This window comes from Podarcis erhardii (genome assembly GCF_964252035.2).
Source record: "Podarcis erhardii genome assembly, chromosome: 6".
Lineage (NCBI taxonomy): Eukaryota > Metazoa > Chordata > Lepidosauria > Squamata > Lacertidae > Podarcis > Podarcis erhardii.
In genome coordinates this window covers 38,387,286-38,531,464 of record NC_138510.1, presented here as the reverse complement: position 1 = coordinate 38,531,464, position 144,179 = coordinate 38,387,286, and the positions used below count along the sequence as shown (strand labels likewise).

General features: G+C 43.6%; 3 protein-coding genes across 5 annotated transcripts; 2 read left to right on the top strand and 1 right to left on the bottom strand.

Annotated features, from left to right (window-relative positions):
• Window positions 1-15,815: 15,815 nt before the first annotated feature.
• Window positions 15,816-16,808, top strand: LOC309344246 (olfactory receptor class A-like protein 1; the record flags this gene model as incomplete). The annotated part of the gene is made up of 1 exon (XM_081866494.1): window positions 15,816-16,808. The coding sequence occupies one exon, from the start codon at window positions 15,816-15,818 to the stop codon at window positions 16,806-16,808; it is 993 nt and encodes a 330-aa protein (XP_081722620.1).
• A 17,906-nt stretch (window positions 16,809-34,714) lies between these two features.
• Window positions 34,715-70,689, top strand: CAMK1G (calcium/calmodulin dependent protein kinase IG). Of its 3 annotated transcripts, none has more exons than XM_081864990.1 (13): window positions 34,715-35,024; window positions 44,445-44,562; window positions 52,428-52,556; window positions 53,993-54,067; window positions 56,801-56,939; window positions 57,329-57,452; window positions 59,673-59,748; window positions 61,362-61,474; window positions 63,680-63,758; window positions 65,638-65,725; window positions 66,497-66,921; window positions 69,160-69,292; window positions 69,909-70,689. In XM_081864990.1, exons 2-12 carry the CDS (start codon window positions 44,471-44,473, stop codon window positions 69,248-69,250), a joined length of 1,431 nt encoding a protein of 476 aa, XP_081721116.1. In that variant the 5' UTR covers window positions 34,715-35,024; window positions 44,445-44,470; the 3' UTR covers window positions 69,251-69,292; window positions 69,909-70,689. The 3 variants fall into 3 exon arrangements, with proteins under 3 accessions (XP_081721116.1, XP_081721114.1, XP_081721115.1); XM_081864988.1 differs by lacking the exon at window positions 34,715-35,024 and adding an exon at window positions 38,233-38,537; XM_081864989.1 differs by lacking the exon at window positions 34,715-35,024 and adding an exon at window positions 48,221-48,372 and having other exon boundaries at window positions 44,456-44,562.
• Window positions 70,690-70,981: 292 nt separating this feature from the next.
• Window positions 70,982-127,916, bottom strand: LAMB3 (laminin subunit beta 3). Its single transcript, XM_081864888.1, has 23 exons — window positions 127,783-127,916; window positions 126,271-126,327; window positions 124,713-124,867; window positions 104,060-104,174; window positions 103,722-103,795; window positions 102,333-102,515; window positions 96,395-96,458; window positions 95,518-95,705; window positions 93,812-93,932; window positions 92,727-92,915; window positions 91,994-92,149; window positions 88,287-88,483; window positions 87,216-87,327; window positions 86,574-86,946; window positions 85,027-85,187; window positions 83,177-83,385; window positions 81,586-81,789; window positions 80,625-80,769; window positions 76,887-77,094; window positions 74,816-74,957; window positions 73,739-73,915; window positions 72,933-73,086; window positions 70,982-71,322 (listed from the first exon to the last, which is right to left on the bottom strand). Exons 1-23 carry the CDS (start codon window positions 127,829-127,831, stop codon window positions 71,183-71,185), a joined length of 3,573 nt encoding a protein of 1,190 aa, XP_081721014.1. The 5' UTR covers window positions 127,832-127,916; the 3' UTR covers window positions 70,982-71,182.
• Between the last annotated feature and the right edge of the window lie 16,263 nt (window positions 127,917-144,179).

Genomic DNA, 144,179 nt, shown 5'->3' with positions numbered 1-144,179 from the left:
TTTCTCGTCATATAACTGCCCTTAGAATAAATGTGAAGGAAAATAAGTATGAATTGTCCTCCTACGTCTGTTAAATTGCTGTTTCCCAGAGTAATAAAAAATGTAAATACCCAAGCAGAATGCATTAAATTAATAGGTGTCGTTGTTAATTGATTGCTTATGTTTATGGATTTGCAATGAACTGGATTTAAATCACAAGGTTGTTTACAAAATACCATCTTAAACAGGGGGGAGCCCCCTGGACAGATCTCTTAAGTGTGATAAGGCTTTTAGGTGACTTTTTAACATTAAACAATTTGCACCTCTACAGTTAGTCAAGAGATATTTGTGAATATTGAGCCCGGAAAAACTGCTCATTATTATTATGGCACATCTGTGGAGGGATGACCCATATACTGCAATTGCAGAAATGTCTGGGATGGTGTACAAGGTGTCTCAACTTCCTGAAGGGGTTATCCTAGTTTATGGGAGCCAAACTACCCAGGATCAGGTATAACATTGGAAAGTTCCCCTCCCCCACTCTATAGTTGTCTCCAAATTCAATGCTTTATTGTTCCTATAGAAATGAATGGGTAGCAACTCTCTTAGATGTAAGAAGGTTGTGGATTGGATTTAGGGACTCTACTTGGATTAATGCTAAGTCTGTCTCATGTCCTGGTGACCCAAGGGACAAACTGGTTTGGGAACATTATTACAACTTTGTTCCAGACTAGTTTGTCCCATATCATTTGATGGAAGCCATTAACAACTAACCCAGCTCCTATCTGCATAGTCCTACCCATTCAATTTATTCTCACATTGGTAACTTGATGGGTTGCCAAATGGATGGCAAAACCCCGGTAGAAGGATTGCCCAGCTGCTGTAAAGCTATGGCCATCCAGTTAACATAACTCCAGAAGAAGACAACATGGTGGGGCTGCACCACTCACCTGAAGGCTGTCACTGAAGCATATCAGAATGGGGAAGAGGCAGGGGTGCAGTGATGGTGAGGTTGGTGAGGTGAAAATGCACCAGCAGTAGCACCAGATTGGCTCTGCTGGTTTATTTACACCATGCTGACCTCACAGCCTCTCCATCCCGGGATGCAGAACGGACTCAGCTAGATGGAGTTCAGGTCAATGGCACAGGCCCACAAAACCATCTGCTGCTGTTTGACTCAAGCAGGGTGCACGACTTGTGGCTATGTCTGAGTTTCATGTCAAGTAGAGCACACAAAGGAGAGCTCTGCTGGTGGGAATTATGGAGACTTTGCACAAAACAGGTTGGCTTCGCAACACACATGGGGAATTTGTGCAAATTGTTAACATCCCTCGGCCTAGAATCCTAACAGGTACCACTGCCTCAAAACTGAAGGCACAAACATCCAGCAAGGAATTTAGCTCCTCTACACTAACTGCAGTTTCCAGGACAGAGCATCCCACACAGGCAAGCAAGGAAAGGCAGAAGACACGCTATAATATGTAACTGCTGCATCTGTCTCCCTCTTTGCCATATGTGAAAACTATATATTGTTGAACTGTCTTGTTCTAACACACATACTCTCACACATAAAGGCACAATAGCAAAGAGTAGCATCCTGCACACGAGGGAAGCCATATGGAGACATGCTCTCTGTTGCTAAAGGCCAGGCCCCCCACTCTAGCCATTTCCATGCCTGGCCAAACACTCAGAAGCACTTTTGCCTTGCAGGATGGCAGCACAGATGCATGAACAGACAGCCACTGTGTGCACACGCACACACAAAGTGTTTTATTAGAGCTGCCAAGGGAGAAGTATACTCACAGTCACAACTGTAGCAGCAATGTCTCTCTAGTCCCACCAAAATGAGAATATAGGATTACTCTGTAAAAATAATTAGCCTGGATTATAGCCAGAAAGCTGCGTTAAACTAACCTCTAGTCTCATCCAGAAAGGCACTTTTATGGTCATATGGTTTTTTGAGGTGCAAATGTTAATGTATTATTATATCTAGTGGTTGATTAATGGATTAGTTAAATTGATTGAAGCTCACAGTATGTCTGGAGATTAAAGCTCCAGAAATACAAGGTACACGATTTAAAGCAGTGGGTTCGAAAATGGTATCCGTGTTCAGTATGACAAAGGTTACAATAATTCTAAACGCACTTACTTGGGAGGAAGACTCCATGGCACCAATCTTCTCCCGGTCCTCAGTTGAAGTATGAGCATCTGTGGAGGCTGCAGAGTGCAGATGACCAGTGAGATGATTTGCAGAATGAAAGAAGAGGCACTCAAAAACAGCTGCCAGCCACCTCAAAAGTAAGGTAAGCCCCCCCTCAAATACTCCACCCATGAGAACTTTCCCAAAATGTTCATTCTCCTTTGATAATGACCTCAGCTATCTCTTATACTTAAGAGTAGAATGCTTGCTTAAGAAAGACCATAACATTACAACAGTGCTGGAGGTTTATTTTATCTTATTTTTTGTGTTGAAGTAGAATTTGAGACAAAATTTGGTGATGCCATTAAAATGAGTGGTGCGCCAAAATCAGCCCTATGGGCAATAACAATAATAAATTTCTTATAACCCGCCCATCTGGCTGGGTTACCCCAGTCACCCTGGTGGCTTCCAACAAAATACAGAGGGAGGGGAAACACATCAAACACTAAAAGTTGTGTATGTTGTTGCTTTTTTACCATTCTCAGCAGTTAATGATAAAAGACGTTGCATTTGAAAATTTCCAGAAACCCTTCCCTGTTACCTTTACTTCTTAAGGTTATGCAAGTAGTGACCAGAGAGAGACAGAGAAATACTTTTTTTTATCATGGTGCCCCACCTTAGGCAATGCTCACTCCATTGAAGCTTGCCTGGTGCCTCCTCAATGTTTTTTCAGACTTTTTCTATTTTGGGAGGCCTTTTAAAATACAGGCTGACAAGATCTTTTTAAAGATAGATAAATATCTATTGAACCCAAGCAGACATGCTAACTGCCAGCAAGCATCCTGAATCAAGCCACATGTAGTAAGAAAACGATTCTCTATACAATGAGAAATCACTAAAATTAAAACATCATTAACATAAATTATGAAATGGGGCACCTTTAGGTATTCCTCTACTTTATTACATTTAATATTTAACACATTAAATATTTATATTCTACCGTAATGGAAGAAACCATTTCTAGCTTCTTCTTTTTGGTTTCTACAAAATAAAACCCCTACATCAGTTTGAATTGTGCACTTGGGGTTCAGTTCACATCCTACTCAAGTCAATAGCAAATACTGCAGAATTGGGTGGTGGGGAGTGCTAGGAGCATTGACAGTTACAATAAGAGTATCTGCAATGCAGCAATGCAGCAATGCTTTAGTTATTAAGAGGAATGATTCATAAAGGACACGGTGAAAATATGTGGAGAGAATAATAATAATAATAATAATAATAATAAAATTTATTTATATCCTGCCCTCCCCAACCGAAGCCGGGCTCAGGGCGGCTAACAACACTAAAATAGTGCAACATTATAAAAACATTATTAAAATTAATTAAAATCAAAATTGATGGCAACCATAAACTAAAGTTTTGTAAAGATTGCCAAAGGAGGGAGTCAGGCTGCGCCCTGACCAAAGGCCTGGCGGAACAGCTCTGTCTTGCAGGCCCTGCGGAAAGATGTCAAGTCCTGCAGGGCCCTTGTCTATTGTGACAGAGCGTTCCACCAGGTTGGAGCCACAGCCGAAAAAGCCCTGGCTCTAGTTGAGGCCAGCCTAACCTCTCTGTGGCCTGGGACCTTCAAGATGTTTTTATTTGAAGACCGTAAATTCCTCTGTGGGGCTTACCAGGAGAGGCGGTCCTGTAGATACGAGGGTCCTAGGCCGTATAGGGCTTTGAAGGTTAAAACCAGCACCTTAAACCTGATCCTGTACTCCACCGGGAGCCAGTGCAGCTGGTATAGCACCGGATGAATGTGATCTCACAGTGAAGACCCCATAAGGAGTCTCGCTGCGGCATTCTGCACCCATTGGAGTTTCTGGGTCAGTCTCAAGGGCAGCCCCACGTAGAGCGAGTTACAATAATCCAGTCTGGAGGTGACCGTCGCGTGGATCACAGTGGCTAGGTCAGGGCAAGAGAGGTAAGGAGCCAACTGCTTAGCTTGGCGGAGATGAAAAAAATGCCGCCTTTGTTATAGCTGCAATCTGCGCCTCCAGAGAAGGAAACAATTCCCCCCAAAATTGCAAACCCCTCCCATGTTTGGTTGTGTGCACTGATTGGACAAGAGCCATGAACAACGGATACCATACTCAGCCAACCTCTGAGTATTGAACTCTGTGCAGTTCAATACAATGCCCCCAATGGGTTGATCCATCTCTTTCAATTGCCAGTGCTGAAGGTCAGTGATGCGATCCTTCATTTTTAAAGAGTTGCTGCATGGTTTTGCTACCCAAAAGCTATAACGATTATTGGCAACCGCAGTAATAGCCATAGGACAAGTGGGAGGCAAGAGAATAGATCCTAATTTCCACTGATTATACCCCAAACACCACACTGGAGGCAGTAATGCAGTCAGGTAATTTTAGACTATGGGCTTAATGGTCTTTTGGGCAGAGGACTCTCTAGATCAGGGGTTGTCAACCTGGTCTCTACCGCCCACTAGTGGGCATTTCAGGATTCTAGGTGGGTGGTAGGGGGTTCTACAGCACAAGCTGAATCTTCCTTCCATCGAGCACTGGTGGGCGGTAAGGAAATTTTACCACAAAGAAAGATGCATTAGTGAGCGGTAGGTATAAAAAGGTTGACCACCACTGCTCTAGATGGTAATGTCTGCTACATACTGTAGCGTACTTCAAAATGTGGTAATTGTTATGTACTGAAGTTCTCACCCTGGGCCAGCAGGGGGATACTGTAGAGAGTTTTCACTCAGGTCCACATATGCAAATAAGGAATTGAAAGTGACGTTCAGTGATTGGATAGTTACAGAAAGTTGTTACTGTTGCCTTGTAGTTGAGCTGTATATAAGCAGGTTGGCTGAACCCTTCAGCTCAGTTCTGTTCTGGCCTGTGAATAAACAAGAGCTGTCTGAAGAATCGCTGTGTCGTCTGATATGTTCACCCACAACTTAACTGTAATCCAGCCTTACTGCATTCAGAAAGGGGGGGGGGTTCTGCTCATTCTTTAGAGGCTGACCCTTTAACAAGGGTCTTTAGAAGTTAAATCTTCAAGTGGAGCATTGGTTGCATCTTGCCCCTAATGCACCCTAAGGCATTATGCAATGCACAGACTGCCATCTCACATGTTGGGAAGCCTCATTTTGAACAGAAATGATATAACATATTGCAGTACAATTATGTTTTTCCAAGTATATCCTCTTTAGCCCAAAGAGCACACACTCTCTTGGATCTGAAACCCCGGTGGGTCAATTCATTATAGCGTTAAAACAAACAAACAAAAAAGAGCAATAGATTAGTGGTACAGCACATGCATCACATGCAAAAGCTCCCATGTTTAATACCCAGCACCCGCAGGGTATTGAGTTGGGAAAAGATTCCTGTCTGAAACCCTGGAGAGTCATTGCCAGTCCATGTCAACCATACTGACCTAGGTGGATCAGTCAAATGACTCAAAACAAGGCTGCTTCCATTTGTAAATGCACCAGTTAAAGCAGAGTCTATAGGAATGGATAGTTGAGGAGGATGAGGAAGCTTAGGCCCTGAAGTTGGCATTGGTATTCGAGACTTACCAGCACGGCTCTGTCTTCATTTGTGAAATGATGATTTAGTAAACCAGGCAATTGCAGAAGCAATGCTATTGTTACTACCTTTAAATCAAAGTTTAGCACCAGTGTCATTGGCTGTAACAGCATTGTTTTAAAACAGTCTTTTAAACAGATTTCTTCTCATCATTATCCATCATTATTGTAGAGGCAGTGTTATTTTTTGGCAGTTGCCCACTGGGGAAAATTGGAGTAAATGCACTCCACCAGCACCACTCACAAAAATCCAGTAGTGAGGTCCTCTCTTTTTTTAACCTCCCAACTGTTATACACTGCCCTGAAACTGAATTTTTATTTCTGATGCTGGCAGTCACATGAAATCACAGGCTGTACTTGTGAATCTTTGGCGTGCTGCCAAGCCTACACTATCATCACTGTGGCATCGGTTCTCGCATTCTTTTGTGAACAGTGTAGCTGCACCACATTCTTCTCTGTAAATAACAGCAACGTCTCATCTGATGCATCTTCTGGAATTGTGCTGCTTGCAAGTGAGAAACAACATTAGGTTCCAATGGGGACTGCAATTTCCTTTGAGGCCAAGGGAGGGAGCAACTGACTAAGAAATCTCAGCTGCTCGAAGGTCACTGGAACCTGGTAATGCCAAGAAACTATCACGCCACTGAGTGGATGTGACAGATAAATAGGGCCCGAGATTCGGTTCATGCTTTTGGGACATCTGTTTTAAGGCTTAATTAATTATGTGTCAGGTTGTAAAGGAATTGATTAAATCCTAAATTGCATTTTAAATCCTTCATTAGTATTCTCTGTTGCTGTTTGGTCCTGTAATTATTTTTCTATTCCCTTTTTGTTTTAATAGTGCCTAAAACTTTGTTCAGCTAATAAAATGCCCAATTAATCAAGCACTGATTTGGGAGATATTTTCAAGTGTGTGCCTGACTTATGTTATAGTATTCCCTTCAGAGAGATCCTCATGGTTCACAGGTAATTTTTACAGGGGAGCACATTTGCTTTGCTTCCACCACTCCAACTTCTGAAGAAGGCTTGACCCTTTCTACTCAGGAACGCAGGGCAATCTGTTTCCCAATGATCACCATTACTGCCAGTACCTCTTTACTGTGAGATGTTCGGGAAAAGACAAAATGAGGATATGCAGGTTGTGTTTACACTATGGGTCAGGAGAAGGGCTGTATTTCATTAGCAGAGCATCAGGGTTCCATACAGAAGGTCCCAGGTTCAATCCTGGGCTTTCCAGGAAGGACCAAAAAAGACCCCCATCTGAAAATGCTAGGCAGCGTCTGCCAGTCAGTAATACTGAGCTAGATGCACCAGTGGGTCTAACTCTGTGTAAGCATATTCCTATGTTAAATGTCTTTAAATTGTTTATTTATACGTATATTGTGCCACAACTAAGCTGCTCTTAGGAGCAGCCCTATTCCCAGCACCATCGTTAAGGGGTGTGTACTGGCTCCCAATTAACTACTGGAACAAGTTTTGGGTTTTACTGCTGATATACGAAGCCCCAAACAGCAGAGGACCTGCTTATCTGAGAGATTATCTTTTCTCATTTTGAATTTTCATGATGTTAATTGATTTTTTTTATCTGACCTTGGGAGGGTATGCACCCCAAAAAGTGGGTTCCAGTACAACTGTGATTTGCCCTGGTGGTTCACAATCACTAATGCAAAACAAGCGCCCCCCACTTTGCCAATAAGGAAATAATAATAATAATAATAATAATAATAATAATAATAATAATAATAATAATATTGTTTATACCCCACCCATCTGGCTAGGTTTCCCCAGCCACTCTGGGTGGCTTGCAGAAAAATATGGGGGGGGGGATGTCAGACATTAAAAACTTCTCTGATTAAAAACTTTGCCTTCAGATGTTTTCTAAAAGTGTAATTCTTTAGCTTCTTGAGATCTGATGGGAGGGTGTTCTACAGGGAGGGCACCACTGCCGAGAAAGCCCTCTGCCTGGTTAAAAAGGAAAAAAGAAAAATAGATCCCCAAACTACAACTAGTCTTTGCTCTTCACACATCTTAGAGATTTGCCAAGAAAACATCATCATCTGCCCCCAGCTGCTCAATGCAGAGGCCTCCTCACCAGCGTAAGGAAGGCTCCCTATCCAAAGTCCTGCCCCCACAAGCTAGGATTTAATTTGATAGTTTTATTGATTTAAAGCTTGTCCATCGCCTCAGCTGTCTCTGGGCCCAGAGTACTATTTACAACCACTAGAAGCTAACAAACAGATAAATGACTCTCTTCTGTTAGTTTGGTTTTAGGGTTATGTGACAAAATTCACATCACATTTGCCATTTCAGATCCCATCTTGTTTTTCTACATTTGTTTCAGGTCTAGTATCTTTTCAAACCTGGCAAAGGCGAAGTCTGCAGCAAAGGGTTGTATCTTCTGTGGCTTGTTGAGCCCCTCTCATACCTGTGAGCCTTACATGCTGACAAAAGCCGCTACGGTATGTGTGTTCCGTCCATCATAATGACTTTGTTCAAATTGTTTTGCAAAATATCTTCCCTTGAGCCAATCTGCTGCCAAAGTATATCTGGAACAATTGCACAAGACTGTGCAAGGTCTCCAATGTAATCCTTTGTTCATTTTCTCATCAACCCCAGCAGTGAGTTGTGTGGCAACAGTTCAGCAAAACAACTCCACTGTTTTTTTCCTTGAATATCCTGTGATGTGAAAGGCATAAAAAAGAGGGATAGCCTCCAGTAGCTGCAGCAGTTAAGCTCCTCTGCTGTTGCCATATAACGGCAAAAGGATCTTATTGCATTATATGTCACTCTTAGCGTGAATTAATGAACTCATATGAATAAGACCGGACTTATGCACACTCATGTTTGCTTTATCATCCTCTGGAGTTGTTGATTCTTAACACGAACACAATGTCTTATGAGCAGGATTATCTATATCCATTGAAAAACCATGATGTTTGTTTTTCTTAGAGCAACTGTATGAGGTAGGGGCTCAGAGGCTAACTCCTCAACCTGGTCCCCAAATAAAATTGAAAACATGCATTTCTTTACCTCAGAATTTATTTCTGCATCATGTGTCTTATCCCTAAAATTATTGCAACAGAAGTTGCAAGAATAGGTGCTGGGTCACTGGGAACTAATAGCAATGACAGGCAAAAGGAAAGAATATACATATCATACCATTGCACTTGGTATATAATATTTATACACACAAAAAAAATATTCTGTGTGATTTTCTATAATACTATTATATATAAAATATGGGTGTGTGTTAGGGTACTGTAAGTTGAGTCATTGCTATATGCTCAACAACTGGCCTTTCACCAGGTTAGTGCACATACTCTGTCAATGAAGAGGGGATTATGAACATTCTCTGGTCAATGTACACAATCTCCAACAGACCTTGGGGAATGTGCATATCTCCACTGCATTTTGCACATGCCATTAATTTCTGTGGAACTTACTTCCTCTCTAGCCATTTTCATACCTTCTGGAAATGTGTGCGTCAACAGTTCTACATATAGAGCCTATAGGCACAGGATTGTATGTACATATGTTGCGCTAAGAGTTAACCCTTCTGATGAATGTGTAGCAGCAGTGGCGTAGAGGCAAATTTTGAAGTGCCGAGACTCTGATCTTGCCTTAAAGCTCCATGGCCTCACTTTTTAAAAATCTAACAAACACAACTGCAGGCCATATTCCCATTGTGTGACCCTTTTAACTCCCCAAGCCGGGCAAATCAAATGTTGTTTCTTTACAGGCGCATAATTAACCCCTTGAGTATGTAGGCAGCTAAAGCTAAATAATTATGGTATTTAATTTTCCAGTAGCTGATGGAAATCTCTTTTAGGCTCCTAATTGGCTGCCACCTCCTATTAGAGCTTACTTTGAGCATTTGAAATAATCGACTTGGGAAATACGTGACTTGAGCAAGAGGATAAAGCAACAGCTGATAGAATGGGATGCAATATTGTCTGGGCTTATGAATAAAATGAAATGCATCGTGGGAAATGTTTGTATTCCATATTTTATCTGAGTGATCCAAGATAAAAACATATGGTGAGCCTGCTGGATCAGGCCAAGGGCCCATTTATTCCAGCATCCTGTTTTCACAGTGGCCAACCAGATGCCAGTAGGAAACTCACAAGGAGGGCCTGAGCACAAGAGCACTTTCTCATGTGGTTTCCAGCACTGGCATTCAGAAGCATTACTGCAGTAATGTGGAGGAAGAGCATACTCATCATGTCTCCAGATATCTCATCAAGCCAGATAAAACCAAATCAGCTTTGAATTTTGACACAGATCATGCTCCGTTTCCAATGCAGGGATTGTGCAAAAAGTAAATAAGTGATTCAGTAGATTTGTAGTGGATTGGCAAAGCTTTATGACCCCCAACTGTAGTAACTCTGATGTAATTTGTACTTGTTTATCTAGATCCCTCCACTGTTCGGCTCCCAGGGTGATGGTGATTAATTCATTCCATCAGTATTGTAACTAAGCCTCACAAAAGTTACTAGCTTACATCTACATCATCATCATCATCATCATCATCATCATCACCACTGGACACAGGGGAGCAGTTGTGGGGGACAACAGCAAAGAATGTTCCTCTAGCAGTTCTCCAATTTCTATGTTTGGTGCATAGAGGATGGAGCCCTCCATATCTCCTACAACTGCTCGCTCACTCACCTGCATGTCACTTATAGTTACCAGGCTAGTGCTTAAATGTAAGGATGGGTTCCACCTCATCAGACACTATTTAGGACCTGGCTCTGGTTGGTGGCTCTTAGGCACTCTTGTAAACAAAAATGTAATCCTGAAAGCCTGACGTTGACCTGAGGATATAAAGAAAGCAGACATAAACTGAGAAGATGAGCAGTTGGTATAACAAGGTCTTGAATTTGATCATTAACATAGTTAAAGCAAGGGGTCCCCGTTTCTTGACAGGTACTCGATCCAGTATACTTGAAGGAGCATCTCCACCTCCATCATTCTGCCCAGACACTGAGGTCCAGCGCCAAGGGCCTTCTGGCGGTTCCCTTGCTGCGAGAAGCCAAGTTACAGGGAACCAGGCAGAGGGCCTTCTCGGTAGTGGCACCCACCCTATGGAATGCCCTCCCACCAGATGTCAAAGAGAAAAATAACTACCAAACTTTTAGAAGACATCTAAATGCAGCCCTGTTTAGGGAAGCTTTTAATGTTTAATAGGTTATTGTATTTTAGTGTTTCGTTGGAAACCGCCCAGAGTGGCTGGGGAAACCCAGCCAGATGGGTGGGGTATAAATTATTATTATTATTATTATTATTATTATTATTATTATTATTATTATTTTCATTATACCTTCAATTGCCCTTCTGCGTCTGGTGAGATGCACAGACATTGCTGTATGCCAGATATTATTTTCTCATATGCTCAGGGGTATTTCAGTCTGGTTCTTTCATTGCTGAGATATCGCTAATCATGCTGTGGTCAGTAAGAAGGCTACTGTTGTGCAGGGGTGAGCCCAAATCTATGTCCAAAGATAGGAGGACTAAGGCAAGATTTGGAGAAAGAGGTTGGCTTGTAATTGTAGATACAATGGAGAATGCTGTATTCCAAATGTTTTTAACATGGGGACATTCCCACCAAACATGAATAAAGTTGCAAACTTAGTATGTAAAAGTGGGGGGACTTCTTGTTTAGATTGGAAAAACAAGCAACTGAGAAAACTGGAATTGACAGATTCACCCATTCCTACTTATTTTAAAAACCTATACATGCCTGATCAAAAGTAAGTAACTTTGAGGTCAATCGATTTACTTCCATGTAAGGGGACAGAGGATTGGAGACTTTGATACCCAATTAAGCTGTAAATAAATGCATCAAGTAGCTGAATTAGCAGCATGTGTTTATTAGGAGCCAATTACATGATCCCTTGGCAGTTTTTAATTAATGATTGTCAGCCCATGGAAACTAATTGGCTAAGGTTAAAATGAACATGAAAATCTCTTGGTAAAGTTAACTGCCTAAAGTTACTTTTAGTCGTTCATTGTTCTAGCAAAAGAAACCACTGTATAGCGAAATTAGGTAAGGGAGCTGCAGATTCCAGCCCCAGAGCTTCACCTCTAATTGAAGAGACAGTTGTGCAGAGAGAGAGCTGAAGAGGGGGGCAGAATGGACATTTAGGAGCTTTTTAGAGGGTGCTCCGCACTTTACGCCATTTCGCTTAGGCACACAGGGGCCAGGAATGTAACTCTCATATAAGTAGGGGGACACCTGTTTTTCTTCCCTGTGGTAAAGGGAAAAGCTCTGTTAGATGCCAAGCAACTGCACTACTGTGCCTACGACTACTGCTTAAGTGTCCACAGTATCTTTTCAAGGAGAGCGGATGTGGAAGAAAATGGAGCCAACCAGTGACTTCCTTGCCCTGGACCTACTAGGTCCAGTGGTTAACAGCTGCCCATTTTTTCCAATTCCTTTTAGCTTCTTGCACCCAGAGTTCAGTGGCTGGCCTCTGGTCCTTTGAACAGCAAACCTGCTTCTCATTTCAGCAAGCAGCAGGAAAGGCAATGAAGAACTATGGGGTGGGAGGGATAGATAGGGAGCAGGCAGGACTTCCAGCCTTCAATCTTGCAACCCTGTAAGGAGCCTGGTGAAGTGGCTGTGCACCTGCTGTGCCTGCCCAGCTCCTCATTAATTAGTGTGGGCTGGTATCTGCTGTGGCTTCTGAGAGGCTGCCAACAGTAGCATGGGAAAGTGAGGGTTTGCATTGGAAAAACTCAGACTTAGTTTCCTCTCGAGACATCTTGCATAAGAAGCTGAATGTCAAAAGCTTGGCTATCTCTGGTTTACACCATTGTCTTCCATTATTTCAGAGGGGAAGAGATGTTTGTTGGCTTGTTTTTGCAGATCCCATTGTGGGTTGCTTCTTTCCAGTGTACTTGTGAGACACATGATTTTTCCTTCTGCCCTTCCAAACAATAGCGTTTTCCCTCCCAGCTGCATCACAATGGCAAATTTACCTGCTTCAGTTTCCAGTGCAGGAGCTTAGAAATAACAACAGGAAGACAACTTATCCCCAGCTGTTGCTACAGGTATTGTTTGGTGCTGATCCATTATTGAATTTCATGTTAGAGACTAGCAAATTGGTGGGGATTGATGTAAATGATCTTTGAACTTCAAGGCTGAAAGATGCTTTGTGGCTACAGTCCTATACACGTGCACCTCAGAGTATTGGACACATAAAGGATTGCATTGTAAAAGCAATCCGTTTCTGTTAAAACAGTTTCCCAAGCTGGATTTAAGCTATTTTGCTGCTGCTTACTTTAGTGAGCAAAAATCCAAGCAGTTTTCACTTACTGGTTTATGGGTCATACATCTTTCCATTAATTAGCTAGTTCCATAATGAGATTATCTGCAGCTTCAGTATCTTAAACTCCATAAATACTATTTTAAGTCTTTTCTGGACACCGATGTAGTCAGATATTAGTCTGAGTAATGTAGTTTGTCTTTCTATTTAGCAATACCAATTTACATCTTCCAGCTATTGCTATGTTCACTAGTATGTGAGTGGATGTATACACACACACATACACACAATATATTGCCTAGGAACAGGACTTTCTTAGTCAACATTTTAGGATTGTGCTGCTAGTCTGGGTCCAGCCCATAGAACTGGCATGGGATTCTCTTGCACTACAAAAATCTTGTTTATTTAAAAAATGTACGCATTCTATAGTTCCTGTTTCTATAGTTCTATAAAAGTTAGAGCATTTTCCCCAAGTGCATAAATAATGAATGTATGACTTGGTATTGCAAGGTGGATCCAACAGAAAGTCCTCAGTAACCTCTCTAGGTTGTTTCCAAAGTAGCACCAAGCAAATCCTTGCATGAGCAGAACAATTTTTACTTGAGCCATGATATTTCCCCCCTCTCATTCCCTTGCATGCCCCTTAAATGTTCTGGGGTTTCCCCTCATCGAAAGCAGATTCAGGGAGGGTGCAGGACATGCACAGGCAAGAGAAGTGGGGGAAAGTCCCATTGCACAAGTTGAAGTTCTTCTGCTTGTGCAACTATTTAGTTGGATACCATCCTAAATTTGGAAATTAACCAATGCATACAATTGCTCCCTTTTAGGCGCCCTGTTGCCTTTCGCAATGGATGCAGATAGCCATAGAAGCATAAGCAAACCTGCAACGACAACATTTGTTTTGTGAACAATTGATTTAGGGCAGTCTAGGGACTTGTATACAATTTTCGCGTCCCTTTGAAAATATGAAACAAAAGCATGGCTTTGTTTTCCCTGAAGTTATGGCAAGATTCCCCCCCCCCTTTCTATTTGTTCCAGCTCCTTTCCCCGCCACCCTCTTTCCTTTTTTCATTTCTATAGACATCTCCATCCACTTTGATCCAAACTGTATTCCAGACATAATCATTAAAGTTTTCAGTTCTTATAAGATCTAATTACCCACCTACTTTCACACATTTTTAGCATTGGCTGCAACCGTTATCACCAAACTGTCTTTGAAAGGCTGCCAAGTAGATGTCAAACAGAAATGGTTATCAGCCAGCATGAAATGAAAGCCGTCTCCTGTGCAGATACCCTTGTCAGAATTTGGCAGTGTAACTGAGAAGAACACATCTAGGGACATGAGTGGAAAGCTTATGTCATTTATGCAAGGAAAAAGACTACAAAGTGATTCCATCACACCGAGTCTATAACATCCTACAAAGGCAGAAACATTTTAATCTAGCATATTAAGGCCATAACAAACTCAAACGGGTGGAAAGGGGGCTGATACAGGCTAGAAAGAAATCACCAGTTTTTAACAGTACAGAAAGGTTGGAACAAATGCCTCCAAAGACATGATTGCAATATATATCACTTGAAATTAAGGCCTGAATGCTTGTTTGTTATTTTATTTATGGCATTGTTAATCACACTCTTACTCTCGGGAGTTTAGGGAGATATAAATGCTTCTCCTGTTTTATCCTGACAATGATTCAGGAAGTTAGAAAAGTTAATGACTGGCCCAAGCTCACTCAGTGAGATTCTATTATTATTATTATTATTAAATCATTATTGATAATAAAAATAATAAAAATCATTATTAATAACAATCTGTTTCTTGTATCCCATACATCTGACTGAGTTGCCCCAGCCACTCTGGAATGTTTCCAACAAAACATGAAACATTAAAAGCTTCCCAAAACAGGGCTGCCTTCAGATGTCTACGAAAAGTCATATGATTGTTTATCTCTTTGACATCTGACAGGAGGACATTCCACAGGGTGGGCACAACTTGGATACAGTGGTACCAAGGGTTACAGACGCTTCAAGTTACAGATGCTTCAGGTTACAGACACCGCTAACCCAGAAATAGTACCTCAGGTTAAGAACTTTGCTTCAGGATGAGAACAGAAATCGTGCGGCGGCAGCGGGAGGCCCCATTAGCTAAAGTGGTGCTTCGGGTTAAGAACAGTTTCAGGTTAAGAACGGACCTCCGGAACGAATTAAGTACTTAACCCAAGGTACCACTGTACTGCTAAATCAAGTGACCGGGAAGGGAGGAATCTTCTCAGAAAGGTGCACAAGAATTCAACGTAAAATTAAAAAATTAAAATGCAAAGATCAGAAGAAGATAAATCTGGTATCCAAAATGAAACACATGAGGATGTCTGCCTAATATACAAATCTAGGTGCTAAAGGCCCCATTCATTGTGGTTGCCAAACGGATGTCATAAGGGACACTTAGCAATGCCTGAGTGGAGGTTCTTGCTGGTTCTAGGCCAACATTCTGATTACTACACCATGCTGCCTCTGAAAGCCCTCTCACTTTTTCAAGCAGGAATGTCTGCTTGCAGAATAACTTTTCCCCTATCTTAGAATTCAGCATCTTAAGCAACTTTTCAGTTTTCCAGCATGCAATAATTTTGCATGCAGAAGGGCTTGCATGAATGCACTCCTAAATAATGCACTCACAAACCTGAGTGGTTTGTGTGGTTTTTTTTCAATCAACAAGAAAGGAACTTAATTCATATATGGCTTTGTTGACTGGAGGGGGCGCGGAACCAATTCTCTGCTACTTTTCAACACTTTTGTCTTGTAGAATATACAGAGCAAGCAACCTTCCTGCCAGCAGGGTTACGCAGCCGCGATGCAAGTCTGGTTCGTTGTCAACATGCTTGGTTTCATTTCTCTCGACATGATAGGGATTCCAGGAAATCTAGCCATCCTCTATGCCTTCCTCAAAGCCACCTGCCGGCAAAACTTCACTGGCAGTGAAATCATCCTGGGCAAACTTGCACTGGCCAACCTCCTGGTGATCCTGACCAGAGGTGTCCCACTCACCTTGCAAGCATTTGGCATCCACACCATGCATGATAATTTGACCTGTGGCATCACCCTCTACATCTATTGTGTGAGCAGAGCCATGAGCATCTTCTTAACTTCCATGCTGGGCTGCTTCCAGTGCCTCCTCATTGCTCCATGTCCTCTCAGATGCTTGCGGCTAAGGCACAGCATCCTTGCAAAACTCCCTTCCATCATGATTTCCCTTTGGTGCTTCAACCTCCTGGTCTGCTGTACCCGTTTGCTTTACTCCCTGCCTCGCACCGGTACCAACTGCACCGAGGAAGAGATCACGGTAGTGTATGACTTCTGCTGTGTGGTGTTCCCTAACCAACTCTTGTACTTTGGAAATGGAGTGGTATTTGTCACTCGAGACATTTTCTTCCTGGGGTTGATGAGCCTCTCGAGTGGATACCTCCTCTTTGTTTTTTGGCAGCATGGGAAACTGATGAGCCGCCTGCCCATGCTACAGTTGAAGCATTCAGAGATCCGAGCAGCAAAATCAGTCATGGGCCTGCTGGCCATGTACCTTCTCAGCTTTGGACTGGACAGTGTCTTCTGGATGGTCAACCTTTGTGTATCCCCAGTCTCACTGAGGTTTGCAGATGCCCGCATGTTTTTTGACTCCTGCTACTCAGCTATAAGTCCCATGTTGATTATCCTAACCAACAGAAAGATTCAGGCAGGCCTGAAGTGTGCTATTGGGAACATTCCTGGAAAGAGAGAGCTACCAAATGCAGACATGTCTAAGAACTGTCGGGGTCAAACAAATGGGCACATTAAAAAGTCTCGGTCTTAAATGCATATGTGTGGGGAGCTCATAATATCCTCCCCACACATAGAGGGAGCAGCAGGACCATGAGGGCTAGCCACTGTTATGGTGGCAACCATGCTCCCCCAACACCTGCTTCTGACACATGTTGAAAGGTGTTCTAGGCACATACCAATGTAAGTGTCTAGAGTTCTTCCTGAATGGGCCAGAGCCCCGTGGTGCTCTCTGTGTGTGCATCTGATATACATCAAATACACAGCTATTGTGGGAGTCTGGGGGCTAGCTAGCCCATTAGGTCTCACAACCCCCTCCAAGCAACTTTTCTAGGATAAGGCCTATGTGACCCTCCTTACAGATATAATCCAGTGTTATCGCCTCCATAAGGATCAAGCAATGGGAGAAAGTAGGAAGGAAGGAATTTTCCTGGGCCTTCCTGCAAAATCAGATCCATGCATCCTCTCAAGTTGCCTTTCTGCTTGGGGCAAGCATTTTGTGTTTGAGATAACATGATACTTCATCCACGCAGTCCTAATTGTAATAATAATATGGAATATGGTTGCCCAAATGTCATGAGCTAATCCATCATGTTATCAGTTGCAAATTATACAACTCCCCATCAACATACACAACTGGCTGCTTGAGAGTGTTTTGCTTGCACAAAACTTAGACTCTGCCTGCCCTTTACTGAGCATTTGTTCTGATTTGTTTATGGGGTGTTGAGAGAAAGTAACAACAACAACAACAACAACAAGTTAGTATTAAATGGGAACAGAATACAAATGAACAGTCTGCAACAATTCAGTTAGGCTTTGATATTATTATTATTTCTACTTTTTAAGCTGAGGACAAGTTACCCAAAAGAAATCAGAATTAATAACAAAATACACTGTCATTTAAATAATAAAATCACAAACTGGGCAGTTGGAATCACACTGTCTTGCAGGGTAGGGCACTGAAACTAACATTTCCCTGGAAGAGGGTGTGCAAGGGGAGATGATTAACAGAAGTTTGATACCAGTTGTCAGAGAGAGATGTTAGGGGTTTTAGGACTGTTCTGTACTACTGCCTGTTTCTCTACCAAGCCCTCTTCACAGGGAATTCTGGGAACCATATCTCCATGAGGGGAGTAGGGGTCTCCTAACAACTCTCAGCAGCCATGATAACCTCAAGCTCCCAGAATGCTTTGGAGAAAGCCAAGGTTGTTTAAAGTGATACCACAGTCCTTTAAATGCATGGTGCCATTGTGGCTGACATTTGACCCTGAAATTCCTACTGTTTAGGGATGAAGCCCCAAACGACAGCATAGGATCATGCCATGTTTGGGGGCAGAAATGGAGCTGGATAGCTCCTGGGTCAATTCTAGAATTCTATTACACAATAATCATTGTGTGGGGTTTTTTTCTTTTCCCAAAGTTTGTCAACATGATCTAACAAAACCAATCCAGGGGAGTGCTTTATAGCAAAAAAACAAAACAAAAACAAAACAAAAGGTAAAGATTTTTGTGATGCCTTAAATTTTAATTTTATTTATTGTGTTAACAGCTTTTATCTACTAGAACCTATTTTGCCATGCATCTGATGAAGCACTCTCTAACACACACACACAGCCTTTGTAGAGCCAATAAATTGCATTTTGGTTGAAAATAATATATATATATAAATCTCTCTTGTTTTTTGCTTGGGAGGCAGACATAGGAGGCTAAAGTGAAGCCTATCTGATCTGTGGCTGGGATCTAATGAGCTCTGTTGGCATGTCTAGGCCTGCCAGGTGTTGTTGGAGTCCCATTATCCCTAACCACTGATGGGCCTTGGAATCCAACACCTGGAGGCTCTCATGTTCCCCAATCCTGACCCATGCATTGTCCATCCTCACCCCCAACACTGAAGTCCATGTAACTGCAATTCTTCACATTCATCTTCTGCTACATTTACAAGTAACTTCCCTTGCCCCTTTCTGTTCAGTACAACAGATGTGTCTTATATAACAGCAGCAGTAGGACTTTCACATCAAGCTGCTTTTTTGCCTTCTCTGCCTACTTTAAGCACTTCACAGTAGCTTTGCAGCGCTGTGAGTCAGTAATCTACACATCGCTTCCAGGCAGTTGTTATCATCATCTCAGGTGGTGAACTTGGCCAAGAGATAAGGTAGAATAAGATGAATAGCATCATTCTAAATTTTGCCCTGGATTTCCAATACACTTTGTAGCAGTAAATAGTCTTAGCTAAGCACTGGAGCATCTGAGTTTGTTTGGCCATTCCTACCAGACAATAGTTACCCTTCTATTTCATCTTGTCTGCTGTGAAGGAACGCAGCCTTGCTGTCTATACAAGTATGCACTGAGTGCCTTCGAGTCAATGTTGTCTCTAGGTTGTCTGGGAAAGTATGCAAGACAAAAACCTGGGCATACAAGACAAGAAAGTTGTAATGTGTTCTTGGGTAAAGGAAAAGGGACCCCTGACCATTAGGTCCAGTCGCGAACGACTCTGGAATTGTGGCGCTCATCTCATTTTACTGGCCGAGGGAGCCGGCGTACAGCTTCCATGTCATGTGGCCAGCATAACTAAGCCACTTCTGGCAAACCAGAGCAGCGCACGGAAACACCATTTACCTTCCTGCTGGAAGGTACTTGCACTTCATGCTTTCAACTGCTAGGTTGGCAGGAGCAGGGACCGAGCAATGGGAGCTCACCCCGTCGAGGTGATTCAAACTGCCAACCTTCTGATCAACAAGCCCTAGGTTCTGTGGTTTAACTCACAGCACCACCAATCTATTTATCAATAGGATTGACTCTCACTAGTTGTGAGAAGTAGTGTGAGACCTCCAGAAATTCCAAATGCCTTCCTCTCTGCGAGGGGTTTAACCTAATTAAGACATCCAAGGCGCATCCTAATCCAATTTATTCAAGAGTCCTGCTGGAAGATGTTCCATACCTGAGGAAAGAGGCCCTGCCAAACACTGGTGGTAATAATAATAATAATAATAATAATAATAATAATAATAATAATAATAAATAATAATTAATAATTGTACCCCACCCATCTAACTGGGTTGCCCCAGTGTCAGGGACTGGACTGAAGAGGATGAGGGGGAGGGGGAGGAATGGTGGAGATCAAACCCCCCCTCCTCCTGACGCTGCAGAAGGAGAGGAATGCAGTATTGAATTACAGCAGGGCTTTGAGGAGTGTGAAGGAAGTCATAGCTCAGAGACAGGTGAACAGAAGTGTTGACAAGTGTTAGAAAAAGGGGCGGGGAGGAAAATGTGTAATTGGAACCAGTTGACATGTTGTCGCTGGAAAGTATTTCTGATCCCCCTTCCCCCAGAACTCGGTGTTCATTAAGGGTGCAGGAACAACGTAATCTATGGCAACTGATCATGGGTGGCTACCGTAAGGGAAAGTGCTGTTGCTAGGAAGGAAGAGGGGGTGGAGCCTCAGTTTGGAGCAACGCCATTGTTAAGGCTTGTTGCGTTCTTTTGTCTCTCGCTGTTAGGATTGAATAAAACTCATTAAAAAGGAATCTACCTTGTTTTCTCTGCTCCTGCTGCAACTGGGGGAGGAATAGCCTTCCTGAAGCCTGGACAGAGCCTTGACACCCAGCCACTCTGGGCGGCTTCCAGCATATACAAAAATATAACAAAACATTAAACATTAAAAACTTCCCTAAACAGGTCTGCCTTCAGATGCCTTCTAAAGGTTGTATAGGTACTTGTCTCCTTGACATCTGATGGGAGGGTGTTAGTAAACACATTATAGGGACTTGAACGTCCACTGCTCCCCTTCAAGATTAGGACCACCCACACCTTTGCACCAATTACCTAAGGTGAGTAAATTTATATCCTACTTGAACTACAGATATGTCTTCCTCTCTGGGAAGTGCCTCCCTCAGGTGATCTAACCTGTGTGGGCAGGCTCACCCAAGGGCAGGATTCCAAGTTCAATCCACAGTTCAGTCCATAGTTTTGCAAAACAAACAGCCAATTGGATGTTGCTCCTTTAAGTCCTAAGAAAACCACTGCTTCCTGTGGGCATTCTGAGGTCCAATGCACTGGCAAATATTAAGATGGCCTCACAAACTTCCTTCCTCTATCAAAAACAAAGCCATGCTTTTCCCCATCCCCTGCTAATATTATTATATGAGTCCCTTCGGCAGTCTTCAGTAAGTGGCTGAAAGTGGGCAAGGATAGAGAAGGTCCTCCTTTCCCTTCCACTCTGTGAAGAAACACAAACTCTGGATTACACTCCCACCACTTCCTTAAGATTGCCTAGTGCCACCTTAACTGAAGAAATTCAGACAACAGAGATTCGCAGCTGGGTAGAAGTGAATTGGGTTTGAATTTTGCTCTGCTCTTCAGATTCTCCCAGGGTTGGGGAAATCTGAATTTACAGGGAAAGAGATGGGTTCTGGATGAGGGAAAGATCACGTGAACAATGCCCAGAAATGTTGGACTCAAGCAGCCTCAAACTCATGGTAAACCCTCAAGAGTTATCCACTTCTAAACCTTAGTGTTTGATTCTAGTCTGTTCATTCCTGGTCTGCATCAGCCTGGATTGTTCCACTCCTAGATAGTTTGGTTCCCCTTCCCACCTCCTTCCCAATGTCCCCTAATTCTTCTCCGTCTTTGTTATTTTTATACTCAGTTAGTTATGGCTCCAGGACAGCTGCCAAGCGTACTTATCTCCCTTCATTGCAAAAGTCATTTCATACCATATGGGACTCAAGGAAACCTATGAGGACTCAGCCTTCCCTTGGTCTCCCATCATTGCCTTTTATCTGGCTGTTTGTTGAGAAGATATACCTTATCAAAGAGCTGGCATTCCTCCCAGGAATTCTTAAGGAACCACTGCAGGAGGAATCCAATCTTATGCCAGAAATTTAGGTTTGCATTATTAAAGTAGATTAAAACCCTCTGGTGCAACAAATCCACTTTAACAAAAACACAGACTTTTTTTTTTTTTACAATGAAGAAAGTGATGGTGAGTGAGAAAAGTGTGGGATAATGACTAATTGACAGGAAGACAAATGACCTCCACACAAACAAATGCTCAATGATGAGCAGACATTACCACTATGTAATCTTTGGGAAGCGATGAATGACAATAAACAGGTTATCTGGAGAAGCCTAAAGTAACCATTGGTGCCCAAGTGCTAGGGACAACTTCCTGATTTACTGCAGCTCCTCAGATAATATTTTCCCCCTTCATCCCACCTAGGGAAGGGTAATTTCTGCCATGTGCTGGATTTATACTGGACCATCCACAAATAATTTAGCTTTATTCGTTGTTCTGCAATGTTTCCCCGATGTTATCACATCTTTGCTGCCAGGAGGGCCACTTGTGCATTGTAATGCAACAAATGCATGACAGCCCACCATCCCTAGAACATTTCTGATATAAAAAGTTGCAGAACTTCTCTGAATTTCAAAATGCAGTTCTCCAGCCAACTAATCTGCACAAAAATGCATATACTAGAGTAAATTGCACATTAAAAAATGGAATAATAGGCAAACTCACATAAGGGGGGAAAATGTGCATATTAGGATCAATTCACAGCAACTCTTCAGGGTTGCAGGAAAGGGTCTCTACCAGTCCTATCTGGAGATACCAAGGACCTTTTACATGTGTTCTGCCATGTACCTATGGTTCTTCCTTTTCCTGTGCTCTTAAATTCACAGTGTATTTTCTGAGCTGGAATCTAACAAACTGTTCCACTATGCCTGCTGAGAATTGCACCTCCAGTGATTGCAAACCAAGTTTAGCATTCTCTTCTAAGTAAATTTTGCCAGTGGGAAAAAGCCTCTAATATCAGAAAACAAATTAAAAATTAAAAAAATACAAGATGATTAAATGCAGTTCACTCAAAAAAATATAATCCAGTCAAAAAATCAAAATCATACTGCCAGCATCCTAAAATTCTTATAAGCACTGCTTCTAAATATCTAGTTTGGTTCTGTAAAATACAGGCTTTTTTTTTTTTGTCCCCATCACTTTATTGCTTATAGTCCACTGCCCTCTGCTGGTAAATTGTGTTATTTTTTTAAAGTTAGGCACACACAGGTGTATATCGAAAATCCAAGGGAAGCCAACATAAGCTGATATAATTCATTCTGTTCCTATCTGTGCGCATAAGATGATAACAATGTGATTCACCTGTTTGAAACCTCACCGGGTGACATAATGAGGCAAGTCCACAGACACCCTAGAGAGGCCAAAGCACAAACCAAACTAATCCTTTGCTGCATGTCCCCCTTTTTCAACCTGAGGGCCACATTATTTCATGGGCAGGGCCAGAGGCAAAACTTGGCAGGGTGGCATGCCAGGGCAGAGCTTTCTGCATACATACACACCTCTGACCATTGCCCTTCCAGGCAAGTGAGAGACATTAACACACTTTAAAAAGACACAAGCACTTGTCAAGAGTGCAAAGCAAACCAGAAGAGGAATGTGGTCCAAGGAGAGTTTTGAGGACCAGATAAGCTTGGAGTGGCCCATTCAGAAAACCAGGCCTCAGTGTTGCCCACCCATGCTATAGCCTCAAAGAAATGGCTACATCAACACATCCTGTGGTTCTGTGGTAAGGTGCATGTACTATTGGTGGCCTTCTCTCTCTCTCTCTCTCTCTCTCTCTCTCTCTCTCTGTGTGTGTGTGTGCGCGCGCGCACACACACACACACAAGCTTGTTTTTTGTGGTTTTGATTTATACAATTCAATGGCTATATATTTTTTAAAATCCAGTAATATTTTATGGTTTGGATCATAAATATCCCTTCCTTAAATGGAAAGGCTCCTTCCATTCTCAGTTTCTTCCATTTTGATCCAGTCAGTAGAAAACAGGGAAGTGTGTTTTTTTTTTTGTTTTTCTTCCTCCTTCTGTAGCTCACCGTGCCAGTTCTCACACTGTTTTGATGGGTCTTCAACCCTTTGAAGGCTGTAAAGTTCTGCAGGAGAGAATTTCACAGGAACTCCGGACCCAAGCCTTAAGAAAAGGTTTGCAACTGTCTTCACAACATTTTGTGTTTGCTTCTCATATCCAAAATTGTGGTGCCCGGGCTATGCCTTCCTACCTGCAGTTTGAGATGCTGCAGTAAGGTTTGTTTTGTAGGCAAGATACAAGTTGCTTTTCAGACAGTAGTGGCACTAGCTTCCCTGTGGTGCTATCAATGGTAAACTAATTGATACATGTAGCACCACCAATGGGCATCATTTGCAGGAACTTAAAGTCCCTGCCCAGTTGGAAACAATTGGAAACAACATCACCAGTGTACTGGACCCAACGTTTCAGCTGTAGTGCAACATTTGGCCACATTGTATGTTAAGGGTGGGAATTATTGTTGAGGGAGCGTAGTCTTCTTGAAGGAGAAAGCACCCTAATCTACCCCCTCACCTAAGATGACAACAATATATAACACCTAAGGCCCTTCTTCGTGTGCCTCCTCCACAAGAGGTGGAGTAACACAAGAACGGGCCGTTCTTTGGTGGCTTCCACTTGTGGAATACTCTCCCCAAGGAGACTCCTCTGACACCAGGTGAAAACATTCCTCTTCTTCCATGCATTTGGCTAATTATACAATTATTACCATTCAAACTGTGTGCGTATGGCAGGAGGTGTAAATGATTTTGTTTGTTACTATGGTATGTATTTTTGGGTTTTTATATTGTAAACCCTGTGATCCTTGGAAAAATTAATGATGATGGTGTCATTCTAGTACACGGGGCTAGGGAGTGCATTTCCCTCAAGGCAGAGAGGAGCAATGAAAGTACAACATGTTTGTTATGTGGGAGAGATTAGACTACTTAAAGTCATCTGCTGTTTTCTTCGTTAAGAACCACTCTGGGCCAGGTTATCTGAAAGGGCGTTAAGATCAACAAGTGGAACCCCATTAGTCTTGCCACAGCCTGGTAGTTATTAGCTTGTGGCAATACATAGATGGATAGATCTTTTCACTAGTAGTGCTAGTGTTTTACAACACGCTCCCTGCTGAAATGCAAAACTATATTGTCCATGTTGGTATTCTGCTGGCTTTTGAAGATGCACCTGGTCATACAAACATTCCCTTGATCTCCCACCTGAGCCTCCTGTTTTTCTTGCTGTGTTGTTTCAACGGGACCATTTTATTGCATATTTTAATTATGCCTATATTTTAATAGGATTTATCATGTACATTAATTACAGAGGTTTATATTTTAATCTCTGTGTTTTTTATACTATGAAAACTGCTTAGAGGTCTATCTTGGCATTAAGCAGTATATTAATTAATTAGCTATAATAAATAACTATAAAAGGCCTGTGTGAGCACAGCTGTTGAATGTGCCCATTCTGTAAGTTATTTTCATGGAAAGTAATCCCTTCTAAAAGGCTGAAAATAGTGTGGCCATGTCTGGAGGGTGGGAGTTGTGTGTCCGGAATTGGATGTAAATATTCGCCAGGCTGGGGGTGTGCAGGACCACTGACATCCTGCTGCTGCCTTTGGTGCTACATAATCCATGACCATCACCAGGGACAACCCATTCCATTTCATCACCTAAGGTGAAATGGGAGGGTACCACCCCCAGTCACAGCCTTGCCTACCAGAGTCACGTGTTGACAGCTTCTGGTGAGATCTCACGAGAGTTACCCAAGATCTCATGAGATCTCACCGGAAGCCACAATTCCCATAGCTGCATGACCACAGAGGCAGCAGAGGCAGGCAGGATGCTCACGGGAGCACTGTTTCACAAGATGCTGCTGTCTGAGGTGGCTGCTTCAGTCTGCTTCATGGGCAGGCGGGCCCTGACCACAGCAGGAAGAGAGGGTACCCAGGAGCAAAGATACTGGTGTTAGTATTTCACTCCTCCATTGCTGGATGTGTGATTGTTACACCACATGTCAGTGTTTACTTTCCAGGCTTGGAAAGTGTGAGAACAGAAGCCAGTCTTATCTCTTCTGCTGTACTGTACTTTTGTACTGTTTTCTTTCTCTCTCTCTCTCAGAGGAGAAGTGAGAGGACGTCATGGTTGCTTTGTCCTGTATATATTGCTTAATAAATACTTAGAATGCACAAATCAAAGCTCCACTTCGTTTCTGCTATACTCTGCTGAGTGAGTGTGCAGATAGTATTTAGATATGTGTCGCTGGTGCGCACTGGGACTGATTTGTGAATGTCCTGGGCTGTGCTTCATCAGGAAGATGCCCGGAGAGGTCTGCCTCATTCTGGGGGCTGCATGTGCCTGCCCCCCCCCCCAGGCATGTTCCGACAGCTAGCAGATGAGGACAGCCAGGAGGAGAGAAGCCACTATGATCCACAATGCACAGACTCCACAGTGGCATGAGGATCACAACTCCACCAGAGATGAGGGAACAGATCCCTTAGGCTATCTCCAAGTAGCCAGGAGGCAATATTGACTTCACTTAGAGAAGGGGTGGGGAAGCTTATGATAAATGTGACTCTCCAAGACTCTCTTGTCTGGGCTTTGGGGCTCTTCCCACACCACACATTTCCTCCAGAGTCCCCAGATCACACCATAGCTGTCAACTTACAGATTTGAAAATAAGGGACCAGCAGCCTCGAAAATAAGGGATCAGCAGCCAAAATAAGGGATTTTGCGAGCACAGATATGTTCAACTTCTGAGCCCCTCCGAGCCAAAGGCAGAAAGCCCAGCCAGCAGCGAAACGAAGCCTCAAGCAGTGGTTCCCACAGCGCAGCGACCCGGCAAAGGGGATGCAGCAAGGAAAACCACCATGACCTCTCCACTGGGAAGCGCTGAGCAAAGGCGAGTCCCCAGGCAACGCGGCCGATTTGATCAGCACAAGGCATGCAAGCTCCACCCCCCCAGTCGTTCTTAGACTCCTTATTGGGTGAGCAACGCAGCCAAGCAACACAGTTGGAGCCTCCCTCCTCCCTGGCCAGCAGGCAGGGAGGGAGAGGAGCTGCTTCCTTTGAAACCCGGGAAATTTAAGGGACATCATCAATAAGGGACAGCAGCGGGACACAGCACTGGGATAAGGGACTTTCCCGCCAAATAAGGGACGGTTGACAGCTATGGATCACACCCCTAACTGACCCTCCATCTTACCCTCCTTGAGTGTTTTTGTCAAGAATTTTGATAATGCCTCCCACTTTTCTGAATGGAGGATAGAGAGGGGTGCGATGAGGAGCTAATAATCTTAAGATTCTAACCTTTATAAAAGACTGTTTGCACACACACACACACACACACACACACACACACACACACACACTTTCCTAGCTTTCTGAATCTTTACAGCAATGCTTGACTACAGATGGCCAACTCTTTATATGCCTACAGTTGCCACACAGGGAGTTTTCAAGTCATTACCATGCTGTAAGTGGTCATTTGATCCCACCCAGAGTGAAATCAATGTTCAGCTTCAAAAGAACTCACTTTCTTCTGATGTGATTTATCCGTCCTTTGTGTTACACCCCCACATCCCCATCCGTACAGCGACCTCACAGCACAACCAGAAACTCATGTCTCCCTGGTAGTCCAATCAACAACATCTATCAGAAAACTAATGTTTTCTGCAGGATACCGCCTACCACCCTACATTCAAGTGAGAAAGCAAAGCATAATATATACATTAAGTGTAGGAGAGGTTACAGAGAGGGGGCAGGGGTGAGAGAGATTGATGGGTTGTCTTCAGAAACCCAGCAAAATGACTAATCAGTATTTGCTCCCCATTTCAGAATGGCAATTGAAAGAAAATTATCAGGCTCTCTTTAGCATCCAAAGCCACCCACCTTCTTTTGTTATTGTTGTGAGGGCAGTCGTTCCTCTTCTTGCTAGCTTCATACAGTAGGTCTGCTTTTCAGATTGCTGCCCAGTTCACCTCTAAATGCTGCATGAGATTGCTTTGTGAGAAGGACAAAGCAGAATCTTGCCATCCAATAACTGGGAAGACAATGTCTCTTGCGATGCTTGGGGTATTGCCCTCACGTGTGCCTAATGTATGCTTAGGCCTGAAATGGGATCAAGAGAAATAATGCACAACTGAATATGCTTGACTGGATTTGAAATGCCGCTGTTGTTTTCCACATGCCAAACTCCTACAGAGTCAATAGTGGGAAGTAAAATAGAAAGATGGGGTTTTGATCTGCCACGCATGTGCTTGACTTCTGGAATGCCCAGATGTCTTGACATCAGATGTCAAGAAAATAAACAACTATCTCACTTTTAGAAGACAGCTGAAGTCAGCCCTGTTTAGGGAAGTTTTCAATGTTTGATGTTGAAGTTCATTTAAAGAACTTTGTTTCCATATTTGCCATGTTACGTTGATGGGGGGGAAAACCCTGACAAGGAAAAGCAGATGCAGATGTCGCATTAGCAGGAGGACCAGGAATTTAGGACATAAATTTACTACTTTGGATTTATTGTTCAATATTATTACTGTACTCATACTGCAGATGGGAGGGGGGCGGCAGCTGTAGCTGAAAGAATGGTGACTAAACTGAGCCTATCTACAAGTTCTTCCTCACACATACACACATGGCAATAACTATTTGTTGTTTTTACACTGTTCATTACACTTGCATTTAGTAAAGGTAAAGGGACCCCTGACCATTAGGTCCAGTCGTGGCCGACTCTGGGGTTGTGGCGCTCATCTCGCTTTATTGGCCAAGGGAGCTGGCATACAGCTTCCGGGTCATGTGGCCAGCATGACCAAGCCGCTTCTTGCGAATCAGAGCAGCACACGGAAATGCCATTTACCTTCCGCTGGAGCGGTACCTATTTATCTACTTGCACTGAGGTGCTTTTGAACTGCTAGGTTGGCAGGAGCAGGGACCGAGTAACGGGAGCTCACCCCGTCACGGGGATTCGAACCGCCGACCATCTGATCGGCAAGTCCTAGACTCTGTGGTTTAACCCACAGCGCCACCCGCGTCCCACACTTGCATTTAGAAGCCCCCTTTTTTAAAAAAATGCATCTACCAACCAGTCCTGTTACTTTATAGCTGTAAGATTTAAGTCCCCAAAAATAGGAGGGCTGCAAAACACGGTCAAAACAGTTGTTGTTGTTGTTGTTGTTGTGTTGAAGATAGCCTTGCAGATTCTCATGTGTCAGGAGAATGGGTCTTTGTATAACTAAAGAATTGGCCAAGTACAAGTGAATTGTTGCCATAGAAACCAATGGTCAAAGATGTCATTTGGAAGAAGCATAACATGCATTATGTTGTTATATTACGAATAAAATCTCCTGTTTTTGTGGAATCGGAATCCACTCATTTTTCAAGCCACAACTCATTGTAGCCAACAGTGCCCTGTAACTGTGGAGTTTTAAGCTACTTGAAACACTGTGATGCTCAAGGCTACAACATTATTGTGTCCATACTAAAGGAGGAAACCAAGGCATATACCACTGACATCACAAAACTTTGTCCAAAAGATCTCTGGCACCCCCATACACTACAGCTCTGGCAAAGAGTGGGTAGCCCTGCCCACCTGTCAAAGGGGGCCTGAAGGTCAGGAGAGATAAAGATCCCCACACCTGGTCTGAGATCTTTAAAGCCAGAGTCCAAAATTATCTAACTAAACAACTGCTCAATGGTGGTGAAGCAGTATTGAGCTATTACCAACAATACCCCTTTTTTGCTAACAGCTCGTGGCCCTTTTATATTTTCGTTATAACAAATTCATATTGGTTTTCAGGAAACTTCAAATCCCCGTGAGCTTTCTTATGAGCCAATTATCATAGTCTTCATAAATATGAAGTTATGAGGAGGTTTTCAGCTAATTATCAGCCTAATTAAAAACAATTCAGTATTCTCAGGATTGGAAAACTAGTCAACTGTGGGGCTTTTAAAAAATTACACCATCACACATTGCAAAAGTCTTTTTCAATATGGTTGATGAATGAGAGTAATAAAAAATAAAACCCAGAAAATCACATTTCTAGCGCTCCCTGTGTTGACAGGAAGCTAGTGTTTAAATGTGGGTGTAGTAATTGGATTAATAAACCCTTCAGTTCTATTAGCAATTATTATCATGTGAAATGGGTACAGTCAGGAGATTTCTATTAGGTGGGGGTGGAGAATAAAGAGACTGTGTAGATGTAGAGCTGAACCAGAAGTTTGCAAACTCTGGGAATGAGGGTAGCTCAGTGGCAGTGGACAGAATTTGCATGCAGGAATTTCTAGGTTCAACCCTCACCCCACCCCAGTATAGCTGGGTTGGTGGGTATGATCAGACAGCCAGTGATACAAAGGGTCACAAGATAGAAGTTCATAAAATTATGCATGGCATGAAGAAAGTAGAGAGCAAAGTTTTTCTCCCTAAACACTAAAACATCCAGTGAATCTCAATGTTGGAAGATTCAGGACAACTAGAAGAAGAGACTTCTTCACTCAGGGCATAAACTATGGAACTCACTGCCACAGGAAGCAGTGCTGGCCGCCAACCTTGTTTTTTTTTTTTTTTAAGGATTGGACAAATTCATGGAGGATAAGGCCAGGGCCTTATTTTGGCGCCCGGGCAAAACCACAAAATGGCACCCCCTGCTAGGGGAGAAAGAGTGAGTGAAGATCTAAATCGGAAACAAGGGGAGACTAAAGATCTGGGATCTGTGGCCCCTGTGGATCCTGCCACCCAAGGTCACCTCACCTTGCCTCATGGATTGGCTGGCCCTGGATAAAGTAATCCACAGCTAGAAGAAGAAGAGGAGTTTGGATTTGATATCCCGCTTTATCACTACCCGAAGGAGTCTCAAAGCGGCTAACATTCTCCTTTCCCTTCCTCCCCCACAACAAACACTCTGTGAGGTGAGTGAGGCTGAGAGACTTCAAAGAAGTGTGACTAGCCCAAGGTCACCCAGCAGCTGCATGTGGAGGAGCGGAGACGCGAACCCGGTTCCCCAGATTATGAGTCCATCACTCTTAACCACTACACCACACTGGCCATGCTCTGTCCCCACAGTTGGAAGCAGTAATGCTTCTGAATAGCAGTTGCTGGAAACCACAAAAGGGGAGCGTGCACAAAATTTGGCCCTCCAGCTGTTTCGGGACAACAATTTTGGGACTACAATTCCCATAATCCCTGACCACTGGTCCTGTTGGCTAGGGATGATGGGAGTTGTAGTCCTAAAACAGCTGGAGGGCTAAGTTTGGCCATCACTGCCTTAGACAATACTGGGCTAGATGGACCACAACAAAATAAATGTTCTGACCTGTTTCCTATAAGCCAGCTTCCAACATTCCTAAGTAATCACAACTACAAAATTCAACACATTTAGAAGACTAAAATTAAACCCATCCACAGGAGGCTGAGCTCTAGTCTAATTAATCTAGAAACAGGGTTTGGAGGATGAAATATCCTTCACCCAGCTTTGCATCTTGCGTTACACACATACAAAGCAGTAAATTGTCCATACCAACAGCAGTGCCAGATTTAGGGGGATGCAGGCCCTCTAGAAAGCTGAGGCAAGCAAGGGCCCACAGCTCAGCCCAGGTGTGACTCACTAGCTCTGGGAGGAGGGGTGTGATTCCTCAGGTGGAGTAGGCTTGGAGCAGGTGAGGGTCACCTGCCTCATCAAGCCCAGATGCTGCAATCAGCATGCAAAGTACACAAAGGAAGCAGAGTGAGGTGCTGGGTCTGCTCAACTACCCATGTTGAAGCACCTTGGCTAGGATGCTCCTGGACTTCTGCAGAACTTTGCTTTGGGTTTGACTGTAGACTGTATCCTGACTGCTGGACTTCACATGTGGCTTACTTGGACTGACCCTGGACTGTGTTTCCTGACCTTTGCACTTTGCTTGTGTGGATTGACCCCTAGACTTTGAACTTTGAACCTGACATACTGACTTGCTGCCAGGTAGGCCAGGGGTTTGGGACACAGTCTTACCACCCCAGATATTCAAACGCCCTATAAAACCTATATCGATAAATGGACATTTCCCTGATTGAGAGCACCCCCCAGAAGCTACAATCAGCAAAACCTGGGAAAGATTAATACATTATTGTTTCCCCTTAATGCTGTATACTTGGGAGGCAACCTAGACTGGAGCAGGAAAAGTTAAATACAAAAAGAACAGAAATCGGGAGCAACTGGCAGGATGAAATGGCGGTGCTTAACTTACCTCCTGGCAGCAGATAACAACTTTATTCCAACTTTATTACTGTTTTTGCTATCTATATTTTAATATGTTTTGACGGCTTTGCATTATTTTAATTCCATTATAGTTTTGTTATTTTAAAACTATTATCTTTTTTTCTTTTTCTATTTTGCTTTCTGAGTTTTATCCATGTTTTCTTTAATTTTTGTAAGGTAACTGGAGTCCCATTAAGGGGGGGGTGAGTTATAATTTAACAATGATGATAAAGAAGATGATGATGATGAAATTGAAACTGAAGTCTGACAGTTGCACTCAAAAATGCATGGATGGTGAAGCTGGGTAGACCATTTTGTCAAATACTTTCCGGTTAGAAATTCTCTAACAGTTCAGGATGTGCTTGAAGGAGCAATTATTATTTTTATTTTAAGATAAAATTCTTTTCTGAGAAACTTTGACTCAACCTAGCAGTGCAGCAATAAGACCACTAGCTCATTTGCAAAGCTAAGTAGGATCCAGTATAGATTGAAACTGGATGGGAGACTGTGTGTTGAGATTTCCTGCATTGCTGGGGCTTGGACTAGATGGCATTGGGGGTCCCTTCCAACTCTTATGACTCTATTATTCTAACCTTAGGTAGAATCCTTATCAGAGAAGTGGTGTGCAGGCATAGACTCCGTGAAGTCTACTCTGTATCTTCCTCTAGAGGGCAACATTTCTCCATACATTGAGAAAGCTAAGTGGGAGGCGGACACATCATATAATTTAAATTCCAAAAACTATCTATCTTGATTATAGCTCTGAGACATAGGTATAATGTATTAAGCGGCGAAGTGAAATTTATGTGGGCAATTCCACTTGTGTTTAAGTGGAATCCAGTCAGCTGTGTCTTTTTTAAAAAGTCACATTTATGGCAAAACCCCATAGGCATCATGAAGATGAAGTGAGATGCACAAGCAAGTTCTTTTCATGAAGCTCTTTAGCATACTGGCTTGTGCCGAGAAAGAAAGAAAACAGATGCTCCCTGTTCGTGTTATCACTGTCTTGCAGTAATGCAGGATTTTAAATACCGGTACTAGGATATACGTAGGTCTGACACATGTGGAGCAACCAAGTTCTAATCAGAGTAAAGGTAAAGGTAAAGGGACCCCTGACCATTAGGTCCAGTCGTGGCTGACTCTGGGGTTGCGGCGCTCATCTCGCTTTGTTGGCCAAGGGAGCCAGCATACAGCTTCCGGGTCATGTGGCCAGCATGACTAAGCTGCTTCTGGCGAACCAGAGCAGCGCACGGAAACGCCGTTTACCTTCCCGCTAGAGTGGTACCTATTTATCTACTTGCACTTTGACGTGCTTTCGAACTGCTAGGTTGGCAGGAGCAGGGACCGAGCAACGGGAGCTCACCCTGTCGTGGGGATTCAAACCCCCAACCTTCCGATCGGCAAGCCCTAGGCTCAGTGGTTTAACCCACAGAATTATGGAAATCTATGTACCTAACTTAACCCTGTTTATTAATTTCAGTGGGTTGACTCTGAGTACAACTTAGCTGAAAACTGACCACATGGTGCCTTTGAGCATGTTCCAAGTGCAATTCCTTCACCACTAGCTAACACCTCCTGGCACCCTTTTTCATCTGCAGTTAGCATGCCAGACTTCGAAGGACTAGCACAGGGGTTGGCATCCTAAGGCCCGTGGGCCACAAGCGGCCCATGGGGGTCGTTTAACTGGCCGATGGGGGAAAAAACCCCACCTGCTTGGTGACCCCTGCCGCAGAAGCTCCTGCAGCCAATGGGAAGCTGTGCACGCCTCCTCTGCGCCGGAAGGAGTGCCGGAAATAGCATTTGCGCATGTGCACACACACACTCCGGCCCACCGCGGCGTCTGCGGGACCGACCCCTGGGCTAGAAATTCAGTATTATGCTTGTGAGGTGGTTGTTATTATTTATTCAATTTCTATACCACCCTTCATCTGAAGATCACAGAGCAATTCACAATGCGTATATGCATAATGTAGTAACGAAAACAATACACCCACACCCACCCCTGTTTAAAAGGCCATAGATGGTTTGATTGGCCAAAGGCCTGTGGGTAGAGGAATGTTTTTGCCTGGTGTCTCTAGATATATGATGGTGGCACCAGGCAAGCTTCCCTGGTGAGAGCATTCCACAAACAGGGAGCCACTGCAGAAATGGCCCATTCTCGTGTTGCTATTCTGCAGAGCTCTCATGGAGGAGGCACGCAATGAAGGCCATCATGTCAGTTCATATGGGGAGTGGTGGTCCTTGAGGTGTGGTCCTGAGCTATTGAAGGTTTTATATGTCAAAACCAGAATTTTGAATTGGGCCAGGAAACTAAATGGCAGCTTGTGCAGCCAGGCCAAGATATTTGCTGCTACAATTATCTGGCCACTGTTTCCAAGCTTATATCTTGCAGCTGTTTGTAGCGCCTTTTAGTTTGAATTGCATAGGTTTGCTCTGTGTGTGTGTGTAAAACTGGGGTGGACTTCATGGAGGTGTCCACATCCCTTTTCTGTTATGAAAATCTTTCTTATGGCTCAGCTTTATAATCTTGGTGTATTTGTGCTGGGACCTGATTTTCCCTCTCTTAATCTGATCCATCTCACCTTGGAACACAAACAACCCTTCCGCATTGGCACTTCAAGCAGCCTCTGACTATGTGCAGAGCAGCTCTGCAAAAAGCAGACTCCAGAGGTGCTCTAGCAAATGTGGCAGAGCAGTATTTGCTCTTCCCCACCTGCTAAGTATCTGGTGCTACTTCAGCTGCCTGAGAGCAACCAGTTCCTCACAATCAGGTGGTAAAAAGAGGACTCTTAAAAGGTAATGAGTTTCCTTTGACAATGTGCCATTCTAGGGACCAGCTAAACCAATTGCTACTGGCATGCAGAAATATAAATTAATGACTGTTGCTATGTAGCTTGGAGTGTGCTGATGACAGGTATTCCGGAAATGTAAAACACCACTTTCATTGCTGTTTTAGAGGCACTCGCAGAGAAAGTGCATTCTGGTGCTCATTCACTCCCCTTTAAGAGCTGCCTAGCTACTATCTCATGAAAGGAGCCTCCTGCTTCCCTCCCCTTTAATCTCACTTTATTGTTAGCACAGTGCCTGCCTTTAATCCCTGCAGACCTGTAAGAGCAGAGCAGCCGAGTCAGAGAAGAGAAGTTGCTTCCTTTTTGGTCTTGAGGGGTAAGCTGATTCTATTTCCTTGACAACCATTTCTGTCTTGCACCTGTTTTGTCCAAAGTACAGGGGGGCATTTTGGCCAGGCTCTTTCCAAGCTAGATTTGCCTCTGTGTGTCTTCATCATGAACATACAGCTTTGCAGATTTTGTTGCTTGGTGTCATACTTTACCTGATACTTTTATTCTGGGAGAACGTAAGCATGGGGTGCATGTTTACTTTGCAAACATTTGTGTTTATATGAAAATTAATAGTGAGAGAGATTTTGAATGCCATTTCATTACTGTCAGTCTAATGTATTCCTTTGGCATCAGTGGTGTTACTGCATAGCTCGTCGTCGTCTTCTAACATGCAATTAGCAAGGCTATATTAAGTTTCCTCTTCTTGTTCTGTTCTCTTAACAATGATTATGACTGCTAGAAGAGCTTGATTTGAACGACGCAGGAAATGAGCTGAATTATATTGTCAAATAGTTCTGATTACATGCACCATCTCTCTCTCTTTGGTTATACGGGCTGAGGTTAAGAGGCATGGTTTTGCCTTCCTTTGCATCTTAACTTTGTCTCTCAAGCAATGTTCCTGCAGTTTTTCTAATATGTTATTAGGCAGCAGACCCAAACAGATCTGCCAGTACTGTAATATATAAAAACCAAGGACATTTTTTTCATATGAAGGTCGTAACACTTGTTCTTAGATTGTAATGGATGGCACATCATTTTGTGGATCAAAGAAAAGAAAACAGGTCTAGTTTATAATCTGGGGTTTGGGGGGGGGAGGTAATACTCCCCTTAGACTTAAATAACACAACTTCTTTCTGTCTGCAAAGCAAATAGATCTATTGGTTAAGCTACAGAAGAGAGCAATTCAGCAACTCTGTATGTTCTTATTGTTGGGTGGCAAAAACATATGAAAATGTGTGATGCATTTTACCTGCTTAAGGCTCTCCAGGGAGCAGTTGTCTTGTTTTATAGAGCAAACTTTATACATTGTAAATCAAGGGTAGACATTCCTGTGCTTTACAAGCATTTGATTTTACAAGATGTATGACAGACATAGTATGTGTCTATTCTTCCTCTGACTTACAGGTCTCATTAGCACTGTATTGAAAGTCTTTCCTCTTCCCTTCTCACATGTTTTTCTTTCCATTCATCTTTCTTTTTGTGACAGAAGAGGATAATTTGTTGTGGTTTTGAGCATCTGATTCCCCCTTTCCAGTAGTATATATCAGTAGTCTTTAAGATTTAGGCTGGTTTTAGAGCAATTTAGTGGAAGCATGGAGCAGGTAGAGGGAATATTCACAACTATAGGTACTTGTAGCTGTGCAAAGTTGCCTTGACATCACAAGTAAACAAAAGCTGTGAGCCCATCATTTATGGTACTATTTCCATAATCACAGAAGTTTGAAGAATAGGTTTCAATTTGAACTAGCCTCCAGCCCTTCTCTTTAAAAAAAAAGTATGGGACTGCCTGGTGTCTTGTAATTATCATCATCATCATCATCATCATCATCATCATCATTATTTATTATGGAGGGAGCTCCATTGAGTGCCATGGGATTTGGCTCCTAGAAGAATTACAGTTATATACACTTATACCATACACAAGAGTAAGCCCCAATGAACTCAGTGAGGTTTACTTCTAAAAGCAAACATGCATGGCATCTGGTTGCAAAGCAAATCTCAGGAAAGAACTCCTAAATTACCGTAACACAACTAGAAATTCCAAAACTATGTAAACGCTAGAGAAATCTGCAGCAGGGTAAGTTGAGAGTTACAGAGATTGCACCACTAGACTTTTAAGACATTGGTAAGCATGTATTTTCTCTTAAATTTCTGCATACTGGAAATGTTTCATTAGGTTATTTGAAGAGCCTACACACACTAACCTCAGGAGGTTGAGCAAAGAGAAATCAACACTTTAAAATCTGGTTCTTCTGTTTTTATGTTACCCAACAGATGGGTAGCCTAAGGAGGGCAAACATCAGGAAAAGAAGGGGAAGTGGTAGAATTTAGGTGCAAAGGGGGCATCTGTTCAGTTAACGACTTTATATTTTAGCTTTGAGATCCCCCCTACAACTGATGAAGATGTTCAAACTGTGTACAGTGAACACTTAAGAGGGATTGTGAGGATGGGCCCCCACTCTACATTTCTTCAGTTGAACGTTTGCATAGAGCATATGTATGTACAGTTTGTGTGTAGGACATTCTCTATTCAATTAGAGAACACCGCTTTACCAGAGTTCCTATTGTGCCGGTGAAGCTATATGCAGGTTCAACTCTATACATGCAATCTGTAGATTGAATTGAAAGTGTGAAGACTGTTCTCCCACCTCACTGTATATTCAGTGGACCATTTGAACATCTGCATGAAGTCCCCATCCCCAGAGTTGAATATAGTGTGACAGAGGTATCATTCCACATCATGTCCTTCAATCTTTGGCTTTGTGCATGGTTTAACTAACCCGGTGTGGAAGCTAAAGCCCGGCAAAAACTCCTGCTAGTGCAACAGGGCTCCCACATCTTTTCTCTTTATATGCACGCTCCAAATCTGCTCTGGAGGCTTCACAGAAACCCCAGAACAGCATGCAGAAGGGATATTGTTCCATCTGGCAAGCGAAAATGCTTACACTAACCGAATACTCATAATAGTGCCATGTTGAATTCCACCCAAAAGCTCTATCATACTACCTTAAGCTCCTTTAAAAAAGGGGGGTGGCCTCCAACTGCCAGAGAGACTTGATGGTGCCCAAGCACCATTAATGAATGCAGCACATATTTGCAAAAAGGTTGACAACAGAAATTGTTGATGGAATGAAAAATGAGATTCTCCCATGTGATCTGCTATCACATTCTAGGGTTGCCCTATTTCAAAAAATAAAATCTGGACACAAAAGTAATTTTTGCCCAAAGTTATTCAGCGTCTTTTGCAAAATCTCAGAGGGGGGAAAAATGTTTCTGAGCTATAGGGGCTGGGATGCCAAAATCATACATCCAGATTTCCCCTGACATTTCAGTGATTTTTCCGCCCAGGTTCTGTTTGCAATGGCCGAATACTGGCTATGTCCAGGAAATTCCAGACATATGGCAACCCTATCACATTCCATCACATGTTCATTACGCGTTTGTAATATCCATAAGGAGAATGAGGCATCATGTGGACCTTCCTAACTGTTCAAGGCACTGTTCAGCTTGGTTCACAGCTTCCCTGTTTGCTTGCTGATGACAGTGGCTTCTTGATTCCTCATGTCACTGCAGTTCATTTCAGTGGCTTATTCAAGCTATCTTTTGGAAGCTTAGCTTTCACATGGTGTCCATGTGAATTCACTGATCACAAGGTGAAGCATGCTGACTGGAACAGCTCAGCTGTATGTTTGAGTTATGCTGTCTGCTGACCAGTCAGGCTCCTCGACTGAATGGCCTGAGAGTAGCAAACTTCATAGTTCCCTGTCCCATTTCTGGAGCAAGGACAAAATCGTCACATTATCTGGAAAAGGCCTTATATACAAGAATGAAACTTCAGGTGTGGCAGATTCTATTTTCATGCATCTATTCTTGTGCTTCAGAAGTCTTGTCTAAAGTAGAGAGAGGGAAAATTTAGACTTTGTCATTTTATGACCCATTATCTGCCCCCCCAAAAAAGGTTGGGTACTGATAAAAAACTTGTCATGACTTTGTTTGTTTTGAATATACTGCTTTGAGCACTGACAGGATTGCTGAAAGTTTTCTGCTGTTGTTTTCCTCAGAGTTGTTTAAACAATTTTCAGAAAGTCAGTTTTAAAAATTAGTTTCACCCAGTCTTCATTGTGGATTACCGTATTTTTTGCACCATAACACTCACTTTTTTCCTCCTAGAAAGTAAGGGGAAATGTCTGTGCGTGTTATGGAGGGAATGCCTACGGGTGGCATGCCTACGGATTTTCCTCCTCTAAAAACTACGTGCATGTTATGGTCGGGTGCGTGTTATAGAGCGAAAAATACGGATACATGTCTACTGATAAATATTAGCCAGTCTTTCCTGATGTTTCATGAGGATAGCAATAATAAAAAAGACATGCATATCTGCTTGAGAAGAGTTTGCAGTCTTACATTGCAGTTCTATGCACGTTGACTTGGAGGTATAGTCTGAGTTTAATGGGAGTTAAGTGAATATGAGGTGGTTCTGTACCTCAGTAGAAGAACATACTTTGCTTCAGTAAAGTTATAAGTTATAAGAAACTTGTATGCAAGGAACAGATGGGACTAAAGCTTTTTAGCCTTGTGTGCTAAGGGGTGTTTTTTTTGTTACTAGCAAGAAGTATTATTTTTGTGGCTTGGGTTTGATATGAGAGAGGCTTCAGACATGATACCCCCTCACCTGGAGTCTCAGGTGGTACAACCCAGTTCATCACTTCATGTGGTTCATTCTGCTATCTCATTCTTATGCACCTGTCAATCAGGTCTATCTTGGCCAGCCCAGAAAGAATTGCCAGAACTTTCTGGAAAATAACACTATTCATTGTGCAGGCACTGCATTTTAATTTGTTAATGTACAATGTTGACAGTGCCAGATTCAAGTTTTATATTTTTGCATTGAACCAACAAGTTATATTATTCTAAAGAAGTGCTGAACCAATTAAATCTTGCCCAAGAGCCAAAAAATAAGAACAAAATACAGTACTGCATTCAGAGTGACTCTTTGGCTCAGTACTGATTAAACTATTTGAGGAATGAACCATCAGATGACATTTACCCTCCACATTCATTTGATCCTGTCAAAGTTCTTTTGATTAGGTGAACACTGACTTTTGCAATACAGTTCTGTGATGTGGCCCTGTTTTCAGGGTGAGTAGGATTTTCTCTGAGTAGGATTGTGTCTTTAAAATCCAGGTTCCAAATATCTGAATTGCCTCAAATTTCAGTGACGGCAAACTTTCCAGTGACTGTGTGACTCAGCCATGCAGTATTACAATTTGTGGTGTTTCTTGTGCAGATTGTTAGGTAGGTCAAGGACAATGCCAAATAAAACTAGACAGCTGCAAGTATTGACAATAAAGATTTCCCTTTTGAATCTGTCCATCAGCATGCAGATAACAGCCACAGAAAGCCATCTTTTACCGAGACTTGCAAGTTAACAGCTCACAGGGGAACATGCACACTTGCAAGTGGATAAAGGCCAACTCACATTTTGGCCTTTAAGGAGTTTGTAGACTGAAGCTGTCATTCTTTAGCAGCTGAGTCAATTTCTCTTTCAGTACACCTGAATTAACCTTTGAAACCCAATGCTGGGGCACTGGAAAATCGTGTCACCCCATTAATTAAAGGTGGCAAATACAGTTTCAGTAGGAATTGAAAATCTTAACTACCTGTCACAAGAAGTGAACTTTTGGCTTCTTTAGCTATAGCTATTTCTCCATGTTCAGAACGTTCCTTTTAACAAAAGATTCAATTAGGACACCGGCAATTTCAGCCATGGACCTGGAGGCTCTCCTTCCTTGGTTCGGAAAGTGAGAAATGGAGTGTGCTTTAGTCCTTGAGGCAATATTGTTCTTAGCATCAATTCCTAGTCTTTGGTTCACGAAAAAGAGAGAAAGAGAATTCTCAAGTGCCTGCGCTTAATAGTGCTCCCAGAAATCTGTTTTGAAGGACACTAACTTCTTAAGCAAAGGTATAACATTTTTGGGGTACATTTACATTTTCTGTTTATCATATAAGGTGCCACTTGTACTTATGGGCTCATTGACTCAGTGTGGTGGATAGATTGATGAGAAGGCCTGGATTCAATTATCTACTGAGCTATGAAATTCCATGGATGACCATAGGCTTGTCATTCTCTTGTAGCCTCACAGGGTCGTTGTGAAGATTAAAAGAAAAAAGAATGGGACTGCATATGCTGCTCTGAGCTCTTTTTGAGAAAGAGGGGAATTCTAATTAATCAATGCTTTATAGATCTAGGTTGTAAGGCGGAGCATCTGTTTGCATTTCAAAATGTGCAGAATTCCCACATAAGTAGGTATAATGTAAACCCAGATGATACAGAAACCACCAGTTTTTATTGACTAGCAAACGATTATGTTTTGGGGTTTTTCAGATATTGGTGCAGTAATGTCAGTTTTTAGATATCAGTGCAGGATACTCTAAAGCAGCCTTTGCCAACACAGTCACCTCCAGATGTCTTGGACTACTGGTTGGGGCTGATGGGGATTGCAGTCCCAAGACATCTGGAGGGCACTAGGTTGGCAAAGACTGCCCAAAGACATAGTTCTCAAAATAGGTGCTGTCTAAGGAGGTTTCTAGTGGAGGCACATCCACCTTCCTTGCTACTCACTCAGGTGGGTAAGGGCAAAAGAAGACACAACTATTAAACATGCAGGAGCCCTGCCTTATTTTTCACCTGGCTACCCTACTGATATTTCAAAATATTATTGTTCGCCATTAAAAAAATAGATGTACCCGCACTCATTATCCAAGGAATTGGTTAAGGAAAACACTGTTATCCAAATCCTGGCAAGAGTTCTCATGAAGAGTAAATTTCTTTCTAGGGTTTTATGTCCTGCCCCAGCTTCATGCCAAGGTAATATTGTCTTGTGAATTCTCCTACTGCAGGGATGGGGGAGCCTGTGGTCTTCAAGACGTCATTGGACACCAACTCTCATAGGCCCAGCTGGTGCAGCCAATGTTCAGGGATGATGATGGGAGTTGATGTCCAACAACATCTAGATGTGTGTTTCCCATTCATATTCTAATGATTTGATACATTTTGGACCTTTTTGATCAATTGGGCCATATAGTAATTATTTGCTAACTTCATAAACTAAGCATTTGGGAGCATTCATGGCCAGTATCTTTCTTTAATTCCTGCTTTGAATGGAAAGTGTTAACTCTGTCAAGTTAAGGTTTGTTTCCACTAATTCGTATCTTGGAATAATTGACAGGGGTATTCATTTTGGTGGCTGTAAAACTTGTCTGGTTTTCTGTGTGCTTGCTCTGAATTCCATTGGTAGGCTATTAAACTAAATGAGCGTAGTCAGAATGAGATCCTACATCTCTAAGAGCAACTATAAACTACCATCATTAGCATCTAAACTACTGTGTTAGCATCTAATATCCCAATATCCCAAAGCTTTCCATTTAAAATGAAGATGTGCAGGCAGCCACCCTAATAGAAATAGCAAGCATAATCATTACGGTGCATTGTGATGGGATTGAAAGGGAACAGTTTCCATGTGATTATTTCCAAAATTGATTCAGTATGGTAATTGTAACATGTCCTGCTCTCTGCGTATAAACAATGAACAGGTTTAATATCTTTGCAATGAGAATCCAACCTTGTCTATCACAGTGAATAATAGGACTCAGCCATTAATAGAAATTATGCTTGTGTTTCACATGTACGTTTTTAGTGGCTCATTTCTTGAAGGATGTGTGTCTTCAGTAAGAATTGTAGGCTCTCAACTCAGCTAAGAATCAGCTCTCTCTTTAAAACTTTAGCTTTCAAAGTTGTGCTGAAACCCCTGCTTGGGTTTATTTTAGTCAAAACTTACCAGAGCACAGCCTGAGTGTGTGATGCCTTCTTTCAGCCCTGAAGACAACAGCAGAAGAAGGTACCTCAAGAGCAAAACACCATTGTTGAATTCAGTAACAGATGGACCTACTGCACTACTAAACTTCAGAGACAATCATTTTGTTTATCTTGATTGTGATGGCCACAGTGGTAGATTGGCAAGCCTTAACTTTCAACTGCTTTAACACTCAGTAGCAACAGCAAAATGCTTTCTCTAAAAATTAGCCTTTTTTTCTTTTTCTTTTTGCTAATGTAGCTGAGTCCATAGACTTGCAAAACACCCCAGCAAATAATGTATGTGTTAGAGGAAAACTGTCTCTTCCTAAATTTACATTTTGTACCTTGCTGTGGCCGGTAGGTCTTAAATGCCACAGCTACCTACCAATTCCTGGTTTAAAATATTGGTGTGTGATAGCTACAAGTAGTTATTCACCATAACTAGGTGTTACCATGATAATTCACCTCATGCATTAGCAAAATGTCTTTTTCTTCCTTCATTTCAAGCACAATGAACACTTTGTGCCTGGTTAAAATTAACAAAAGTAAGTCCCATTTTGCAGGAATCCCGGGTTGAGAAATGCTGAAGACTGCTGGTTTACAAAACTTGTGAAGGTGAATTTGACCATAACCAGTCTAATGTTATAGTGGATATGGAGACCAGCCATTAAAAAAAGTGGAGTCTCCTGCTCAAGAAGAATGACTTAGTATTCCTACACATTAAGTTCAATGGCTGTGAAGCACGATATCTTAAAACAGAGGTGGGCATGCTTGAGGCTTGTGGAATCTACTGGATGTCTTTTGTTTACTAGATCCCCAAGATCCATCAGCTAGGTTTGAGCCATAGTGATGCAGGTGGGACACAGACAGGCTATTTAAACAGGCTCTGTGAATTGAAACTCAAGAGAGGTTGTTTCCCGCCCTACCCCATCCCCAATGCATTTCATTACTATTATATGTTGCTGTTTGCACCAGAGAGGAGCCAGAAATGTCTTCAACTTATATGTATTACCTGTTTTGTTTCCCCATACTAAACTCTAATTCACTGAAGCAGTCATCTGCACATGTACAACAGCTGCCTGAAATGTATACATCTCAGCTTAACCACAGCTTCCTTTTTTCTACCTTTTTAATAAATTGGATAGAAGCTGGTTTGAAGGGAAACTAATCAAATAGGAGTTTTTCTCCAGCTATGGGATACCTACGGGTTGTGGCTAATGTCACATAAACTCGGTTGGCTTCAAACACCAGGAGTAGGATTGAGCTAGATCTGGAGTAAGTGGTAATGTGTACACAGCCTAGGTGTTAGGCCCAGGAACTTGTGTTCATTACCAGAACTGAACACTCAGCATTTTCACACAAAAATCTCTCCTATTTGGCTCCCACCCACATTTTCTTAATTTCAACAGAGAGAAAGAAAGCGTTATTGCTGTTGTTAAACAGAAGTCAGAAACCCTTGCTAATATGCCCAGACTTGCCAGGGGATCTACCAGTAGATTCTGATCTACTTTTTGCCCATCCCTGCTTTGGAGTACCACTGATGTGAGAAGCAGCCCAATCACCATTGCCCAAATTAGCCTAGACTTCAGCACATGATAGTACAGAGTCCTTTGTGGGTTCACATAATTTCTAATAGTTTAGTCTTCCTCAGGCATGTGGTTTGAAGAAAGGCTACAGAGCAGAGAAGGGAACTGAATTACAGAAATGGGCCACAGGCTATACCAGAGCCTATTGGAAAATGAAATAGACCTGCCACACAAAGATGAGAAGGTATTGGAGGGTTAGCATTAGTAACTGTGCTCCAGCTGCAAAAGCAGCAACCAGGTTTTGTTTTGTTTTAATCCCTGTAACAGTTTTTACTTCTCTGACACCATTTTGATTTCCTGTCAGAACTCTCAGCTTCAACTCTGGAGAAGATGGGCTGCCAACAAGAGGAGGAGGGCAGTTCTTGGAAAAAACAAACCAGCAACATCAGAAAAACATTCATTTTCATGGAAGCACTTGGATCGTAAGTGTTCATTATTCCTTTTATTTATCTTTGAAAGCACTTATGCACAGTCATCTCAAGGTGCAAGTCAGTTAGGCCATGGCCTGATCCAAGCCGGGTTGCAACAGGAGCAGTACTGCTATGCAAATACAGGGTAAAATATTAAGAAATGGGTCCCTAAATGCATGTTTGGGTTAAAAGTGAGTACTGGGTCTGAGAAGGTTGAAGGTACCTGAGGTAAACAACAACAGTAACAATGAAACCAGTTAAAAACAAATCAATTCGCACGATATAATTAACAATAATGCTCACACCACAGTGAAAGAATTTTCAGAAAAGATCACTTCACACAGTACAGCAGGGGTGGGAAATGCTATTCAGCCCCCATTCTCTTATGGGTAATCTTCTGAGGACCACATCCAGAGCCAGAGGCAAAACTTAGTAGAGCAATTATTGTAAATAATAAAATAGTACATTGTGGCGCTATGGGTTAAACCACAGAGCCTAGGACTTGCCGATCAGAAAGTCGCTGGTTATGCAATCTTAGAGCGCAGGATGTTATATCTCCTTTTGGAGAGATCAGTTCACCTGCAGGGAGCCATGGCTGCATGGCTTCTTGCTTGTTCCAGGAACCATGAAAGGGGAAAAGAAACTGAGGGGGGGGGCAGAGGCTGCTGATAACCTGCTAAGCCACACCCACTCTAAGTTCAGGGTTCAGATTAACCCTTTCATGCACACAAGTGCGAGTCCGTAACTGTATATTACAAAAGAAGGAAGGTTGGCGTGGGGTGTGACCTTGGAGGAGAGAGTATGGATGGGGAAAGGGGGTGCCCTAAGGAGAGTTCCATGGAGGAAGATAAGAGTGCATAATGGGTGTCCTTATGGCCACCAGACTTCCCTCAATTTGAGCACGACCCACCATTAGTGTGGAAAGGAAAACCCCACTCTCACAAACATGACCAAAGAGGCAGACAGTCAGCTACAAATTCCCTCTGAAAACCATGTGGATCAGACAGCAATTATACCAGTATAAATACAGAACAGCCCTAACTCCCAGCAGCCTCAGCCAGCATGGCCAATGGTCAGATGAAAAGAGGAGGAGTCTGGAGGGCCACAGCTTCCCCCCTCCCTCTGTGATGTCTAGTTAAGTTATAAGATGCAGTAGAAATATTTTGTACAGCTTGCAGTCGTCATTTCTTGCTGCCTGCTTCATTCCAGCTGAGTGTTTACAGAGTCATTTTACTTGTTTTCCCCCTTTCTTTCCCCCCCTTTTCCATTCTGTTTGACAAACACAATCAGTGAGTTTCATAAGGACCTGTGCCCCAATTGCAGCTGCCACAGCCTCTTGATTATGATTACATGGCTGAGTGGTCAAAAGATTTCTCCTTCACACATTACATCCTCTTTAATTCTGCCATGGCATTTAAGTGACTCCAATATTGTGCCACAAGTGTCATTTTTCTCCTCCCTCAAGCCCGTGAGGGGTCTGCTTGTCTTTGCAATTATCCCTGCCTACCAAGATTCATTTTGCTCATAATGGATTTTTAAAAACACTTTACTCACTGCCACTGTGTCAATTTACATTTTCCCAACAGGCTTCCTTTTTTTTAGGTGTCTCAACAATGTCCCAAATTGCCTTTAGAAAGCCCCAGCCCTTATAAAAACCTTTGTATTTCATCTCTTACTTGCCTCTCGACCAGGACAAATTACTGAACTGCTGATGATTTTCCTCGTGAGCAAAATTTGCATTTGGATGTATCCTAAAATGAACAAGAGGCACTTTAATCTTAAAAGCTATCAACTGGTTGAAAAGTATTTGTTGTTTTGAAATACTTATGTAGGAACAGGGTCTAGGCAGGGTTGGGTATCTTGTACGTAGACTGGGCCCTCTGTGGCACTTACGAAAGAAGATGCAAGTTTGCATAAAAGTTGCATATGCTTTATGTCACATGCGATGTTGTAGCTTCTCTTGCTGGTTGCGGGGAGCAACCCCAAATACATCAGGGTCACATACAAAGTAGTAAGATGTAGGAATAACGGAGACGACAGGAGGTTGGATGGAGGTGAGCTGTGCAGAAGCACGCTGGCAAGCATGCTCCAAGCAAGCTGCCGGCTAGCTCTGTAGAGGCTCCTTTTATTAGCAGAAGTCAACAATTGGAAACAGTAGTGAAACCACCCTGAACGTATTTCCATCTAAGCACATTTCCAGCATTAGCAAATACACGTGTCAGCAGGTGTTTCCCTAAAATGTTCCCCAATACTTGATTACATCTGCGTCCCCGGTCATGCTCCAGCCAAGTGTTATGTTAAACAAATCTGTGAGAGGACAAACGGTTAAGGGGAAAACCCTGTTTTCTAGCCAAGAAGGCAAAAAGTCAGGGAAAGCAGGTGCAACGCTCCTTGACATACTGTTGCATGTCTGGTGCGAGGTTTGCCTTCGCAAAGTGGAGCGTTACCTCCACATCAAGATGTCCAACAGAGAGAATATCAACAGCATACCTTCCAACACAATGTGGCCCAAATCTGGAACACCATCTTCCAGGTCACACTCCTGGGTTAGTCACGTGACCTGTGCAAGATCACAGTCCCCAAAAGGCACTTTTGGGAGCAGCTCCACACCCCAAAAAAGTGCAGCTTGAAAATGCAAAAGACTGTGGTGGCCATTTTGGCCACCGTCCTTTCGCAAGAAAAAAAAATGATGTCCCTTTTTTTGGGGTGCTTGATGGGTATGCAACAGGTGAAGCTTGCCCCATATTTGTAGTTCCAAAAGGCTTATTCCGCTTAATATATTTCTGTCCCCTAGCTGTTAAAGGCATAAGAGCCCTGCTTGCTTCTAATACCAACCCTTAACCATGCAAAGAAGTCAAGTTTCATGTGTTGTCAATGAGTTATGTTACTGCAGGTCAGGTATGGGGAACTTGTGGCCCTCCACACGCTGCTGAAACTACAACTCCCATCATCCCAAGCCATTTGCCATGCCAGCTGAGGGCTGTAGTTCAGCAACATCTGGAGGGCCAAATAGGTTGTTTTATATCTAAAAGCAGATTGTTATTTCTGGCTAATCAGAAATGGGCTTGTAGCTCTCCTGTTACTGAAGTCAATTGCGGCTTGTACATTGCTGCACAGGCAACTGAAGTGCAAGAGGCGAAGGAAATGCCAAAATAAACAGCCGCTGCGCAAAGTACCAAGCCTCCCTTCGACTTTATAACAAAGTTATAAACAGCCAGTGGCAGTGTGGGCCTATAATGGAAAATGATACAAGAATTGTGAGCAAAACTGAAATATAATTGTTACGGTTAAATGAAAGCTTCATTTGCTAGAGAGAGAAAAAGCAAAACCCTATTTCAAGGATTTGAAACTTATAAATTTACCTGACTTTGAATAGTGATGGAACTGGAGCTTTGGTTTTAAAAGAATATACAGAGGTCTGTTCCTTTAAATGCTTTTAAAATATATTGGATGTATAGCCTGCCTTTTTCACTTATGCTTTCATGAACACATGTTCTAAGCTGGTGATGCATCGATGGTTAGTCACCCCAGGGATGAGATCAGTTATCCAGAGCCAGTACCCTGCAGTGCAATGCAGAAGGAAGCCGAGAGAAAGCTTTTGTTTCCTCTGCGCCAGCTTGTTGATTCAAGTAGTCTAAATGTGGGGCTGTAATTATCTTAAACTGTTTAGAAATGAAAGATAGAACAGATGCTGGAGCATCTGAGCTGTGGGCTGCTGATTTCCTACTGTCTTCAGTTACGAGGAAAGATGCTGCTAGAAATTCTGACTCCTTCCCCGATGCAGTGGGCGTTTCGGTGGGGAAGCGTTACTGGAAAGGGCAGGTAAGAGAATAAAATAAAGTGCAAGATGGAGACAAGAGCACCCAGAATCTCATCAAAACGCCACCATTCCGAGCTGTTCACACGCCACATGTGTGTAGGTGCGCTGTGAAACCGTGGAACCTGCTGGTTCTTCATTTGTGATCCTAAGTTAATAGGCTTCTGTTCTCTTTTTTTTAAAAAAGCAGCACATTAGTTTTCCAGACCTCATAAAAAAAGAAAAAGAAACCAGGCATAGTGAGCTGAGCGGAGGCCATGCTGAGGATCAACATGGATTAGACAACGTTCTCAGAATTAGCCATTAAATACATAGCATTTAAAAAAGTTGGTAGTGGGTGTGGTGGATCAGTCATCTGGCCTATGGGGCTGTTAGGGGGCCTTTGCCACAGATGCAGTCCTGATCCAGATCAGAGCCCCCATATCTACTATTTGCATTGGGAGAAAACTTCCCTTGGTATGACTATGAACTTTTCTTCCAATGCAAATATGAGGCACAAGGTGGCCAATTGGGATCACAGGGTTGTAGCCAACAAAGTTTTACTCAGAGTAAACCCACTATGACCAATGGGTCCCAAGTTCATTGTGTTCTTTAATTTCAATGGTTCTACTCTGTAGGAGTAGCATTGGGTGCAACCCCTAGAAGGTGGCAAAAGATTAGAGGCCTCTACCCGCTGCACCACAGTCTTGATTTAGATTGTGTGGGGTAGCATGCTTATGACTTAGTGCAATTGCTAATTGTGGGGATACCATCTTGTCTAGCCTTGCCTTCAAATACCCAAAGGAAACAGGAATGAATATGGCTTATTCTGCACAGTTCTTAACAGCAGTATTGGTAGCAGACATTACGCCACCCCCCCCCCCAAAGTACTGTTTACGTTAGAGGAAGGTTCAGCTGTGCTGTGCAAATTATGGGTTGTTGAGGGCAAGTATCATCTAGGAACTGGCATGTGTTGCATCCTGATATCCATGAAGAACAGTTTAGCCAAAGAAGTGAATCAATAATGAGTATACATCCTATTTTCTTTCCATATACCTTTTGTTGTTGTTGTTGTTATGCACAACATCCATATGCCAGTGCTTGTCACAGTTTCAGCCATCTACTGTCAACTGGGACAGCCAAGTTGGCAACAGAAATACCTGCAAGGAATACCAAATGCAAGTTGCCCCATGCAGATATTTTCCAGATAGACCCTCTGTCTCTACCAGCCCATCTGACTACAACCCACAAGCCCAGCAGATTAAGTGCTGCTGAAAGAAACTACAGGGTTTCTCTGAAGATCATATCCATGGAGATGGCTTAAAGAGAGCTTTTGTTGAGTCATGCAACAAGGGAGGAGCAAAAGAGAGTGGATAAGAATCTGCTGTGCTTTGCTGTGTCCCTGCACACCACCATCACTAACCAGTGTGATCACTAAAAAGGAAGTAAGAATAGGCTTCACATTCTAAGACCTCCCAAGCCATTGGCTGAACTGCTGTGATGTCATGTAAGCCTAGAAATCAAAGAAATTAGCCTCTCTCCACCAGTGGTTGAGTTACTGTGGTGTCATGGGATGCTTACAAGATGAAGAAGACAACAAGGCATACATAGTCTTTAACTGCTGCTCCTTCACTGGCTAAGACTCACAGGTTCCACTGTTAGTGGAAGAACACTAAGAAGGAGACTGTCCCTATCACCACCTTTTTACATAACCTGGTTAATGATATTATTCTTATTGCTCTTATGTATCTCCTCCAGGGCCCTTTTGGCCAAAGAGCAGAATAAAAAAGTTTAGTACCTGAGGAGTTCAAGATGTCTCATAAAAGGGCCTATAGACAGGATCTGTTTGGTCGAAAAAGCAATGTTGTGTGTGTGTGTGTGTGTGTGTGTGTGTGTATGAGAAAGTGTGTGTATTTGCTTGCAGGAAGAGACAGAGGGACTACAAAGAAGGTACTGCAAACATTCAAAAAAAAAAACATGTTCAGGTGTTGTTTTTTAAGGTCTCTAGCTTATTTAAACTTCAATTTACTTTTGCATCGTTGCAGCATCAAGATGAGGTACATAGGCAGGTGGGCGTACTGAATGGAAAATGAAGCTGAAGGATAAAGAATATGACATTTTTTATCCAGATGGCTTTGAATTATGTTTCTCTTTGAAAATGACACTAAGGTCTGTGGATGGGGGAAGAGAAACCACAAACATTGCAAAAAGTTAACCATCAATGTAACGTTAAAAATGCTTTGGAGAAACCGCTGACTTTGTCTCCCAGAGAACATTAGGGACCCCTTCCCAATAAATGCACCATGCGGGTTGTAGAATGCATTTCCTCATGGCTGAAGGACAGCTCTGGGAGAATCTTGCTTCAGAAGTGTGAAGCTCCTGTGGAGATGTCGGTAGAGTAGCCATTACCAGCTGCAAGGGCTACTCAGGTGGTGAGAATAAATCACGACTGACCTGTAAAATAGACAGCACTATCTCGGCTGCCCATGTGTTTAGCTGCCTGCAAAAAAGCCTTTAATAAGATTGCAAGCTTTAAAAAAGTTAAAAATACACTTCCTGCCATAGACCTGAGAGCTGGGGTGGGTGTTCATTTATCAGGTCTTAATTAAGCCTAGCTAGTAGGCTGATCAAGAACTGGACAACTAAGGTCGGAGGCCAAAAAAGAAAGTTTCTGCTGTGGCTGAAATAACTGGTCATTTCTCACCCATTGTTTGACTGCAGGATTTTGATGAACCTGCTGGTGCATGATCCATATAGGTGAGCAGCCTGGCATACACAATATAAAATAACACAAGCAGAAATGCAAACTGCATCATCCTAGAGCTACTCCAGCCACGACAAGGAGTTTTCAACCTGGGCTCTGTCCCGGGGCGCCAACTCTTGCATCTGACATGAGCTAATTTTATGCAAATCTGTGGCCTCTCCTGTCATATTTATTACTGTTGAATTTCCTGCGTTTATTCATTTATATATTAAGTGTAGATGTTGCCCTTCATCCAAAGATCATAGGGTATTTTCTTCTGAGCTTCTTTGCAGAGCAGGCCATGTCAGAAGATGTGCAAGAGAGACTAGATGGGTGTGATGCTTCTAGCGTTGCAGGGGGCAGGAAGCGAGAGAGAGGGCATCTCTTGAATTATGCCATCCCAGCCTCTGTGTGGTAAAGATGCCCTTGAATTTGGGGAACCCTTGAATTTGGGGAACCCTTCTGCCAATGAGCATGCAGATTCTATCATTATTCCCTCAGCACAGCCTGACCACTAACGCAAGGATGTCCAGAGAAAAACAGTTCCTACCATTTCCCAAGCCTTTACCTACAACAATGGATGTGTGCTCTACTGAAATGCCTGACCAAAAGTGTGATGTGCTGGAATCAACCTGAAGCCCATCCCATTCTAGTCCTATAGTCACTTTCTGCATCAATGGAGTAGAAAATTGCAAGGGAAAGCAAAGGGCCAAGACACCAGTGCTTGGATGTGTGTTAGATTTGCCTTGGTAGTTCAGTCAGTAGAGCATAAGACTCTTAATCTCAGGGTGGTGGGTTTGAGCAAAAGATTCCTTCATTGCAGGGAGTTGGACTAGATGACTCTCACCATCCCTTCCAATTCTACAATTCTGTGATTCTAGATATGCATCCAACCCCTCCTTCCTCCTCATTGAAAGATGCCATGTTGATGCCATCTTCAAACATATCAATCCAAGTCTTCATTCTAGGTTTATACATTGCAATGATACATTATCAAGTTTTTTTGTGTTTTTTTTAATCTTTGCAGCTGTTGTATTTCAGCCCTCATAAATACCATCACTCTACACTGCTGTTTTCTCTCTACATTTCCTATGCAATCACTCGATAGAGAACTTCAAATCCCACTGTGTATTTATGCAATTAATATACTTGAGTTTGCAGCCAACCCCCCAGGTCTAATTACGAATGCCATCTGCATATGAAAAGAGTGTTGATTTATTACCATTTTCCTTGCTGGCTATTGATGTGACAGTGTTTTCTGCATGTGTTCTGTGATAGAAGTTAAACCATGCCTCTGATATCGATTTGCCTACCTTTCAATCTTTGCTTTCCTCACAGAGGTGCTTTTTCAGAAGTTTTCCTGGTGAAGCACCGAACGACTGGCAAGCTTTATGCCTTGAAATGCATTAAAAAGTCACCTGTCATCCGGGACAGCAGCCTAGATAATGAAATAGCTGTGCTGAAGAAGTAAGTATAGTTGGGACACCAAAACAAAGCCAGGTGCTGTTTCCAGAGCCTCGCAAAAAGGCTACTAGATATGTATATATGAAGCACTAAAGGGCATCAACAAAAAACATGTCCCATGAGGGACAGAAGAAGTCATAGCTGAAACAGTGAAGTTTCATATTTGATTTAATGCACTAAAGAAAGAAATGCTTTAAATATGTTTTCTGATCTGTTCTTGCCATGTTGCAATCCAGGAACCAACAGATATAACAGCTAAAATTTAAATCAGCCTTTAGATGGCACATGTTAGCTTAGTGGCATGGTTTTCAAAGTGGGTGACAAGCTTTTGTGAGGGCTTAACAACACCATAGACTTGTTGTGGTTCATAAATGGAATAATTTAAATCTCAGAGTGATTTTGCAATACAATTCAAACCACACGCAAAACAATATCATGTATGAAAACCCAGCCCTACAGGCAGGGTATAAGAAAGGAATTTTGCATGCATGCAGATACCAGCTGGGGTAGAGGGTAGGATCCACTTTGAAGGCTTTTTGAAAGAGAAAAATCTTCAGCATCCAGCTATAAGGCAATAAAGACAGCACCAGATATGTTCTAAAGAGCATGTACCACCACACTAAAGACCTGGTTTTAGCATTATGCAGAATGGACTTCTTGATGATCTTTTGCAAATGAGGGTGGGTGGACCATGATAGCTAAATAAAAACTCTATGTTCAGAGGCAGTGTTCCTTGAATTATTATATAGCATAGTCAATCAGTAGGAGATAGTTATTTTTTTCATGCCACTCATTCCAATTGTTCATCCAATGATTGCAACAAAAAGGTGGATTATCTCAACCTTCATTCTGATCCCTCAAATAAATATTTACACTATTAAGAAGGCATGGTAAAACTTAGAAAGGAAGGGAGGGAAATATAAGAGCTGTTTCTAGGGAATTCAACCTTTAGTTGCATCATTAATGAGATAAGTGCAAGGAGGTTTTTATTTGAATGATTATTGTATTGTATACTTGAAAGGGCAATTCTGCCCTAAGAAGCAGTATATAAATTAGGTAATAAATAAGAATGGGGGTATGCTTCCCAAAGACTGAGTGTACATAGCAAAACAGGCTTCAGAAACTGTGTGGTTTCTAAAAAGATAAACTCTTTTCCTTACGAATGTACTGCGGGGGGTTTTGGTTATTGCTGGGAAGAAAATTTCTCTTGCTCTTAGAATTTCAAACAATTTTTTGTTGTTGTTCCTTGAACAGAAGAGACTCACAGTGCTTAGAAAAAAAGGATGCTTCCCACTTTCCTGTGTAGATTGAAATAAGTACATTGAAGTAATGGTGCTTCATTCTGAATGGAATAAGTGTTGCACAAGAGAGGAATTGCTTTTAGTTTGACATTTTCTGACACTTGCTATGTTGTGAAACATTTCTATCTTTGGTTGCAGAATAAAGCATGACAACATAGTGACTCTGGAGGACATTTATGAGAGTACGACCCACTATTATCTGGTCATGCAGCTGTAAGTAGAGAAATGTCAGTGAGTTGTTGTGCTATAAGAGCTGCATCTTACCACATTTTGTTTAAGGCTTTCTCTGAAGTCTGACAGTCAATTTATGGAATATTAGTTGGGCAACTGTAGAAATGGTTTTACGGTTTTTCTATTTTGAGTCTTGTATTTTCTCTTATTGCACACTGCTTCAGTAGCTTCTGGCTATGAAGTGACAACATGAATGAGGTCCATCATACACATATTTGCGATGAAATCCACACAATATCCCAGAATTGCAGATGGTACAATTGTGAGCCTCATTTTCATAAACCCACCCATAAGTCCACTTCTTCCCCCTCCATTAATAACAGCTTGATAAGGAGATATTTAGAGCAGGAAAAAGAAAATTGTAGGTGGGATTGAGGGAGGGATCTGGAACAGAAGGGAGAAGAGCACTTTTTAAAAACTATTCAGCTTTAAAGAGATTGATACCAGTGACATTAAAATCCATGTGCAGGCCACTTTTCACCTTTATTCCACTTGAAGTGTTTTGGTCAATGGGTTGTGGGGAGTGTCTTCTTCAATACAAGTGACCCATCCATAGTGGGCAGTTGAATTCTAAAGAAAATCTTCAGACTCTACCTCACCCCCATTTTTTTAAAAAGGCAACTAAGGATTGTAGCCAACGAAGTCATCCCATTAACAAAAGTACTTCCATTTGCACAATGACCGCTCCCCACTTAAAACGGGGGGCGCCTTTTGCGTGGACGCGTACAGCCCTGGATCTGGAGTGGCCCCATCAGCATAGGCTTTGCCTTCCCTCAGGTGGGATACCTGGAGGTCCCCGCCTACCCCAGCGAGTTGTCCAATCCCACCTGGGGGAAGTGTTGCCAGGGAAACCAGGCCAGGTAAGGGGAGGGATTACCTGCCCACACAATAGAGGGTGGATCTTAATTGTTAATCCTCACTTGGCTCCAGAGCTTCTCCCACCCTACCCACCCTCAGTTAATGTCTTCTTTTGCAGGTTAACTTTTCTTCATAGGTTTTGCAGGTTAACCTGTCTCCACAGGTATGCGGGCGCTGCTACGATAAGGTCGCTGTTAAAGGGCCGGAAAGGAATTTCCCTGCATTGGCAGGTTTCGCCTTTCCCGTAGCAAAACGTCACAATTTTGGCGGTATCAGGCCTTGGGCGGAATCCTTTAGTCCATCTTCCTCTTTGCGGCGGCGATACCAGGGTTTTTGAAGGGAGGCTTTGGCCGTACGCCGAAAGGTCGTCATTGCTCTCCCCTGCAGCGGCGTAACGGGGGCGGCTATCTCTGCTTGAACATATGTTCTCCAGAGCCGGCCCATCCCCCCCACACACACTGGATAACCCTGATGCTCCCTAGGTCCCCGGCTGGGGACTAGGGAGGGAGAACGCCCAATGCCTGAGCCAAGGTCTACCCACATTTGAAATTTAATAAAGTTGTGGCCAATTTAATCCCATAGCACGTTGTCTAGAGTCGTTATTCCACATGACGGGGGGACCACTCGGGATCTGGGGACTCCGCCTGTCCACGCAATGGAATTTTCCCTCCCACTCCTTCCCCTGCAGTTCCCCCAAATTTGTTCTGGAGTAGATTTTGTGGGGCATGGGGAGAATAGAGGGAGAACAACTTTTGTTGTGCAAGCAGAAGTCCTTGTGCGAATGGAATGATTTGCTTGGATGCAACCCTGAGGGATTAAGAGAGAGATTTCTGATTTGATTTCATACTGTGACCATTAAAAAAAGAAATTAGGTTAGTGTGTCAGCAATCAGGTTCCGAAAGCCTTTCTGGATTAAAGGTTGATTCTTCTAATGAAGGTACTTTGTGACAATTAAGTACTAGTAAATCAGATTGCTTCACAGAAGACTCGAAAGAGATTTGTGAGCAAAGTTAGTTGTTGTTGTTGTTGTTGTTGTTGTTGTTGTTGTTGTTGTTGTTACTATTTTCTTATAATCTGCCTGTATGACTGGACTGCACCAGCCAGTCTGTGCAGCTTCCAGCAAAACTACAGAGGAAAGGGTTGGGGACGGGGGATTTCAAGCGCTGAAAGGATTAAATGAAAACTGATCCTTGTTCTTCAAAGAAAACATGGCAGAAAAATGCATGGTCTAGGTTCAGTATGTTAGTACATCCGGTTTTGATTACTACTGACAGGGTTTTTATTTACAAACCCAGGAAATGGGTGGCAGAACTTCCATTATCTAGCTGCATTTTCAAGTTTATTCATCATAGGCTTATCAGTGAAAAATGCAACAAAAATGGGAACTCTGAGAAGGAAGCGGAAGCAAAAGCAATTGCATAGTAGAAATAGATATGTAGTGACTCAATACATTTTAGGCATGTCCCCCCCCCCCAAAGAATCATGGGGACTGTAGTTTACCCTCACAGAGCTACAATTCCCAGCACCATTACAGTCTGTTCTTTGTGGAGATGTGCTTTAAAAATACAGTGTGGATGTGACCAAATGTTCACCATTTAGATATGTTGCTTCTCTTTTTCTTATGCAGCACATCTGAACGTTGAATCTTGCTTCTCTGAATTTTCCTGAAGAAGCACCAGTCAGGTCCAAAACTCTTTTGCTACCCCACTGATTTGGCTTCCAAGCTATTCAGTGGCATGGTGTGCTGAACTTGAAAGTAGAATTTAAACGGAACATCCTGAATACGTGATCAGAACGAATGTGCATGCAGTTCAGTAAAAGCAGTTTTATTATTCTTCTAATTATCTTCCTCCACAGTGTGTCTGGAGGAGAATTATTTGACCGTATTTTAGAACGAGGTGTTTACACTGAAAAGGATGCAAGCATTGTAATTCAGCAAGTCCTGGGAGCTGTGCATTATCTTCATGAGAATGGGATAGTCCACCGAGATCTGAAGGTAAACTCCTTGAGATACTCTTTATCTACATTGACTGGCAATGTCATTCATATATAATCCTTACTACAGTATTTTTGCTTCAACATCACCAAATGATGCTCAAGGCAGCTAACAAATTAAAACACAAAACACAAAAGCGGGTAGGGGTGTTTTTTTTAAAATAAAAAAACAGTCCCAAGCCCCAAATTGCATATTTACAGTCATTTGGCATACTGTCATCTAACAAGGCTAAATGTCTTTGTGAATAATAATGTCTTTGCCAGCAGAAGATAAGCAGAGATTAGACAGGTTTCCATAAACAGGGAGTTCCAGAACTTGGGAGCAACCACTGAAGAAACCCTTTCTTTAGACATCTTACTTTACTTTATACTCTCAACCTTTATCCCTAGCCTGAAAATCTGCTCTACCTAACTCCCGAGGAGGACTCCAAAATCATGATCACAGACTTTGGTTTGTCTAAAATGGAGCAGAATGGCATCATGTCGACAGCGTGTGGCACTCCAGGATATGTCGGTAAGCAAGTATGCTTGCTCTCTATCACTGAAGTCATCATGCATGACAACATATATTCACTTCCTGCCAGCAAATTTATCTATTTGAGTGTAGTGAACATAAATATGATATTGAGTGCCTAACCACTTTTATATTACTTCCTTCTCCTTTGTGTGTGACAGTTATTTAAAAAGAAAATTGCTATCTCAACCTGCAGGTTGCTGACTGAATCTTGAAATTAGAATGTATTGATGCATACGCAACATCTTGATTTCCAACCCATTGCTCCTGTGTGTATGTTATCTGAATGCATAGAGTGATCCCACGTGTCTGGCCCCCACAGCCTCATACATATAACAACATGTTTGAAGCCTCGAGGGCATTCTCCATGTGATTGGGAACCCTTTGGAAGATCAGTCACATTGCGTCTTCTTTTCTACAGTTTTATATACTAGAGTCGCTTCGAAATTGAACATTCTGTTTATTGAACATTCATCCTGATCTGTTTGCACAAAGTTTGTGGATGGTTCTACAACATCAGCTGCTTGTTGGACACTAATTCTGGTTTGCTGGTAGAGAGGTTATTTAATGTTGCATCAATGGAATTTCATTCCATAGAATCATAGAATCATAGAGTTGGAAGAGACCACAAGGGCCATTGAGTCCAACCCCCTGCCAAGCAGGAAACACCATCAGAGCACTCCTGACATATCGTTGTCAAGCCTCTGCTTAAAGACCTCCAAAGAAGGAGACTCCATCACACTCCTTGGCAGCAAATTCCACTGTCGAACAGCTCTTACTGTCAGGAAGTTCTTCCTAATGTTTAGGTGGAATCTTCTTTCTTGTAGTTTGGAACCATTGCTCCGTGTCTGCTTCTCTGGAGCAGCAGAAAACAACCTTTCTCCCTCCTCTATGTGACATCCTTTTATCTATTTGAACATGGCTATCATATCACCCCTTAACCTCCTCTTCTCCAGGCTAAACATGCCCAGCTCCCTTAGCCGTTCCTCATAAGGCATCGTTTCCAGGCCTTTGACCATTTTGGTTGCCCTCCTCTGGACACGTTCCAGTTTGTCAGTGTCCTTCTTGAACTGTGGTGCCCAGAACTGGACACAGTACTCCAGGTGAGGTCTGACCAGAGCAGAATACAGTGGCACTATTACTTCCCTTGATCTAGATGCTATACTCCTATTGATGCAGCCCAGAATTGCATTGGCTTTTTTAGCTGCCGCGTCACACTGTTGGCTCACGTCAAGTTTGTGGTCAACCAAGACTCCTAGATTCTTTTCACATGTACTGCTCTCAAGCCAGGTGTCACCCATCTTGTATTTGTGCCTCTCATTTTTTTTGCCCAAGTGCAATACTTTACATTTCTCCCTGTTAAAATTCATCTTGTTTGTTTTGGCCCAGTTCTCTAATCTGTCAAGGTCATTTTTAAGTGTGATCCTGTCCTCTGGGGTGTTAGCCACCCCTCCTAGTTTGGTGTCATCTGCAAATTTGATCAGGATGCCCTTGAGTCCATCATCCAAGTCGTTGATAAAGATGTTGAATAAGACCGGGCCCATACTTTTCACTGAATTATCCTGTTGCTTTTCTTACTGTAAAAAGTCAAAAGAAAAGAAAAGAAAAGAAAAGAAAAAAGAAAAGAAAGAGAGAGAGAGAGAGAGAGAGAAAGAAAGAAAGAAAGAAAGAAAGAAAGAAAGAAAGAAAGAAAGAAAGAAATGGAACTGCACAGGAGCTCCAATTACAGTCTTAAATTTGTCAGTATATCAGTGAATCCCACCCACAAAAGAGTAAAAGTCTTGAAGACTCTCTTTCAGACATACTCAGTGCCTAGACACTGAGCATAGGTAACCCAGCTCCACAAGTTTAGTTCATGAATGAAGAGGATTATTGATTTCAGCGGAATTTTGTTTAGACTTAACATGCATAGAACTGCAGCCTTATTCCATAGGCAGCTTGGTGATACACTGCTTAAAGTTACTGTCTCACTCCTGAGCCAAATGTAATTTCAGGGGATTCAAGGCTGCCCTATATTCTACACATAATTTAAGGTGTGTTACAGATGGACTATAATTTCCTCCTCAGACTTTCCAACTTCCATCATCACCTGCTTCAGGTGTTGGATTTTTCCATTCTACTCTGCATCATTGAAAGGGATTTTTGTGCTGATTAGAGGAATGTTTGCTTTCAAATTGCTCATTTTATTGCTAACCCGGCTTTCCTTTTCATTTTCTGAAGCTCCAGAGGTGCTAGAACAAAAGCCATATAGCAAAGCTGTGGATTGCTGGTCCATCGGAGTCATTACCTACATCCTGTAAGTGTCATTCCCCAATAGTAAGTTTGCAAATGTCCACCACAGTTTTTAGCCCACAAGATGTTTTCTTGCCTGCATGCTTGGCTGACAGAGACAGAGAAAAAAAGCATAAGCAAACATCTGTGATTCATTGATGACCTGAATGAAAAGAAGAATCAACCAACTTCCCATTTTAAAATACTCTGTTCAGTAGCCTAGTGTGCTCTAATACTCACCATAAACAGATATACAGCCAACATTACAAACCAACATTTACAAGCCAACATTATAAATACAGGTTTTCCATCCTTATTATGGGTTTTTAAAAATCTGCTTTCTTTCTTACTGTGTGCATTCAATGCATTCAAGGCAGTTTTATAATTTAAAACACTAAAACAATAAAATGGCACCATCATCATTGGATATTGGTCTCTTTTAAAACTGAGGAAATAAATAAATATTTTTTTTATTCATACCCCACCCTTCCCGGTTTTAAAACCGGGCTCAGGGCTGCTAACAGCAAATATAAAACATTGATTAAAATACGACTTTAAAACAGCATAAAATAGCATAAAATACAATATAAAATACAGCATCAATATAAAAAAATTCAAAAATTCAGGGGTCATTTTTTGGGGAGGGGGAACCCCAGTCAGTAAACATCAAATGATCACCAGGGCTAACTGGCCAAGTTGGTCCTACTAGGGCCAGCAAGGAGACAAGGAAAGAATTTAAATGTGGGGTCCCAGAAAGGCTTTCTTCATAGAAGAGGAAAGGGAAAGGGGAATAGAGGATCAGGCTAATTCAAACTGAAGGCCAGGTGGAATAGCTCTGTCTTACAGGCCTTGCAGAAGGAGATCAAGTCCTGCAGGTTCCAAGCCTCGTGGGACACAGCATTCCACCAGGTCGGAGCCATCACTGAAAAAGCCCTGGCCTGGAATTCTCCTGTTCTGCCTTTACTTTTCCACTGCTCTCTTCCACCGTGACTGTGCTTGATCTCCAAAAGACCTTGGCTGAGAAGCTTACAAGCTAAAATGCTGTAAACCAGGGGTTCCCAACCTTTTGGGTCCAGGAGGGCCCAAAGAAATGGTGATGTGCACCACAAAATATAAATTTCACAGAAGAAAAATGGGCAATGCTCAGAACTCCACAATAACACCTCATACCCTAAATAAATAAAGCACAGACAAAAAAGAGCAGGCAACCACCTTCCACAAACAAAGAAGAAGAAGGTTAAACCCCTAACCATAATTGCTATGCTCTTCGTCCATGGCTGGAGGCATGCCTGCCATACGAAATGGAAGGAAAGCTCCCACTGGTGCCACATGACAATGTATGTTCCCTTCTAATCTTTTAAATGATTGTTTATATTTTTTCATAAAAATCTGACTTTGACTCTTCTCCGGAGCCCCCCCCCCTCCTCCTCCAGTGAAAACACACCTGCTATAAAGGGGCCACAGGTAAGGGCTCCTGACAATCAGTTCACAAAATGAAGCTTTTGTGTTGCCAGCACAGGCCTCTGTTCTTCTTCTTCATCACCCATCCCTCCTTGAATAGACATTAAAGGTCAGTCATGTGTACAGTAGCAGCATCTAATCCAGGTGGCCTTCCTCCTTTTTTCCAATCCCCTTTAGCCTATGTGGATACCCTCCTTTCTATGAAGAGACAGAGTCCAAACTGTTTGAGAAGATCAGAGAAGGATACTATGAATTTGAGTCTCCATTTTGGGATGATATCTCTGAATCAGGTACATTCCACCCTTAGGAATCTGCTTATGACTGATACTCGTATATTTCATAATATAAACAAAAATTTGTATGCTATAAGGATTCTGTAAATCTCTTGTAGTTATTGTTTGACTTTTATAAGATTTATATTTTATAAGATTTTATATTTATATTGAGAGCCAGTGTGGTGTAGTGGTTAAGAGCGGTAGTCTCGTAATCTGGGGAACCAGGTTCGCGTCTCCGCTCCTCCACATGCAGCTGCTGGGTGACCTTGGGCTAATCACACTTCTCTGAAGTCTCTCAACCCCACTCACCTCACAGAGTGTTTGTTGTGGGGGAGGAAGGGAAAGGAGAATGTTAGCCGCTTTGAGACTCCTTCGGGTAGTGATAAGGCGGGATATCAAATCCAAACTCTTCTTCTATAAACCTTCAGCAGAAGGTCCCAGGATAGGTTACAGCAATGTAAAATACAGCATTAAAAACAGCTTAAAACAAATTACACACACACACACACACACACACACACACACACACTTTGCTGTCCTGGAATCTAATCCTGTAGACCCTGGAGTTTTCTTATCTCTTAGTAAAGTGGGTAAATCTCCATTTCTAAAATCTAACACAGTTTGGAATGCATCAGCTGCTACTAATGTTCTGCTACATTTATTAGGTGAAACTGATCTATTTTCTAAAATTCAGACTGAGAATTCCAAATATTATTGGATAAATGAGATGATCCTTTTTCATTCTCTGACCTGTTTACCAATGGGTTTTCAGTGTTACTGTGGCCAGGAAACATAGAGATACTTAATGAAATACCGGGCAATTTTGCAGAGACATTTCGGTCTCAAAGTTTCATTGACTTCAGCTGGCCAAGAGTTTAGCCTATGATATTCTGGGATGAACCTGTTGCCCTCCAGATGTTAAATTCCAACTCCTATCAGCCAACATGGCCAATAGTTGGGGTGGGGATGAGAATTGTAGTTCAACATTTTCAGGGCTCTTGTACTAGATCAGGGATGGGAACATCTAGCTCATGGGCAAATTTAGGCTCTCCAGGCTAGCCAGCTTGGCCTGTGCAGCCATTTTTGGACAGCCCCCTCCACTTGTCACTCACTTGGCAGCATGTGACAACAGGTGCAGAGCAGATAAATTATTGGGAGAACACCTGTGCAACAGAACTTGCATTTGATGCCATCTAAATTTGTTGCTGAATGCAAGCCCCTCTGGGAGTCAAGGAGCAGGACTTGGCTTGTAGCCAAACATCAAAATCAAGACCACCTGCTGAGGAACAATTGGGAGCACATGGTTTAGGTTGCACTTCCAATTGTTCCTTTGCAATGGGGTATGCACTTGATGCTTTTTAAATTCAGTACCAAATGCAAAGCCTGTCGTCTTCTGGTTGGCTCCAATCCACCTGACATTAGTATATGATGCCACATTGGAGAAGTGGCCAGTTTTTGATCTGGCACACCAGATCAAATACACTCCTATATTAATCAAATTCAAAAATAATAGGCTAGGAAGAAGACTTTAATAAAAATATTTCCTCAGGATACAGCTGGTCACAATTCCAGGATATGGAGTTCAACAGTTCCTTAGGAGGCCTGCCTATAGAATAGTTCCCCAAGAATATATGCATTTTGGCTGCTATAACCTGTAATTTAGTGGAAGGATCATAGTTCAGTGTTTCGTAAGTCGAATGTCCCACATTCAACCCCTGCCATCTCCAGTTAGAAGGACCTCCGGAAACAGGGCTCAGAAACATCCTGGAAAGGTTCTGACAACCGAAACAAACCAGCATTGTACTGTGGTTTGATCAATATAAGCAGTGCTATTTTTCAGGGGGGACTCAGGGGGACGCATACCCCTAAAGATTCTGTGAATCTTTCTACTTTTGTCCATTTACTGTATTTATTTTTCCTGATTTGAACTATAAAATGGTGATTTTCTTGAGTCAAAATGAGAGTACCCCTAAACATTTATTTTTTTAAAAAAGCACTGGTTATAAGGGAGCTTCATAGACATTCACATAAAATATTTTACACGTGTAAGGAATTTGTCAACTAAGTTAGCATTCCATCTAACACAGGCCATGTATTTGGTTACAAACCAAATGAACCATGAAACATGTGGTGAACCCTGAAACGATGAGCTCTGTGGTGCATTGTTTTGCTTTCCTGCCTTCGTGCTGAACCCTGCCTCTCCTCATTCCTTCCAAACAGCCAAGGATTTCATCTGTCACTTACTGGAGAAGGATCCAAATGAGAGGTTTACCTGTGAGAAGGCCCTCAGGCACCCCTGGTAAGACGAGTGCTGCTAGTAGAATAAAAACATGCAACTCCATATCGTAGAGAAATCATAGCGGTCATGGCTCATAAGACAAAATTACCTTCTATGAGATCTCAGTTTGCCGGAACCTGCAGGTGGGAAAATATGGATAGGGAATTGTTTTTCTTTAAGAATGTACATGCTGTACCTTGGGACTTGTAGTACAGTATGTGCTGTAAAGTGAGAACTGGAGAGGATTCTTACCGCCTTACTAAACTTCAGTTCTGAGGATTCTGGCAATTAAAATAGTATAAAACTGGTGTTAGCTTTTAGTGTAGATTGTTGAGGTTGTTATGGTGAGCCTTCTCAAGCAAGGGAGCAATTGAGCTGAGCCTCACAGGGGCAGACAGGCTTGTGGTGTGTTCTAAGTTCTCCCCAGGATGACCATTAAAGCAAGTAGACCCTTCAAAAAGCTAAGAATTACTCCATCAGCCCTGTGTACCGAACAATATAAAGAGCAGTTTTGTTTGTTTAAAAACATTTACAAACAGCTTAATATTTCAAAAACCTCTAAGCAGTATACAACGTTTAAAATGGCCAATATAATTTACACAAGAATGCAACCTAAAACTAATAAAACAGGAATATAAAAGCATGAAAAAACAAATGAAACAATAATTCAAGGGAATATAATGATCATTTGAGTGGCTTCCTGCTCAAACCAAATCCTTTGAGAGGGGCATGTTCACACAAAATAAGGTACGGTGGTTGCACCTCCCTGAGTTTGTCAAAAACTGAAAAAGAATTATATGGTTTTATGATTCTATAGTTCAGAAGATCCACAAATTGTACCGTTTCACTGAAGCAGCCCCAGTCATTCTCTGCTCTAGTTCCTATAAGTTAGATCAGGGTAGTCCAGTGCGTGACTCAAGGGTCACTTGTGGCCCTCAGGGCCTTTTTTGGGTGGCCCTCAGCAACATTTGATGCCCCCAGCCCAGCCCTCATGCTGCCTTCCCAAAGCCTGGTAAGGGGGATCCTGGGCTTTGGGAAGAAGGTATGAGGGCTCTGGCAGGGTCATAGAGTCCTTCTTCCCAAAGCCTAGTTAGTGGTTTTCCAGCTTTGGGAAGGAGGTAGGAGGGCTCTTGGACTGTGCCTGAGCTTCATGCCTCCTTCCCAAAGCCCAGTGCCTCACTTAGCCACCTTCAGGAAGGCAATTCAAGGACTGGGATGAGGGCATGTCAAATTTTGGCCTCGCTCCCCCATCCCCTGGTGCAACAAGGCCCATGGGTTCCATGTCAAAGTACTCTTGTGGCCCATTTGGTATGAAAAGGTGGGTCACCTAGAATTAGATCTACCATTTGGCATGGCTGTTCACTGTGAGGACTATTGTTGATGGCAGTGTCCCGTGCACAGCAGAATGATGAGGAGTACGTGCACATACTCTATATTGCTTTATTTACATTTCAAAGCTGGTAGGTTACAGAAAAACATCTTGCCTCTGCCGGAGCAGAGAAAGCATCCTCTCTCCTCTAAAGCACGGAGAGAACTGCTGAACAACAGTGAAAAACAGGAAACCAGTGTACGTCACATCCAGTCTCCCTTTCCCGTGGGAAAACCCAACAGCAACTGACTGTGGAATGTAAACACCTGTCTCGTGACAAGCACTTCGCTGCACAGTGAAAGAGAGCAGAAACCAACAAGGACAGCCAGGGAGGGGGAGGGGACATCCTCCTCTGACCATGCTCAAACACTGAAGAATTTGTTTATATTGTGCTCTATTGCCTTTTCCCTTTTGGGTTTAATTACTACTGATTGAACATACAAAGGCATTAGCTAACTGTTGCAAGAATGCAAAATGCCTCACAAACACCATCTGCCTTTCTGCCTGTTATTCCTCTCCCTCTGTCTGCAGGATTAATGGAAACACAGCTCTCCACCGTGACATATATCCATCTGTCAGTGCACAGATCCAGAAAAATTTTGCTAAGAGCAAGTGGAAGGTAAGTTGCTTGGTGCTGCTATCCAAGCATATTACGATACCCAAGGACATTCAGTTCAGTGTCTAGCAATGAATAAATACCCCAAAGAAAGATTTCCCAGCTAAGACACTCCTCCTGGAACTCCCCTAAGCATTAGTATTGGCATACCAGAAGACTTAATATGGATTTGGCCCTGCCATGTTGTACAATGTCCCTCATTAATAGCAGAATTGTCATACCAGAGAAATAAAGGACTGACATTCATTTTAGGAGTTTAACTTTCCCCTGTGTTAGGCCTTTATGGCATCTGCTCTATATACCAATTTTAGATTGGTATCCAAAATGCACTTTTCACTTCTGAGCATGTCTGCATAGGATTGCATTGCCCTTGTGCAAAGTGGTTTGTGACCTTTGCCTTTTGTTTATTTGTTCTATTTAACACAGTTGATAAAACATTTAATCATTACAAACCTTTGAGCACTTTTACAATGAACATGAGAGGCAGACCCCATATCCACACTCTGTTGGCTGGAGCTGATGGCAATTGTAGCCCAGAAATCTGGAGGGCACTGGGTTGGCAAAGCTGCCATATTCAAATAAACATGGGATCTCCTGGTTTTCCTGTTACTTCTGCCTGTACTTGAGGGAATGGGGCGGGGAGAGCAGGAACCTGATTCGGCTTCCAATGTCACTCCAGAAAGAATTCCAAGAGCAAAGTAGCATCTGAACAGACTTAATGTTCAGTAGTCCGGTAGGCACTCTTACAAAACTTGTTATCTTCTTCTTTGCTAGCAAGCCTTCAATGCTGCAGCTGTCGTACACCACATGAAGAAGCTCCATATGAACTGCCACCACCCAGATACCAAAACCAAAAGCAGTCTCCCGCTCATAGAAGTGCAAAATGCATCAAGACCCAATACTCCATCAGTCGCCAGCCACGAAGAACCAAATCGAGAGGCCAAGATGCTGGTGCCTGTGCTATCATGCCAGAACACTTTGGAGCTTTCTAATCAGCAAAGCAAGATGGCAGACAGCAAGTGTTTGGATCACCCGGCTACCACACCCCTCCCTGTCACTTCCAGCACAGCCACAGAAGACCACCAGAGCTCTCCAAACGGACCTTCATTTAGCTGCAACACAGCATGTGGAACACATGAGAAAGTGAAGACGGCTTTTTGCTCAGAGTCAGTGCTCCTCAAAAGAGGTGCCAAACCCCAGTAAGTGTCCATTCCACCACATGGAATTGTTGAACAGGAGGCCCTAATTGTCAGTGAGGGCGCAATCTTATGGTTCATGGGAGGGCATGCCAGGGGTCATGGAATAGATCAGGTCTAACTTATTCAGTGTTGGAGACCTCAAACACAGGAGAAGGAGATCTCATGTTAGATCCTCCCTTTTTTCACGACTGGCTCCTCCAAACACCAGAGCTCCAATCTCAGCATGGCCACAAAGGACATGCCAGGAAGGGGCTTGGACCCAAAGGCTCCTGAACTGCTTTAGTTCTCTGATGCATCCTCTATTTGGGGAATAATTTAGTTATGCTCCTGAATGTGACTACATCTCTCCCTCCACTTCCTGCCCTCCATTGTTTCCAATGGGAGGGAAAATGTTAAGCCAAAAAAAGGGGGGTGTGAGAATGTAGAGCTTTCCTCCACTCTTATATCTACTGTGGCAAGCTGTTTGAGAGAGATGCTTCTTTTATTCATTTTTCAAAGGCTTAGCTCTTGCACTACAAGGCCACCCAATGCAACACACAATGCAAATATAAAAATGAACACTATATTAAAGCCAACTGTACAAAAAGAAGTGTCACAGAAAGACCATTGCAACACTTTCCCCCCTATTCTTTCTAATGGCCAGCTTTGCTGGTGGCAACATTTGCCTAATCCATGTGAACCTTGGAGAGAATTTTTGAGAACTTTAATAAAGTCCAAAGCTGCACATTGTGGGTAATTCTGCCCAGTAGGGTATTAGGGGGGTGAGGTCAGGTTTTGAACACCCAGTGTGCATTCAGTATGCATTATACCTCTGTGCTAAATGTGCTCAACCATTTCGGCCTTCCCTGATACATTGTGTGAACCTTTTCATTATGCTGTTGATGGGTTGTGATTGCCAAACCAGTTCAGGACAGCTGGATACAGAAGGAGGGAGACTTGCTTTGTCCATTGCATTTTTTCCACCAGGTCCCAAATGAGATGCTGGCATGTGCTCCCACAGAGCAACAATTGTACCTCTAACCATTTTTGCTTTATCTTCTTTGGCGTATCTTGAGATTTATTGCAAAACTCACGGATTCTGATTCAAAGGAAAATATGAAAAGGCAATTTCCCTTGCCTTGAAAATTTCCTGAGGGTGTAATATCAGGCTTGAAGTAATTTGCTTTCACACACAGAACCCCACAAAAATATTCACTTTTGTTAGGAGACCATGCTGGAAATGATTCCCTTTGCTATGCGTTGACAAAACCAGAATGCACTGATGGCTTTAAAAAGTAGAGTGCTGCGATCGTGTCATCAAATCATGAAAACCCATCAGATTCACAGTAACTCCTAAAAGTATGACAGCTTTAAGAAGCTTAAATTAGTTTGTTCTCAGGTTACTCTATAAGGTGGATATAAAGCCTATAATGACAGGAATGTTCACATTAAATTTATCCATATTTTATTCCAGATTAACAACACTCCCACATAGAACAAGCAGTGCATGAGATGTTCAAATGTACTTTATGGTCTTGCATGCAAACCCAGCCTTATAAGTACTTCCTTTTTCAAATTAGGCTTTTTTTAATCCACTTATTTTTGAAATGTTAAGGCAAAGGTTTTTATCCAACTAAGTTTTCCTTGAAGTAGACCTACTGAAATGAGTTGACCTAAATTAGCCTTGTCTATTAATTTAAGTAGGTCTACTCTAAGTATGATTAACATTGGATACAACCCAAAAATATCCAAATCTAGCAAGGGAAGTTAATTAGCAGAGGTAGGCTTCTGCACCTGTGACTTATGTGTATGCAGTGAAGCATATGGGTGTGTAACTTCATCTGAACTGCAACACTCATCAAAACTCCCTTGTACAGGCTGGATACATCTGTAATTTGGATGTCAGTGTGTTATTACACTCTACGGAACCTCAGTTTTGTATGAAATGTGTCTGATAGGATTCCCAAATTGTTGCAAGTTAAGCAGTAGACTATTACCCCAACTGACTGTCAGCTTGATTCTTAACCATTTAATCTGCTGTAAGGATTTTATGCTGATGTGAGTTTCAAAATCATGCAGGGGGGAAAGCAGTAGTTTACTTCTTGCACACTTTATTGGTGAATAGATCCTTGAGCCATAAACCTGCTGACCTATAGATGAGCTGATTCATATGTAAGTATTTTTAAACAATGCTGCTGCTGTCTTCCACACATATAATTCACTCTTGTTTTGTTTTCAATGTTCTCTTCCAAATCTCAGTCATTTCAACTCAGAAGTCCTTGTTCCAGTGAAAGCCAGTAACCACTCCTATTTTGGCACTGGGCAAACTGGAGTTTGTTTGGTGATGTGATTGGAAAATCAGCCATTTGAGTCTTTCTCATACATTTACCGGGTAAGTGTGTCTAGATCCAGACGTATTGCAGGGCCCTTTCTAGTGGTGAAACCTTGATGACCCAGTTGCAGTTCCATTCTCTCCTGTTCTTGCTTAATGCTTAGGTGAAAAGTGTCTTTGTTTAGCTAGAGAAGTTGGCTTAAATGTGCATGTGCCTGGATGGTGGTTAGAGAGATGGGTGTAGAGAAACTACTGACTTCTAATGAATGAAGGTGCCTGCCCCATGCACTGCTTACATGAAGCTCCCAGAGGTTCCCCATGAGGAATGTGCCCTTTGGGATCAAAAAGATCCCCACACCTTAAAGCATGCTTAACTCTATATTGGATTATGGCCAGTGTGCCACCTTCCGAGAGATCCTTAATGTTTAATAAGTATATAATCTCTGCCAAAGCAGTTTGAGATCCAGCAGCGGTTTTGGTTCTTGGGGACAAACACTTAGTTTTATCACTGGTATTACTGTGTAGTTTTTGCTGAACCACTATCCTCCATTTCAGCACCCTGTTTCAGTGGGCAGAGCTTTTAAAAACACCAACCACAAGATAAACAACTGTAGCAATTCTGAATTTTGGGGAACTATGTTACAACTATGGGAAACTATATTTCATCTCTTTTCAGAAGGGCTGTTGGATTCATCTCTTCAAAGCCACAAAATCAAACATCAATTGTGCAAGGAGAGAGAAGAGGAGCCTGGTCTGAGCTCTGCCAGGCCGAAGTGAGTTCTCAGTTGCCTGTGGCCGTTCATTTAAGTGCTACACATTCATAGGCCTGAGCAGTGTTTTTTCAGGGGGTACTCCAGTACTGGCACCTCTTATTTGTTGTTAAAAAATATGGTACTTACTGTAACAACTTCATGGTGAGTACTGGCACCTATTTTTCTAGTGGGGGGGAAGCACTGCGCCTGAGGATTTCTGTGATGCAATTGACTTGAAATGTTAGAGGGATCATTAATACCAACAAGAAAACATTTCTATGAAAGGAAGGCAGGTTTTTGCTAGCCATTTCAGTGTACTTATCTACATCCTTGCAAACAGCTATATTTTATGCGGGGGTGGGAAGTAGGGGGCATGTTTGCTTTGTATCTATAGCCTGTAGCTGTCCAGTGGAATAACAGAACACTTGCCAGGAGTAGTTCTTTTGTGCTGAGCCCATGTGGAAAAGGTGATCAAGTCTGAATGCATTCTATGCTGGCTTGCTTGTGTAGCTTTCATTACAGCTGTGGTAGCCAACGAGATGTCCTCCAGCTGTAGGTGGGCAAAAACTTCCATATTCCTTGTACACCTTCCAATTGATGCAGAGGGGACATAGCATTCCTATTCTCTTGATGAAGCCAAGTTCTGCTTCCAAGCCAGTGATTCTACAATATGTACCATGCTTAATAAAGCTGATTGGTTTTTAAGTGCTTGTTGGTTATTGATGGCAAAGGAAGCGGTCTGTTAACTCATTCTGGAGAGCGCTCACCTGAACTCCAAGGGCAGATTTTCTTCCTGCCGTCTGCAGAGTGTTATGCTGTCAATAAAGCAGGTGGTGGCTAATAAGACAAGATGTTCTTGTAATATAATGTCCAAGATACAGCAGTGTCATTATTATTGCTGCTCACAATCACTATTCATGACTGTGTTTCTTCCCTAATCCAAACCCAGCTTCAGTCCCCCTTGTTTCTGTAGTGCAAAATAAGCACACTCTCTACATAAAAAGGAACCATCTGCAAGTTTTAATTCAAAACAGTAATTCTAAAGTATAAAAAAGACCTTGAAAGGCAAATAAATTAACCCACTGACTTCTTTAAAAGCTAGGGCTCTTTTGGTTCACAGCTAGCTTCTCCTCCTGATAAAGTTGTTTTATTTGTAAAGAGGGGAAAAGGCATCTGAAAGGAGACAGGAAGGGCTGTGCTAGTCCGTGCATGTGGCGTAATATTCAACTCGACGACTGATATGATCGCGAATGGCTTCCACCTTTTTTTCCAGGCCTGCCAGCTTGGCTGATTCAAGGAGAAATGCACTGTTGCTATCTTGAAGCTCTGTTTCTATAGCTGTGGGTTGAAAAAGAAATCAGGTACATGCATGGAAAATAAAGGTTTTTGTTTCATCTCCAGTTCTTTAACATTATATATGTATGTGTAGGCTGTTGCTCAGCAGCAGCCATGGGTTTCTCATTCATCTGATCAGAGTGAAACTAAGCTGTTATATAATATGCCCCCTGTTGCAGAGTGTGTGTTAATCTCTCACGATCACACTTTATCTCTGGAGATCCTACCCTCCCCCTTGCTTGCATTACCAAGCATGCACAGCTCTTTGTGCACAAATTCAGCATTACTTTTAAACTTCCTAATGCAAAGAACAAGCTTCAGTCCCAAGAGGAGGAAAGGCATATGCATGCAGAAAGCAGAAGACAGGTTCCAAGGATGGAAAAAGGACCTTGAGCACAACAAATCAATTAAGTGCCGCCACAGTTTGATGCAAGCATTCCTGCAAGTTCTGGATAGTAGTACATCTATTTTAGTAGACAAATTCAGCAGCTGACTTTTGCTTGAGTCTACAACCTTGAGCCTTGCAGACCACATTTTCTGCCTATCCTTAACACCCCCACTGAGCCTGCCTAAAACAGTGGCAGCATCTGAACCACATTTTTTTTAAAAAAATTGCTGCTCTATCACATAGCATCCTGAATCAGTTCCTTCCGATTAGGGGCAAACAAGTTTTGGCATTGACGTCAGCAGACACTGGTAAAATATGCTCTTCGTGTTCTGCATAGGAAATTGCCTGCTGCTCTATTTAGTAATATCAACACTCCTTGCTGCATTTAGCAAATTCTGAGCAGGAGTAACTGCCTGGCAGCAGCCAGCTGCCAAGTCTCTGGCACAGAGAGGCACCTTCAATGAAAGCCATTCATTAGAGGCACAGCTTTATCAATGGAAGCAACGCCGACTCCCCTTTCCAGCAACATCCCTGGCTCTGAGCCAGCCACTTACTCCTGCTCCACCTGCTACAGGGGCCAAGGCATTTAGTCTACACACTGGCTGCTTCCCAAAGCGTGTCGAGCAAAGTCATTAGGTTTGAAAGCTTCAAACTGAAGTGTTCAAATGAAGCATCGAAAAAATCTGGCCCTTGGCTTGGCAACCAGTTGTTAAGATGTGAGCCTGTGAGTGGCTCTATAGGACACTGTGTTTACATGACACCCCGACCCCACCCTTCAGTGGACATAGCATCAAAAGGAAGAGCGGAGATACACGGGGGTTATTGCAGTCACCGTTCATTTCACCTTTCCACAAAACCCTGAAACTGGACTGGCAGAGATTTTGCTACTCCAGAAATGCACACAGCCTCCATTTTGGAGAACATGCTCACAAGGCCTTATAGTCTTTAGCAGACTCCCATCACCCCGATTACTGGCCACACCAGCTAGGACTAATGCAAGTTGGATGTCATCAACATCCAAAGGGCCAAAGATTCCCCATTCCAGATTTGTACCCAAAATGAAACACCTTCAATACTGCTTTTGACTTTAGTAGGATTCTACTTATTCTAGAGATAAAATTAATCCAAAGAGAACCTTTAGTTCTTTACAAATCTGTAATCCTGTGTGGTCAGGCAAGGCAGAGAAAATTACTGTGAGGTCAGCTATAAGTCATGCTCTCCTTACCTCCCATTTTGGCCATCATACTCAAGGCTTCTGTGAACAATGTGCTGGCCTCCTTGTGGGCATTTTGGATCCGAGCCCCTTGCTCTCCCAGGTTTGATCCTTGTCCCATCCTCCTCTTAAGTTCTGCATATTTTTGTCTCACCTGTTCAAATCTCTGTGAAGAAATTGAGGGAACAGGCTAAAGTCACACATCTGACGGCTCTATCATGTGGATGCCATAGAATTTCCAATATCCCAACCTCCACTACAATATCCCCCAATGTTCTGGAGCAGATCTGTGGAAGGTGCAGAGGGTGCAAAGAGGAGGAAGGGGGAAATTCCATTGCTCAAGCACAAATCCTTGCACTAATAGAACAAGTGCATCGAATATACCCCTGTATAACTAGATCAAAGGATTATGAAAAAAGATGAGCTGAGGCTGACAACTGCATGTGATATGTAAAATGCTCTTTAAACAACCCAATTCTATGAATTCCATCAGTTCCTCAGTGGTCTGTTGTTTAGGGCTATAATTGAACCAGGCATGGAAAGCTGGACAAGCAAAAGAGAGAAGGTATGTATGATAGAGACACTATATTATAGTGAGGCAGCATGCCAGCGTCATGAATAACCACCAAACTGGGAGCAGAATTCAAAGCAGCTCCCAAAAGGTATTGGCCAGGGCTGCTTGACTAATATTGCACCCCAGAGCATGCAAACAACTACAGGAAACACAGTGATATGCTTTCCTTGAATCACAATGTGACAGCTTTAAAATGAAGGGGGGAAGAAACATTGTAGTGTCTGGAAGCTCCCATTTCCTATACCTGCTGAGTGCTCCTTGCTTGCTCACTGGCTTCTCCTGCTTTTTGCTGAGCATCAGCAGCCAACAACAGGTTCTGCTTTGCATTAAGCTGTAGCTGGGCAAGTCTCCCAGTGAAACCATCCAGCTGACCAGTGATGTCCTGCACACGCTTCTCAGCTGGATTAAGGACAGCCTGGATCTGAGCATCCCAAAAGAGGAAACATTTAGCAATGAAAATTCTTGTCCCTGAAAAAATATATTCATTGCAAACACTTTGTTCTACTCAAGAATCTATGGAAATCACCAACTTTTTTGGACCAGCAGGCACACTTCAAATATTTAGACTGCTATGGGTGCTAGTTCTAAAATGGTGGTTGTTAGGACGTGGCAGAATACAAAATGGCTGGCAGAACACAAAACTGAAGCGCGTCCAGTCATTACTGATTTCTGCCTCCTGCTCCCCCCCAAGAACCTCCTGCTTGCCATAGGAAGTCACCCATGCCCTGCTAATCTCAGTGGTGGAGATTGCACAATATTGATTACGTACACACACACACACACACACACACACACACACACACACACACACACATGATGCTGTTGTTGTCTAATAAAAACAGAGCATTCCCCAGAACCGGGAAAAATATGTGTGTACAAAAATATATTCTCTTGCATGAAAAAATGCAAGACGGCCAACAACTGCCCATGTCCTCCTAGTTGGCAATCCATGTCGCAGGAAATAATGAAGACACTTAGCTTATCCAGACTTGAAATGGGACTGAATATTTTTATGTTAACTGTTTAGGGTTAGAATAGTTGAAATTACCTGGACTGTGCAAGGGAAGGGAAGTTATGATGCTCTGAGTCTGAAATCAATCTTTATAATGTTATGCCTTTAAAAAGGTAATGTGCTTTATTGTTTCTGTCGGGGAGTGTGTAGGTGTTCCACCTTCACAGAACTTCTTCTTTTTTTAACATGAGTCATCGACAGAACAATAAAGATGTATTTGGGCCTGGAGGATCACAAGTCCTGCCGGCTTGCTTTAGAGTAAGCCATTCATTTGGGGGCTTCAGAGCCAGACACTCAAGTATCACTCGCCTCATTAAGGCGGTCTTGGATGAGCCGGAGGGAATAGCCAGAGCCACTGATGGTGTCCTCGGCCTCCTGAAGTGCTGTGTTTGCTTGCTTCAAATTCTCCACCACATCTTCCACATTGGCCCCAATAGCATTGGCCCGATTCCTAGGAAAATGTTAAATGTATATTTATGAAAAAGAACCCCTCTGAATTCCCATCACATATTGCTACATGAAAAATAGACAGACTGGGCCAGTAAGAAGTGGGAAGTGGCAGAGAGGATGGACTACAACAAGCATCTATAAACAAAGCATCCACACCATACATGTAAAGCACATTTTACTCTCAAAGGATCCTGGGAACTGTAGTTTGCTTAGAGTGCTGGGAAGTGTAGCTCTGTGAGAGGTAAACTACAGATCCCATGATGCTTGGTGGTGCTTTGGACGTATTTGTGTGTGTGTGTGTGTGTGTGTGTGTGTGTGTGTGTGTGTGTATATATATATATATATATATATGCAGCAGGGACAAAACCTTGAGCAGCATCCAAGCAAGATAAGCCAGCAAACTTTAATTCAGAATCTTAGGTGGTTACCGAAGTGAGTGCTAGTGAAAAATGTTGTCTGTGTAAAAGATCCCATCACTTTATGCTAGCATGGTGAGAGCTAATAACGTAATGTACAGCAGCTACAATATATGATCTGTCATCCAGGAAATCCTTGGCTCCCATCTCCATTCCAAGGATAAGTTTCTGCAAGAGGCTAACCTTCCACACTTGCAGGGATACTCTCAGCATAGCCTCCCTGCTGCCAAGAGATATCAAAAAGGACGAGGAAGTGGGGGCCTGACCACCTTTACCTCACTGGATCTGGCTGGGGATGAGTTTCACTGAAGCAAGTCACTGTGCCTCACTCAGCTGCCTCTGACGCCACCCAAGTACCGTATTTTTTGTCCCATAGGACGCACCGGCCCATAGGACACACCTAGTTTTTTGGGGGGGGAAATAAAGGGGGGAAATTCCTTTATTTCCCCCCCCCAAAAAAAAACCAGGTAGGGGAATCCAAACCAGGTCGGGGAACAGCGGAATGGCGGCGCTGCACCTCCCCACTGTCCCCTGAGCTTGTGGGGCTGCCCAATGTCTGCCCGAAGCGCGGGCTCCCCAGGCTTGCTGATAGCTTCCTGAAGCCTGGAGAGCGAGAGGGGTTGGTGCACACAGACCCCTCTCGCTCTCCAAACTTCAGCGAAAGCCTGCATTCGCCCCATAGGACGCACCCAGATTTCCCCTTCATTTTTGGAGGGGGAAAAGTGCGTCCTATAGGGCAAAAAAAATGGTAATTGAAAAGTTATGGGGGGGGGGAATCCTATACAAATAATTCAGTGCAAATACAATAATTGTGCACATAGTAACAACAGCAGCAATTAAGTGTAGAATACAAACTCGGAGCTTCCTCCCCATGCTGCTATAGCAAGCACTAAACCCAAGTACACTGGTTGCCAAAATTGTGGAAACCTTTTGGGGAAAGTGTAATTTTGAGGTTTTATGGCTCATAACACCACCCTTTTTTTTTTGGTTATTTGACTATATAACCTTTGATAGAATATAGAAAATTGAACAAACTTTGTTGCATTACATTCTTCATTAAACTATCTTTCCACCGATATATAATTTTATGGTATTACTCTAAAAGAAAGTGGTGTTATGAGAGCCACCAAAGCTCGGAAATACACTTTTTCCAACAGGTTTCCACAATTTTGGCCACTAGTGTAGGTGGATTGGATGCAAGGTTAATGTCTGTCCAGAAAGGAGAGCAATGTTCCTGTATTCAACCAATAGAGTGGGATGATGCTTCAATAATGTGGCTGGCATGCGTCTACCAACAGATCTCAGTGGGTGCTAAATGAAACCACATCACATATATAATGTCTTATTTGAATTGGTTTAAAAACTTGAGGTTTTGCGCACACGTCCCCGGGAAGCCTCAAGAAGGCAAAGAATCTTGTACTAGCTATAGGGCAGGACCTTTCTTCTGAATAATATCTACAAACAGGTTCCATCACTCTCCTTACACGATCCAACAGTACTAAAGGCCTCTTTACCTGGCTTCTTCTGCCTGCTGCTGAAGCTGTCTGGCCTTAGCAACATCCCCAGCCGTTTGGGAAATGAATGTCTCAGGGCACTGCAGCTTAGCTGCCAGGCTCTGAATCTCATTCATTTTCCTGAGGACTGTGGCAGTGTCAGCGGGAAGGCGAAGGGAGAGGACGTAATCGCTGACCTGCTGGATGGTAGCAGCATCAGTATCTGGATCTGCAAAGATAAGAGTGGAAAAAAGTCAAGTTGAGGCCAAGTGAGAGCATATATCTTATTCAACAAACCAGAAGCTTCCTTGAAGCAAATCAAACACTGGGTCGCTAGGGAAAGCCAGATCTGCTGCTCTTCCAAATAAAATTACAGGACAAATATTGGTGCAAAGACACACACATCTCATCTTCACCTGTGTTCACTCCAAACTCTTGTCCTTACTGTTATTTTTTCCTTGGAGATGGAAGGAAACACTGTTGTCCAATCATGGCTATGGTAAAATCCAGGATTTGCCCAGGATTTCAGAAAACAATCTGAAGAAACTGAACTCAGGCAGGCCACAGCCCTATTCAGGTGTTGTGCCTACATCATATGAAGAGGAAGGGGTTTGGAGAAGGGAGCCTTCACAACATGTCGCCTCCACAACATGTGACACAGGCTAAAGCTCTGTGTGATCAGGGTTTGGAATCATATAAGGAGCCCAAAGGCATAAAGCAGACTCTGAGATTCAGACCTTCTAGTTGTGACACCTGGAGAGCAGTGGGGACACAATGCAAGGAGCATGGCTAATGAGCATGGCTCCATTCTCCTGTGATTATTAGAACCACACAAAGGCTTTTTCTCCTGAACAGGGCTTGTGTGAGTCTAGGAATTAAAGCCATAACTGAGGCCAGTTAAGCCATGGGATGTTGATGGGCTTGGAAATGGAGGGAGAGAATGAGAATTGGCCTGTGTGGGTGTGTCAAACTGTTTATAGTATCCTTGAGCTCAGCATTAGGAAATGACCCTCTCCATCCTATTTTATACTCCTCCAAGCTCTTTATCAATCCTGACTCCTTTGCAACTGTATAGCACAGTGAGAGGAGGGTGGAAAGAAAAAGTAGGTCCTTTGCCACCTCCAACCAACACTCAAAGGGTTCCTGTTCTAGACTGTGCAAAGCACTGACAAGGAGCATTCCTGTTAGGATGTGGGTGATACACTAGGGGGGAAATGTGTTGTAGGTTCCCACTGGTTCCTTATATTAGCAAAGCCAGAAATGTTCAAAAAAACAAGCAAGCAGATTGAAGAGAGAACATAAGGGTGCTAAGAAGAAATTCAGGAAGCGTCAGAAGCTAACAGTTAAGGGGGAAACTAGGCATGGACATCAAACTGTCACCATTTTGCGGGAGGGTTTCAAGGTGCTAAGAAGAAATTCAGGAAGCGTCAGAAGCTAACAGTTAAGGGGGAAACTAGGCATGGACATCAAACTGTCACCATTTTGCGGGAGGGTTTCAAGCACATACTGTACATTTAAGTTCCCACAATCCAATTGGATTAACACACTCTGTCACCCTAGTGCAACAAATCGACTTTATAAAAGAATCAGCCTCTTTGCAGTTTGGAAAGTGAAGGAAATGCAATGAAAAGGGTGGGATGAATGAACGATTAACAGGAGGATATAAAAACACCCCACAAGCAAATCAGGATAAACACAGGACAAATTCTCAATGTTGTATAACCATCTCACACGCAAATCAGAACAAATGCTCAGTAAAGACTGCATAGTCTCACCTCTGCATAAGCTTTGTGCAAGAAAATCCAGGTGAATTCTAAATAAACAGGTTGTCTGGAGGAGCTCTTAGTTAACATTCCAGTTGTGTAGACATTCCCCTTTTGAATCTGGCCACCCTAGCTGTCAGCAGCACTTCTTATTCTCTCTACATGTAGACATTTTTCAAAGCAGCAGGAGTTAACTGGTCCATCACTCTCTGCATCTGCCACATCTGAGATGTCTCAACATTTCATGATTTATTCTCACAACCAAAGTATCCCACCCTCTCGGTATTCTCCCCTAGATACTTGTCAAATCACAGCCTTCATGCTTGTCAGTATGCACTGCTCAGGGAAAAGTCTCAAGCAAGAGATGGGGATTTAGAGAGAGTGCTATTCAAATAGGCAAGTTGTTATATATAGGCTTCTAACAAAATAATATTAACTAATGATAATGCATGACTTTTAAAAAAAGGATTGAGGAGCACATTTTCATGCTAAATAATGCCTGCAATTTAAAAACAAATGTGTTAAAATGCATAAGGAAGAAATCACCCAAGAAGATGATTGGACGATTAAATACTCAGAAATATAGTCCACTGTATTCAGCAGAGCTTACTCTAAAGTAAGAGTCCCAAGGGCTAAAGCCTAACAGTGAAATCCCATATGTATCCACTCAGGAATAAGTCCTATTGAAGTTAGCTAGCATAGGTTTGTAGCCTGAGGAATTCAACTAAGGCCTAATCAGATTAGACCCAATTAAATTAATGAACTCAAGTTAGTCATGCCTATTAACTTCAGTGAGTCTAGTCTGAGTAGGACTAGTGGTTAATATCTTCTTCTTCTTTACACATTGGTGTCCCCTGAAGAAGATGCTGGGCAGATACCCATGTCTGAATTTATTTTTTTCAGAGGTGGGCAACTGAAGAACTACTAAGTCAATTAGAGATGACAGGAGAGGAACTTCTAGCAAAACAATACAAATTAGCAGGTCACAAATTCCAGATACTCTCATACACCCAGGAGCTCAAATGTGAAAATGTTCACCTCCAAACAAAAAAATAAGCCATGGCACCAAATCAGCTTCCTTATCATGGGATTGGTTAGTAGCACCTATGTGTTGCTGGGGAACAGGGGTGGGTGGGAAGGAAGAGCCAGGGATAGACTCTTCTCTGTGATGGTCCCAGATCCCTGGAACAACTTCCCTAGGAAAATATGCATGGCTCCCTTCTTTGTCTACAGTTACCTCACTGAATTACTGTCAGCATTTGCATCCTAGAATTGTTAGGAACCTCAAAGCGCATCAAGTCAAACCCTCCTGCTTTGCCCGAAGTTGTGTGAAACTGTAATGTCAGAATGCCACCGATATCTTTGAAGGTAAGGCCCCCATTGACCAAACTTATGCAACTAGATCCTGGGCTGGCATATCCTTTCTCTTAAATGCACTCCTGCACTGCCAGTACAACTTTTCTACCACATGCCCTTTACTCAAAAGTAAACTCCCACATGTTTTAAGCATAACTTGGGAAGTAGTCCAGCTCATAACCATTTGGATAAAGCTTTTGTGCGTAACCACTATGATGCACAATGGATTCTATTTCCGTACCAGCGGGCAGGAGACACAGACAATCGACAAAAGATATTGAGCAAGGAAAATACAAGCAGGAAGAATGGTTTTGTAACAGCCATCCTCGAATAGCGGCAAATTTGCTGTATGCTTTTCATCTGCTGTATTTGTCTCTGAAGGGCTTGGAGGAAGTCTTGCCTGCCATCTAATGTTTTTTCCTTTCCCCAGCAACAGCTAGCTGCTATCTATCTGGCCTTAGCATACATTTTAGAACTATTCATATTCCTGTAAGCATGAAACTTTTTAATCTATGAATTGGTCCAATAAATAGCACTTGATCATTTCCTTCATGTAGGTGTGTTTTATGAGAAAGCTGACCATTTTAAAGATAATGTAATGGCAAGTAATCAAAGACAGAAGTTTCATGCATAGACTTACCTGACAGGAAGTTGCGAACCTGGTAGATGAACTGCTGGGTGCGATGGATGTCTCCCTCTATCTGGGCCCTAGTTGAAGTCATTTGGTCTCCCAGGCTCTGGGCATTAGTCTGAATTTGGCCAACAGCTATTTCTGCAGCTCTGATCTATGTCAAACAACATGCAAGGCAGAATCAGTTTCTAAGATCCTAAACTGGTTCCAGAGTGTCATTCATCCATACTTCAATCTCCCTGTTTCTTAATTACCCAGTGCTTCCTAGTATTTCAGAAACAAAAAAAAGTGTTTTTATAGTGAAAAATGTAGACATTGAGGAAGAAAATGAATGGTGCCATTGCCTTCTCTGCAACAACCAACAGGCACTCAGAACACAGATATTTGTTTCTGCACAATCCCACTATGGCATCACAACAACATGCATTATGCACATTCACAAGCAGGTTCTCATTTGCTCCACACGCCATATTTTTGTTCAGGAAGAGGACACACCCAAGATGCTTCTTGGATGTTTCACTTTCAGCTGTTGTGCTGGTGCAGAGACAGCCAACCTGGTGCCTTCCAGGTGCTTCTCAATGACAACTCCAATTATCCCTGAATGTTAACGAGGCTGGCTAGGGCTGATGAAAGCCTGAGTCCAACAACTTCTGGAAGACACCTTGCCCTGTGCAGTGTACCTGTGAGACAGGGCACCCTCACAAAGCAATATTCGCCAGGTGGATCTCCCAAACTGAAAATTTACCTGGGCAGAGTTTAAAATTGAAGGAATGCTGTTTGATGTTGGGTGTCGTGACAAACATGTTCACATGTTCACAAAAAGCCACACAGCACAAGTCATGCATTTTCCTTGGCAATTTGCAAAAGAGCTTTCACTCTTTGTCTCCCAAGAAAGCAAAGGTAGGAGCTCTCCTTTTCCTTTCTACACACACACACACACACACACACACACACACACACACACACACACCATCTGTGTAGTCTCCTGAAGTCGGATATTTAAGTTGTGGATATCTTGGGAGGTTTTCGTGGCAGTTTGGATGGAACTTCCAGAAAGTGAGAACACTCCAGTACAGCTCCGACCAGGGCCACATCCAGTTGTGTTTTGCTGTGGACATACTTCTCCAGGACATTCTCCAGGGCTGCAAATCTCTGACCTGATGCCACTGCAAATCTAAACATAGAAGCCACACAATCAGTTAAGTTATGCCTTCAATAATACAAAACCCAAAAATGATTCAGGGAGTTACTATCTTCATGCACTTATGGTACAGCACATCCACTGATGCACAGCACCCAGCTTTAGATGCCCAAATGGAGACAACATAAAAGCCAATCAAAGAAGAAGGTTCTATGGGCATGGCCAAGGCCCTTGACATGTAGAGAGCTCACTGCTGGTTGGAGATGACCCAGAAGACATTTCCCACTGGGAGGGGCACACAGATAGCTCAAAGGACTGCTTGGGAGTCAGTGGGGGTGGGATGGGGAAGGGGAAAAGGAGTCACAATGATACATGAAGGGAGGAGGGCGGGTCACTTTTTTCCAGTCTGTGTTCGTTTTGCACCTGCTCATTCTTAAGTCCATTCCATCCAATTTCCTGCAGCTAATTGACAGCCAGTGCAATTCTTCCAGCAGCGGGGTAACATGATAGCAAAAGGTGACCAGAGCAGCCTCCACATCTTACACTAGCTGCAGTTTCCAGGTCAACCTCAAGGGCAGCCCCAAAGAGAGAGCTGAACATTGCTGTTCTGCTTTAATACTTCATACACAAATAATGCTTTGGATTCTCATAAATATTAAGTAAAATTTCCCAGAAAGGGATTAAAAGCACTGCCACAGCAGCAAGCTAAAAGAAACCATTTGCAGCCCCACAGAGCCACAAATGGACAGGGCAACTGTTGTAAGCCCTACCTTTTCTTACTACATTCCAGTCACACAAAATCCAGAGATTTCTACACACACACTATATCTAAATATTCCTCCATCCTGGCAAGCAAAAGGCAGGCCAGGCCAAAGCACTCAAGGGGCGCAGTTCTTGGCTGGTGAAGGAACATGGTCTGGAAAGTGTCTCAAGGGACAGAGAGTCAATGGGTGCTGCCTTAGGTATTTGGGTTGGAGGTTCCTCACCCTTACTCCAGGAGGAAAGCAGACATCCTCTCCCCACCCCAACTACGAACAACTGTAGGGTTCACAGGAGAGAAAGAGATCCAGAGGCAGTTGAGATTCCTGATATCCCCAACTCCTCCACACCCATAGATTTCATTTGAGAGCACTTGCGCTGAAATGCAGCAAGATTAGATGGGTGATTTTTCATGGAAACTGGAGATGCTGGCATCAGTCTCCATGGCAATAGTAGAACTGCAGAAAAGAGGAATAAAAAAACCCAATAACAATAACAGACTTTGGCCCCAAACAACCTTCCGCCTCATTAGTCTGCAGCCATTATTGGGCTGCAGTCAGAACAATAGGAAGCAGTGTTCACTGGGTAACAATTTATGAGGCAAATTGAGCAATGATGCTATGCAGTGGCATCTTTGGCAGAGGTTAACTGCTGGCTTCACCTTATTAATGGCAGGAGTCAAGTTTGGAGAGAAGGCCATTTCAGCCTGCAGAGCCTCCAGTCCCGACCCATGGCTTGCAAGATCACTCTCTAGCTCCTCAGCACTCTGCCTGCTTTCCACAGACTGGGCCAGCAGCCTGGAAGAGCCAGCTATGCGCAAGCTGGCATTGGAAGATGTCTGATGCGCAGAGCTGAGTGTCTTGAATGCTCCTAGGGAAACAAAGGAAAAAATGATGTTTAGATGGCTTAGTGACTCACAATGCAGCTTTCCTTTCCAAGGCCTCCTGGTATGGAGTTCTACCTTGAAAAAAGGAGGAAGGAGGATCTGCCAGAGCAGTGAATCACAAGGACGCCAGCTGAAAAGCACTTGCCAATCGCCATTCACATGAAACTGCTTAATGGCTGTTTTTCTCTTGCATTAGTGTTTTGTTTTGAAAATGTATTATACAAAGCTAAGCTGTACTGTACATGGTATAGTAGAGATGTGCCTCTGCCACCTGCAGCTCCAAGATTCACATCAGAACTCAGCAAGCTGAGGTATGTCGTCCGACACACCTCCTTCCTTCCATCAGGGTTCAGAAAAGGTTCAGAAAAGGAGGCAAAACTGAAGCTACTACAGTAAGTGAACATGTAGGTTTGAGAAAGTGCTGGAGGATCAGTGCTGCATCCTCCTTAGCCTTCCAGAGTAAATATATTACAGTGGTACCTCGGGTTACATACGCTTCAGGTTACATATGCTTCAGGTTACGGACTCCACTAACCCAGAAATAGTGCTTCAGGTTAAGAACTTTGCTTCAGGATGAGAACAGAAATCATGCTCCGGCGGTGCGGCAGCAGCAGGAGGCCCCATTAGCTAAAGTGGTGCTTCAGGTTAAGAACAGTTTCAGGTTAAGAACGGACCTCCGGAACGAATTAAGTACTTAACCCGAGGTACCACTGTACATCCAGAGTTGCCATCACACTTCACCTACAGCAAAATCTGGAAGCTAATTTGGAGGTTCCTAATCAAGGGAAACATCCAGTGATTTTCAAGGGAAGCAAAAAAAAGTTTCAATCAGACTGGTGATAATTCCCTGGAGGGGAGGATGTTCTGCATACTTCTAATTAGATCACCAAGCAGGAACAGAAACAAAACATACATTTCTTGAAATGGCCTACTAATACCACTGGGGTGTGTCTGGAAAGCCTCAGAGCAGCACTTTGCTGGTAAGAACTATAGGCTGTGTGATGTGAGTGAGAAGAATAATTAGAAACGCCTTGCAGATCTGCCCGAGACTGGAGCCCGGGGTCAATTCACAAACTGAAAGTCATTCTTTTTGATGTAGAGTTGTTAAGTTACTTTGAAGCACTGCAAAATCTGTTTACTAGATATGCTAGTGGGATGAGGCTACACACCCTGAGCGGTGGGGCCGGTTTCATAACACCTTTAACACAGGGGGGAAGAAGAAGAAATATATTCCATCCACAGTAGGTTGCCATTTTTAAGCAGCTGAAAACAAAAGTGCTGTGTGCAAATGACCAAAGCTTCCTCTGAGGGTCACTAGGAAATATGCTTTTGTGAGAGTGCAATGTTGTCTCTGATATAAGCTCCTGTGCTTGGATCCACTCTTACATGCAAAGGGGGGAGGGTTGGAAGAGGAAAAATGAGAAGTGGGAAAGATTGCGAAAGTCTGACTTAAGTTGAAGATCTCTCTTCTTCAATTTCTTTCAGACAGGACACAAAATCCACAATATGGCAAAGCCGCCCATTAATCAGATTATTAATCAGATAATTGTCCATATTTACAGTAGGAGATACAGCCGCTTATGTATGAACTGATGAATGTAGTGGTTGAAACACAGGTATTATACCTGAGACATCTGTGCTTCGGCTGGCTTCAAACTGAGCCTTCTTGTTTTGGTACTCAGTGATGATCAGAATCAGGCTTCTATCAAGGTTATCCATATCTATGGATAAAGAGGATGCTTCATCCCTGAAAGGTATTTCATGTCTTAAACCTTCAATGGTCTGCCTGGAATTAACAAAACAAAACAAAACAGGATAGTTGGTTTTGGTTTCCACCTACATCTTGTAATTATTCTCTTTCTTTCATCCAGTGATTACTGCCCTTAAAACCTTCATGCCAACATACGCTCATGAAATCAGTGGCACTTCTTTGAAATAAAGCTTGAAGATTCTGACTCATATATCAGCAGCCAAGTACCCACTGGTATCAAATGTAGGACAACAAATGTAATGGAAGGGACAGAACAGAATTTTAATTTAATACTATTATTTGTTTGCTAATTTTCTATACAACCCTCCATCTGAGGATCACAGGGCAGTTTATAATAATTAACAGACAGAGACTGAAGTGGATGAAGTAATTAAAACAATTGATTCAAACATATAATCACTGAATGGGCAGCTGGATACCACCTTGAATGTGCACAGTGTTTCACAGATTTTATACTGTGAAAGAAATGAAAGCATGTCATTAGTATTCTGTGCCCCTATGAGAGACTAAAAGACTGACTTCTTCATAGACTGCCAGTGAAACAAGGGGCTCCTGCAGATGATCTGCTTATTGAACATTCATTCCACTTTGTTTGCACAAAGTTTACACAGAGGTTAGACTATGTGAGGTATTCCTATCTTGTTTGCAGGGCAGTAATGTAACAATGCGGGACACGGGTGGAACTGTGGGTAAAAGCCTCAGCTCCTAGGGCTTGCCGATTGAAAGGTCGGCGGTTCGAATCCCCGCGGCAGGGTGCTCTCCCATTGCTCAGTCCCAGCGCCTGCCAACCTAGCAGTTCGAAAGCATCCTCGGGTGCAAGTAGATAAATAGGGACTGCTTACTGGCGGGAAGGTAAACGGCGTTTCCGTGTGCTGTGCTGGCTCGCCAGATGCAGCTTTGTCATGCTGGCCACGTGACCCGGAAGTGTCTCCGGACAGCGCTGGCCCTCGGCCTCTTAAGTGAGATGGGCGCACAACCCTAGAGTCTGTCAAGACTGGCCCGTACGGGCAGGGGTACCTTTACCTTTACCTTTTAATGTAACAATGAGCCTTCATCCTGATTGGTTGCCTGGCATTCATATGTCTTACCCCCATTTTTAAGTACATTTCCTTGTCATTTTCCTAGCCACTCTTTTTCAAGTTGGATTTGTCTCGCTAGAGCAACAGAGCACTTTAATCCAACTTCACAAACCTCCATTTACAATATGCACTTGAATCCCTCTCACAAAACAGTGGCAGTCTGGAGGCACCCAAGGAAGGATTGGCAAGGAACTAGGGCCCCTCTCTAGGTCCCCGGCAATGAAAGAGAGACTGCTTAAAAGCAAAGCATCAGAGATTTTTATCTGCATGCTTTGGACAATGCTTGCTTGCTGCCAGTAAGTAGAATGCAATTCCTGTTCACCTGATCGTAGCAATGGCATTGGCCACCTGATCCAGCCCTTGCTCCATCAAGAGGGGGTTTCCCAGGATCCCTTGGATGAGCTGCACTTCACCTTCTGCTTCTAAGAGGCGGGTGCTGAAGCCAGAGCTCATTGTCCCCACCTGAAGCCGCTGGGTGGAATTTTTCAAGGTGGCCTGGCGCAAGCCAAACCTATGGAGCTCATCATCATAGGCCTGGAAGCAAGGGTTGCATGCCTCACAGTGGTCATAGTTGCCACAGTAGCCCCGCTGGCACTGGTCACAGCGGTCTCCAGTAAAGCCGGGACGGCAAAGACATCTGCCTGTCAGCTTGTCACAGCCCATTTCCTCTGTGCCCTGGAAGTTGCAGTTGCAAGCTGTTGAAAGAGAACAAGAAGGGTCTGAATCCCTCAAAAATAGTCACAGGCTTTACTTGCTGGTTACAGGTTGACATTTCCACAGTGCATCCCTCTGGCTGCTCACTCTTCTCCCCAACAGCCAGCTGTTAGAGAAGGTGGGAGATGAACTACAACCACATTGGGAGGGCCACAGGCTCCTCCAGACCTGAGTTAGATGGAACAGCAAGGTGGCAAGAACCATTTAAATACCCAGTGGTTTACAGGTGGGTGCAACCTGCATTCCTTACCTCTACATCCTGTCCTGACATCTCCATAAGACTGGTCCGGACAAACACGTACTTCAGGATCAGAGCATGTCAGGCCCCCATAGCCTTCTCTGCATGGACACTGCCCTGTAAACTGCAGAACAAGAGAGAGAGATGCCAGGGAGGAAATCACTTTGACATAGAACTGCAGAGTTAGGCCTGTTGGTCTGGAGAATAATTGAGTTCCAGAAGGGGTTTACAAGGAAAAGCTCCAACTCCAACTTAGCTGCTTGCTTTTCATGAGAAAGCATTCATGGTAGGAATGGAAAAATCAGTCTATTTCCATTACAGGTCAGTTTCACATGTATTTGAGCATTATGTTCAGTTTTAGGTCTGTTACATTCTAGGTTTTACAGTATTGCGGGGTTTTTTAATGCAAAAGAAAAATTACATTTAAATGGTACACATGTTGTACTCATCCTTCCCCTTAAATACATGGGATTGCAACCAATGCTATTCCTACTCAGAGGAGGCCCATTGAAATTGATGGACATGACCAACTTAGGCTTATTCAACTCAATGGAGATGAATAAAAGTCATCTGAGTAAAAGTCAATTGGTTACCAACCACTGTCCTATACGCTTTTTAATGCTCCCCCACAAATATAAATTGTTATATGCATTTTTCCATAAAATATAAATTACGTTTGCATTTTTTAAAACTGCCTCGCAAAATTCAGAGAAATGTGTGATCTGATGGACAGCTGCATTTTAATCCACATGGCCATCAGGGAACAGCAAATTAGGCCACTTTGCTTTAAAATGATTTTTTCCTTCATCCCTAATTCAAACAGGCAACAGCAACCCCCATGCCCAGATATACAGCCTCAGTTAGTAAAATCTGCAGAAAGCATTACCACCCAATACCACCGAATGTACTAAGTACTCTCAACGGTAGCCTAGATACTGAGCAAAACAGCTTCCCCCTCTCTCTGCAGGACTAAGAAGACAATGCCCTGATCGTGGTGCTACAAAGTGCAATGGCCCAGAATTTCCCTCTTCCCGCCCACCTCTAGAGCTGTAAGCTGCTGCACTGCTGCTTCGTGGGCAGTACCTGGTTACACTGAGGGCTGCGTGAATGCTGAGGGTCACAGTTGCAAGCCTGGCAGCCCTGCCCACTTGCAATTTTCCAGTGATTGGCGGCGCATTCATCACACTTGTCTCCCACCACATTGGGGAGGCAAGAACAGCGGCCCGTCTCGTCGTCGCATGGCACGTTGCGGCGGCTGCCTAAAACGCTGCAGGCGCAATCTGGAAAACAAAAGAGCCAGCATTTGTGTTGGAACTACTGGGGGATGCTCCAGGGGTGTCGGCAGGAGGTATCAGGTCTCCTGTGAACCTGTGGGTACAGGGTGATCTACAAATAAATAGATAAAATCAAAGCTGATGAAACCCTTCAGTCCGCCAGTAGCAAAGTCTTGTTCTAAAATGCTTTCCCTTCAGTGCTGGCTCCAGGTTTTGAAAGTCATGCCAATGGCAGGTGGAGCCAGGGGCAAAAGGAGGTGGGCCAATGAATGGAAATGTGACCTTTCTGCAGTAGGCTATTTTTTATATACCCCTCTCTGTCTTCCATCCAGCTAAGCAAAGGGAATGTCCAGAGGGCCAGATAGGGAGGGGTGTTGGGGGCAGATTCACCTCCAGTCCCCAGCTCTGCTATAGACTTCCTGCAACATATTGATCTGGAAGAAGGAAAGGATCTCTCTGAAAGTGTCAGTGATCCCCACCCATCTGGCTGCAGACCAGATCCTGGTGCTGTTGGAGGAAACTGATTTTCCGTCAATGTTTAGGGCTGGTTTTAGCACAGAAACTGCTTTGGCCACCCTTCGTGACCACCTCTGTTGGGGGAGAGACAGGGGAAATGTATCCTCGTGTCCTCAACCTCTCATCAATGTGTCCTTGATGTCTCATGGGCTTTCAATACCATTGGCCATTGTATCTGGGGCAGAAGTCTGAGTTGAGGGTAAGCAGCACCACTTTGCAGTGGTTCCAGTCCTACTTGGATGGACATTTCCAAAGAGTGATGCTCAGGGAGTGCTCTTCAACATTATGAAGCCTTCAATGTGGGGTTCCTCATGGTTAAGTTTTATCCCCCATGCTGTTTAACATCTACACGAAACCACCCAGAGCTTTGGAGTACATTGCCAGCAATATGCTGACAACACACAGCTCTACTTCTCCTTTACATCTGCAGATGCGGCAGTGGGCAGGTGCTGGCTCCCCACTTGAGGAACGCTCTCCCCAGGGAGGCTCACCTGGTGCCTTCATTACACACCTTTAGTTTACACATCTTTAGGCACCAGGGGAAAACATTCCTCTTCTCCCAGGCCTTTGGCTAATTAAACAATCTATGGCTTTTAAAACTGTGTGACGGATGGGGTATTGTTTTCATTTGTTATCCATTTTTGTGCTATTATATTGCAAACCCCCCTGTGAGCCTCAGATGAAGGGTGGTATAGAAATTTACTAAATCTATTCAGCATCAAATTAAGAATGAAGGCTGGTTGCTCTTCATGCTTGATGTCACCACAGACATTGCAATTATCAAAGCATGCATCTCAGACTGGAGCTGAGCATCATGAGACACCAAGGTCTGCATTTCAAATTAAGGAGATGCACTCTTTAGCAACATCACTAATCAATTACAGTTTTCAACTGAGGCTATGACAGACAGTGCCCATTACCACTCCAGATACTAGTCATATCCAAGCAGATATTGTTCCATGAATTTAATTTGTTTCCTCAGCACAGACCCTCCCCCCCTCAGCTGACAACAAGAGGTCAGGCTTCTAATGAATAATGGCAGGAACGTACAAAACTGCCTTCTATTGAGCCAGCAAACTAGTCCACCTCACACACTGTCTGGCAGTAGCTCTCCAATGTTCCATGAAGAGAACATTCCCAGCTGGAGATGCCAGGGACTGAACCTGGAACCTTCTGCATGGAAGGCATTTGCTGTGCCACTAAGCTACGGTCCTTCCCCAAGGTGATTCTGTCCAGCTATTGATGTCATGTTCTGCAGCTGTTCTCCAAGATCAAGCTTAGCAAAGCAGCTACTGCCACCTGCTGGGAGGCAGCTGAAACCCATCAGTATAGCCACTTGCAGAGGCTACATTTCATTTTAATCTAAAGCAAGGCAAGGTCTGCCCAAGAGATTGCGACGGATAAATGAAGGTGGATCTAGAGACGTGAGATTGGTTATGTAAGCCAAGCCTCAGTTGAAACCATATGCCACAAGGGACCTGCCTGGAGGATAAGCGTTAAGATCTTCAAATCTGTGTGAAATTGAAAGAAAAACTTTTTCCCTCTTCTTCCATCTTCCTAGGGCTATGTTTTGAATGGTTCAACCTGCTCTGTTTAAAAAAACATTTTTTTTAAGGCTAGATTGCCCTTACATAGTATGTTGTTGTGGACTGGTTGAATGCAGAGAAATGATGGGAGAAATCAGCTGGGGAACCCCCAGGGGAAGGCGGCTTAGAGCCAGGGGACTAGTGGTGGGACAACAATGAGTGGTTAGAGGGAGAAGAGGAAGAAGACTGGGAGGAGGAGGTGTTGGAAGGTGAAGAGGTAATAGGGTTTAGTGAGCAGGAAGAGTCTGTGGCAGAGAGAAGTTCTTTATCAGGGGAAGAGGTGGAGGAGGAGGAGGAGGAGGAGTTTGGATTTGATATCCTGCTTTATCACTACCCTAAGGAGTCTCAAAGCGGCTAACATTCTCCTTTCCCTTCCTCCCCCACAACAAACACTCTGTGAGTTGAGTGGGGCTGAGAGACTTCAAAGTGTGACTCACCCAAGGTCACCCAGCAGCTGCATGTGAAGGAGCGGGGACGCGAACCCGGTTCACCAGATTACGAGTCCACCGCTCTTAACCACTACACCACACTGGCTCTAAAGCAGGAAAGCAGGGAGGCCAAGAGAGAGAGAGAGAGAACTCCAGATGGTGAAGAGGCATGAGTGTCTCCCCCTCCTGCTGCAACAAGCTCCACCCCACCCCTGGTCTCCCAGAACCAGGAGATGGCTTCACACAGGTGCAGTCTCAGATTGCTTAGGCGAAACCCCAGAAAGGAGGGGACTTGGGCAGCAGTTTCAGCAACTGCTTCAAGGTGGCAAGACCTACCAGAGATAAGTTTCTATGCTCATTAGACCTGACAGCCCTGTGCAGATCCTGTTTTTTTTGCTAATAAAGAGTTAACTCAACTTGCCCAGTGGGATTGACTGCTGGCTTGCTGGTGGTGGCTGTGTGAAAATGGTCCAGGTTTTGCTCACATTGAATTGATCTTCTCACAGCTTATGTGCTGCATTCATACTAGTGCAACAGCACAAGCAGAGCTTCACCAATATTATGGTCCCTTGAGTTACAGAGAAAGGATTACCAAAGAGGGTGGATCCCCCATGAAGATACATGTTTGACTGATTTGGGGCCTTTGAGGTAACTAAAGAGGGGTCATGTGAGAGCTTTATAAAATTATGAACAGTGGAGAAAGAAATGCTTGTCTCTCAAAACATGAGAATGGCTATAGGTTCCAAACAAACACAAGGGAAGAATTTCTTCACCCACTGTACAGTTTTCATGTATGGAATGAATTGTAATGGGGTGTAGTGATCGCTACTAGTTTAGATAGCTTTAATCTACATATTTATCTATCTCTATCACAGTGTATAAAGGGCCCTCCCAAAGAAATAAACATTTGATTGTTAATAAACAGCAGGAGGTGGCTATCTCCACCATGCCCACATCTAGCTTGGCATGGTTGAAATTTGACTAACCTCTGCAACCTTGGGGGTTAGAGTTGGTTAACTGGGTGAATCCAGGCTTGCACAAATGACAACGGCCTCCTTGCACGTTGTCCTTACAGACACAGCGGCCCGTCTGGGGGTCACAACTGGAGTTAGGAACAGTGCCATCTGGGTCACATTCACAAGCTAAAAAGAGAAGACATGGAATCAACAAATTTTAAAGGTACAGGCCAAAGCAAAAAGGTGTCATTAAAACCTGAGCTTTGTGTAGGGGTTTAGCATTGCCTTGTTCCTCATCATTTCTTTCTCCCACTCTTCATTTGCAGACAGGGTTGCCCATTCAGGATTCCTCTCTCTCACTTGAAATTGGCATGATAGATTTCGGAAAACAAGCCCGTTCGTTTTTCTCTGGTCAGCTGCAAGGCAGCTTTACTGCTCCTCCCTTTTAAATGCATAGGAAAATGCACTTGGAACTTGAGGATTCTAGTTCGGGGGGGGGGCAAGAGGAAAGCCTCATCATCTCCTCCAATTACCAAAATAGAGACTCGGGAAAAGAATTGAGAGTTCCAAAGATGGGACACAAGGAAGGACGTGAAGAATCTGGAGGCGTATCTACACTTCAGATTCAACTTAAAATACAGAAAATGTTTCTTTTGAGCACCAATCTTACAGGGGAAGGCAGACTACATATTCAAATACTGTATTATCTTTTTAAAAAGATTATGCAAAAACTCATGAAGAAAATGCTTAAGCACCCACTTACGGAGACAAGCTTCTGGGTGATCAAGTTCAAAACGCTTATTACGGAAAAACTTGGTCTTGCAATGTTCACAGTTCCTCCCTGCCGTATTGTGCTGGCAGTCTTCACAAACGCCCCCACTCACACCCCCACTGGCTTGGTACACGGCTGGGTCAAAATGACATTTGTTAGAATGACCGTTACAGTTGCACCCTAGGAGAAAAGAGACAAAGCCATTTCTGAAACGAAGTTCAAGGAAAACAATAGTGCCTATACTTTTCAACTTCACCACTGGGTGGCGCTTGGGCCTCCCTCTTCAGTTAGTTCTACAGCAAGTGTATAAATCCATAAGGTTTATCACATTGTGGGTCCACACAGAACATGCAAAACAGCCAGAGTGCAAGGTTTAGGACTTTAGGGAACATCAGTTCACCAGCACTGTTCTATACACACACTGCAATTTCCCCAAACTTGCCTGTTTTCTCCAAACTGATGGAGGAAGTTTGACAAGAAACAGTTAGCTTCTTTGCAAATGGAAATTACAGCTCTCCTCTCATCTGCCTCAGCCTTTTTAAAAATGTTTGCTAGTAGATTCTTTTAAACACTCCTTCCTGTACTTCTTACCTCAGCTTCCCCTTTCCCTGATCACCACCTCCACCCTTTTAGGAATCTGCAGATCCCATAACTGATGAGAAACCCAGTACTTTTTTTTTCTCATTTTGACTCAAGAAAATCACCATTTTACAGTCCAGTGGCTACAATGAACAAAGTATGTACAGTCAAACCTCAGTATTCGAACGCCTCAGCTGCCAAACATTTCAGAAGCCGAACATCGAAAACCTGGAAGTAAATGCTTCTGTTTTCAAACGCGCCTCAGAAGTTGAACGGCTTCCGAGGAGTGTTTCTCAATTTTCCCTGTTGAACTTGCTGACAGCCCTTTGATCCTCGGTTTTCAGATGTTTCAGAAGTCAAACGGACTTCCAGAACGGATTACGTTTGAAAACCAAGGTTCCACTGTATTTTATAAACTCCAGTTATCTTTCCAAGACAGCTTTGCTCAGTTAAAGTGTGGCCTGTTTCCCTAGAAAGTTGGATAGAGGCATACGTACTGTGACATTCGTTGGGGTTGCCATCTTCAGCAGCTCTCCATGGGTGGTCATTGTAGAAAGCCGCACACTGTTCGCAGTTTGTTCCAGCAGTGTTGTGCTGGCACACACACTGTCCATTCACCTAGAAGATGCAAAGAAAGCTTTGCTTTGCGGGTATCATAGATCAGCCTGCTCTTCTACGGTATGCCATGAATTCTCACATTGTGTCTCTTCTGATTGCGGGGAGGGACATATTCTTCTTCATTCGTGCCAAATCAGAGCACTTTATATCAGAAGCAAAAGAAAAGAAAAGCCCATACTGATGATCCCTGCAACTCCCAGGGCTAAAAGCTTATCAGAGTGAATACGGCTGCCATTTTTAAAAACCATACTGTGTAATCCCTCTTCTTTGTGTGTGCTGCATCTCACAGTTCAGGCTTAACTCTGAAGTTCCTGTTTGGAAACTCATGTTCAGTCCAAGCTGCTCCAAGCCAGACAATAAAGGAAGCCATGTTGCTTTTATATCTAGTTGCAAACCACCTATAAATCGAGGTGTGGGGGTGTGCTGAGGCACCCTCTCCCCCCTGTAAGAAGCCTGTCACTTTGTTTGGCTAATATTATTTGCACTCTCCTGTGCACAAAAGCAAGAGAAAACTCCCTCTCATCTGCCCTTTGCACACATTCCTCTGTGCCCCAATGGAGCCATATCCTATCTGAAGGGACCACAGAGACAGAGCATTATTTTCTTTCTCAAGTCCTTTTTGCTAGGCAGGGGTGATTCTGTCTCAGTTGCTCTTTCTTTTCCCCAGTCTTAGGTTCAGTTTGCCTCATTTCTGCAACAATGCATTTTCCTTTCAAGTCCACACAAAAATTAAAGCACATATTTGTGTGCATTTCTCCTCATTTTGTCTAATAATGCACATGCTTGCATTTTCTCTAATATAATAATGCACTTTGGTTCATTATTTTCACTAATATGTTCAAGTCTGAGGCACACTTTCTGCTCGCATGTGCCTTTTTGCAGGTGGTTTTTGATTGGAAAACAGCTTTGTGACATTCAGAGAAGTGCACGTTTCAAACAGTTGCTGCGTTCTGCTGTGATTTGGTGTGAAGCATGAAATGGTGAATAGGTTCGCCTCAAGATGTGAACAAAATGGTTTTCTCCACCATCCTCATTCTCTGCTTCTGCCCATTCTCCTCTCCAAGAGCTATGATGAGGAGCTATGATGTCTACAATGAGGAGGGGAAATGAGCTACAGAATGAAGGATGTGCAAAGGAGAACATGTACACCACTCTCTGTTCTGCCCTCCCTTTCAGCCCTCTGGGCAGCCCCAGAAGCCCAGTTAGAAAGAAGCTAGTAGCTGCCTTACTAAGCCCAAGGGCAGCTGGTCATTGACCTTTTAAAGATAGTCAGAAATGCAATTTGAAGCAGGCTGGTTGGCCTTTGTGCTATGCCAAATATCTTCTTTTTGTGGCTAAGGCAGAGAAGATGGCAAGACCTTTATCATCTCGGTCACTTGCACTCTGCATAATACAAGGAAACACTATCTGCTTTCCAAAAGCACAGAGGGCTTCTGGTGTATCGCTACAAACCTGTAAGGACAAATTTAACTGTCGAGAGAGGTCAGGTTGCAGAGCAGGCCTGCGAGAATCTAAGAATAGAACTGGGAAGAATAGAACTGATATACATAGATCTGTAGCAACCTTTCCCCGTCCTCACCCTCACCATAACGCTGTGTCCTGCAGAAGCAGCGTCCGGGGCAGCACAGCGGTCTGCATGTCCATGGCAGAAGCAGCTCCCTTTCACTTGCATCTCATTCAAGGCATAGAAGGCACTGGGCGTGCGGTACCCCTGGTGCACAGGACGCGACAGCTGGGTGAAGTTGATTCTCAAGTTGGTGAATTGGCCCAGATCTTTTGGAGACAAGAGAAAGAGAAACAAAGGGAAACACACACAGTGAGATGGGACCTAAAGCCTTTAGCTCCTGGTTCAAGGACCAAGTGAGAAAGGGAGATGCAAACTCCGTTGGATGTGGTTTTCCTCTTAATACATGGAAGTACAAACAATATAACTGTTAGGTCCCAATAACCACATTTAACAAACTGAGCCCGGCATCAGCAACTGTGATCCTTGGGCAAGTGCCTGGGCCTCCCAGGACCAAACATCACTGGCACCTGCCAGACCAGGTGGACCTTTAAAAAGCTCACACCACTTGCCACCTGGCACTGAGGAGCACACCAAAAGTCTGGGTGAGGCTGTCAGGACTGGAGTCAGATGCAGATCAGCACAAAAGACACAGGAACCTTAAATCACTGACCCCATTGGTATATGAAGGAGTCAAATTTATTTAAATAATTTTCACCCTGCTCTTTAGCTTAAAAGGCTCCCAGAACAGCTTACAAAGCTCATTTCTAAGACCTGCCCTCAGGCTGAAGATCTAAAAAATAATACAAGCAAGGGAAAGGGAAGGAGGAAGGAGGAGCAGGAAAGTGAGCTCAGGCACCGGATTTTATAAACCATCCACTTGTGTGCCTAAACAAGTTCTGCTCCCTGAAAAGCTTCCCCTACCCCACCCCAGCAGACACAAATAATATGTACATACTGTTGATTTTTTGGCTTTGAGATGTCCTCATCCCAGATGCAAGACCAATGGGGTTGAACTCAACCTTAGAAGAACAGAGGAGGAAAAAATGATGGCAGTCAAAGCATGGGATTTTCTATCCTGTCATTCTAAAAACTATCAACGGCACTTCCCAGTTAGGCAAATGCTTATTTACATTAGCACTAAAATGGTGATTTTGCACCGAATTACTGCTACAAGGAAGACTATAGTCTCTTCACCCATCAAAGGAGGTGAAATATACTCAGAGTCGCAAAGTGATTTCATGCTCTTTATTCAGCTCATAGTGGTGAGGAGGAATGAATGAATGTCCCCTCAAAGTATCTGCTTTATATACATTATTTACACAATGGGCTGCACATGATTGGCTAATTCCAGGATTCTACTGTAGGCCAATCAGGTTGTGGATTCACTTCTATCTGGAGCATGATTGGGTGGTTCCTGCTAACCAATCATACTGCTGCATTGTTCTAGGACCAATCAGACTGCTGCATTCTGAATCCTATTGTTCTAGGACCAATCAGACTGCTGCCTTTTGGAGCCTATTGTTCTAGGACCAATCAGACTGCTGCAGTTTGGATCCTATTCAACTCAGTACATAACACCCCTCCCCTCTAAGTTCCAGTCCTGCCCGGAAGGTCGCATTCATAGTCCTCAAGGTACGCCGGTGGCCTACGTGTGCGTTGCGGCCTGGGGTGTTCCCTGGTCCGGGGTTCAGGTTCTGGCTCGTGTTCCAAGGATGGGGCTGTTTGGTCTGGCGCAACCGGCTCGCTCAGTCGTGGTTCTGGTTCCGGTGTCCTTTCGGCCTCGCGGGTCCTCTCTGTATTTACTGATTCTGCCTCTCCTGCTTGCCCCTGCTGCTCTATGGGCCTCACTGCCCCACTGTTCCCTTGGGACTCCTCTGACCTGTCCTCCTCCTCCTGGTTTTCTCCCGGGAATCGTCGCCGTATCTGGTCGCAGTGGCGGCGCCAGCATTGCCCCCCATCTGTTAGCACCTCGTACGACACGGGGCCCATGACCCTGGTGACTGTGGCAGGTACCCATGCAGGGCCTGCCCCAAAATTCTTTGCGTACACTGGGTCCTGGGCCTCGAAGGTCCGGGGGTTCCTGCCTTCCCCCACCACTACCTCATCCTGAGCTCTATCGGGGTGAAGGCGGTCCAATCTGATTGCAAGGCGCCGACCCATTAGTAGTTCAGCGGGGCTCCGGCCAGTCGTTGAGCTGGGGGTGCTGTGCTGTGCTAGAAGGAATGTGGCAAGGCGGTACTCCCAATCCCCTTGCGTCATGCGGCGAAGGGTGTCCTTGGTGGTCCGCACCATGCGTTCTGCTTGGCCATTGGTGGCAGGGTGGAATGGCGCCGAACGGATGTGGCGGATGGCGTTCTGCACTGTGAAGGTTTGAAATTCTCCTGATGTAAATGCAGTCCCGTTGTCTGAGACGAGAGTGTCAGGGAGCCCGTGGGTTGCAAACAGCCTGCGTAGTACCCGGATGGCTGCGGACGTAGAAGTGGACGGTACCAGTGCGACTTCCAGCCATTTGGTGTAGGAGTCCACCACTATGAAGAATGTTTTCCCCTGAAAGGGGCCAGCGAAGTCCACATGCAGGCGTGACCATGGTGCTCGGGCGGACTCCCAGGACTGGACTGGGGCCCTTGGGGGATCTGGGCGGGATTCCTGGCAGGCCTGGCAGTGTTTGACCCAGGCCTCTATCTCTCCGTCGATCCCCGGCCACCACACATAACTCCTGGCAAGGGCCTTCATTCTTACTACCCCTGGGTGTGTCTCGTGTAGGGCTGTGAGGACCCTTTTGCGGAGGGGCTGGGGAACAACGACCCTGCTTCCCCATAACAGGCACCCCTTGTGGGCTGACAGTTCATGTTTGCGGGTTGTGTAGCCGGCGAATTCTGGCCCGGGGCTGCGGCTGGGCCATCCCCTCCACACCCAGTCCAGGACCCGGGAGATGACCCTATCTTTCTTGGAATGGTGTGCAACTTCTTGTGCCTGAATGGGGCGGTCAGGAAGCAGCTCCAGGCTCATAACCTCTTGTGCAGGTGCTGGGTCGGGGCCTGTTTCCGGTAGTGGTAGCCTGCTGAGGGCGTCTGCATGGCCCATCGCCTTTCCAGGGCGGTGAATCAGTGCATACTGGTAGCTGGCAAGGAAAATTGACCACCTGAGGACGCGAGGAGACAGCACTTGGGGGGTCTGCTTTTCGGGGGCAAACAAGCCAAGCAACGGCTTGTGGTCAGTCACCACGGTGAAGGGCCGCCCGTACAAGAAATCATGGAATTTTTTTACTCCCTTCACGATTGCCAGACCCTCCTTGTCGATTTGCGAGTAGTTCCGCTCGGTTTCGTTGAGTGTCTGGGAAAAGTATGCTACCGGTACCTCTCTTCCATCCGGGAGTTGGTGTCCCAGGACAGCGCCGATGCCATAGGGCGAGGCGTCGCATGCTAGCACCACCGGCAGCCTCTCGTCGAAGTGTGCCAAGACCGAGTTTGAGACAAGCAAGTCCTTGACTGCCTGGAATGCGGCCTCCTGGCGCTGGCCCCACACCCAAGGGGCCCGCTTGTCCAGGAGTCTGTGTAGGGGCTCCGCTACCGCCGCCTTGTGGGGAAGGAAGGAATGGTAAAAGTTCAATAATCCCAAGAAGGCCTGAAGTTCAGTCTTGTTCTTGGGCGCTGGGGCATCACAAATGGCCCGTACCTTGTCCCCAGTCGGGTGAACCCCTTCTGCATCCACCATAAATCCCAGAAAGTCCACTTGAGGCACTCCTAGTAGACATTTTTCCCGCTTCACCTTGAGACCCGCCATCTGGAAACGGTGCAGAACAGTGCGGAGGCGGTCCTCAAACTCCTCTGGTGTGGGCCCGGCAATCAACACATTATCAAAGAAGGGGGTGACACCAGGAATCCCTTTAAGGAGAGAGTCCATTAGATTCTGGAATATGCCTGGTGCCACGCTGACCCCGAATTGCAGCCGCTTTACCCTGAACGCTCCTCTGTGCGTCACAATCGTCTGTGCCTCTGCTGTGGCCTCATCTACTGGCAGCTGTTGATATGCTTGGGCCAAGTCCAGCTTGCCAAAAATTTTCGACCCAGCCAGGGTGGCAAGGACATGGCTGACCACTGGCACTGGGTATGCATGGGCCATGAGGGCCTTGTTTATGGTACATTTGTAGTCTGCGCAGATGCGGACCGAACCATTAGGCTTGACGGGTGTGACGATTGGGGTTTCCCAGGGGGCATTAGGCACCGGCTCCAGCACTCCTTGCTCCACGAGTCGGTCCAATTCCTCGTCTATACGGGGTTTCAGGGCGAATGGGACCCGGCGGGCCTTGAGCCTGACTGGTCGTACTGCGGGGTCAAGCTGTAGAGCAATGGGGGGGCCCGTATACTGTCCCAATTTCCCATCGAAAACCCCCGGAAACTCCTTGCATATGGCGTCCACGTCCACTTGTAAGCTCATGTGGTTCACCCCGGTGATGGCTAGTCCCAGTGGTCCAAACCATGCCAACCCCAGTAAGCTAATGTAGGGGCCCTTGACCACAAGCAAGTCCAGTTGCCGCGTCCGCCCTCGGTATTGCACCCTGAAGGTCCCCACCCCCATTGTGGGGACCTTACGTTTCTGGAAGTCCCGGAGGGTGAATGGGGCCGGCCTGAGTTTGGGACCCCCAGTAGGACACAGTTTCCTTAAGGTCCTTGCCGAGATTATGGATAGAGTTGAACCCGTGTCAAGCTCCATGCGGCATGGGGCCCCCTCTATCTGTACCTCTACATAAATTTTCTCTACGTTGGGGTGGGGCAACTGGTATACCTGGAAGTCTGTGAGCTCCGTCGAGTTGCCTTGGTGCGTTGGGCCCCGGGACCTGGGGCTCTTGGATTGGTCATCTGATGCCTGGCTTCGGGTGGGCCGAGCCCGACACACCCGGGCGATGTGTCCCAATTTTCTGCACTGCCTGCACTCTGCGTTGCGGAACGGCAGGTCCTCCTCTCGTGACTTTCTCCACAGCTTGCGCAGTTCCCTCCTTCTCGTCGAGGCAGCTGTGGTATGTGGGCTGCTTGAGTGCGCTGCTGTACTCGGTGCACCTCCTCCCTGTCGGATCCCGAGTCGTTGGTGAGGTCTTCGTGGTGGACCCTCGGTTGGGACGGCTGGCTCAGCCGTGCCTCTTGCGTCGACCTCTCAGCAGCTTCCGTTGCCAGGGCCTCCTCCAGAGCGACCTGGAACGTTAGGTTCTTCTTAGCGTAGAGGCGTCGTTGCAGCTTCTCATCCTTCAGGCCACCGACGAGGCGGTCACGAAGCATGTTCTCCAGCTCTGAGAAGTTGCAGAACCGGGCAGCTTGGCGGAGAGAGGTCACAAACCCAGTTATGGTTTCCCCAGGGGCTTGCCGCTTTGCGTAGAAGGCATTTCGACGAGCCACCACTGAGGGCTGTGGCGAAAAGTGCCCCTTCAGCTGTTCCATTATTGTTTTGTATGGAACAGTAGCGACGTCTTCAGGCGCAAGGAGAGCCCGGGCGATTTCAAATGTCTCCTCTCCGCAGACGCTGAAGAATATTGCCCTCTTCTTGGCGTCTTCTTCATCGGTGACCCCTTTGGCTTCTAGGAGGAAGGTGAAACGGGAGGCGTACGCTTCCCAGTCTCCAGATGCTGGGTTGAATGGCGAGAAGCTGCTGTCAGTTGCCATTCTGAGTTCCTTGTGTCCCGGAGCTGAAGCCTGGATACACGGTGCGAGGCAGCGGTGCGGCAGGTGGCGGTGCTGCGGTGCTGTGTGTGGCAGTCAGCTCAGCGGGATCCCATCCTCGTCGCCAGTGAAATATACTCAGAGTCGCAAAGTGATTTCATGCTCTTTATTCAGCTCATAGTGGTGAGGAGGAATGAATGAATGTCCCCTCAAAGTATCTGCTTTATATACATTATTTACACAATGGGCTGCACATGATTGGCTAATTCCAGGATTCTACTGTAGGCCAATCAGGTTGTGGATTCACTTCTATCTGGAGCATGATTGGGTGGTTCCTGCTAACCAATCATACTGCTGCATTGTTCTAGGACCAATCAGACTGCTGCATTCTGAATCCTATTGTTCTAGGACCAATCAGACTGCTGCCTTTTGGAGCCTATTGTTCTAGGACCAATCAGACTGCTGCAGTTTGGATCCTATTCAACTCAGTACATAACAGGAGGGTTGTGTGATACTTCCTCCCTCCCTCCCTCTCTTTGCCAAAAAGTGGCAGCAACAATTAAAATCCCATGAAACAGATTTAAACCACAATACATTTTTCCTTTTAAAGAAGTTGTACAGCTCCTCCAAGCTGAATTATGCAATAACTTCTGGAGAGAGAAGCCTTGTCTGGGTAGACTCCCTGTATGATTTAGAACATGGGTGGGGAACCTTTTTGCCCCCCCCCCCCCGCAGGGCGGGCAGATCTGTCCCCTGCCCTGCAGGCCAACTTTGATAAGTACATGGGAAGACCTACCTGACAATCACCTGATATTGTTATGATATCAAATGATTGACAAGTGGGTTGTCACACCCACCTGCCAACGTTTTCATTGAAACCGCTGTTGGAGGGAAAGAATATCACCTTATTAATGTTACTCAACAGCTTCCCCACACACACCAGAGGGCAGTTTTTCCAAGTCAGGGGGTGGATTCTTGAACTCCAGCATGTCTCTTAAGAAATCGTCCCCAGAGACCTGAAGCCTTCTGTGCCCTACAGCAGCTAGATTGGAAAGGGCTACCAATTCTCCACAAAAAGGGCTTGCTGGGCCCTCTGGCATTTGTTGATCTGCACCTGGAAGAGTAGAAGGCAGGTGCCTTCACAGTGCAGCAAAGTCTCTCTGGGGATGGCTGTTGTCAAACTAGTTAAGTCCTAGAAGTCTTAAGTCTGGTGAAATCCATTAAGCATCACATTTGTTGTACCTTCCCCCCGTTCTGCGCTTGAGTCCGGATGTCCTGGCAACGCACATCCTGCCAGGTCTGAGGGAGACCTCTAGAGATCCGTGGAAACGAAGTGGCACAATCTGTGGACAAGTACTGATAAATCTTCCAGGATTTGCCAAAGTCTGTAGAGTGCTCAATCACCATGCCAGTGGGCAGAGGACTCTGGAGGGACAGAGGGAAAGAGGTATCAAAGCAGACTGGAGTGGACATGCCAAAACAGAGGAAGATATACTTCAAAGGAGCAGGCCATATCTCCAAGGCAGAGCATGCAAACCACCCCAAGTGAAATCCCTAGTTCACATCTCTGGTTAAAAAGGCTCACATAAAAGAAGACTGGGATGATCTCTGCCAAAGAAATAGATGATATGGGCTCAATGGACAAATATTCAGACCTGACATAAGGGTCTTTCCAGTGCCCCTCAGTGTTATTGTGCCTCTTCCCCCATAAAATTAAAATTAACACATCAAAATATACTTGGTGCAATTGTACATGGAAACAAAAGTGCTTAATGTTGTACTTGAGTCTGAACTTAACAATTGATTTTCTTCTTGAAAAGCTGCAGTTTCTTTAATGTAGGTTTTTCTTCCTTTCCTTGTATCTTTTTGAAAACGTTAACAAACAATGGGTTGGAACTGGATGCAGCCTAAGCCAACAGAACAATAATAGTGTATGCCAGAGGTTTTCATCCATTTTGAATCCACGGCTCCTTGGTCAACTACATTCTTTCTGTGGCGCCCCTATGGGGCTCAGGAACCCAGTTATGTCACCCCTTGCCTACAGAGCTGGCAGTCTCTCACGCTTTTTCGAACACCATCCCCTTGTGAGATGTTCCCCCAACCTCTTCTCCTCTCTCCTTGGGAGTGCTATGGGCACCTCTGCTGCTGCCCCTGGTCTCTGAGCTGCATCCCTCCCTGCCCCAAAGAGATGTGCCTCCTCACACTGCCCCACAGGGGCATAAGACTTGTCTGTCCATTCCCAAAAGCAAGGGCTGGTGGACTGGCTGGCTGGGCTCCCTTGCCCACCTTGCTTGCTTACTCTGATGTCGCCTCAGCTCCTGGAAACCAGCACCCCCTGACCAGCCCTAGAGGCACCATTCACCTGCGGAGCTTGTAGCCAGGGCTGCTGCAACAAACAGCTGCACAAGCCTTTGGGAGGCAGAGACGCGAGAGGGCGTCAGAAGAGAGAGAGAAGGAAAGAGGGACTGAGGGCAGTGTTGCCCGCGGCACCCCTGACCACCATTCAAGGCACTCCAGAGTGCCATAACACACTGGTTGAAAACCACTGGTGTATGTAACTAAGCTTCCAAAGGCCATCTGAATTCAAGTTTATACCCCCAGTAAATAGTGTAAGAGTTATTATTCACATACCCTGAAATCCATCAGGATGCTATCAAGTTGAAACTTTTTATCCAAATCTAGTTGGAGAAAGACAGGATTCACATCTGAAGAGACAGAAAAGAGCAGTTTTTAGAACAGCAGGTTGTGAAAACAAAATTGCAATCGGATTTTCCCATTAGTCAGGCTATCCATTTCCCCTTTGCATTTAATCCACTGAAACCCAAGCCCTGTTTGCTGAATCTACACAACCCTTGCCCCACTCAATTTATCATTACTATTCTATGCTATCCAACCAAGACATTGTCCAGAGCACGTCCACACTGTTTGTTTGTTTTCCTGAAGGCCCACTAAGCAAGGCAGAGGCTTACCATTCTTGGATTGCCACCAGCGCGTATTTCCTGCAGAAGAGAGAACATTTTCTACCCGGTGACTGTTGAATGCATGAGGCTTTCTGGAATCACATCGGCAACATTTCATTTGCCACTAAAAAAGAACAAAAGGTGACTATCAGATTAGGATGCCTAGGAAAAAGGATTTCCATGAGGCCAACACCTTGCTAAAGCTAAGCAGGTCTGCGTCTGGCAATGCCTGGATAGAATACATTGGGGGGGGGGGGAGGTGTGATGGGCTTCTATGATACAGCAAATGTGGGATATAAACATATGAACTTTTATTTCAATTTAAGTAAATTCAGAAGTCAGGTGCATGGCCATACAGTGCACCTTGGATAATCTAGAAAGGAAGAAAATGTTCACTTTGAATTAATAAACTTTTTAAAAAATAATTACCGGTAAATAGAACTTTATTGAACAATGAACATCAACCTACACATCAATACACAATAATATAAAACATACAACCTACATACACATACTTTACCAAGAAAAAGAAGAAAAAGAAGAAAACAAAAGATAGAAGACAAAAAATGGAATAAATAAAATATACTTCCGATTATTCTCATTGTACTGTTTATTATTTTGTTATTTTACCCACAGTGCCTTGTTATTATTTTATTTTTCCAATTCTTTACAAAAAGTTCTATTATTTGTCACCAATATATTACAAGAGTCACTCGAGGCCTGCCCGGAGATTTTTGTTATCACAACAATTTTTCAAGTACTCTTTAAATACTATCCATTCTTTATTCAACATCTGCATCAAATATCCTCTAACTCTCCCTGTCATTTTTGCCAATTGCATGTATTATATCATTTTTACCTGCCATTTGGTTTTTGTGGGGAATTTGAATTAATAAACTTAGTGATGGTGGTGTCTCCTGTTGCTGCTGAGGACCCTCAAGGGTGCAAAGCAGGAGTGTTTTTCCCTAGCCCTGATACCCCATATTGTTTTGATGTGGGAACGCCAGTGATTGAACCTAGAACTTCATGCAGGCAAAGCGTGGAATCTGCTATTGCACGGTGGAAGCTTTTTCTTTCCATGTCCATTGTTTTTTTAATGTATTTTTATTAAAGATTTTCTTGATTTACAAAGGTGTGTGCAATGTCTCTCTCTCATATTTTTTTTCCATTATAAAAATCAAAATTTCACCAAACTTTGGAGACAGAAGGTTGAGGACCACATACACACAGAGAGGTGCACACAACCATATAAAAAGGCTTAAAACTGAACATAACAAAGGTGTCCCAAGAGTCCAAGTAAGGATGCCACTCAAACCTCAAGAAAAGCAGAGCGTAGTTTAATAGATCTTAGCGCTTGGTGTATTTTTACGCATTTTAACCAGCCGAGTTTCCTGGAACTGTTTTGCCTTGTTGTGTACCATCCTTGCCTGACTGATAAAGGGCAGTATAGTGATGTTTTAAATAAAATAAAAATCAATACCAATTAGGCAGTATGTCCTTCTTCTTGGGTTGTTCAATATCTCTGAGATTATGTTACTGGAACTCTAGATTCAGGAGAACAATGCTAAGTAGATCTAAGAGCTGAAGCTATGCCAGATAGATTTGACATCCTTTTTCATGGGATGCTTTGGGGGTTAAGGTTTGTTACTTATTGGCCAAAAATATACTATAGCCCACTGTACAGTAGAGATAAAGGAAACTCTAGAGCAGCGGTTCTCAACCTGTGGGTCCCCAGATGTTGTTGGACTACAACTCCCATCATCCCTGAGCTCTGGCCTTGCTAGCTAGGGGTGATGGGAGTTGTAGTTAGACAACATCTGGGGACCCACAGGTTGAGAAAGGCTGCTCTAGAGTGTAAAGCGGTGATAGGGAGCCTGCAACTCTCACGGTGTTGTTAGACTTCAACTCCCATCAGCCCCAGGTTGCATGGCCAATAGTCAGGTCTGTGGGAGTTGTAGTCCAGCAACGTCAGGGGAGTCACATGCTCCCTATCCCTGATGCGGAGAATGAGGTCCAAGGGCATGAGCAAAAGGGTAGAAAGACATGGGTTGTAACCACTGCTACACTCTGAAATTTGGACAGCTTGTCAAGAAATGTCAAGCTTGTCAAGAAAACAGATTTTTTAAAACAAAAAACAGAACATGCCTTGAAGTGTAGGAGTGTAGTATCTAGATCAAGGGAAGTAATAGTGCCACTGTATTCTGCTCTGGTCAGACCTCACCTGGAGTACTGTGTCCAGTTCTGGGCACCACAGTTCAAGAAGGACACTGACAAACTGGAACGTGTCCAGAGGAGGGCAACCAAAATGGTCAAAGGCCTGGAAACGATGCCTTATGAGGAACGGCTAAGGGAGCTGGGCATGTTTAGCCTGGAGAAGAGGAGGTTAAGGGGTGATATGATAGCCATGTTCAAATATATAAAAGGATGTCACATAGAGGAGGGAGAAAGGTTGTTTTCTGCTGCTCCAGAGAAGCGGACACGGAGCAATGGTTCCAAACTACAAGAAAAAAGATTCCACCTAAACATTAGGAAGAATTTCCTGACAGTAAGAGCTGTTCGACAGTGGAATTTGCTGCCAAGGAGTGTGGTGGACTCTCCTTCTTTGGAGGTCTTTAAGCAGAGGCTTGACAACCATATGTCAGGAGTGCTCTGGTGGTGTTTCCTGCTTGGCAGGGGGTTGGACTCAATGGCCCTTGTGGTCTCTTCCAACTCTATGATTCTAAGTTATAGAGCCACTTTACTAGTTGCCTAGTTTAAAGGATGACAGAGTAGAAAAAGAATGGGCTTCAGTTCAAGGGGTGAACACCCACTGTTCAACTGTGGTGAAAATGGACTTCTTTCCCCCAGTTTCACATGTGGCCACTTAGTATTTGCTCAACTTCAGATCCCCCTAAACACAAAGGAGAACAGTACATTCTGGCTCACCAGTTTATATCCTTTGTTTGCTACTCAAGATTAAATTTGCACCTTCAATTTAATCAGAGAAGTCTTCAGACCGCCAAAAATGTCCCTGTGACAATATTTACCATGCAGCAGAAGGTTAGCCACAAGTACCCAACTTTGCAGTGGTTGGTCAGGCTTTTGTGGTGGGATGTTTCATTTGGGCAAACAAAGGAACCTTTATCTAAATCTCAAGATAGTTTGAACCTAGACCCTTTAACACCCTCTCCCCCAAAAAAGAGTCAAGCAGAGGTTAGGCAGCTTCAGTGGGTGAAAGGTTACTAGGTGGAAAGTCAAGCCGAGCAAATGTCATCCCTCAGCTGGAGTGAGTAATTCAAGAAGCAGGCCAGGCCTGGATATCCCCTAATGGTTTTGTGCACAAATGGCTTAGAGAGACTTCAGTCCCAACTTGGCAAACAAATACTAAAAGATGACAGATCCGGTTAAGTCTTGACTCTTTAAAGAATTTTTTAAAAACAAAAACCAGGCTATCTGGTGACTTAGCAGATGCCTATTTATTGATTATTACATTTTTATATCCTACCTTTCATCCATGGAGCTCAAAGTTCTCCACCCATTTCATTTGCACAGCAACCCTGTGAGGTAGGGACTGAAACTGGCCCAAAGTCACACAGTGGGCCCTGCCTCCCCTCTAAAAAGAGCTTTTTAAGAGGGGAGGCAGAGGCAAACACCTGGAGAGTGCAGTTATAGAAGTCCATGGCCTTTACACAGGTGCAGAGGTTCAATATAATGGACTCTCAGCTCATTCATCATTGCTCAGCAATACCTGTTACAAGGTTCATATTTAGGACAGGAACCTTTCATCTAGCATACTCTTATCTAACCCAATCCATTTTAATTTACTATCAAAGCTGCCCCAGTTCCCTCTGATCTCCATACCCATGACATGTCCCACAATACTATGAAGTTTCCTGTAAGGAAAGACAGACATCTGCTATAAACATATATTTTTTTTTGCCACATTCTATGCACTAGAGCAGCGGTTCTCAACCTGTGGGTCCCCAGATGTTGGTGGACTACAACTCCCATCATCCCTGAGCTCTGGCCTTGCTAGCTAGGGTGATATACACCAACTTCCCCTACAACAAGGATAGCCAGCATAGTACTGTCCAAATGCTGCCACACTACAAAGCCCACCATCCCTGACCATGCTGGCTGGAGCTGATGGGAGTTGGACTCTACAGTGTCTGGAGGGCACCATGTTGTCTATTCCAGTCCTATAATGTCACAGAGGATGCTGGGATGCAACTCTTAGCTTGCACGTGGTCTTGGTTATCCAGGATTTTGTATGCTGTTTCCACCATTCCAGCACGATGTGCAATGAGCTCAGAAATGTGCAGGTACCATCCAGCACAGCCTCCAATGCTTCATCTCTTCCTCTGGTGCCAGCAGTTTTCACCTGGCCACAGGTGAAAAACAGACCAGCTGGAGGAAATGGAGCAGGACAATAGCTGAAGATTGCTCCCATCACTGGTTTCTCTTTACAGTTTTAAATCCCTGCTCCTGCCATTGTTGTATGAGTTTCCCCTCAAGGAAACATGAATAAGGTGTGTACTGAAACACCAAGGGGATTGTCCTTCTCCCAGGCTCTCTCAGAAAGATGGAACCCTTTAAAATCTTGCCCGTTTTTGCTTAGCACAATATACTGTGCAAAAAGTTTGCTAGAATTCCAGCAGGACCTTGCATTCCCTCAAATCAAGATCAGGCTAATGCCAGATGTGCTGCCTACCAAGTTTGGATGCCTTCATGCCCAGACACTGAAACACTTGGACCCTGAAATAATCATTTCATGTGGCAACCCACCACAGTGTCGAAATTGTGCTCTTTTTCAATATTTGGGGAGGCTAAAATTAACACTGGGGGCAGACGCATGGGACATTTACTTTCTTGAGCAAGCTGTGTAACCTTTCCCCTGCTTCGGAGGATATTTTCTGCCCATTGTTGAAACTGCAGCTTTCATGAGGTGGTGTGGGTCTCAAAGTTCCTCTGGGAAGATAGGGTCCCTGCCCCGGAAACTAAAACTATGGATTTTATTTTGGCTAAACTGAAGGTCACCCTGCTTTGGAAGATCTCTACCAAGTGCTTTGGCTGCCAGATATAATGGACACATCACAATTGGGAAGGCTGACATTTGACAAAAATGCACAAATCCCTTACTCACCACTTATTTGGGGGTCAAGTGTGGTTGTGGCTAAATGAACAGGGCACAATCTCTATGATCAAGAATACAGACATATGAAGGGTAGGCTCAGGAAGCAGTATTCCCACTGTACTGAGGCTATGGGACACAGGAATTGAGCCCACAAGGGCAAGAGGATCAAGGAGGTGAAACAACTCAAACTGTGGAGGGCTCAGTAGCCTAACCACAGAGGCCACAGGAAGTTGTGTTTTTTCTTGCAGTTGACCCAGGAAGGGGAGGACATGAAGCTGCTGGCTAGTCCCCTTGCCAGGAACAGAGAAGCAAGGGCCTGCTCATGAGAAAAATGGTGGAGATCTCCTGAACCAATGTCCTCTACTCTTCCCTATCACCAGGAGATAAGGAGGAGTGGGGAACATTTGTCAACTTCTTTCATTCTGTTGCCTTTGGTAACCAGTTGGAACCAAGAGATCCCATGGAGAGGGTGCAATATAATATCTCACTCATTGCCTATTCAGTCCTTTACATTGCCTATTTTCTCTCCAAGTATTTGCCTAACCCAGAGATGGGGCACCTGGCAGCCTTCAGATGTTACTGGGCTCCAACTCCTATCAGCCAGTGGCCATGGATGACAGGAGCTGTGGTCCACAGGTTCTCTATCCCAGGTCTAACCTATGATTAGAAGAACTGCGCAGTGCACTTGAGCCTCATGCCAGGCTATTTGTTTCTCCTATGCAAATGTATAGACCTAGCAGTAACAAAGGTTTGGAGAGGAACTTCCTCCTACCAGCCTACTTTTAGAAGTGAGGAACTTTTGGTCCTTCAGGTGCTGCTGACCTACAACTCCCATCAGCCCTAGCAAACATGGCCAGGGTGAAAATCTCTTCATGCTCATGCAGGTACCTTGACCCTAGGTTGTATATCCAGTTGTAGTTCAACAGCACCCAGAGGGTGAGGTTCCCCACACCCACTCTAGATCCATGTTTTCAGGGCAGGCTTGAGTGTTGAACCTAAATTCAAGGGAAAGCAATCAGGGGAAGGGAGATATGGGAGACGGAAATGGCATGGAGAAGGAGGGCTTCCCAACCTCCCCAGTTGCAAATCACAGCTCTAATTTGCACGGGGGCGGGGGGGGGGGCAACAACCAGGCTTTAAAGATCTGAAAGTGATGTAAAAGGCTTGGTTTTCAAAGGTTATAAATTCCACACACAGAGCCCACTTCTGAATAGGGGGGAAACTGTGAAAAAATATTCTTGTTCATGCAGGTACCTTAATTCTAGGTTGTATGTCCAGCTGAGCAGATAAATGTCTGTGAGGTGATGAGTCAGAACCATCAAGACAGTTAGATCATCATGCTTGCAGCAAGGAGTGGATTACCATGGACAGATCCATGGAATTCATCTAGCTCCACCCTCATATTTCACTACTTTGTCTTCCAGCGGAATGTTGGGCCCCTAATTTTTTCTTTTGCGTTGAGATAACACTGCATCATAAGATACATAGTCTTAGAGCAGGTTCAACACTGAGCAAGTTGCATGGCTGCATATTTTGCCCCATTCACCCCCAGTGCTTTGGTCTGACCAGGATTCAGGTTCTTTTTCCATAAAGGTGGACATGGATTGGACAGCCCTTCAAATAGAAGAACTTTCAAAAGGAGGGCTCTGTAGGGCATATAACTGTGCTCCCCGGCAGCTCAGATGTAAACAAATTGGGCGGGGTGAAAGACAGCTCTGTGGGGTTTCACCAGTTTTTACACTGTCCCTTTAAGAGCAATTTGAGCTGCAGCAATTTAGCCTGTGGTAATATTTAGCTCCACGCTATGAAAAGACTCCAGGGCTGATTTTCTACAAATCAGATGCCAGCAAAAAGCCCAGGAGGGACAGACTAGGCCAGGGTTGCTGTTGTTGTTCTTTTCTGGCTAGCTGGCAAGCCAATTGCTGTGGTACTGCAAAATAGGCAGCCAAGAGGAAAGCAAATTTTAAAGAACAAACAAACGTCCCGTGTAAAAATGTGGCAAAGGAGTACCCAGTAAGGTAAGAACTTTTCAGGAAAAGCTGAAATTCCTGAAAGCCGGACATGAAGCAGCAGAACTATACTCAGGATAAAATAGCAGGGCTGTACCCCCAATTTAGCTGAATCCCAAACCAAACCGGGGCTCTTCCCAATTAAACCCTAATTAAACATGCAGTCAAGCAGTGAGGAGAGAGGCAGAAGGAGGAATGAATGCAAGCAGCTTTAGCCCAAGTACAAAGTTCATACAAGCTCCTTATAGCAGTTTTATGTGTGACTGTTTGGGTGCTTTTTGCATTATGTGCCTCTCTGCAGCTGATCACTTGCATTATAATGCAAGGCAAATAGCTGAGCAAAAAACACTCACCCCCACCCACATTGTGCACTTCCACAGAGGCCTGTTTCCTCAGATGAACTTGCACATTGTTTATCCCAGTGGCCTTGGAACTGAAGGAAGGTCATTTGCCTCAAGGAGAGAATATTAAGCTGACTTAGTGAGTAAATATATGTATAGCCTCTCCAGTTAATGGAGCATGTGGGTGCATATTAAACCAAAGGCAGAATTGCAACATCTCAGCAAAGCTACCCTTCCATCCTGCTTCCTCTAGCATGAGAAAGCCCATGTATAAACCTTTGGTGCTTGGTTGGGGCACTTCATGGTCACGTATTTGGCTTTATCTCTCAATCCCAGCCTGTCAATAACCAGCTTCTCAAGTTGAATATTTCTATGGCCTTACATTTGTGCTATTAATGGAACTGTTCAATGTTGGCTTCAATGTGTCAGGGAGGAGCTGGGATGCTACTTAAGACTTTCAGGAAAAAAGAGAGTGAAAAGATCTATCAAGAATTGGCAGGATCGGGACTGTGAGGAATTATATTTCAGCTCAGAGCAAGGTCATCCATTAAAGCTGGGTTACACAATGCTCTTTTTATATGCCTAAGCCCGTTGAAAATATAGCATCAAGTCGCATCATACAAGACAGCTCCAAAAATAGAGCTCTCAGACACTTTGCATCTCTGTGACCAAAGGGGAGTGTTGGCCAAGAACGCCATCCAGGGTGTCAAATATGATGTTATATTATCCCATTAATTCCTTCCCCATAGCTACCATTGCTTTTTTTTTTTTTTTTTTAAAAAGTCAATGTACTAACTAGTTTCCCAGCATGCATGTTTATTATAAAACACGTGTACTGTCATGCACACATACTTTTCGCTGAACAGAAAATTATATCCCTGTAGGAAAAATGTCATGTGGCAACAAAAGCAGTTCTCACTGTATGAAATGGTCAGAGACAAGAGAGAAAATTACACACAAGATTTCCAGAAAATTGATACTAGCCCCAGGAATTTAAAATATCTGTTCAACCCTGAATATAGCTGGGTGCTTATAAAGTGATACTGAGTAATTTGAAATATTCTTTCAGTGATAAGCATGCATTCCTAAAAGCTCACCATAACAAATGGCAGAAGCCTCCCCCCCAATATATATATATATATATATATATATATATATATATATATATATGCTTTCGTAGATTTTCACGGGTACAGGAATGCAGGTTTTGGTGTCCTCGGGTGTCTTCCTGTGTAAAAGTTGGGGTGTCTAGGCGACGTTTCGACGAGGTCTCACTCGTCATCTTCAGGCTGGTGCTTTCGGCTTCTTGTTACTGGAACAGAGCAGGATCTCAGTGTTTGAGTTCCTATAAATACTGTAGAGGGGGTGTGGTGTATAGCCTCCAATGTTCTGGGCAGAGAGGAAGTTCCCAGGCTAGTGTGCCTTTTCTTCTTTTGTTCCTTAATTACTTGAGAGATATCTTGAGTGATTTCTTGAGTGATATCCTGAGTACCACTTAGGTGGGTCATTAGGTGTGGATTAGTTGTTAAAGTCTTTGTGTCTTGACCTCTTGAACTTTGTGAAGAGTTTTCCTGAGAAGATGGCTGTACTGTACTTAGTTGTGCTCTGGCTTGGCTTCGTGTATAGGGGCGAGCTGTGGTTTTGTGGCTTGTGTCAGCCAGATCTGTGTAGGGATTGCAGGGGGGTGCAGCATCCGGAGGTGCCACCATGGATTGGCTACTGGATGGTGTCTGTAATTCATCTGTGGAGAGGGTCTGGGTTTGGGTCTGGTGTGGTTGATTGGTGTTGGCGTTCTGTGTGCCTCTGGATCTGGTGTCAGTTTTTGTGGGGAGGGCTAATTTCCAGATGTCTGGCAAGCGGGATGTGTCGTCACGCTTGTTCATGTTGTGAGGGTGTTTCTCTATCTCGATGGCTTCCATGATTATTCTCTTGTGGTGATGTTCCGTGTTAAAGAGCAATTTGGAATCTGCAAAATTAATTTCGTGTCCTGTTTCTTTCATGTGTTGGAAAAGAGAGGAAGTTTTTTCTTCTTTTTTGACGGCATTCTTGTGTTCTGCGATACGTGCATTTATTCGTCTGTTTGTTTGTCCAATGTACGTGGCTGGGCAGACTTTGCAGGGTATTTCATAGATCCCTTGGTTTTCCAACTGGATTTTATCCTTGGGGTTTCTGAGGATATTGGCTATTTTTTGGTTGGTGCAAAAGGCTGTTTTGATATTGTGTTTATGGAGGATTTTGCTAATTTTATCTGTAGTGCCCTTGATATAAGGAAGGAGGGCCATGCCATTGTATTCTTCTGTGTCTTGGTTTTTGGGGGGTGTTTCCTTTTGGATTAGCTTCGTAATCCTGTTTTGCTGGTATCCATTGGCAATTAACACGTTTGAGAGATTCTGTAACTCAGTTGTCAAGTGGTCTTTGTCAGCCAGGCGTTTGGTTCTGGAGATGAGAGTCTTGGCTACGGAGTTTATTTGTGCAGGGTGGTGGTGTGATTGTGCATGTAAGTAGCGGTTGGTGTGTGTTTTTTTCCGGTAGATAGTGTGTCCTAGGGAGCCATCAGGTTTTTTGTAGATTAGGACGTCAAGGAAGGGAAGTTGGTTGTTGGCTTCTATTTCCATAGTGAATTGTATTTTGGGGTGTAAGTTGTTGAGATGTGTGAGGAAGCTATCCAGTTTTTCTTTCCCGTGTGGCCAAATTACAAAGGTGTCGTCAACATATCTGAGCCAAAGTTTGGGTTTGTGTTCTGACTTGTCTAAAGCATTGGTTTCAAAGTGTTCCATGTACAGGTTTGCGATGACCGGTGAGAACATCACCACAACTAAGTACAGTACAGCCATCTTCTCAGGAAAACTCTTCACAAAGTTCAAGAGGTCAAGACACAAAGACTTTAACAACTAATCCACACCTAATGACCCACCTAAGTGGTACTCAGGATATCACTCAAGAAATCACTCAAGATATCTCTCAAGTAATTAAGGAACAAAAGAAGAAAAGGCACACTAGCCTGGGAACTTCCTCTCTGCCCAGAACATTGGAGGCTATACACCACACCCCCTCTACAGTATTTATAGGAACTCAAACACTGAGATCCTGCTCTGTTCCAGTAACAAGAAGCCGAAAGCACCAGCCTGAAGATGACGAGTGAGACCTCGTCGAAACGTCGCCTAGACACCCCAACTTTTACACGGGAAGACACCCGAGGACACCAAAACCTGCATATATATATATATATATATATATATATATATATATATATATAATGAGTTGCTGGAGTTCTTAGGTTGGAGCATGAGAGAAACAGTTATTGCTGTGCAAAATGTATAGCCATGTTTCTTTGTTCACCTGCTGTCAGCCAAAACTGCAAAACCAAGTAGTGAGTGAACAGGAACCATTCTAACAGGAACCTCTTAAACACTCCACCACTGCTGCATTCTATCAATGACATGTTGCAGAATACTCCTGCAAATAAACAACAGTCCAGAGGGACCCCCTGATCCAACCTTGGAGAACCTATGGCCTTCCAGATGTTGTGGGACTCCAGCTCCCCTTAGCCCCAGCGAGCACGGACAATGGCCAGGGGTGGTAGGGGGTCTACAAATGTAGTCCAGCTACAACTGGAGGACTACAAGCTCCCTATTGCCCTCTAGTTCTAGATCTAGTTCCATGTTGTCACTATCAGAGCAGCCATGCCTCTGAATATGAGCAGCTGGGAATCACAGGTGGGCAGGGCGCTTTTGTCCTGCTTGCAGGCACCCCACTGGCATCTGCTTGGCCCCTGTGGGAACAAGATGCTGGACCAGATGGGTCACTGGCCTGATCCAGCAGGCTATTCTTCTGTTCACCAACTATACACCATGCATTCTTGGTTATTCCACTTCTGTCAAAAAGATTAAACTCCCTGACACATACCTGTAGCCACACAGTCTTGTCTCAGCCCCACCTTGAAACATATCGCTCATGCACAGTGCTTGTGGAAAACTTATTTTGCAGCCTTGGCGTGCCCATTTAGAGATACTGCCTCTAACACAGTGACGTTGACAAGACCTCACTTAAATTAGAAGAATGAGCTTGGCCCATTCCCAGTATGTTGCACAGAGAATGGGGAAACAGCCTGTAATCTTAACTCAAGTACCTTTAAAAATGCTGGAATTGATCTTAACTCTGCATGCCGTAATGATTTCAGCTCCGTCTGGAACCAATCCCATGAGGGCCCCATTATGCGATTTATAGGCTGACATGTTTAAGAGATGCCGTGCAAGGACACGGCCGCCGTCCTTTCAAGAGCAATGGACTGTATAAATCAAGCTGTTTAAATCAACATTATACCATTTAGTTTCCTGCTTTCCCCTGATTAAAAGTCAGAATTACCAGCTGATCTAATAATCAAGTTAACAGCATATGCCTTAAACAAACATATACGAGGTAGGAGCATTTGAGGGCAGCAGGAAATTAGTAACAGTGCACACTTTGTGTATGTAAACCGCTAATCGATGTGCCAGAGTGGAATGACTCACACAGTACATACTGTAACAGTGCATGCATATAGAATCACCGTATGAACTTTGAAAGGTAAATTTCCTTGGTATCAGGCTTAAAAACAGCCATATCTTAGCCCGAAGACTTTGCTAGGTGTGTGAGGCACCTCAGAAGGGCTGTGCCCTGAAAGGTAGCATGGCATTATCTGAAATAAAATAAGTCATACAGCTGCAAAGCATGGGACTTAAATAAGGAGAAAGGTAGCAGTCCTGGTTCCCTGCAAAGTATCAACTTAGGTTTAGTCACGCTGCATGAGGTGAGGCATCATCGCTGCCCCATCCTCCAGCTGCAGTGGTGCTGCCACTCTCTGGGACCACTCTCTGGCACACTTGCACCTGCCACTGCTGCCAACTTGGTGCTCTCCCCCCCCCCCCCCCGCTCGCAACCTATGTGCTCTATCACATAGTAAGCTTCTTTGGGATTCATTTGAATGAAAAGCAGCATAGATATATAATCAATCACTCAATGAATCCCTCATCACCCACATCCAACCACAGTAAGTCCAATCAGCAAATACCACCCAATGCCAAAAGCAGCTTTTTGGTGTGTACCCTAGTATTTTCCCTGACTGGACAGAATCTGAAGAATTAGTAGCAAGTTGCAATCAAAATCTAGAGAGTGGTGCTGCTTGAATCTGATGAAGCAATCACCCGAACTCCTATTTCATTTGGCAAACGTGCAAGCGCTTGTCTCAGAGACTTGTTCACTCAGCCCTTTCTCCCCCTTCTTCATAAGAAGTTTTTTGGGGGGAAACTGCTCAAGCAAAAGATTGGAGAAACCACAACACACCAGCCAGCCATTCTTATGTGAATGCTGGGCTAAACAGTGCTGTCTCCTTACCACTGCAAAGAAACACACATGAAGATTATGGGCTTCTGCAGAAGACCAACAGCCTTAACAGATGACATAAACGGAAAGGCCAGGAAATGCCGGCAAGGATTTGAACTGTACAGGTTAGAGCACATCCCTGTAAAAAGGTGATGCAAGCAAGGAATGCCCTAGTGGAAAGGTTTGTTGCTGTTACTGGAAGCTCCCAATTCTGTGCTCTGGAGTATGCCAGTTGAAGCCATGTTTTCCCACAAAACAAGTGAAACTTGAAAAGGCCTTCTGAATATCCCTATCTACATGCCTCAGTTCAATATTCATAAAATGGAAATATTAATAACCTATATGAGGTTTCATGAGACACAGGTTTGTTTGTTTTTTTATAAAAGTGGGTGTTTTGAATGTTTCAAATGTCTGTTATCTCTGGATAATATCCAGCAAAATTGACACCCACAAATTTGTGGCTTCTGGAGAGGCTGAAGAAATTGAGGTCACTTTCACCCAGCTCTGACATTGCATTTTTTTTTTTAGATTCTGCCCTTACTTCAAGCATCTTAGGGCAGTGCAAATGCCCCCCTTGTGGTTTTTTTTCCACAGTAACCCAGCAAAGATGAAACAAAACAAATTCCTTCCAGTAGCACCTTAAAGACCAACTGTTAAAGTTGGTCTTTAAGGTGCTACTGGAAGGAATTTGTTTTGTTTTGACTATGGCAGACCAACACGGCTACCTATCTGTAACCAGCAAAGATGGTTAGGCTGAGAAAGAGTGGCTGACCTAGGGTTACCCACTGAGCTTCATGGCTGTGTGGGGATCAAAACCCAGCTCTTCCCAGTCTTAGACCAACAATCTAACCACTATACCATTCTGACTTATGATAACAGCCAAGGAAGAAGAAGAACAAGTATGATTAGTTGCTTAATAGCTACGTATAGTACCACCTCTATCTGTCTTGAAAAGTTGCTGTAACTCTTTTGCCGTAGCTCATCTGTTTTTTTTTTATGATTTATAATCTTGTCCTCAGCCTGTTTACTCAGAAGTAGGTTCCACTGAGTTCCATAGGACTTGTTTCAGAGTAAGCAGGCTTAGGGCAGTAACCAGGGGTCAGCAAGCTAAAGTCCATGGGCTGAGAGCAGCCCATGGAGGTTGTTTGACCGGCCCACAAGCTGCTCCCAAACCAAGCCACCCACTCACGTGCTGCGCTAAACCAGTGCAAGGTGGAATGGGGACTCGCTTCCGCAGCACCAGAAGTCACGTCTGTGCAGATGCCGAAAATTGTGGGCGCGCGCGCACACACACACACACACACACACACACACACACAATCCAGCCCACAGAGGGATCTCCGCAGGACCGATCCACCCAGGCAAGATAAACCTTGCCGACCCCTTGGCAGTAACTGAAGTATGTTAGGCCCCACAGACAGTACCTGACACTTTCCTTGGCTTACCGTGTGTGTGTGTGTGTGTGTGTGTGTGTGTGTGTGTGTGTACACTGACATAGTTTTCTTATCCTGCCATATCTCAGATGATAAAAGCATCTTCTCACTCTTTGTGATTATCATGCATTAATAGCCCCCTCACTACCAGGCAAGATAATGGTGAGAGAGTCTGATGTCCTTGACCTAAGGCAAACAGCAGTCTTAATATCCAAGGCCTCTCATATAACAAACACTGAGGAAAGTTAGACGGGCGAGTTCATGTATAAGCCTCCAAGATTATCTGCCTCACCATAAAAAGCTGGAACTGTGGAAGGCACTTCACATAAAGATTGAAAATGGAATATTTCAACCAGCCTCTCAGCTGTTTTCCCTCCCTGCCATTGAAACTATCCAAAATGGTATCATACTGTAATATTTTAATGCTCCCACCACTATTTGAAAGACAATCAGAGGCACCATGCCTATTACAGATGCACCATTACAGCAGGTACCAGAAGGAGGTTAATTATATGATTTCAGTCAGCTTGATAATCTGCCCCCAGAGCTGCCACTTTTTTTCCTGGGAAGGCTCTCGTCCCTTTAAGCCTAACCCTAAGTAGTTAGAGTGCTGAGTGGAGACTGAGGAGACCTGTGTTCAAATCCCTGTTCAGCCACAATCCACACTGAATGCCCCTGTGCCAGCCATTACTTCTCAGCCTAAAATCTACCTCACAGGGTTGTTGTGAAGATAAAATAAGGGAGATTTTTATCCCACTCCTTATTGCATTGGGATGAGTCATAACAATTCAACACATAATACACAATAAAAACAAATCCACTTTAAGTTATAGCCAGCTACCGTTTAAACTGGATATTTGACTGTTTTTTTACTACTCTCTAAGATTAGAAACTGCTTTAAAAACCTTTGTTAAAAAGTGCAGTTAAAAGGTTTTTTTCCTTAATTAAGGAGCAAAACAGACAGAATTTCAACTGAAGAACACTTCCTCATGACTCCATCTGTGTGCTAGAAAAAACATCACCAGTTAAACCTCTGCCTGTCCCATGGCTGTTAAATGCATAGCAGCCTTGCCAGGAAAACCAGTGGCAACCCTGGCAACCCATCTTTATTGACCCAGGATGAGAGAGAGATGGAAACTAATGTAGGATTCTAATAGGACCCAAGATTTATCTCTTGGCAAGCCAGAATCTGAGGTCAAGCACCTCCAAATCACTGATCAGGATTAATGCCCCCTTTTGCATAATTTGCAATAGTGGAAGTGGAGGCTGCACTTTGCCTAGTCCTGGGCGAGAGGCTGCCTCTGTGGGGGTACAAAGTATAAAGGTTAGAAGGAATCACAGCCAAAGCAAAGGCAGCAGACGAGAGGCTCGGGATTGGAGTGCTTCCATCAGCACGGAACTTACCAGGATTGCAAAAGACTCTGGGACACAAAACACACACTTTGGGACACTTCTCTGATTGGCACCAGACTCAGACAGTTCACATTGGCCAGCAGGGCAGAGTGTGAGGAAAGCAAGCAAGCTAATGCAGCCCCTCCTCCCATACCCTGTGCAGAGGTTGCAAAAAAAAAAAAAAAGGACTTTAAAACTTTTCCACCGTTTGGCACAAAAGTGAGGAACGTGATACACAGCCTCATTAACAGTACACCAGGAAGCTTGAGGCCCAAAACAAGGGGGAAGGGCAGATGGATGATGAAACTGTTGCCACTTTGTCTTCACAGCACTGACCTATTAAGCTGCAGAGCTGATACAGAGCAAGTGGCTGGCGCATGCCGAGTCGGAAGACGGTTGCCATGTCCCAGTCCTCCCAAATCCAGGTGGCAGCATTTGAATATTACGCAAATTGCTTCCAATTCTATGGTTAAGCCAACCAAGCATGCTCATTTGGGCATTTTCCGCCCAATGCTTTTGCATTGGCTGCTCCTGGTACATATCAGAAAAGCTGAATGCGTGCAAAGTGGAAATGCACCTGGTGGACTTCTTCATTTCATGGAAAAAGTGGCTTCTCTCCTATTGTTCTACAGTGGTACCTCGGGGTTAAGTACTTAATTCATTCCAGAGGTCTGTTCTTAACCTGAAACTGTTCTTAACCTGAAGCACCACTTTAGCTAATGATTTCTGTTCTCATCCTGAAGGAAAGTTCTTAACCCGAGGTACTATTTCTGGGTTAGCGGAGTCTGTAACCTGAAGCGTATGTAACCCGAGGTACCACTGTACTTTTCTTCACTGAAAGCACAGAAAAGTGTGTGTGTTTGGGAGACCAAATTTGAAGGTAACATCCAGACAGTTACTATTATGAGTCATCTTTAGTGCTGAACATGAGCGCAATCAGTGCCAGAATTATGTATAAACTAAACAAGCTACAGCTTAGGGCCCCACTCTCTTGGGGGCCCAAAAAAAATTTTAAGGGGGAAAAACTGGATGCACATTTCTAAAATCAAAGATAAAAAACAAATAAAATAAAACCTACCTACAGCAACAGTGTTTTTTGTTGTGTAGGCTCCTATGATGTAAGTAATGGGCCCCGCCTGCTAGCCTGCTCCCTGAAATATCACTGGTTTGCTCATTTCTATATATAGGGTACCATATAGCATATATTCAACAACAAAAAACAGGGACAATTTGTTGTTGACAAAGGATAGCTGGACATATAAAGGGCCCCATTACCTTCAGTAGCTTAGGGCCTCATCAAACCTAAGCGCAATACTGAACTGCTGAAACATAGGTCAGTTGTGCCGTGATGATCAAATTCCTTGTAAACCACCTGGGTACCACTGCACAAAAAGCCTTCTCCTGCACAAAGGTAAAACAAGTTTGCCTTCTCAGCCACAGATGTGCCATGACCGCAACATTTGATTCAGGCCTCCTTAGAAACACCTCATAACTCTGCCTTCCTGTTGTAGCCATTTTTAATCATATATCCCTGTGAGCCAATACATGCTCAGAGAAAAAACTAAAGTTGCTATCAACAGTGTTTCATTTTCCACCAATAACATTTTGTCCACTTGTTTGGCACTTAATCAAAATAAAAGGTAAGAGAATTATTGGGTTCGCAGTGGTGACATGGAATAACAGTGGTGGCAGGGGAATATAATGGACAGCCCCAAAACACAGGTAAAGGTTTCATAGCCTTGGTGAGATCATCTGATTTTCTCAAGGTGCAAGACTCCACAAGTGCATGGCCTTGTTTACATAGGGCCCTAGTACATAATTTATCCATGCCATGGGGCACAGGAGCAAACTTTAGACTTACAAATTTTACCCTACCATACTCTAGCATTTAATGAAAACTGGGGCTTTTTTTGAGAAACAACAATGTAATTAGTTCCTTTTCATGAGGCCCACCCACCATAAAAATGGTAGGGAGTGGATTATGCACGACCCCCTGCACATGTAGAGACTTACAGAGGCTTGGGTTCTCATTAACTGTGAGTCATTGTATGATTTCAAGGTACCTTCCAATGTCTCACTTCATAGCTGTCACATGTGAACCAGCCCTGTGTGATCCACACATGATGATCTGTTGGACTCTTAAGAATGCACACACAGACTTATTCAGTGGCAGATTAATAGGAAATCAACAGAAACTGGCTGCTTAGAAAGTGAGACACCAAGACTCCTATGGCTCCAGCTCCACCCACCTCAGGAAAAGGGAAGAGATAGATGATAGATAGATTACATAGATGAGAGAGAGAGAGAGAGAGAGAGAGAGAGAGAGAGAGAGAGAGATGATAGATAGATAGATAGATAGATGATAGATAGATAGATAGATAGATAGATGATAGATAGATAGATAGATAGATAGAGATGATAGATAGATGATAGATAGATGATAGATAGATGATAGAGATAGATAGATAGATAGATTAGATAGATAGATAGATAGATAGATAGATAGATAGATAGATAGATAGATAGATAGATGATAGATAGATGATAGATAGATATAGATATAGATATAGATATAGATATAGATATAGATATAGATATAGATATAGATATAGATATAGATATAGATATAGATATAGATATAGATAGATGATAGATTAGATAGGATAGATTCCTTCCAGTAGCACCTTAAAGACCAACTAAGTCAGTTCTTGGTATGAGCTTTCGTGTGCATGCACACTTCTTCAGATACACTGAAACAGAAGTTTCCAGACCCTTCTATATAGTGAGAAGGTGGGGAGGGGTATTACTCAGAAGGGTGGTGGGAATGGGTGATTGGCAGATAGCTGTGATGAGCCTGTTGACGACTCTTAACGACTGCAATAGGTCTTACAGGAAAAAGCAAGGGGTGAAAAGGTGAAAAATGGCTTTGTCATGTATAATGAGATAAGAATCCAAGGTCTTTGTTCAGACCAGGTTTTTCCATGGTTTTGAGTTTGGTGATAAGTTGTAATTCAGCAGCTTCTCTTTCCAGTCTATTTCTGAAATTCCTTTGTAGTAAAACAGCTACTTTGAGATCTTGTATAGAATGTCCTGGGAGATTGAAATGTTCTCCTACTGGTTTCTCTGTCTTGTGATTCCTGATGTCCGATTTATGTCCGTTTATTCTTTGGCGTAAGGTCTGGCCTGTTTGTCCAATATAGAGAGCTGAAGGACACTGTTGGCATTTTATGGCATACACAATGTTAGACGATGTATAATGAGATAAGAATCCATCGTCTAACATTGTGTATGCCATAAAATGCCAACAGTGTCCTTCAGCTCTCTATATTGGACAAACAGGCCAGACCTTACGCCAAAGAATAAACGGACATAAATCGGACATCAGGAATCACAAGACAGAGAAACCAGTAGGAGAACATTTCAATCTCCCAGGACATTCTATACAAGATCTCAAAGTAGCTGTTTTACTACAAAGGAATTTCAGAAATAGACTGGAAAGAGAAGCTGCTGAATTACAACTTATCACCAAACTCAAAACCATGGAAAAACCTGGTCTGAACAAAGACCTTGGATTCTTATCTCATTATACATGACAAAGCCATTTTTCACCTTTTCACCCCTTGCTTTTTCCTGTAAGACCTATTGCAGTCGTTAAGAGTCGTCAACAGGCTCATCACAGCTATCTGCCAATCACCCATTCCCACCACCCTTCTGAGTAATACCCCTCCCCACCTTCTCACTATATAGAAGGGTCTGGAAACTTCTGTTTCAGTGTATCTGAAGAAGTGTGCATGCACACGAAAGCTCATACCAAGAACTGACTTAGTTGGTCTTTAAGGTGCTACTGGAAGGAATTTGTTTTGTTTTGACTATGGCAGACCAACACGGCTACCTATCTGTAACTAGATAGGATAGATAGATGATAGATAGATAGATAGATAGATAGATGATAGATAGATGATAGATAGATCATAGATAGATGATAGATAGATGATAGATAGATAGATAGATGATAGATGGATAAATATAGATGTAAATTGACCAATGTTTAATGGATTAGCTCTTTTAACTGCTAAAATTGACACAGCAAGGCATCATTAAAGATACTGATGGGTTGCCATTTTTTTTTCCCTAGCAGAAATCCTATGTCTTGATGAGACCATCACCTGCCATCTGAATTTTTGTTTGTGGCGACCAGAGAGAGTGCTATTATAACGCCCTTTTCAAAGAAGGTCCACCTAAAGACCTCACTGCTATCATTCAAGTGCCATGGGAAAACATTTCTAATTTCCCAGGCTTTCCAGAACTGCTAATGTAAGCATTCTTTAACTCAGACCTGCTTATTACTATCTCCTTGAATGAGCCATTTTAGTTTCCATTTGCTGAATCTGTTTGCACACATTATTTATTTATTTTTAAATTACAACTCTGTTGGGTATCCTGAGAACATAAATTTATTTGGAATGTACAGGATATAAATTACATAATTATTATTATTATATTATTATTATTATTTTAAAAAAACCACCTCTATGCTCATAGGCCCTAAATCAAGAAACTCCTACAGGTAAAAACGGAATGTCTCTGACATTCAATGAGCAAGGCCAAAACAAACAAACAAAAAGATATGAATACAGTTAACATGAGAAGCCTAAATTTCCCCTGATGCTGAGGCACACAGGGACTGACCAAATAAGGGCACCAATCAAAGCAGAAAAGGCATACAGAACATTATTGCTTGTTGCAACTTGTAACTTGGCCCCTGTCGGATGTGTTATGGAGGAGAACTGAAGCCTATGGGAAATATCTAACGTTTTTACTCCTTGCCTTTAAGCCTGATTAAAATTCTGATACTTCTCTGCAACCAGGCATTGCATATTCTGGGAAGTTGAGGAGGCCCCTTAGTGTTTAAATACTGCCATTTCTGTTCAGTGGAGAACACAAAACGACAGCCAGTGCTGCTAAACAATGTACCTTTCCTGTGTGAATAAAAGATACTTATGCCATACGTACTTCCCCATATGGAGTGCAGTAAGTTTCAGGTTGGACAAGTCCACAGGTAGAAGAGGCTTTCAAGTGATGGATTCTTCCTACAAGAAGGTCTTGCACAGGTGGGTAACAAGCCCCATGTGAGCAGGTAGACTGGGCAGCCAAGAGGTGTGGTGAAGCTAGAATGAAACAAGAACCAAATTTCAGTTAATAAAGACAAAAGGAGATTTTTAAAAGCATCATAGCAACGTAAAACCTGCTGGTTTCCCAGAAGCCGTCAGAGATAACATAACAGCTGGTGTAGTATGGTTGTGAATTAACTTAAAATTAGAAGCGATTATGTGAAATCTCACTTCCTGCTGTGGACTCAATGGCATCAAGGTGGTCACTCAGACGCCCATCTTGGGAGTAAGCCCCAGTTGACTAAACACGGCTTACTTCTGAGTAGACATGTACAGGACTGCACACATTTGCCCCTAATCTGCAATATGTGCAGGTCTCTTCAATACTGACCCACCTTAAAGGGTTGTGGTAAGGATTACTGAGATAATGTATCTACCTTAAATATTCAAAAGCAGTATTTATGCTATTATGTCAAACAGCCACCCATCTTTTTAACTGATACAAATAATATGCTGATCATTCATAGATTCATAGAATTGTAGCATTGGAAGGGACCCTCAGGTTCATCTAGTCCAACCCCTGCAATGCAGGAATATTTCTCTTGAATCCATGGCCCTGGGATTAATAGTCTCATGCTCTACCGACTGAGCTATTCCTCCGCTAAGACTGTGTGTTCTCTTGTGTGTTTTCACCACAGCAACCTCACAGCCCCCTTCCCCTTCCTGGTAAAAAAAGGTAAAGAGTAAAGGACCACTGGGCGGTTAAGTCCAGTCAAAGGCAACTATGGGGTTGTAGCGCTCATCTCGCTTTCAGGCCAAGGGAGCCGGTGTTTGTCCACAGACAGCTTTCCGGGTCATGTGGCCAGCATGACTAAACCGCTTCTGGCACAACAGAACACTGTGGTGGAAACCAGAACGCACGGAAACACCATTTACCTTCCTGCCGCGGCAGTACCTATTTATCTTCTTGCACTGGCGTGCTTTCAAACTGCTAGGTTGGCAGGAGCTGGGACAGAGCAATAGGAGCCGACCTTCTGAGTGGCAAGCTGAAGAGGCTCAGTAGTTTAGACCACAGCGCCACCCGCGTCCCCCTCCCGGTAAGCAGCAGCGACTCACCTGCCAGGAGATCAGGTAAGCGCCTCTGCCCTGCTACGCAGTCTGCTACCGCAGTACATCTATAATTTCTGCCCCAGCCTACTACTCAGTAGCATATTTTGATTTTGGCAGATACCAAAGATGAGGTTGTCCCTATCTTAACACCAAGTACTTCTTGTGAATGGTCTTTAGTAGAATGCATACAATTCTACATAGAATGCATACAATTTTTAACCAGTTTCAGTTAGAGATTATATCCAACCACCTTGGACAACTGATTTCACCTCTGTGCTTTTCACGAAAAACAAATCTCAAAGACTTCATTTTCTTTTCAGTAGATGCATGCTTAGAATGCCAACACTTACCCAGAAAAAAAAGAAATATCCACATGATGCTGAGATTTCGCAACGCTAAAAATTCACCTGAAATGAATGTAAAGCATAAATTCAGTGGCACAGATGAAGACACAGAAAAGGACACTCCCTCAGCCCATTAACTTATCTCTGATTACCAGCTTTGCACCACTGGTTTGCAATTATGCCATTTCACTGTGGTTGCTTCTGCAATGTAAAGAAGTGCAAACCCAATGCAGAAGGAAGCAGATGGAAGGGATAAAATGCACATTGTCACACAGGCCTCCTCTAGCCAAGACCGCTATCTAGTCCTTTCAGTGGTGGAGACAGCTTTGTACAAGATAGATAGATAGCTTTTTTCTGGGGTGGGGCGTATACCCCTAAACATCTTGTGGGTCTAAGTTTGGCCTCATTGAGGGGCAGTATTTCAATATGAGTAGGAAAATGAGAGTACCCCTAAACATTTTTTCAGAAAAAAGCACTTGATAGACAGATAGACAAACATATATAACACAAATGCCTTCTTCATGGCAGTGAATGGGGAAATGCAGTCATGGAAAAACTGTCAGCTGCCTAGAAACATATCAGCATTAACCCCCTTTAAAATCAGAAACAATGATTTATGGGACACTGCTCATTCCTAACGCTGAAGATGCAAATGGAACAATAGGATCAGTAATAAAAGTTTTCTGTAGTGCTGACTGTGCTTTCAGTTGCACTTTGACATACATCTAATATAAGACTGACAGCGCAATTCATATGGCTCACATCTGCATTTCTGTGCACCCTATGCAAAACTAGGCCAAAGTTATGCATAGCCTAATATTCACTGCCCAGCTTGCTTGTGTGAGAGACTGATTCTAAAATGAGGCTATTTCAAAGGTGCCCTCTTTAGAATAGGGACATAATAGCTTCTTCTCAGTTCACCTTTTGCCTATTTGCATTTGCATAAAACCTCTTTGAATACATAAAAGATAAGACTCTCTCCATAGCACTAATCAACTACAGCTGAGTTCTTTCATTCTATTCTCTCTGGGGAACAAACCCCCCCTAAATTTCCACATGGATTTTGGAGAACCTTATTTTTCAGAGACTGACGAATTTGCTGCCTCTGAATCTCTCTTTTACAAATCAGTCTACAAACGCAGGGCAAACAGATAACTTTTAAATGTCAATCGACACAGCAAGCAAGCTACTTTCTAAACTTTTACCCGCAGCATGTGCTATTGTTCCCAGCATTTATCTTTATTTTATTTTATTTTATTTTTATTTTTGTCTACTTCATTCTGGATAGCAAAATCCCCCTTACCCTTCTGGAAATGTTGCAAGCATCCTAGAATAACTGATTCAAAACTTGACTAAACAATGCAACCTTTGTAACCAAATCCCCACAATCACGAATCGACAGCCTGCTAGAAGCACAATAGCAGTTTCTCAACTAAAATACAGAATTCCATTGTGCCACAGAAGCTGTGCCAAGTGGGATAATGTACAGTTCCCAATCCCACACTCTGTAGAACCTACCTGCTTCTTCCCTGGGATTTTTCCTTCTCTTGCTTGCCGGGGTCAACATGAATCCCACACCTGGTCTCTTGCGCTTTCAATCTCTGATTTTAAACACGCCTCACCTGGGGAAGTAAGCTGTTGTGGGTGTAGTAATAATGATACAAGGAGTGATTCAATGATCTCTTCAGACAGACACACCCATTTACAATATAACTCATTATACCTCCTAGACAATGAGCAAATGTTTATTCACCGATGTGAACTATGGATTTTTAATCCACTAAGAAAGGGACATAAATTCAAGAAAATATGTCACAGTAACTTTTAAAACAGCAGGAAGAGAGCAGTTTGGTTTTGCTTTGTTGTACCCATAAGTAAGGGAATCCATAACTCCAAAGTAAATCTTTTCAAAAGAATATTGGTTTTCTAAAACCACCTAAGAGATGGAGGAATTTGGTGCGGTTAGGATTAATTCACACTTTCCAGAATGCAGGCAAAGGCACAGCTTTCCTTCTAAAGTCACACTTCTCAAAATGCAGTTCTTGAAACAAGTAACTTATACAAAAATGTGTCTGTAAGGGGAATATGTACAATAAATTGAACATATTAGTGAAAAACGACATATAAAATGCATAATATTAGGGGGAACTGCTTGTATAAGCAGGAGAAATTTGAACAAAAAGGCTGGTGAATTTTCAGGATGGGGGACGTTTTCAATAAAATAAAATAAAATCACAAGCTGAGGCAGAAATGTGGAAAACTGAATCTAAGACTGGAAAGATGGGAAAGTGAAAGAAAAGAAAACTGACAGATTTGTGCATCCCTATCCAAGGCTCTTCCTTTGAGTGAAAGGTCCAAAATGAAATAAATGAAAAGGAATTATGTCCTCAGGAGTTTGGTCTCAACAAGGTTACTCTGAGTCAAGTAACTCTTGATCCAAAATGAGAGATGGGTCACATTTCACTTATTTAGGAGTAATATTTCATGTGAACAGTGCTCATAAAATATATAGCCACATTTTTTCTGGCAATCTCATTCAAATGTCCAGTTCATTCAAGGAAAGAGCAATGGATATGGTGAAAATAAAAAGGTGCATTTCTTTAGGTGACTTACTCAGTATTCATTAGACTGAATTTCATTTCTTATTCATTTGAATTACGCAGGCTAATGGCACACAACTCTTTGAAAAAGAAGCTCTGCCTCTTATTGCATATTCAGTTGGTCAGATAGCACTATTGTGTCCAGCGTGCATTTATTTCTCCTGTGGAGAAATATGGTGAGTTATGGCATCTCTTTTTCTAGAAAAATAGCACTGTATAACCCAAAAGCATTTTGGGGTGGATGGAGGGCAGTTGTGCTTTCTAGAGCAAAAAGGGGGTCAGCAGCAGGGGCGGAGGAAGGGGGGCAGTGGGGGCAGTCCACCCCGGGTGTCACCACTGAGGGGGGTGACAAAATGCTGGGCAGCACTCACCGCGGGTCTGCAGCACGCCCAAGCCAAGTGTCTCTCCTGGGAGTGATACAGTGGCTTGGGCGCCTGCAGGCTCCACGCTGCCCCAAACGGTCCGCCCGCCACCTCCCCCTCAGCTGTAAGGCTGCTGAGTGGGAGGAGACAGGCGGACTCCTTGGAGGCCCCCTTGGAGCATCCTGCCCCGGCTCACCCCATGGACGGCTGACCCTGCCCCCATGGACACAGGGCACACGCGCCACCCCAGGCGCCCAATCAGCTTGCTCCGCCACTGGTCAGCTGTTTTGTAACAATTACATTTACATTTTGTTGTACCTAGGAAGGTACCTATACCCAGTCAGAGCATTTGTACATGCAGCGAGGTGTCAGGTATTAAACCAGGGACTTCTCCCTATAAAACATTGATCTCTGCCACCCTGTGGTCCGATTGCTGGGATATTCTGATTTCCTCATAACAGCTGCACCTATTAGGTCATCAGGTAGGATAACTGAGGGATTACTGATGACTGTGTGGCCTTTCCCCACTCTACCCTCTGAAAAGCCAGCGTCTGGAAAAGCCCCGCATTTCAGTTCATTTTTCTGCTTTCAAATAAGGTTGACGACTTCTTACTGTCGCTGCTCCTTTGCCTTTAAGCATCTGCTGGATATGCAAAAACTAAGCATAGGAAGATAACCTTTCCCACTGCTCCATCTTGTGCTGGAAACAGCTGTACTTGCTTAGGTTTCAGAACAGAAAAAAAGCACAGGAGGAGAACCAGCAAACAACAACAACCTCTACTCTAAAAAAATTCAGGGCCTCCCATATATGAGCAGTTGGAATAGAACATGGATAGGAACAGAACTTCAAATAGCTTATCAAACGGCCCTCTAGTTCTCTGGGGATATATAAAGAAGTAGTATGTTCAATTCAGACTGTGAGTTCAATTCAGGTCTGGCACTGAAAACAAATTTCTAGGCTCAGAATGTGCTCAGAGGCACCCTGTTAATTCTAAGTGGATGTCTTTTGCATGTAGTTTTAGCTTGTGTATCTTGGTGTTCTAATAAAAGAAATAAAGTAAATGTTCCCACCTCTGAGGCAGATCATGTCCTCCCTAAAAGACGGCACGTGTTGTGGTGAGACCTGGAGACGGACCTCCTGTGTTGTGGGTGGGTTGGATGTGTTAGCCACAACAACCGATTGGAAGGTCCCTTGATGTTGGGTTCAATCTGGCCAATGGGGCACAGTCTAAATGGATTGAGGGACCTATATATACCCATGCATGTGACCCAGAGCTTCCTCTTTCAGCTCATACATTCAGAACACCCACCTACCTCTCCCTAATTTTAGGGCATTGTGCAACTGACCTTGCTATGCCGTCATGTGTCATCTGTCGCTGGGACAGGGGCACAGCAGTAATTTCCCCACTTGGCTGATTGGCTGTTGCCATTTGGGTTTCGCCTGCCGTGTGGCAAATCGTCACAACTTGTAAGGTTACGGATAGGCACTGGTTCTGGTGATAGGGATGGGAGAGCGCTCTTGCCATCCCTATGTGAAGGGTATTCCGTTAAAGGAATCCAGGGACTCAACTGGTTTGGTCAACCCTCGAGAGGGGGTTGTGCCCATGCCTGAGTCCAGGGGAGCATCTGGGTGGTGAACATAGTCACTTCCCAGCTTTTCGCCTACACAGGTGTTCACCATTGGCTGACCTATGCTGGTGCCCTGGGTCAGCGCTGCCTGCAAGGGTGCAGGGAGCTAGTCGAACCAGAGCCTGTGCAACCACTCACCTTCTGTAATCAATAAAGTTGTGGCCTAAATTCTACCAAAAACCAAAACTAAAATTTGTGTGAATTTATTTAGGGGGGAGGTCTCTGGGTCGAAACACGCAAAAGACTCTCAGCCTGGAGAGCTGAGCTGCCTTCCCTCAGAGCTGACAATATTGAGCTAGATGGACAAGGAGCCTGACCTGGTATGAGACCATTTCCTAACCCGAGCACTACATTTACATTTACAGCAACTAGCAAACACTGGTGCTTTACTCTCAGATGCTGGTGTGTATTATTTTATCTGAGCCACATTTTACAGCACATAAGAACCATTCTCTGTTCTCATTTCCATAATGTACAGGACCAGAGTGCTTTCTCAAGCATTTATTGATTTGTAACCCTGACCTAACTCCATTTTCAATGAAAATCAAGATCTATAGCTCCAGGGTTTAAAAAAAGGGAAGATGGTGAACTGTCTCCTAAAGCTACAAGATTTGAAGGCTTGGTTGGGAGTTTTCTCCTGCTCTTGGGTGTGGCAAGAATGCTGGTAAGTGGGTAGAGAATCTGGGTGTGCCTGCTTTTGTAGGGCTTGCTCAGACTCCAATTACTAATGCTGCGGCGCCAAATTTGTTAGTGTGGAATCTTGATTCAACAAACCACCTTGCAGTCAACAGCTCTCAACTTGTCAGGAAAAATTAGCAGTTAGAAAATGAGAGGGGGGGGAGCTTGTTTTCTTTCAACTTGGTGCATGAATATCAGATGTACATGTGGAAAAGGAATTTTAATAAAGAGATCTAATCTACAAACACCAGTTGCAAAAACTCAGTGCAAAATAAGAAAATGCCTCTCTTCCCTATAATACCTAGTCATACAGGAAACTGAAGGGCGGAAGCAGCAACTAAACAGCAGACTTGCATATCAACCCATAACACCATCTCATACATATTCACAAAATGGGCTAGAAACTTGGCATGGCTTTGCTGAGCTCCCATAGGCTAAGCTGCTGCAATTTAATAGGATGTTCTAGGGTCTCTCCAGAAGATCTCAGAACCTGGGCAGTATGAGATTGTCATCCATGTGTTTGCAACTGTTTTGCCTTTTTTTTTTTAAGGACTGTTGGAGGAGCTAAGAAAAACAAATCATACCCATTTATCCCTGCAGCAATCCACTTTTCCAAATATAACTCAATGCATGTGAACAAAGACCTTGAGAGAAATCAAGTTTCTGATCACACTGGGTATGAATCAGTACTTTTAAATTATTGCTTCCTGTTTTGAGAATTAGCTATCGAACACTAAGGAGATTCACAAGATGATAAGCTGACATGAAAATGCCAACTTGCTATAAATGATCTCCTGTTGCAGTTCAGTGGCACTAAGTAGACACTCACCTGCAGGTCAAAGTTCATTCTCAACTTTGTCTTCCTTCCCTTCTGCCATTTCCCTTCACAAGGAAGGCAGCATGGCCCTGAACCCCCGTTGATGGAAATCCCATGGGGGGAGTGTGCTGTGGCTCTCAAGTCCTGCTTGTGAGCTTCCCACAGGCATCAGGATGGCCACTGTGAGAAAAGGAAGATAGATTAGATGGGTCTTTAGCCTGGTCCAGCAGGGCTTGTCTTTGGTTCCTATTATCACTTAAAGCTCTATGTCAACCAGTCTTGATAGATCCTAGGTTTGTGCTGGAATGTAGCATTATTCTGTACCATCTTGGCTATGGAAGACCTGCTCCCTGCTTTGCAGACTTTTTCCCACGTGGCCTGGGAGGGAAGAGTCAGGACTGACTCCAGCTACAAAAGCTGAGGCTGCTGAAGAGGCCAGAGACCATCTGGGCTGTATCTTAGCACAGATCCAGGTCATCAAGCCTGAGTTTCTACCGCTGCTGCCCACCATGAACCACTATTGGCAGGATTGGCAGCAACAGCAGCAGATATGCTCTATGCTTCTGCAAAAACCGGTGCCTTCTTCTGCCCCATCTGTGATAAAACATGTCTCTCCCTTATCTGTCTCTCCAGTCACAGCAGGCGTTGTAACTCTCCAATGGTTTGACTTTGCCCCTGAAGGTTCACTCTTTGATTGTGTCCTGAGACATACGGATGCCAACATCATAATTTTCTATTCTCTTGCCAATTATGCTATTTTAAATGTGCATTTTATATTTTACTTCCTTTAATAATGTTTTCTTTTGAAAGGCATAGCTAATTTTCTTTTTGGGTTAACTTTGCTGCATTAAATGTGCATTCTGCACTTCATCTCCTTCACACTGTTTGATTCTGGGTTGTTTTCTTGTAGTTCTTTTCTTCTTTAAAATATAAAGTAGTATAGAAAATCATCATCATCATCATCATCTCCACAGTCTTTCCCATGAAATAATTTGAAAGCGTTATTGAGCCAAACCTCCCCTCCTCCTCAAAAATAAATTGTTCTGGGACTGATTCAATAGTGTAGTGTTTTTTAAAAAATATATATTCCTGACCCTGGATGCAGATTTCAGTAATAAAAGCCAGCAGTTGGTGATGAATATGAAATAATCCCCTCCCCAAAGGAGCAACCAAGAAAGACAGTTACATAACAATATTATTCAAGTTCATAGCTTTTGATACAATTATTCACAGAACAAGCCTGTTAAATAATACACAGCAGGCTTGAGTTGTTTCTTTTTTAAAAATGTATTTGTGCAGCTTAAAATGGCAAAACACATTTCAGTTGGTTAATATAACATAAAGAAAAGAGAATCCCTTATGTAAAGGTAAAGGGACCCCTGACCATTAGGTCCAGTCACGGACGACTCTGAGGTTGCGGTGCTCATCTCACTTTATTGGCCGAGGGAGCCGGCGTACAGCTTCCAGATCATGTGGCTAGCATGACTAAGCCGCTTCTGGCGAACCAGAGCAGCACACAGAAACGCTGTTTACCTTCCCACCAGAGTGGTACCTATTTATCTACTTGCACTTTGACGTGCTTTCGAATGTACCCAAGATAATAACATGATTTTTAAAATCGTTATTTAGAAGCAAAACATCTATATAGCCTCTTCAGTACAAGATATAAGAGGATGCAAATGCTATCTTGGAAAGTGTTGTTGTTGTTGTTGTTAGTAATCCACCCTTCTCCTTAAGGTCCCAAGGTGGGTCACAACATTAAAAAGACAATATTAAAAAGAGTTTTAAACAACTTACAGTCACAGGACTAAGGCAGGTCCTTAAAATGTACATCTTAAATGCCAAAAACCAGGGTAAGGGGCTTCATCTTCAGCATTTGCTTAAAGCTGTGTAAGGAGGGAAGAGACAGTTCTACAACTTAGTAAATAAATAAATCATATTCATATTCATATTCATATTCATATTCATATTCATAATAACAATAACTACTGCTACTGCTACTTCAGTATGATCAGGTTCTTTGTAGATATACTGAATTGCTAACAGTCCAATTCTATGCAGGTCTCTCTATGCAGAAGGCAGAGAACCTCTAAGAGCACCCCACCCCTTTTCTCTTGTGGCGGCATCTCTACTTGAGGAAATCATAGGTGTTTCATTGGCTCCTCTGCCCTGAACTGTTTGATTATTGGTGGAGATAATCATGAAGCAAAACTTCTGAACTGAGCAATAGAGATTCATTCATTTGTTATAATAATAATAATAAATTTTATTTATATCCCGCCCTCCCCAGCTGAAGCCGGGCTACAACAATGTAGAACTATTTGTTTGTTTGCTTGTAAAATGTGTGCCTTAGCCTTCAGCAATTTCCATGCAATTCACAATCGATATTAAAAACAAAAACAAAAAACAGAAAATAGCTGTTTTCTTGAGGGCGGGTTTGGCTAATTTTTAACGCATTTTTACAATGGATATTCAGTGATCTTCTGCAAGTTGCCATGTGTTCCAATTTTCTTTTAATATTCTCTTGCTACTTCATCTTATCTGCATTGGGGGAAAATGTGAACCTCTTAACTGGACAACTGACCTCAAGTCTCGCCTACTGGAGATCAGCTGACCATGGTCTAGCAATATGGGACTCTGCATGACAACCAATGTATTGCTGCACGGCTAAAGTCCCATCTGACTAGACGGATACACCATTCTGAGCTTGTCTATACATTTACACACACAAAAACCCTACCCTAAGCAAACAGGACTGGAATGTTTCCTGTTTGGGCTTACTGACCAATATTGCAGTCAGAGTGACAGCCAAGGCTGACATTGCTGAATTTAAATGTCTACTGCAATGACTACATTCCATTTACTGGAAACAAGATGACAGAATTCAGAGAGAAATGAAAACTGGTCAACAGAAGAAAAAGGATGGTTGAGATACATGCAAGTGTCCCCACACCCACTAGTTTTCAGCTTCTTTCAGATCTCTAGAGAAAGGAAGTTCAACAGCTGTGAAGCAACCATATCTTCAATTTCTGTAAGAAGACATGCAGGAGCTGATTGCGAGCAAGGAACCAGCAGTCAGCATGGTTGGATATCTAACAGGATCCTCATGCAGCTAGAAACTCAGATATATAAGCTAGGTGCCAAATGGCTCCTTAAACCAGAGTTACAGTTGCCCAAATGGCCTAGTTGCCATTTTGGGGTCAGATGGCTCAAAAATTGTATTTTTCAATACAACCTTTTGGTTCCTGAAATTAATTCTGATTGTTCAGATAATAAAATATAACAGATAGAATTCTACAGGATATGTTGCTAGTGTGTGAAAAGAGTCAGGATCCAAGGATCCCCAGGTATGCAGCTCCAAATAGTGAAGACATTGGGCGACATCCTGGTGCCCAGGCATCTTCACTTGGTCACAAGTGGCCGATAGCTAGGTGCAAAATGAACCTGGCACCTGGTGAATTTCAAATGCTAGCTAACAGGTAAGCAGAGACCCTCAGAATTGCAGGAGAATGGCATCAGCATGCACTGGCTGGTTAAAACAGAATCGCTGAACTAAGTGTCCGCCCTCCCAATAACCTATGATTACCAGTTTTTTTTCCAATGAATCCAGGGACACTTTTTTTTTTTTTTTAAGCTGAGTAGCAACAGGGAGTCAGTAGTAGGGATGGTGAGGCAAAAGACCCTGGGCCCAAGCAGACACGCATATTACATAAAGGTGCAAAGCCCTTCATTTGCACCCTGTGAAACATAAATGCACAGAGTTTTTAAAAACCGCAACAGAGTGCCACCCACCCGTGACTCCCGAGCCTCCCCCAATATCCTCCCCCCTTTGTTTTGACTGATCGGGGGAGGCTCGGGAGTCGCAGGTGGGCATCTGTTGCCCAATTTTTTTAAAAAAACTGCGCATTTATGTTTCACAGGGTGCGAAAGAAGGGCTTTGCACCTTGCCCGGCAGAGAAACTGCACGCCTTGCGCCCCTCCTGGGCAACGGCCACCCACCCGTGACTCCCAAGCCTCCCCCAATCTGTCAAAACAAAGGGGGAAGTGGGCAGGAGATCTGTACCGCCACATATCCCTGGTTCCCCTTTGGCAGTGGCGGCAGCAGCAAGCAGCTCCTGAAGCCATCCAAAGCGAACTGCGCTACCAGGCTGGCTCCGGGCTGCGGAGGCTGCTGCTGCCACGTTTCCTGGGGACAGATTTACAAATCTGGGGACTTTCTGGGGACAGAATTTGTCTGGGGACAGATTGCAAATCCAGGGAATGTCCCTGGAAACCGGGGATGTCTGGTAACCCTACAATAACCATCAGAATAACCAGAGTCCTTTTCTTTTCCCGTCTCCTCTGAACGCAGTCATTTTTTGTCTGCAGCATCAGCCACCTGTGTTATGTAATATCTGTTCCATGCTAGTAACCAGCAAGTCATTATCCTTCAGGAACCAAAGTCCACGTACTGCTGACCTTTGCCCATACTGAAACCATGTGGAACTGGGAGATGTGGCAATGGTCTCTTGTGCCTTGTCAATAGACAAGGGTAAAAATAACACTGTGCAATATTTGGAAAGTGTTGCTGTCTGGCTGAAAGAGCTGCTAGACACAATGTGTGCCCCCAACAATGTGATCTTACAAGATGCACAGGAATGGCACCAAGCATATCTGAAGACACTGGAAGCTGCCTTATACTGAGTTGGACCATTGCTCCATCCAGCTCAACGTAATACTTAAAAATGATAAAAAGTTGGGATTTCAATATGAAATTTCAACCTTTCAGAGAGAAATAATAGAAAATGATAAGAAACTAATATCGAAAATGTACAATCTGTTGCTGGAATGGGAAACGAAAGATGAATAGGTTAAATCAGTCATGATTAAATGGGCAGAAGGTGTGGGACACAATATCCAGATGGAGGAATGGGAAAAACTATGGAAGAATGAGATGAAATTCATGCATCTGTGGCAATTAAAGAAAATTATATTAAAATGATGTACAGATGGTATCTAACTCCTGTCAAATTAGCAAAAATGTACAAAACTAAAGAAAGCAAGTGTTGGAAATGTAAAGCAACAGAAATGACATTTTTTCATATGTGGTGAGACTGTAAAATTGTTAAGAAATATTGGGAAATGATTTATAATGAAATGAAAAAGATGTTTAAAATAACCTTTGTTTAAAAAAACCAGGAGCTTTCCTACTAGGCATTAGAGGAGTGGATTTACCAAGATCACAAAAGAATTTGTTTATGTATGCAACTACAGCCATATGAACATTATTAGCACAACATTGGAAAAAAGAAAGTGTCCCAAGCTACAGAAGATTGGCAAGTTAAATTAACAGAATATGCTGAAATGGCAAAATTGACAATGAAATTAAGAGGAAGAGACAACAACGAATTTAAGGAAGAATGAAGGACTTTATTGCATATATACAGAAGCAATGTACAGAGGTTAATACATTAGCAGGGTTTTAAGATTACTTTAAGATTATTATGAATGGATAATAAGTAATTCAAATGGTTAAAATTTCACAATGGACATGCAGCACGTTGATATACAATGAAACCAAGAAAGGGAATAGGGGGAAGTCAAACTGTTTTGATTTGTTATTGTTGTTTCTTTTACAGTATTTTTGCTATTGTTGAAAAATTAATAAAATGTTATTGGGGGGGGGGAGATCCATCCAGCTCAGTACAGTCATACCTCGGGTTGAATGTGCTTCGGGTTGTGTGCGTTCGAGTTGCGCTCCGTGGCAACCCGGAAGTAACGGAGTGCATTACTTCCGGGATTCGATGCTCACGCATGCGCAGATGCTCAAAATGACGCCATGCACATGTGCGGAAGCGGCAAAACACGACCCACGCACACACAGATGTGCCGTTGCAGCTCACGTTGTGTTCAGGATGCGAACGGGGCTCCAGAATGGATCCCATTCGCATCCCGAGGTACCACTGTATTGTCTACACTGATCAGCAGTGACACATCAGGATTTCAGATGGGTGACTCTCCCAGCTATACTTGGAGATGCCAATAATGGACCTTTTGCATGCAAAATGTATATTCTGCCACTGAGCCATGGCTCTCCCCTTTGAAAATCCCACAAGGAGCTTGTTTGGAGGTTCTAGCAGGGGAGCGCAGCTATCGTATACCCTTGACCGAAGAACGGTACACTCCTTCTATCTGGGATGGTCGTCCTCTTCCACCGAGCGCGCAGCTTCGGGAGGGACGCACATGGAGCGGTGAGGGAGGAAGGGGACACCCGCCTAGCCAGCCAGATCAGCCGTGATCAGAGGAGAGAGACGGTGGAAGAAGACTGGAAAAAATTTAAACTATATCTTAAGAACTGTTGCAAAATTTCGGACTGATAAAATGTTAAGGGTTAAGAAATAAAGAATTATAGCTGTAAATATTTAAATTAAGAAAATTTTGAGGGAAACGAAATATTGAAAAGGAATGAAGGATTGCTAAAAATTTTTGAAACAGGGGTGCAGTGAAGGGGAGGCGTGGGGAAGTCATGTGTTGTTTATTTGTGTGTTTTTTGGTGTTATGAAAATTAATAAAAATTATTTTTTAAAAAAAAGAAAATCCCACAAGGAAATATTCTAAGGCTTAGCAAAAAAAAGCACTGCATTCTTGATTTCAGGATGTATCCAATGTAGCACTAAGAGCGCAAGGATTTCTGCCTGCAGAATGGGATATCCTCCCCCTGAACATCCCCCGCAAAGCTGTTCTAGAGGTTCCCCCATTCCTCTTGGAGCAGATTTGGGGAGGTTGCATGCATAGTGGTAGAAGAGAAACTCCCCCTGAACAAACAGAAATCCTTGCACTGACAAGATAGGAAATTCTGCCCTTCATGTTCCCTATTCTTTTGCAGCCTCCATAAATACGGTAATTGTTTTTGAGGAATTTTCCCTACTGAAATTCCTACTTCAATCTGGCCAAGAGAAACAACAGCTTTTTGGGACTTCTGCTCACTGCAATTCTTTCCACATTCCTGACCAATACTCCTAGGTTGTCCCACTCCATCCTTCTGCTATTGGAATCCTTTGTCCACAGCTTCCCTCCTGTCCTGCATGAGCACCTGCAGAGCCTTGGGTATTTGACTACGGACTCTGACACAAACTGGGAAAGGATTCCTCTAGAATAGATGGACCCCAAACCAATCATCTGCACTTGCTTGACAGGGCTTCTGCCCCTGTAAAGGTAAAGGGTAAAGGGACCCCTGACCATTAGGTCCAGTCGTGACTGACTCTGAGGTTGTGGCGCTCATCTCGCTTTATTGGCCGAGGGAGCCGGCGTACAGCTTCCGGGTCATGGGGCCAGCATGGCTAAGCCGCTTCTGGCGAACCAGAGCAGCACACGGAAACGCCGTTTACCTTCCCGCCGGAGTGGTACCTATTTATCTACTTGCACTTTGACGTGCTTTCGAACTGCAAGGTTGGCAGGAGCAGGGACCGAGCATTGGGAGCTCACCCCATCGCGGGGATTCGAACCGCCGACCTTCTGATCGGCAAGTCCTAGGCTCTGTGGTTTCACCCACAGCACCACCCACGTCTTCCCCTGAGCCTGCCTTAAAAAACGCCTTCCTGGTGAGAACTGAATACCATGGTGTAACTGTAACTGTAAGCAAAGGCATGGCATGGCTCATATGCTTGTCAATGTCTCTTTAAGGTGGCTGATGGCCTGACCAGGATGCCCCACGTCACCAGGACTACACTAAAGACTATGGAATGTTTACAAACACTAAAGATCAGTAAGGAGCTCGGCTGGGCCATATAACTTTACAACACAAAATCCTTAATGAAACAACAGATCAGCAGCCAGCTAAGTGCTCGCTCTCCGCTCATGTGTCTGCAGACATGAGCAGCTCCAGGTCCTATTGCAGCTATAAAGATTATGGAAGGACACTTTCCTCACCACGGGCCTTTGTTCGCAAAGGTGGCTGATAAGGAGCTGTGCCATTTATCCCAGTCCTGGGAACTTGTGCTCAGCAATGAGACAAGCCTCTTCCAAACAACCAGCCCATGCGCACATCAGAAAGAGGATGCAGCTGGGAAGGCAGGACCTTCTATTGAGCAGCTCCCTAAATTCAGCAGTCACCTGCATTATACCGCTGGTCCAGCACTAAACTGAGCCACCTGAGTACTCAACACAATCAGGTTTTGATTGGTATATATATACTGGCTTTCATGGAATTGTAAACCATCTGATAAATATAAAGGCTAAATAGGGTGTGGATTTTTCCATGGTTTATTTCCAGTGATAAAATACTGGCTTGTTATGTTGCTTCCCTCATCCTGTGGTTTGAAATCAAAAGTGGTCCTCAGAGTGTGAGCCAATTGTTCATCTGCACTGCGAAAATGTCTTTGGACTCCGGGGGTGGTCAGGGATGATGGGAGGCCACTGTGAGGGGCAACTTCTGGAAGGCAGTATGTTGCTGACCCTTCATCTAGCTTCTTTAGAAAGATATGCAGAAGGCACCTGGTTCAATTCCTGGCTTCTCCAGATTAGGAGACCCCTCCCTGAAACTCTGGAGTGTCTGCTAGCTGAATGGACAACTATTGAGCCAGATGCACTGAACTGTCTGACTCAGTATAAGGGAGTTTTCTGTATCTTGTGACCACATGAAAAATATAATCAACCAAACAAAAAGAAGTTTGCCCACAGTTGCTCAAACCTGATTATAAACTACTTTAAACACAAACACTGAATCATTTCGTTTTGATGACTTGTATAATATTTTTCATTGTGACTGCATCTGCAGCTAGTACGCATATTCTAAAGGCAGCCCTGTATCAGGGAAGTTTTGAATGTTTGATGTTTATTACGTTTTCATATGTGCTGGAAGCCACCCAGAACGGCTAGGGAAACCCAACCAGATGGGTGGGGTATTATTATTATTATTATTATTATTATTATTATTATTATTAGCCCAGTGACCACCCTTGTGGTTGCAGCCAAAAACTGGGATGAGAACCCTGTCTTAATCTGTGCTCTTAAGGTGAGAAAATATGCCACCCTTGGTGAGCCAAATTTACTTACCTGTTTCTTGCAGCAACCTCACAATGATGTTTATCTAAGTAAAGCAGCAATCTTACCTACACTGAACTGAGTGGGAAATACTTCCAAGTGAACTTACATAGGATCCAGCTGCAGGAATGAAGGCAGGCATTAGTTGGTTGCAGCAATACTGCACCACACCAGAACAACTAAGCACAGAAGCAGACCTTACTATGACAGGCCTGTTTGCAAACAATGCAAATATGTTTAGGATAGCAGTGCAGGTGATTATTTTTGTGACTCAGTGTTCACTGCATTGAAGAACACAACGTTCTTCTGGCAAGTATTATCCTGAGATCCTGAACCTCTCAGACTCATATTTTGTACTCTCTTTTCTTTCTGCACTCAAGCATGTACCCAGAGACAATGGAATGAACAGACTTAAAGAAAAAACACAGAGGCACAATCTTTTACTGGCTTGCTGTTCCGTCTCAGAAAGCTTTTATAATATGCAAGACGCCATCATTCATTTTCTCAGATTCTCTCATAATATTAAAACTCAAGGCAATCCAATGAAGCTGAACATTGGAAGATTCAGAATGGAGAGGGGGGAAAGCACTTTTCCACACACAAACTATGGAACTTGATACCACAGGATGCAGTGAAGACCACCACTTGGGTGACTTCAAGAGAAGATTAGACAAATTCATGGAAGGGAGAGGGCTACTGATGGCTACTAGTGGCAATGGTTATGGTTCTCCCTCCACTACTTCTGTTCTCCTCAGCACAAATAATTGGGTAGAATGCCCTAAAAAAAACATTGTAGCTCTTCTTTTCAGAGAGCTACAATGGCAGTTCAATAAAATGGAAGTGCAGATAGTAAAGTTGGGAAGGACTTTGCTACAAAAGTTAATGAGAGAGTAGACTATGACTGATTGAAAACTAAGAGTGAATGCGACAAGAATGGACTCCAGTTTTATTGAACATTTACTGCTGTGTTTTCCAAGCTTGGGATACACTCAGTTGGATTTTGAGCATCCCAGGGAAAAGGAGGACAGAGGTCACGTACCTTACAAAGTTGTGTAAGAGAGGGAATTTCAGCAGCGCCTGATCCACATTAGGGTTTTTTGTTCAGTTGGGTGGTTGTTTTGCAGTATCACTGCTTCTTGCTGCTCATGAGTCATGATCATCACACACTCACCAATGTGTAGTTATTTCACTGCTTCTGCCCCTTTATCCCAGGATTTTTCAGACTTCTTTTGCAATTGCCTTTTGCATTTGATTGGCTATCCTTGAGCTCTTGATTTGCACTTGAGTGAATCAATTGCCCCTTCAACTACAAAAATGGTACATGACCTCCGCCCTCCTTTTCACCTCGCTACCTTGTTTGAGTCCTGCTCACAAGTCTTATACACAGAAGAACAGCTATACAATGTATCAGAAGAATGACCGGGCCTTACAACACAATCAAAATCTCTTAGCACTCCACTCACCCTTTTCTCTAGTAAGCAAACACCCAGAAATGGGACTGGGCTTTCTGGGCAATAATGAAGATTCTCTACACCTATCAGCCACAATGTGGGATGCATCAAGAATCCAAATGCTTCCTTATTAGTCTTTGCTCTGATATCATGGGCTAAGAGAAAGGCAGAAGTGGCTTGCCTAATGAGGCAGAGCCGCAACACTAGCTTCTGGCAGGTGTGTGGCTGTCAATTACTGGGAAAAAGATGGGCAAAGGAAGAGAGAGAATGCCATAGTATTGGTGCACCAGTGGAGTCAATCCGGCACTTCCACTGGTGCACCTGTGCCATGGCAACATACCCACTGCCTGGTCATTCCCAGTAAGCAGCAGCAACTCACCTGCCAGGAACATGCACTGCATGCTCCACTTTACCATGTAAGCCACTTCTGGAAAAGGGGAAATCAATGAGATCTCCTTTCCAACAGACATAAATCATGGTTGTTTAATGTTTCAACAAGCACATTTCTTTCCCTCTTGTGGGTCACCCCCCACTTGAGAATCGCTTGCCCTACTTAACAGCATGATGACAGTGTGATGCTATGTAAGGCCCACTGGATTCAATGGAACTTGCTCCCAAATAAATACGTTTAGTATGTCATCTCAGCTTCATTCAGCCCTGTGTTCAACCTATGTTTGAAATGCCCTTTGTCAGATGCCCTTCTTTAACTATGTACAGCCCCTCAACTAGGACTGCAATTGAGGAAGTCTACTGGAAGAGAATAAAGGTATCATCACTGAAAGTAATGAATCAGAAAGCAACAGATCTGAATAACACAACCAAGATTTATCAAAAAAACCATGGTGGGCACTCCCACATGTACCACCACAAAGCCCACACTGCCACCTATTCTATTGGATACAACAGAACTCTTCTTTCAATAACTCTTCTTTCAAATTTCCATAGGGGGAGGGGGCCCTGTGGAGGCATTTGCAGACACATGGGTGCTCATGGGTGCCACGTTGGTGACCCCTCGCTCCCCGTTGCTTCCTTGCCTTCCAACTTTTTTTAGCTCTGCAAGAAAAGAAAAGAAAAACCTAATAATATTCATGAGAGGTTCCTAGCTGATTCCATGCTCTACAAGCTGTTAACAAAGCCTGAGGGACTCTCTTATTCTTAAAATCTTTTCCTGCATGCTGGTGTAATCTTGCAAATGCCAATTGGTGAGACAGTACCTAGGGGGCAATTAACCCAAATTGGTGAAGCCCTTAACCCTTGATAAATAGGAATAACTGGGTAATGCATCAGTCCTTCAGGGGGGCTTCACGGCAGTTTGATGATGGGGGTCCAGTTCATTACTAAGGCACAGTCTGTCAAC

What these genes read in the sequence shown, in the direction of transcription:
- CAMK1G (XM_081864988.1), top strand. Translation starts at nt 38,396, where the DNA reads ATGCTGTCTGCTGACCAGTCAGGCTCCTCGACTGAATGGCCTGAGAGT. An exon ending in ATACAAGAATGAAACTTCAG is followed by an intron (nt 38,538 to 44,444) that starts GTGTGGCAGATT and finishes ATTTCCTGTCAG; the next exon opens with AACTCTCAGCTTCAACTCTG. An exon ending in GGATGATATCTCTGAATCAG is followed by an intron (nt 61,475 to 63,679) that starts GTACATTCCACC and finishes CCTTCCAAACAG; the next exon opens with CCAAGGATTTCATCTGTCAC.
- LAMB3 (XM_081864888.1), bottom strand. Translation starts at nt 127,831, where the DNA reads ATGTTGACCCCGGCAAGCAAGAGAAGGAAAAATCCCAGGGAAGAAGCA. An exon ending in TCAAAGCCAAAAAATCAACA is followed by an intron (nt 95,706 to 96,394) that starts GTATGTACATAT and finishes TGTCTCCAAAAG; the next exon opens with ATCTGGGCCAATTCACCAAC. An exon ending in TCACCCAGAAGCTTGTCTCC is followed by an intron (nt 92,150 to 92,726) that starts GTAAGTGGGTGC and finishes TTCTCTTTTTAG; the next exon opens with CTTGTGAATGTGACCCAGAT.